Source organism: Centruroides vittatus, unplaced genomic scaffold (assembly GCF_030686945.1).
Source record: "Centruroides vittatus isolate TY-2023 unplaced genomic scaffold, ASM3068694v2 contig_364, whole genome shotgun sequence".
Lineage (NCBI taxonomy): Eukaryota > Metazoa > Arthropoda > Arachnida > Scorpiones > Buthidae > Centruroides > Centruroides vittatus.
In genome coordinates, this window is record NW_027122188.1 from 572,826 (window position 1) to 714,795 (window position 141,970).

At 28.9% G+C, this 141,970-nt stretch overlaps 1 protein-coding gene and 1 long non-coding RNA gene across 2 annotated transcripts; one reads left to right on the top strand and one right to left on the bottom strand.

Moving 5' to 3' along the window:
* Positions 1-357: 357 nt before the first annotated feature.
* On the top strand, positions 358-106,736 carry raptor (regulatory associated protein of MTOR complex 1). The gene is made up of 31 exons (XM_067270075.1): positions 358-631; positions 13,456-13,558; positions 13,648-13,808; positions 25,920-26,000; positions 31,393-31,539; positions 36,163-36,335; positions 38,870-38,929; positions 42,040-42,285; positions 45,154-45,331; positions 51,063-51,146; positions 51,227-51,337; positions 51,437-51,511; positions 57,775-57,840; positions 60,193-60,384; positions 60,451-60,594; positions 60,670-60,805; positions 60,885-60,959; positions 67,852-68,099; positions 71,393-71,496; positions 75,257-75,380; positions 76,133-76,234; positions 81,221-81,329; positions 82,594-82,708; positions 87,951-88,075; positions 89,683-89,787; positions 91,799-91,905; positions 94,087-94,217; positions 104,735-104,827; positions 104,908-105,024; positions 105,109-105,238; positions 105,828-106,736. The coding sequence occupies exons 1-31, from the start codon at positions 482-484 to the stop codon at positions 105,891-105,893; spliced, it is 3,858 nt and encodes a 1,285-aa protein (XP_067126176.1). The 5' UTR covers positions 358-481; the 3' UTR covers positions 105,894-106,736.
* A 22,728-nt stretch (positions 106,737-129,464) lies between these two features.
* LOC136975168 (uncharacterized) lies at positions 129,465-138,813 on the bottom strand. Its single transcript, XR_010880756.1, has 6 exons — positions 138,656-138,813; positions 138,375-138,477; positions 132,219-132,344; positions 132,059-132,113; positions 131,299-131,433; positions 129,465-129,668 (listed from the first exon to the last, which is right to left on the bottom strand). It is a non-coding gene; the product is annotated as an uncharacterized lncRNA (long non-coding RNA).
* Positions 138,814-141,970: the final 3,157 nt, after the last annotated feature.

A 141,970-nucleotide genomic window follows, 5' to 3' on the forward strand; every position in this document is an offset into this window, starting at 1 on the left:
TATATACATAATATAATACAGAAATATGTTACTTTAAAATCTTAAATGTATCTTAACAATAATTCGATATTGATCTTAAAAGATATCCCGATTTTTTCTCAAGTCTATGTTGAACGAAATTTAAATTATTAAATATTTAATAATCTTATTTCATTATGTAAACATTTCTTTCTAGATAATGACATTGTTCGTAGTCAGTATGATCTTTGGAATTTAAATTATGATTTCATTGATATGAATGTTAAAATTTCTAATCCGAAATTTATTATTATTTCATATCAGAAATATTTATTTAATAAAATATTTATTATGTAAGGAGATTTGAACGTTTAAAATAGTCATGTGATCATCAACCATGCTTCGTTCTCGAGATACATGTGTTGGAGAATAAATATATATGGCCGTCTTCGATGAGTGATATTAGAGAAGAAATCGGTGGAATTCGTACGATTTCTATGACTATTTTACGTAATAATAAATAATGTCGTATATGTTACAAGAATATGAAATTGAAGATGATATTTCTGACTTGCCTGATTGGCAATTGCCCGTTGCATTCTCTCACAAAAGACATACAGAAAAAATTATTGGTGGTCATCCAGTTACACAAACATGGAGGATGAAAGAAAGAGTAAGTTTTTAAACATCTCGAAGAAAATTTGTCAAATTAATCATTAAAATATTTCAATTGAAGTCCAAATCCTTTCACTCACGTAAATCTTATTTCAATATTCAATGTCTATTACATTGGGAAATGGAAATGTAAAAACGATCAATTTCGATAATTTATTTTTACTATATTAATTTTATGAATTTAATTCATTTATTGTTAAATTTCAACTGTAAACAATTACTTTATATAGGAAGAACCATCATCACCGTATTTGTTTATTTTCGTTGGCTAAATTTAAAAAAAATTGCATCTTAAAAATAAATTTTTTAAGATTTTCAATTTGGAACACAGTTAAAACTTATTTATAAATTAGTTAGATGACAACTGAATAATAACACTTTTAAAAATATATATAATTTAAAGTATAGGTACAAATAAACTTTGGTAATGGTTATCTTCTCTATCTTCGGTTTGCAAACAGTATGTCTTCTACCAAGTTGATTGCAGAATCAAGTTTCTGTAAAAACTATTTTTACGTAGAAATTGTTCTTGCAAATATTTACAAAACTGTTTTGCAGAGATAAGATTTAGGTGTAATGTTTAGACACTTGAACTATGCTCAGATTTGTTTCTATTATTCACTTTGGCACTTTGCTCTCATTGCTTATGTCCAATCAAAAATAGTGTTTTAAAAATTTCATATTTGCTGAATAAGAAAATGTTAAAGTATATATATTATGCTTTGTATTCTTCTTTATTTTTATACAAGTATATAAAGCTTCTGAGAAGCTTTTAGTACTTTATAAAAGAAAGAAATTTGAATACAGTTCATAAAGAATTTGAATTACAGTAAGACCCCGCTTAACGCAGGGAATGCGTTCCTAGATGACAAAGCACTAAGCAAAATGGCGTTAAACAAGACCATTTTAATATAGAGTAAATAGGGATAGGGGAACATGCGACCAAAAAATAAGCAAATTTTACTATAATTTTAAGTTATTTTTATATAAACTTTTGCATAATAATATATGTTAAATAACACATAAACATATGTACATAGAAATGTGAAGTTGATTTTTTGTGATGAAGGTCCTGGTTCTTCTGAAATTCTTGTTTTTTGCAATGAAGTTGTGTAGTTTCATTGGTCGCTTTTTTTTTCTTTCCTTAAGCAAATGTCGGTAGCAGGAGATTGCATCCAAAATGCCTCGTTTTGCTTTGGCATCCTATGAAAACTGGATCATTCAGTACAGTTTGATCAACAATTTCAGTTATCATTACCAAACTTTTACTAAGGAAATCTGTAGAGAAATTTTTTGGGTTCTTTGTCTTCAGAATCTCTATTTTCCAGTTTTACACGAATTCCTTGTTCTGCCAGTTTTTGAAGGTTGTCATTGATAAGACTCTTACCAGAAACCTGCAGTAACTCCCCAATATCCTGTCTTGTCTACATCTCCTGTATTGATTAAGTTGACAAAATTGTCAACTTAACGATGCAGCGATAGGCTCTTCTCGATGAGAATTCTTGGATACCTTTAGCCATAACTTCTTCCACACTCTGTTCATGCATTTATCAATTAATTCTTGCCAAGCGAAGTCGATATTTCTTATGGCATCCATGATGTTATATTTTTTCCAAAATTGCACAAAACAAATGTAGATTTAAGGGAAGTACAGTGCTGCAACGAATTGCCACCTTTTGCTAATTGGTTCATGTTTGGGAATAATTGTATTATATACGAATCAATGAAATACTGTGTTAATTTGAATCAGCATAAATTTTGAACGTTGTGTAGGCATCAAGCAGATCGCGTTATATTGAATCAGCGTTAAGCGTGATCTTACTGTATTTATAAATATTACATATATAATCAAACCATTGGATAATTGAAAGGTATGTTATAGTATTCTATTATTGCAATATGTTATGAATGTTAATATAGTTAACAAACTCAACAAAATATTACACTTTAAGTGATCTTTTATTGATGAATTAAATATACTAAAGCCAGTTTCAATTAAATATACTAAAGCCAGTTTCAAGTTTAAGTTCGAGGCAGTGTGCCAAAACTTTAGTATATACCAATTATATTTATTAAATAAATAATTAATTATAATTATTAATATATATTAGCTTACTTCAAGAAGCAGCTTTTAATTAAAATATCAAAACTTCAAATATATGAAGAAAATATCCTGTGTTTAACATGAAAATTTAATTATTAAACTTAAAGTTATAACAGGTAACATTAGCTGAATTTGTGAGTTAACCTTTCCAATATACCATCACCTTAAGTATTTCTGTATATGCATCGAGCTTTGAGTTGTTTATTATTTATATACCATCACTTTTAAACATTCAGGTTGAAGCCATGGCATAGCTTAAAAAATATTTAAATGATAAACATGCTTATGAGCTTATGACACAATTTTATATTGGAACTCTTGCATCTGACTGAATCAGCTGTACCTAATTCTTGTTGGTGTTAGTTAATTATTATTGACTATTTTTCTGTTTCTGTTATTTTAACTTTTTCTATTTATTTTTTGTGTAATGTCTGAGCTTTGTCCTGTCACTTTTCTATGACACATTTTAGTTAGGCTCTGGATACAAAAGCATATACTTGACAAAATTTGACATGTTAAAAGGTTGAAAGAATTAATTTCTGAATTTGTGTTCTCTAGAAGGCTCATTATGGCAATAGAGACCAAAACCATTTCATAAACAAGCCACCACATAGGCACATTGATTAGTCTTCAACCTTTCATTGTTTGATCTGTGGTCTACCAGTGCATCATAGTGAGAAGAATGATTACACCCACAGCTAGATCAGTCTTTAATCAAGTTGCACTTCATAATTAATATAGTGACAAAATCAAGCTTGACAGTGTCTATCTTCCTGGAAGGCACTTCTGAATTTGGTTTATGAACAGGAACTAAATTATCAATTAGCTATTCTTTTAAAGTGTTTTTTGAGAAACCTTTGAACATGACTAAGAATCAGCCACAATGCCAAGCTATATCTATAGAGCTGAGCCCAAGAAAAACAGCAAGTTGTTTAGCACAGGCTTATAGGTAAGTCTGTGTTGAGAAGTTGACACACAGGTGCTAGGGAGTAAGATTAAAACATCTGATAAAGGGTGTTACTGAAATTTATTCAATTTCTTGTTGGTCACAGTAGTTCCGAGTTCTGCCACCTTCAACTTGATTTGTTATTGAATCAAAAACTGATACTGTCAAATAAGAAAAATTGTAAATTCTGTAGATTACCCAATGTAATTGCTGGTTTTCATGAAGAACAACCCAACTCAGTGATGCTGATTTGAGAAGTTACTTGACAAGAACTCTAGCACTATACCAGTACAGGTACTCCTTACTTTACGACCGAGTTCCGTTCCGACGACTATGTCGTTAAGCGAATTGGTCGATAAGTGAGGAGCTTGCACCGGGAATATAGGATCATTGTAAAATTATACAAATTATGCAACAAACTTCAAATTTATTCATAAAAAGACTATTATAGTACACTATTAGCCTATTATAGTATGCGCAAACCTATTATAGTACGCCTAGTGTGCATGTCACCATATGCCACTGACCGACACTCAAGCTGAGAAAGGGGATTTCCCGAATTGCAGATTGAAACTTGATTGGTCGTAAGTGTGAGTGGTCGTTAAGCAGATAGGTCATAAAGTGAGGAGTACTTGTAGTGTTTTACAACGTCCTGAACCAATGGAGAAACCAGTATGTCATCACAGTTTCTCAGTGACTGAAACTGATAGTATCTGCTTCATTTCTGTCTGAAGTGTTTTACTGACTGGCAGCAGTGCTACAAAGAAGATTCTTGATGACATTTAAATGAATTGTTGAGATGAACAACAATGATTCATCTGCTTCAAACAAAGTCAAGCCAGTCATGTACAACAGTATTGTGAAAATCATCCACCAAGAGATCCTTAATTGTTTGCGACATCATTATGACTAATCCACAATTCCTTTGTTATTCAGAAATGCTGGAGACTAGCAACTTGTCAATGCCAGAAGAATCTTTCAATGAATACAGAGCTCTTCAGTGGTAACCACAAAGCATCAGCTCAGTGAGATGCCCGGTATTGAGGACCCATTGATCATCATTGACTTTGCTGCTCAGATCCACTGAATTCATACATCAGCTGTCAGAAAACTAATATGAGTACCGTTTAAAGGTAGGGAGCTGAAATCTTGCAATTGTCATTATTGCATCTGTTTGTTGTTGTTCATCTTCATTAGGGTTTCTCAAACGGGATTCCGGTTGTTTTTTTAACCCGGGAAATATCCCGGGAAATTTTTCTTATCCTGGGAAATCCTGCAAATTTCTTAAAATTTCACTTTTTTCTTATTTTGTGTTAAGGTTGAAGAAATTTTGCAAATAGAAAATGTAGTTAACTCATAAACTGTCATAATACATTTGTATTTATTAATTTTAAACTTACTTATTAGTTTTTTTTAATTTTTACTTGTTATGGCATGTCACAAATGGTCAATAATCAATACGTAGCTTATTTGTAGCAGGACTCTCAAAATTCTTTACCTGTAATATCTGTAATAATTGTGCTTATGTTGTCTTAATTTTTAACCATGCCCAGTAGCTTCAAAAACTGCATAATGCCAAGTTGTGCAAATTGGGCCAGGATACAAACAAGTATGAAGTTTTTCTTCATAACCTGATTATTAAAGACAAACGAACTGCCGAATTATTGGGCAATGATGTTTCTATTAAAGCAGTCGAGATAGACAAATCAAGAATACTAGAGAGCAAAAGAAGTACTACAATCTCGAAAACGAACTAGAAATCTTTCAGGATACAGGTGAAAAACACATAATATTTGTCTTCTCTTAAATGCATTAAGCACGATTCCAATCACATCAATTAAATCGGTAAAGGCATTCTCGGTAGCAAGACTTTTCATTACTAAAATAAGAATCAGATTGAGTGATCGGAGTATTGTGTTGAATATCTTTGCTTTTTAAACTCTTATAAAAATTTACAATATTTTGTATTATATTTTATTTAAAAAAAACAAAAATTACCTTCTAAGTTAGAAGTTTGATCTAAGTTTTTTTTTTTTTTTTAAACTCAATTCAAAGCATTTTGTTGTTGTTGTATGCAGTTTCCAGTAAACTGTAATAAATTTTTTCTATTTGTGAACATTTCTACGTAATTCAAAGGAAATTTTTAATATATATCTTAGCGTTATTAATATAATTTTGGAGGTTGTGGAACATATTAAATTACTTGAAAAGACGAAAAATAATTTATATCATTTGATTTCATGATAATTTGTATATCTTAAAAATAATTAATTTTGTCCCAGGATTTCCCGGGATCTTGGGAAACAGTTCACTTTATCCCGGAATCCCGGGACAAGCAAAAGACCGAGAAATGAGAAACCCTAATCTCCATTATAGTTAGTGAACTCTTGAAGTGCCAGCACTTATTGATATGGACTGCAGTCTCTGTTATATCCAGCAAATTTTGAAATATGTAATATTTTTACGAAAGGTTTACTGACCATCTCCAGTGTAAATGCAATGCCTTGAAGTGTTCTCAGTCAATTTATCACCTGAGTAAGAGCCATCTCTCTCTCTCACAATTCCCATTGAGTTTCTCATTTTACCTCACTGCAGTCACAACTTAATCCTCAGCTAAAATTTCTGGAGAAGACCAACACCAATTTGTTTCCAAAGATATCAGTCTCCTAGCACTTCAGATTGTCAGTTTCTTCAGATGTTCGTATTATTCACAACTCTTAATATGCAATGGTCAACAGAAATTACAAATTGGTGTTAGTGAAGGACCTGATTTTGATAAATAGTTTACTTCAACTTAAAATTTGTTAAGCTCCTCAATTTCTACTGACCAGAACCCCATCTCAAAGTAGGAACTTGAAGGCAAGGCTGTTATTGTAACATCTGTCACCATTGCTTCAATGATAAATGCATTGTTGACTTCTTAGCTTTAAGTATAAGAGTTTTTTCACTTTGGATGTCTTCCAAGGAATGGCCAATGTTGGTGTAAAACACCATCTATACTGAGGACTATCTTCCAGTAAAGCAAACTGTATCAAGTCTGAGAAGTGGATAAGATGAGGTCCAGTTTTCCCTGGAGCTCTCTTGTCATTCTTGTCAGAAAATTATTTGGAGAGAGATGATTTTGCATTTATTATCAAAAGCCAAATGCCATTATGATAGATGTATATCTACACCCAGAAATTGAGAAAGCTCTGGACTGCCCACAAAAGGCCAAGTTATATTTATCAATGAATCTGTGTTTCAATTACTGACAGGTAGAAATGGATAAACAAGACAACAATATCCCTGGATGGATTGTATGAATTTTGTGTAGAGTTTTGGATTATGCAACAGACCCTTGGTGATGTGCAAACTTACTTTCTCTTTTGATATGTGATCTGCCTTATAACTTCATTATTTTATTCCTGGAAGCTCCTCCTGTATCCCTCTCCACTGAGGAGTGACTTTACAATCACATTGTAGAAAAATCCAATTAACAACTGTTAACAAACAACATAAATTTCACTTAACCCTCTGCTAAGTCTATAAGTTTCAGCCTTTTCTTCAATCCAACAAAATATTCCCATGTTTTAATTTCAAATGTTCCGATCTATAGTCATTGACTATCTTCTTTTTGATTTGATGTTCAAACTTTTCTAAAATGACTAAGTGCTTAGAGATTGTATTGGAGTGTTCAGAAAGGTCCCACTCTAACCTTGAAGTTTGAAGATCTCAGCCATCTTGTCAATAGAAGTGGAGTCTAGGGCTGGGGGCCATCATGATCAACCTCACTTTTTTATTAGTGGGCTAATATCAGATTGTATGACTATGCATTACATCCTTTCAAGCTCAGTTTAGGATTACAACACCTGTTAAGATGACAGTTTTAAATGTTTGCTTATACATTATATAATCACATTTTTACAATTTAAATTATAAAATTTTTAGATATTAGTTTAATATACTATAATAAATATCTGAGCATATATTTGATAATTTTAAATGAAATAAAAATAGCATTCTGTTTTTAATAAAACAACAATGCTTATTTAGAAGAAAACATTGTACATGTTTAAATTAAATGCAAATTTACAACATATCAACACAATTTATATTTAATTTAATAAGCATTTTACATGTGATAGGAAAACAGAAGTTTAGAAATTATATATTTCATTTTACTCTTTACTATTATTGTTTGATATTTATTATAATAGAGATAATAGATACGATAGGGACCTGATATATATAGGCTCCACTAAACGGTCCATGTGTGTCAGAATATAAGAACATCAGGCAGATATTCGTCATGGGAGAACCTCCACTGCCCTCACTACTTATGTAACGTATCTAGACATAGTAGCCGACTTTACCCAGGCCAATCTCCTACTCACACCTCCCAATGAACACCTCAAATGGTTAGAGGCTATGCACATCTTTAAATCCTCCATCACAGCCACATGCATAAATTTTAAAGAGGAGATGGTTTTGTTAATAGCCTGGCAAGAGTTGATTCACAGCACACTCTAGCTGCTCATTGTATCCAGGCAGGCCAACTCGTGCATGTGTGACATAGTTTTCTGTAAATCGTTTCAAACTTATGATCGAACTGTTATTTAAACGACATTTATTATAATGTTGCTGAATAAAATAATAATTTTGTATATAGAAAGTGCTTATTAAAAAGTTCATTAGTCAGGTTTTAATTAATCCGGAAATACATTGTAAATTTAGAAAACTAAAAAATGTATTTTTTAAATCCTGATTTGAACAGCCAGAAGAAATCTGGCTGACAAGGACTGAACAGATGAGAATATCATCCAATATATTTTAATACCACTCTTACTTGTTAATGTAAATGTATTTCAGGCTTTAGCTCCAAATATTGTTTTGTTTATTAATCAAGTTTATTATATCATTGTGGCTTGTACTGAAGAGGGGCTAAAGTTTGAAATGTGTTTACATTAAGAGTGGTATTAAATTATTGGATGATATTCTTGTCTGCTTAGTCCTTGTCAGTCAGAAGAAACATGATGTTCACATCAGAATTTGAAAAAAAATGTTTTTTAATTTTCTAAATTTAAGATGTATTTCTGGATTAATTAATGTTATAACCCAATCCATAATAGTGAGATTTAAATCAGATTTTTGTTTACATTGAAAATATCTTAGAAAAAATTCTTACAGAAAAGTAATTTTACACAATTATTTTAATTAAAAATGAATCTATTTTAAATATTGATTTTAAAACTGTTTAATATATTTATTATTATTTGGCTATGATATTACAATATATCATGGTTGCAATAAAACTATTTTTTCTTTTGTAATTATTTTACATTTATTTCCATTATTTTTATATTTATTTAATTGCTAAAGAAAAATTTCAAAGAATTTCCATTAAATCTACTTGGCAAATGAATGTATCGCAGAATATTTATAGATTGACAACTACAGTATCGATTGTAAAGCTCACATTCTCACTCTCAAGTATTATTTATTATCATTTACAAAGAAACAACTCCCTGATACAATATAACACCAAAGCCAACCATTGCCTTTATGCTATTGGGCTAAATAATGGCTATAATATTAATAAATTATCAAACAGTTTGATACCAGAAGGAGGTGTTAAGTGCCATCTCTTAATAAATTGAATAATTATAATCAACTAATAGAGGTGGAATAAAGCCAAGTGTTTGATAAATAACACGGTCTTGTGTTTAGTGCTCAACATATAATAAAACACGGTTTCAAGAATATTTAAATTATAATTTTAATTAAATAATTTAGATATATGGGAAGAAAAGAATCATGTCGGAGTGGGATTTGAACCCGCAACTCCTGCTTGCCATGTGAATGCATTGCCAATTGCTTTTAATTAAAATTATAATTATTAAATTTATTAAGAGATGGCACCTAATGCCTCTCTCTAGTATCAAATTGTTGGGCAATTTATTAATATTATAGCTGTCATTTACAAAGAGATGATTTTATAGTTTTTAACAAAATTTAAAAATATATGAACATTATAAGAAAAGACAGCAACTGTAATTCAAATAAAATAAGTTAAATGTGTAATTAATACTACTTTATGTCCAGTATCAAATGTAAATTTAAAAACAAAACAAAGGAAGTAAAGCATTTGATGTCAGCTGCTATATGAAGAACTGACTTGTGAAACCAGTCCTTGGCACTTTGACTTTGATGCACTGAGCAAACTGCATATGGATGCTTCTGCCTAAGCGCTAACTTTCTTTCAGTCACATTTCTGAATTTTAGTTTTGGTTTGAATACTAAAACTATTCCAATGTTAATCCGTCTCTGTAATCCAAACAAACACTTTTGGTAGATGTATCTCACAGCAATTTCTGGTTAGCAAAACTATTTTTTATTTACAGTTGAATTACATATGCATTTCGGGTTGGTATAATGTACTCCAACCCCTCCTCAGTGCTAGTTCAAATAAAATTGATAGATGGTGCTAATATAGGTTAAAATTTGTGATTATGTTTCAACATGTTAAAAATTTTTTGAAAAAATTTAGTTTTGTAATCTTAGTGTGGTTATTTTAATATATTGTAAGTGTATCAAGCTTCTACATATGTATGTCAATTATTTATTTTTATTAATACTTTAGCAGCATTTGTTATATACCTATGGAAAATGTTTTCACTGTTTATGTAAGTAATGGTTTGCTGATTATTTTATTTAATTTGGCTGTAACTTAATATGGTGGTTACAATTTGTATTTTGGATACAGGTTGGGGATGAGGAAGATTTGCCCTCCCACCTCCTATTTTATGCATAAATTTGTAATTTATAAAATGATGAAAAGTAAGTGTTTGTATTTTTAATTTTGCTGTATTTTCTATGGTATACCATTGTCCTGTTTCTAATTTAGATTTCTTTGTTTTTATTTGAACTAGCACTGAGGAGGGGTTGGAGTACATTATACCAACCTGAAATGCATATGTAGTTCAATTGTAAATAAAAAATAGTTTTGCTAACCAGAAATTGCTGTGAGATACGTCTACCAAAAGTGTTTGTTTGGATTACAGAGACGGATTAACATTGGAATCTACTATACAGCAAGCCGATTATATATTTACTAAAACTATATTTGAGTGAATAAAACTAAGTTTTAGTTGGCTAGACTCCAACCAAATGCCGAATTCTATTGGGCTAGAAACGGCTAAATTTAGCCTTGTCTAGCCCGATAGAATTCAGCATTTGGTTGGAGTCTAGCTTATAGTATATTGGGTCTAGCAATGTTATTTATATATAAGTTTTAGTTGTAGTAAACTTACACTATGCTACTATGGATTCAGCACTATTCTCATTCAGATCCAAGCTGAATGACCTGTTGTCATCATCTACATAAGCTGAACATTGACTAAAGCAGAAACAATTATTCTATAATGGAAGAGTGCCTCACCATTATCTAGACTATTAAAAAAAGTTCTGGCTTTATCTATATGGACAGCATTATTCATTCTGACAAGTTGCTTGCCAATTCATGGGATCCATCTAACAGGCTTGCATGTGGGCCCTTCTTTCCCAGGAGTATGACATATGCATCATACACAAGTCTGACTGAGAACCTTCGGGCACTGACATTCTCTTCCAAACCTGACAACTAATAACAATATTATCATGATTCCTATGAATTTGAGAAATTGCTATATACATTAATTACAAATTTGAATGATTTGTTATTGGTGTAGATAGCAAAGTTTAAATCGTTGGTGCACAAGAATAGTGACACAACTCAAAAAAATAGTTCCTCCAGAACAGCCAATTAAAAGTTTCTTGTTTCCTGTAAGGCTTTGTCATGAACTTGGATTTTTAAAATTTTCTAATCTATTTTGGAAATAAATATTAGTGTTCGTTCTTCCACATAAAAATATGGGGAGTTTGCTATACATTTTTACAATAAACTCGAAATTGGAAATTTTTGAGTTGTGTCACTATTCTTGTGCATCAATGAAATGTTCAAAGAGTGTTTGATTGTTTTATTAGTTTTAATTCAGTGAAAATTTCTGAAGATGGAAGCTAAAAACACTTCCAAAAAGCTTTAACATGTTCACTGATTGGTGTGATTAGTTGATGTGATTTTGTATCATGTGAAAGTCACATGACACAGAATTATGTCAACTGGCAGCAAATATGTTAAAAGAAAAACATTTTGATTTCCTAAAAGGAACAATAATTGTTAGGAAGGAATCAACGAAAAAGTACATTTTAATTATAATATATTTTATTGATCCATATATTCTAAGTTTGCTTAAAAAACGAATTGAAATGTAGAACTATTTAGTGATGAGTCAAAATAACAAGTATCTTTTATTTGATAAGTTTAGTAAATACCAGCTTATTTCAAGTTTATAGAAAATTGCAGATTTGATATTTTTGATTTATTGAAATTCATTTATATACAAAGAATTTGTAATAATAATTTGAAATTTCTTGCAAAAGGTAATTTTCTTTTTAATAATTTCTTTAGTTAATCTATACCAATAATCTAAAAATTATTTTTATCACTTTTCATTTTCATTGTTTTCATGTTTAGCCAGAGGATGGGCAAAGTTGAAATGTAAGAACAATAGTAAAATTTACATGAATCTATACAAAATTTATTGTTTTGTGAACATACAGTATTTAGAAGAAGTCTGGTGTATGTTCCCATTTATCTGTGACACAAGTTGTTCTAAATTAGATTTCAAAAATTTTAATTTAGCATATATTACATTTCTTTGATAAGTGGTTGCATTCTGATTTATAATTGTTTGATTTTTGAATTATTCTGAAATCTTTCATTCACTTTTCAAATTTATTCATTCATTGATTTGAAGAACTTTTTATACTGAACCACAGGCTAGTGGTGCCCCAATTGTTCAGAGAGAGACATCCAGGTTCCTAGATCTCTAATGTTTTTTTTTTTTTTTTTTTTTTTTTTTTTTTTTTTTTAAGTTTTCTTCCTTTGTGTATGATGATTGTCCTAAGCCTGGGTTTGAAATGGTTCAATTTATTTAATGCAATCAGCAAGATCTGAGTCAAGTAGTCATGTCACTATTAATGATTGTAAGACTCTGTTAAACTTTTTATTTTGTTTTTTCATATGGTCACAACATTGGATTCTCACTTGTTTGAATATCCTTTGTCATTAATTTGATCTAATCGCTAATCTAGAAAATAACAATACTGAGAAAAATACTTGAGAAAGGCAAAGTTCACCACCAACATTGAATCTAGCAATTGGTCTCCAGTCTGTTGCTGAAGCATCAGCTTCAATAAGACAAGAGGTACACCAGAATCATGTTGAGTTAAGAAGTGAAATATTTGCTGAATTTGATTGTCTTATGCCTATGACTCTGGATACATCCAGCAGTACCATGACTCATGCAACCAAATTTTGATGGTGAAAGGTTAAGAGAGTGGGGAGATAAAGATGGTAACATGTTTCTGGACAGGGGTAGGACTTAATGAAGATTTTATTCATTATTAACATTTACACTTTTTATAAAATTCAACACTACCCTTAAAATAAAGCTTTTTGCCATTGTAATTATAAATATACAAATTTTTTATAACAAAATCTCATAATAGATGGTGCCACAAACAATTTTATTAAGTTATATTGTAATTAAAATTATAAAAGTTATTTTCTAAGATCTCATAATTCATAACCAAGAAAGTTATGCAACTCATTGCTGGATTTTTTTAATAGTGTGACATCCACTATTTGTTTTCATATATTAACACTATATCATATTTAATTAAACTTTTGCAGATGAGAACAGTCAGTGTAGCCTTAGTACTTTGTTTAAATGTTGGTGTTGACCCTCCAGATATCATTAAAACACAACCTTGTGCAAGACTTGAATGCTGGATTGGTGAGAATTTTAACATGTTTAGCATATTTCTGTGTAAAATAAAGTCAGATACTGTTAGTTAATATTTTACAATTTTTATATTTTTATAGACCCTCTTGGTATTGCACCCCAAAAAGCACTAGAAGCAATTGGTAATAATTTACAGAAACAGTACGAACGTTGGCAACCTAGGGCACGATATAAACAAAGTTTGGATCCAACTGTTGATGAAGTGAAGAAATTATGCACTTCTTTGCGTAAGAATGCCAAAGTATGTATAATATATATATATATTTATATATGAATGAATACTTTTAACTTATTAATTATAATAAAATTGGTACAAATTAAAACTAAATCTTTTTAAATTCTAGCAATTTTTGAATCATAACATTTGTTATATAATTAAATTTTAAATATTCTGGTATCACATTGCATCAGTGAATATTTAATCTTAAGTTACATAATATAAATCATGTGATCTAGAGTTTTATGGCTTTCTATATTTGTATTGTAATGCAAATAAAGCAAAACTGGAAAGAAAACTAGTGAATAAAACAAACAACTAGAAGATTTCATCAGAATTCAATTTAGTAAAACTAACATTTTCAACTTTATTTTAAAGGTCATCTTCAGGTACAGCTTTAGAGTGAATGAATAGAACATTATTCAAAAAATGGAACATTTAGGACATTAGAATGTTTGAATGAATTCATGGCACCACCAACTGACAATGGACAATGGAATGTTATGATGTACAGTACATTAGGTTAAACATACATTTTGATCAGGGTTAAATATTTTTGAGATTAATTTTCCAAACTCAGAATCTTATTCATTTTAAATGTAAAGAAAAGATAGGTTTATGTATTTATGTATATATATATATATATATACATAAATACATAAACCTATCTCATTGATCATATAGAAAAAAAAAAACAGTATGTGGCCCAAGAATTTTCTGGAGGATTGGACTTGATTAATGGGATAAGGCAACATATGGGCAATCAATAGGGAATGCCACCTTGAAAAGGCTTTCTATGAGAAACTGGCTCCTATTTAGGTATTACATGAAGAAAACCTGTGAGCTGACTGCATGCAGTTTTCTATGCAGCCCACAATCACAGTAAGTGCTCAGTGGTTTTATACACTCAGCCACCAGTAAGCACATTTTTTTCCAAGTGTATGTAGTCTGTCTTGGATATGTTGGGCCCCATCCTTCATCAACCAGCAGCCCTCATTGTGGAACTTACTGAACTTATGATGGACTTGAAAACAAAGGCTCTTAGTGCCCACTGGGTAAAAATAATAATAAAAAAAAAGATCATGGTGGCCTACAGCCAAAGTGTGATCAGTTACTTTAAAATTAGAAGTTACAAAATGCAAATTGTATCAAGTGAAATGTCAGTTTGCATAAGCTGTTTCTTGGCAGTCTGTATCCAAATTAGGGCCAATGATTTTAAAATTTCAGGTAATAGATGCATTTGCTACGAATTGGATTCTGTGTGTATGAGACAACCTGAATTAAATAAGATTTGTTTAAAATTTAATACGACAGACAGTGCTTGTATTTTGTCTGTTAGTTTAGTTTTTTTAAGTAATATATAATGTATATAAATAAAGGCCTCCAATCATATTGCACTCTGGAGAACTTCTGATTTTTCCAATGACCACTCCACTACTGTCAGCTAACATTATTAATAATAGAATTAAAATCTTCACTTTTTTGTGGTTTTCCTCAGTTTTGCAAAATTCCCATTTCTGTTAGTTTTAAATAATTAAGGTATAAAAACAATAAAACAAGAGTTCATTGCACAGTTTATGTACAATCTAGTTGTTAACAGCTGCGAGTAATAATTCAAACAGAACGAAGGAAGTAATAATTCCTGGATGGGAAGTTAGGAAGCACAATAATTTTACATTCAGTATGCTGTTTCCTTGATTTGTCTTTTATTAGAAACTCTGATTATTTATTTGACATACCAAGTCATATTTCAATTAAGATAGCTGAAATATGACTTTCTTTGTCTTTTAGCCTCAAAACAGCCTAAATAGAGCTTTTTAACTTCTCCAAAATTGATGAGCTGCTTTGAACTCTAAATCTAGCTTTTTGTTGATAGAGTATACCCTATAAATGTTCCTAATTTTCGGGATTGAATTATTCTACACAACTTGGATTTGAATACTAATATAAATCCACTACTATCCAGGATATGTTATTCAGGCTTGTTTTGTGACTCATTACAAAATAAGCGTAAATAACAAATTTTTTGTAATTTCTGCACCATCTTAGGGCTTCTCTAACATTCTAAATGGACTCTGATTCAAATGTTCTCTTCATTGAACTTGTTTGTGAGACCAAAATCTGAAATTCAAATTATTGATATGGGTAATTCATTTGTTATAGAAAAATCGGCATTTTTAAATTTCAAAATATCATTCAATTCTGTAAGTTTATTGATTCAGAATCCTGAACAATTTATTGTTGAATGTTAAAAATAAATAAATAAATTTTGTTAATGTTAAAAAAATGTTAAAAATAAATTTGTAAATATAATGTTTTTAGTAAAAAACTTTATAATAGTATTTCTTATTATTTTGAAAGGAACTTAATAATTTTAAATAAATGAATGAAATATGCTATATAAATGGCATAGATTAAAACAAATTTATTTGAAGATGACACAGATTATTAATTTTATATATATAATTGTTTTGAATAAATCTTATTGATTAATTCATTTACAAAACACTGCAAAATTCAGGTAACCCAAAATATTTAATATTAAACATTTTTAGCTTAATTTAGGCCATCATGAGCTTCAAACACATAACATATAATAGAACACTTTTTATAGCTCAGACTTGAAATTTGAAAATATTGTAAATCATAACATTTACATAAGTTTAAAATTACTTTTAAATAGATGAGAACATTAATTTTAAAATTTATTTAGGTGTTGTAAATATTGAAAAACAGATTACTATTCATTTATTTGCAGTTTATTCCAAAATAAATACATAATTTTTTGTAAATTGTAATAATTTCCATTAATATTACAATTTACAAAATATTTTATCTTTTTACTCATTGTTAAGACATTTTTCTAGCTTGAGGTTAAAAACATAATATTTATTCTTCTAAATAGCTACTTTTACCATGCTGTTTGCTTTAGAATTAAAGTAATGATTAAAGTCGTAATTTCATATAACAATTCTTTATTATCGGTTTATGGATTATAAATGAATTGTATTTCATAAATTTAAAAATATTAAAAATGACATTCATAATTCAAATTTTTTAATATATTAATTGGAGTGAAAGATTTTTGAAAAAATGTATATCCTATCACATTTGGTAAGCATATAGATGATGTCCTCAGGACTCTTGCTCAGTCAAGGATTTAAGAACATTTTATATGACAACTTACTGAATATCAATGATAATCTACTATTGTATTGTTTTATACAAGGCTTTGCAGATAAAACCTTGTTTTATTACTGCTCAAAACACTGAAGACCTTCTATAATGTTATGTTATGTATGAGATTTTATACATAAGATCTTTTGTACACTTCTGATTGAGCTAAGGAATATAAAAATTGTTAAATTACAATAAATGTTCTGCATTATTTCTTGTAAAAATCAATCCATCTACAGAAAATTTCTATCTATGACTGGAAACAAGATGATAAAAAAATCATGAAAATTAACTAGTTGGCATTTTATAGACAATAAATAAATTGTTGTGGAATGACTAAACATATTATCTGAAACAGAAAGTACATAAAACCATCATTGCACTGGTCTCAGTTGCCATAATAATTGAGGACTTTCACCAAGTGTTACCAAAATTATTTGTACTGCAATAGTGATTGTATATGGTGCTGCCATCTGGGGTAACTCAATTAGGAAAATTCATTATAAGTCTAGTGGCTCTTCATATTTATAAATCTTACCATATTGTGCCAACTAATGCATTTCTGACCATACTGTCTTAATAGACAGTATGTCCAGAAATTCCATTCATAATGTCATTCTTGGTCATTCTAAAAGAATAGCATAGTCAATGGCATAATATAAACCATTGACTGAAAAAATGTTTATTTCAGTGATCACATTTCCAAAAAAATACTTTTTGGAAAGCAACTGTTGGACTTTACTGTTACTACAGTCTCATTAGACACCTTCAAGTGCATTAAACACTTTTTTTGGTCTTGACACAAAAGGAATCTTAAAACTAATAGACCACCCAGCCCTTGAACCCAATATCCAGATCTAGCATTTACAAGGTTTACAAGAACTGTTTCCAAATTTTTACTGATGGTTTGAAAACAGGCATAAAATAGTTACAGCTTGTGTTCTTTACAAAAATAATATATAGCTAGAAAAAAGATTTAGCTTTGTCCATATTGCAAAATCTATCAGGCTGAACTGCTTGCTATAAATATAAATAAATATTAAACATACTGTATTTTTAATTTGAAATATGTCAGAAAAAATATTACAAAAAAACTGAAATAAATTTAAAATTAAAACAACAATTTCAAACTTTTAATAGGAAAGGATACTTTTTTATAATATTGGTTCTACTCCTTGTTAACTCTAATTCTTTGAGGTGTTGTTTATTCATGTATTTATCTATTTACATTGTATGTTATGTGTAAGTTATTCCTTAGAAAAAGTTAACTTTTGTGCATGTATATGTGTATATATGAGGAGTGTTCAAATGAAAAGGTACAAAATGACGCTGTGGGTATAATTGAAGTCTTTATTCAAAGTAATCACCAGAGGCCTGAGCACAACTATCCCACTGTTTAACAAGCTGAAGGATTCCCTGTTCCCAGAATTCCTGTGGCTGTGACAAGAGCCAGTCCTCCACTGTGTCCTTCAGTTCGTCGTCCGAGTTGAAGTGCTTCCCTTTGAGATGTTTTTTGAGCGGACCAAACAGATGGAAGTTGCAGGGTGACATGTCCAGGCTGTAGGGCGGATGCTCAAGCTGCTCCCAATTGAACTTGGCCATTACACTTTGTGTGACCCTGGAGACGTGTGAATGCATGTTATCGTGGTGCAGAATCACTCTTTCCATGAGCAGCCCAGGCCGTTTGCTCTTGATGGACTTGCATAGGCTATGGAGTGTCTCACAGTACACATCACTGTTAATGGTTTTTCCATGCTGGAGGAATTCGATGAATATGGATCTTGGACGGAACACATAACTGCCTGCTTCTCTCCTGTGTCATGTACGGGCACACACGCTTACCTGTTTTCACTGGATGAAAGAATTAGGTCCCTCTCTTCTGAGGCTAATTAGAGAATTTTTAGATGGGTCTAAAAATATGTTTGATTTCCTGCAAAAATGCAAAAAACACAGCTGAAATAGTACAGTAGAAGCTGAGTTCTTTAGGGTAATCCTTAATGCTTTCTTTTTCTCCTCAGGAGAGAAATTTCCAAAAATCCCTCTTAATGTATGTTCTCATAATGTATCCTAACTGTGTACCAAATTTCAACTTTCAACTCTTAATTGTTTTGGCTCTGCACTTATTATTATTATTATGTTGGGTTAAGTGAGATATACTCGGTTAACACCGGTGGCTGTGTACTATGCCGGACCAAAGTCAAGGCATAGTAACCAAAACAGAAATTAAAGAAGTGTATCAGTGTGTGTGTCTGTATTCAGGAATTTTCTCACAATATGACATGTATTCAATATAGTGGCCTTCTGTAGTGTGATGTATGTGTTTCTATTCAATTGTAATGTGCCCAGGCTTTTGTGTAGTGTGTGTGGTATGACGCCTGTAGAAGAGAGAACAACAGGTACAATAAGCACCCTATCCACCCTCCACAGATGCCTTATTTCCTGGGCGAGTTCTGTGTACTTGCTAATTTTTTCAGTGCATGCGTTTTGTATATTGTGAGTGTTTGGAATGGATATGTCTATAATGTATGTGATTTTATTGTGTTTGTCAATGAGTGTGATGTCTGGTCTGTTGTGGTAAATTGTTTTATCTGTGATTATGGCTCTGTCGTAGTACATTTTGTGCGTGTTGTTTTCCAATACTGTCTGTGGGATGTATTTGTAGTATGGTTCGTGGATGTCTAATAATTTGTGTTTCTTTGCAAGCTCTTGGTGTATTATATTTGCTACTTGATTATGTCTGTGTAAATAATCTGTCTGTGCCAAGAGCTTGCAACCAGAGGTGATATGTTGTATAGTTTCTGGCATGACGTGACATTTTCTGCATGTGTCATTTGTGAGTGTTGCATCTTTGAGTATGTGTTTTCTGTAGTTTTTAGTATTTATGACCTGATCCTGTATGGCAATCATGAATCCTTTCGTCTCCCCAAAGAGGCATCCCCGAGCTAACCAGCTGTTTGACGCAGTTTTGTCAACAAAATCCTGGGCCAGATCATAAGGATGCCTGCCATGGAGTGCCTTTCGAGCCCACGATTGCTTAATGGTGTCTATGCTTTTTATATGTTGTGTTGTGTCTATATGATGTAAGTGTAAGTTTAATGGTGTGTTATTCGAGTCTGCTAGAGTTACTGCTTTATGTAATTGTGATGTTTTTTGTAGAAAAACTCTCTCAGTGACTGTATTTGTTTGTAGTGAAGGTTAACTATGTCAATCAGGCCACGTCCGCCATCTTTATGTGGAAGGGTTAATCTTTCTGTGGCGGATTTAGGATGATGTTGTTTATGCTTAGTAAGTGTAGTTCTTGTTTTCCTTTGGAGTTGCTCGAGATCTGTGTGAGTCCAATGTATAACTCCGAAAGAATATGTGAGTACTGGGATGACATATGTGTTTATTGCTTTAACTGTGTGTTTTGCATTTAACTCTGTTCTGAGAATAGCATTTAACCTACTTTGGTATTCTTTAATTAATCTTTGCTTTATTTGTGTATGTTCTGTTAGTTTGGCCCGTTGGAATCCTAAATACTTGTAGAACTCGCCCCCTTCCATGGATTCAATAATGTCTCCATTTCCAAGTGCAAAATCTTCTTTCTTCAGGATTCCTTTTTCTATGTGAACTGTTTTGCATTTATCTAGGCCAAATTCCATTTGTATGTCCTTGGTGTATGAATGTGTGATTTGTAGGAGTTGATGAAGTTGTTTTTGTGTGGATGCATAAAGTTTTATGTCATCCATGTACATGAGATGTGACAGTGTAAACTGTGTTGTTTTTTTGTGTCTAATATTGTAACCATATTGCGTGTTGTTTAACATGTTGGATAATGGGTTCAGGGCTAAGCAGAACCAGAGAGGACTCAAGGAATCTCCTTGAAAAATTCCTCGCCTAATAAAAATTTGTCTTGTTTGTATGGAAGTGTTACTAACCCTGAGATGTAGTGTTGTTCTCCAGTGCTGCATAGTGTTTTGAAAGAATGCAATGAGTGATGGATGTATTTTGTACATGTGTAGAATATGTAGCAGCCAACTGTGTGGAACACTGTCGAATGCTTTTCTGTAGTCTATATATGCCATGTGTATGTTTCTGTGTTGTCTGTGTGCTTGCCGTAGAATGACTGAATCTATGAGTAACTGTTCTTTGCATCCCCTGTGGTTTCTACGACAACCTTTTTGCTGTTCTGTTAGAATGTTGTGTTCTTCAACGTGTTTGTATATTTTGTTTGCGATACAGGATGTCAATAATTTGTAGAGTGTTGGAAGACATGTAATTGGTCTGTATTGTGTGGGGTCTGTGGTATTGTTGTTTTTAGGTTTCATGTAGGTGATGCCCTGAGTAAGAAAATTTGGCATGTCTTGTGGATTGATGATGATGTGTGTTAGATGTTTAGCTAGTTCCTGGTGCAGTGATGTAAACTTTTTGTACCAGAAATTATGAATGTTGTCTACACCAGGTGTCTTCCAGTTGTGTGTTCTGTTAACAGTGTATTGGAAATCATGTATGTTTATTTCAACACAGGGCATAGTTGGTATGTTGTGTAAGTTTTTGTTCTCCTCCTCGATCCATCCTGCTTCAGCATTGTGCGTGACAGCACTGGACCAAAGAGAAGACCAATATGTTGTGAGTTCTTCTTCTGTTGGTGTGCCACTGTGCTGTGTATCAGTGTTTGCTTTGTTATTAATTTGTCTGTAAAAGAGTTTTTCATTGTTTGTAAATAATTTATTTTGTTGTTTTCGTAGTGTACATGTTTTGTATCGTTTGAGTCTACGTGCTTTGGCAGCAAGTTTTTGTTTTAGTGTATCAATGTATTCTGTAATGCGTGTGTTGTGATGTTCATGTTTTGTGTGTGTTTTTATTTTCTTGAAAATGTTTTTGAGCTGTTTCCTTAATTTGGGTGTTATGTTGTTTTTAGTGTATTGTGTTAGCCTGCCTAATTGCTGTCTAATGTCATTTATTTGTGTTTCTATTCTTCTCTGCCAGGCAGGCTTGTGATAGAATTGTGTTTTCTGTGTATTTGTCTGTGATTGTACTTTCAGTCCATGGTGTGTCACTACTGTGACTGCCCCAGCATAAACTAATGTATGAATGTCTGCGAGTGTAGAAATTGAATGAATGTAGTGTGGTAGTAAGTGAGTGTTTACATAATTTAGTGTTTTTCCTACTTTCTTTGACGTGTTGATTTTTGGTATTCGTGGTCGTTGTGTGGGATCTGTACCTGTATATTTAGTGAGTGTTTCCTGAAATATAAGTGAGAGCGTATTAACTAAATCCAAGTCTATGTTATCAGTGATGGATGAGGAAGTGTCTGTAGTATCATTAGTGGTAATTGTTGTATGTGTGTTATTATCAATGCTTGTTGCTGGATTATCCTGACAGGTTACCTGATCTTCATTAATGTTAGATGTTTCTGTCTGTTGATGTATTTGATCAGCAACCTGTTGTTTGATAAGTTCAAGTGTTGTTTGTGGAATAAGGTTGTTGTGTATAATTGTTCTTTTTTGATCAACAACCCTTTGTTTGGTGACAGTGAGATGAGGATACTGTTGCGTGAATCTATGGTGTAGTTGTTGTCTGTATGCTGTCATGTTTGTTTCAAGTTTTGTGATCGTGTAATAAGTACGGATGATAAACTTGTTCATTTCTACTGTCCATTTCATCCGTTGGCGTGGTTTTCCGGCCTTTGTGGTCTGTGGATGCATTGCCACAGAAACACCAAGGCTGGGTTGGTTCCTCACATCTGTTGAGGGCATTGCAGTAGCCATGCTTGGGCCGGTGCTGCTTTCGCCACCGGTAACCAAGGGAGACTGTGACCTATTTTTCGAACGTGAGCCTCTGCCTAACCCACGAACGCGGACCTTGTTAACCCGGGCGACGTCCGAGCCGGTATCACACTTTGATCTAGTTATTACCATGATGAATATCTCCACAGAATGTGGGCGTGGTCACTCTTAGCTTCATTTCTCCCCATAGACCTTACTGGCATGGGTGTCCCTACCAGGAGCTTATGCTCCAGTCTGCATTGCCCTATGGATCAGTAAAATTACTGGGCTCTCCCACCATGACCAGGTGGTGACCACGGGAGAGTTATTATTATTATTATTATTATGATCATCATTATCATCATCATCAACCCATCTTGATTATATTATAACATTGAAAAAGTGCAAAAATTGTCAAAAAAAGCTGTATTTTCTTCTTGGTCTTCTTTTCTTCATCTGGCACTGCAGATACTCATAGAGAAAATACTGCTGGGTCTAGAAAGCTCAGATTTTAAACTTAAGTCTTCCTTGTCATCAGTGAGGTGCTGGAAAAACTTCTAGGTTAATAGGTTAAAGTTCATAGGGTTTCTCAATGGAGCTATTTCAGTTTTATGGCCTAATTTTATACTTATACGGTAAAATTGCATCAAAATGAATGATTTCCTTTCAAAATGTTATTCAGATTAACAAAAGCTCAAATTTATGCAAATTAAAATTTTTTATAACAATTTTCTAAATGGCATATCAAAAGTGTACAGTCAGTGCCAACAAAACTTTTTCAATATTCATTTCAGCAGGCGCTGACTCAATTGTATGTCATCATCTTATGTCTTGATGTAATAATACAATTATTAACCAAAAAACAATTGATATCCAAACAAAAACATGAGATGTAAAAAATTTCACCAAGTAAAAAATCTTATGACGATTTAGACTATGGTAAAATTTTTATTAGTTTTTCTTTGGTAAAGACTAGCTTTACCAAAGTCCATTCAAGAGTTTTGTCTATATTATTGTTGTCTACAAATTTCCTCTAAGCACTATGCTCATCTTTACCAAAGAAAAACTTCTAAGAAAAAATTTGACTGTTATGTTAATTTTCATAAGTTTTTATTTGGCACAATTTTTTTCTCAGATGTTTTTGCTTGGATATATATTATTCAAGGTTTTGGTTTTAAAAAAGTGTTTTTATAATTACACATCATATTAAAATATTTAAAAAATTTATTTATTTTTTTCTTAATTTCATTAATTGAAAATGAAACTATTGTAAAATTATTATTATTAAGTGTTAGAGAGAAAGAGCCCTCTCTTTCTCTCTAACACTTAATAATAATAATTTTACTTTAGTTTCGTTTTCAATTAATGAAATGCTAAAGCCAAACAATTACCAGATTAAATTGGGCTACATTACTGCTGCTACTAATAATTATTAAAGTGCCATAGTGAGTGATTACAGGCTATGAGTGTTGAGTTGTTTCCTGAGTAACTAGTATGGTTATATCTAAATTAAATATGTCTGGAAGCAAGGGATTGGATGGAGGTTAGTTGCATGCAATTGGCCAGTCATATAGTGCAAATCAACTTTAATGTTAATTGGAATTTAAACTTGGCATATAATTCCACTGCATAACCTATAGCCCCTTTCAAATTATCCCTTTCAAATTATCCATCATTTCAGATAGATAATCTTGTGGGTTATCTGATAACCCACAAGATTATCCATCTGAAATGATGGTAATCTACTCCTCTTTTGTCAGTTTCATAAAGGTTTATCTTTTTCATCATTTCTTGTGTTCTGCAATGTGAAGACTGTTTTTATCAAGTTGAGCAGGCGTCATTTCATACTCTTCATCATCTTCTGGAGAATTTATACCTGAAGTAGCAGCTGCTTCCTTTGCAGCTCTTTCTAAATGTGAATGTTGTTTAGCAAGTTGTTCTACCATGGCCTCTAACCTTAAACGTTGTTCATTCACATTTAGAAAGAGCTGCAAAGGAAGCAGCTGCTACTTCATATGTAAATTCTCCAGAAGATGAAGTGAAGACTGTTTTTCATCTGTATATTTCCTTGTGGGTTTCTTTCATCCCATTAATTAATTTATCAATATTTGTAAGCATGATACCAAGTTTTATAAATTGTCTTATTCTCTGTTAACTTTAAAACTTACTTTCAAATTTATCACATTTTTATTAAAAAAATATGTTTTGTTAAAGCTATAAAAGCTAATTGTATTTACATTTTTAAATAAATTTGAATGTTAGAAAACATTACAAAATATATAAAGAACAACTCATAACTCAGTTTTTTTAATAGATCAGAGCAAAATGACCTTTGCTGAAATTATTGGGCCCAATAATAGCCCAGAAATTTTGGCAAAGATTGTATGGCTTTGATCATTACTCTGTTTAAAGATGTAAGTACTCCAGGAGATATTACTGGAATACTTACATTTTCTGAGAATTTGTTTACTTTCATTTCCATCTTATTGTTATATTTATTAATCACTGCTGGAAATACTCAAAGCTAGCTTTTAAAAACATTAATAAATAGAAACAGTTTTAATGAAGTAGTTTTTACTTATTATTAACTAGAGCTAAGACATGTTGGATAACATGTCTAGATGGACTGCTGCAAATAAAGTTTAGCACTTTAATGGTTAAACTAAAAGAATTTCAAAAATTTTTTGTTTGTTTAATTAATTTATTATGATGAATTTTTCTAAAGAAGACATAAAATTCAGCGTTATTATTATTAGTTATGTAAATATTTATACAGAAATTAAATTCTTTTACAGTTTTTAACAATTTTCATTGAATAATCACACAGGAAAAATAATAACATTAGTAATAAGACAAATTTATATGCAATAAATAAACCAATATATTAAATTGTTTAGTAATGGTAAGTGTATGTTTATATATCATAAAAAATGCAATATGTGTAAAAATGTCATTTGTCAAAAGATATTAAGTTTTGCTATATAAAATATTTAAAAATATTAAAGATTTTATATATAAGAATCTAAAAAACTCTATTAATTTTGTATTCATTATTTTTAATATTTAATAAAAACTGCTATAAATCTGATTTCATTAGTTTAAACTTGACTGTTTTAAAATAGAATATTGTGAATAATTAAAATATTGTACAGTATTTTATTTTATAAATACAGTAACAAATTTATAATTTACTTATATATTTATTTTTTAGGATGAAAGAGTTTTGTTTCATTATAATGGACATGGGGTTCCCAAGCCAACTGCTAATGGTGAAATATGGGTATTCAATAGAGTAAGAAATTTATTTGTTTATATTTAAATAACATATTTTTACAAAATATGCAATAAATAATTTAATAAGTTAATAATATGAAATTTTAAAGTGTTCATTATTAAATTAACTTAGAAGGAGCAAAAATTATTGTGACGACATCACAATGCCAGGCTGTAATTTTTAACCATATTTTTAATTTATTTAATTTAAAATATATGAACTGGATCTCATATTATTAGTGTCTTGCCTCTGTACATTATACTTTTCCTGATAAACAGTCATGCTGGTCAGCTATGTCAGTGATTCTCAAAGTATATTCTCAATATGAATATATGTAAATAATTCCTCAAATTACAAACATCCATACTTATGATGGCCAAAACTATTGTATTAAAAAAATTATTTTTCAGTCTAAACAAGCAGTTTCATTTATTAATGGAGTTCTACTTAATTTAATGTAATACTATAATGGGAAAATAAATAGTCTATATAAGAAAAGACTTGACTGACAATTTTATTCATGTTTAATATGCTGTAACTTGAGGCCATGTCATTAGTACCAAATGGAAAAAGTGGAACTAACTTTTTGTGGAGTTATTCAGTATGAGTTTACTATTCTTATATAAATTTTATAAGATTAAATTGAATTAATAATAAATTAAATAAATTTAAAAAAAATAAAATCAAAATCAATTCCACACAAAGATTGCAATATTTCTCAGTATGACTTTTTATTTCTTTGAATGTGGCTGACTATCTGCATGTACAGTAGCTTTCACCTCCTCATTTTTTTGTTTTTTGTTTCAGTGGATTTGTTTCTTCTTCTATTTCTTGGTCAGGAGAGGTCTGAATCCTGCATGCACAAAGCATTTTTAAATGGTCTTAATAGGAATATCTTGCTAGGCAGCATATATCCAGCAGACTGCATCAAGGGCAGTTATGGCTTTCAGAAATGCAGCAGTCATCTTGAACTGCTTTGCTACATTAACCATATTCTGAATCAATTGTTTCATGTATCATAATTTGACCATTTGAATAATGCCCTTATCTAATGGTTGAACGTTACTTGTTAAATTAGGTGGTAAGAATCAGACAAACATGTGACAACTTAACATCAATATGACTGGTGGAATTATTGATAAACAAGATCTTTTGATTATCCCATTTCATGTTGCAATTATGTTGGATCCACTCTATTGACAGTGGTATTCTCATCCATGCATTCTGGTTATGACTCCATGTTAAGGGTAGAAGACCCACTTTTTTTGTTGTTATTTCTGAAGGCATGAGGATAGGCAGCATTTCTAATCGCACAAGATTTCAGTTTCACTCCCTTGGCACTGCAGCAAAACAACAAACTAACATGTTCCTTTTATCCTGTCTTGATGGGTTGCTTTTTTTCCACCAATGATTTTATTCAAAGCTGCCGATAGAAGAAATCTGTTTCATCAACATTGAAAATGCTCTTTGATTCATATTCTTTAGCTTTGATGGGGAGATTCTTCCACCAGTCCTCAGCAACAACTTCATCAGCATCTGCAGAGTTCACACACAGACTTTTAAATGTAATGTTGTGTCATTCTTTAAAACATTGCAACCAACCATGTTGCTTTGAATCCTTTCAATTTAAGATGTTCTGCAATATTTCTTGCACTCTCCTGTAGCAATGTGCCACTTATAGGGATGTTTCTAGCTTGGCAGGATCAAAAAATTTCTAGAACTTTCTCATCCAGACAGTCATACATGCAAAAAGTAATCTGTGTTTGGTTTCACTTAAAATTATCTTCTCATGCATGCATTATTGCTGCCTTATTCTTACCAATAAGTGATATACTCGATTTTGAAATGTGCTATGCCATTGCAAATCTCCTGCATGATTCTTCTTTGGCTAGTTTATGGACATCCTTCTTTTCAATAGTTAATTCGTGTCTTGGTTTAGTAGCCATTTGTAACACACTGTACACCATATCAGGAGTAATAAGCAGAGAGACTACAATCTTATTACAATCCTGAGGTTTGCTGAGAGAAAATTCTTTATTTAACAAATGTTTTCAACCTATTACCGCAGAACATCTACAGGTTTTGAAGTAAATTTAAAAAATCGTTCCAAAAATAGAACATTGTTTCAAATTTTTTAAATTTAAACTACCGTATATCTCAGCAGATAAGACTATAGTTGAATCATAAAAAATGGCCTCCAAAATCCAGGGTTGTCTTATACGACAGATACAAAAAGAAAATTAGATTGAAATTTATATAAATTAAAACCATTATAAAAAGACAGACAACCATAATTATTTACTAGAAGAGAGTAGGGTATGTGCACAAAATTGAATAGCCCATAGAATGTTTTTGTGAATAGTCAGTCATTACCCGAATACCCAAATCAGTGCAAATGTTTGCAACAATCGCAAGGCAGTGCTGCCAGATGCAAGAAAATAAAATTTGTTTATTCGAAAAATTACAAATAGGACATAATTCCTTATACACTATACAGTATTATTATTCAGATGATGATCGTTGATCTAAACTAAATTTATAGGCCATTGATAGTTTGGGGGTCATCTTATAGGACAGATATATGCTAAAACCATAAAACTTTGACGAAAATTTATACCTCGTCTTATCTGAAGGTTGTCTTATCTGCCGAGATATATGGTAAATACAAACAAAACATTTTTAACCAGTAACAGAACTTTAATGCAACTTCCAAATGTTTCCGGCCTGCCTCAGGTTTTTAACTAAACTGACTTCCAAACTGGAATGTTAGAGCAAAGATGTTCAAAAAATCGATTTAAAATTTTTGAATACGTCAAATTCATTATGCTTAACATTTGTTATACTTTCTTAATTTTATTTTTATTTTGTTAATCTTATACTTTTCATAATTTCTTTATTTAATTAGTGCAATTTTAAATTTGTATCTAGAATAGTTTAAATGTAAAAATTTGTAACAGAATATTTTATTTTTGGAATTATTTTTTCAATTTAGTTCAAAACCTGAATGTGGCATATGGTAATGAAATAACTAACAATTGCCTGAAAGATCAAGCTAGAATTTGGCTAATTAAATGATTATTATAAAGCATTTTGACACTAGAATAAGATTTATATCTAAAGTTAATATCCTCTGGAAGCAAAGACTTGCTCAGGGTTCGAGTGGTGCAACAGGCAAGCGGAGGTTGCGGGTTCATGCCCCACCCTGGGTCAGTTCTTTTATTCCAGAAGAATCTAAATTTATTCAATAAATTATCAAAATTATAATTATTAATTTAATCAAGAGATGGTTCTTAACGCCTTCTTCTAGTGTCAAATTCCTTTATAATAATCATCTAATTAGCCAAATTCTAGCCTGATCTTTCAGGCAATCATTGGTTATTTTGTTATATATTCATCAGACTATCAGATGTTTATTATTTATATATACATGCCTTGCTTATAAATAATAGGGCTTCATCCAGTGCAAAGGAAATGGGTACCATTTAAAGAGATGTCCCATATGAGAGGTTTCACTATATTTCTTAATACTTTTCTCTCCAGTGACCTAATGTTCACTACTGTGATTTCTACAATAAGATTGATAATGTGGAATAATACATTTTATAATGTACAATGATGCTTTGCTGCTTCGTGCACACAGTGATAGTATTGTGAACAGACTGTAGATACAAATACCTAGATACTTTCCAGCATTGTTTCAAGCATTATTTGACCTATTTCCTTACTATTCCATCAATCATGACATTTTATCTATAGACTTCACAAATATGATGACAAAAGTCCATAAGTTTCTCATTTCTTGCATACAAAAACAGAATAACAGACTATTTTAAAGTTATCAGCTAACTGATTTGTCTTGAATGTATTGTATTAAAAACACAAAAATACACGAACATGATTTAATAATTTTTTTATGGCATTTATGGCTTGCCAATAAATGAGGGCAGTTAGCATACATGTATAAAATCACACTGCATTGTATGTGTAAACTCTAATTTCTATTACTTATTGCCAAATATAAATACTACATTATATTGTAAAAAATACATCTTCAGAATTTTTCAAGATTTATATATTAACCCTTTCCCGGCCAGGGTACCGATCTATCGTTACCCTATTTGTTTAGCAAAATGGCCAGGGTACCGATTGATCGTTACCCTGTTAACAATCGATTTTTATAAAATTTATCGACAACAGATGTCAGCACTTGACGGCATCGTCTTGTTTATCGTTCATTCTACATATTTTTGTCCAGGTGGTGTTTTGTCGACTTAAAAAATTTTAATTATCGGTTATTTTTTCTTAATTTTTCATTTTCTGATAATTTTTTATTTTATTTTTAGCATATTCATGCAATAATATTACTATAATAAGTTGATTTATGCTATAATAAGTTTATTCAGCTATAATATGTTAATATATCGTAAATATTTAAGTTATGACCTTCAGTTCTGATATTTTATATATTTTTTTTTAATTTTTAATTTTTTTTTAAATCTAAAATATTAGCAAATGTTACATCTATTGCTATTGGTAATCATATGTTTATTACAAAAATATATAGTCTTGTTTGATATGAAATGAATAAAGTATATTAGTTAATTATATTAGATGAAAGCAGAATAAAGTTCAGATTTCAAACAAATGTTTGATATAATGTGCGATAATTTCACAACGAATAAACGTACGTGCATAAATGTAATATCAAATTGTACAGAACAATATTCTACGTCATTCTGGCTCAGTGACAATAAGAATAAAGTAACCAGACAATGTTAATTTTGACAAAAAGTAACAAATTTTCAAGTTTGAATGTCAATTATCATATATTATTTTTTTTTTCTCATAAATTTTTCAAACAAACTTTATTGAAAAATGTCGTATTTAAAACTAACTATATTGATAAATATATGTGATTTTTTTCATATGAATCAAATAATAATTTAATTTTTGGTGAATTTTTAAAATAATATTGCCTGATTTACCTATTTTGACCTTGGCCGTTTTACAAAATAAGGGGGCGTGGCAAACGGCAGGGAAAGGGTTAAAAAAAATATCAATATACATCTATTTTATATAAACAATTCAAACCAAAAATCCAAATTATAAACCAGATAAACAATCTAGGAATGTTTTGTCCAAAATAAAGTAATTTTTATTGTCAAGCATTTTGAGAAGATATATTCATTTTTTGTTAATCATAAAATTAATGAAGAATATATGATGTGAAATGATGCATTTATTATACTCATATTACTTGTACAGAAATGGAACAATTGTTATTAAATTCACATATTAGATAATTATTTTGTCAAAATTTATAAATGTTTATCTTATTTAATATTTAATAAAATTATATATTTTATGTAATGTATTAGCTTTTTTCATGATAGAAATTTTTATTTTTCAGACATATACACAATACATTCCTTTATCTATATATGATTTACAACAATGGATGGGAGAACCATCCATTTATGTATATGATTGTTCTTGTGCAGGCCTTATTGTAGAATCCTTTAATCAATTTGCAATTCAACATGAAAGAGAATATGAGGTAATATTACTTAATTTTTCCTATTATAGAGTCATAATTGAGAATCTGGTTAAAATTAATTATTATAATATTGATATAAATTTACAGTCAGAATAAATGTAATTATTTTATTTTAATATTTTTGTTATATAATTTAAATTATCAACTTAAAAAATTAAAAATTTATTAAATTAAAAAAAATAAAATAATTTTTGTTCAATAATTTTTATATTATTTCAGTCATTTTACTATGAAAGATAACTCCCAAATCTGAAATTTTATCCACACAGATCCAAGTTATTTATGACAAATTTAGAGCTTGGGGGTTTTGTAAGAGTGAAAAACATATTACAACAATTTTATATAGGTTAATTTTTAAGTTGCTTTAAATATAAGCTTGTAAAGGTACTCATGTCTGACTAAAGAATATTAGGATTGTGAATATAAACATTCACATCAAACCCAATACATAGCAATAATTGGATTGTGATTGAAAATTTTAACATACTCTGCATATGCAGTACAAAAATAATTTATTTATTAAATACTATAATAATAATGATATATGAAATAAAAAATGAGGTGCTCAAACATGAATCCTGTTGGATCTCACAAATTGGTACAAATTCAGAGAAAAATAAATAGTCTATTTTTATTTTACATGTATGCAAGAAGAAAATTAATTATACCAATTCACAAATACAGGATGCATATCAGATTAATTTGTAAGAATGTCTAACAGAATGTTTAGCAAAACCAGATCCAAAGCTTGTGAAATGTCTATATAAATGGCAGAAGTTGAATACTTATTTTCCATTTTTTAAAATTTCTGGATTACAGTAGAGCGTCGTTTATCCGAAAGCCAGTCAACCGAAAGCTTTCCAGTCAGACTGTGTCGTGCTGAATCGAACGTTTTTGATACTAGATTAACTTCTAAAGTATAATTTTTATGTTTTTATATTTTTCAATATATTTATTTTGTTCGTACAAAATAAAGAAATAATTTTTAACGATACAATAGCCTCGATTATTATTATTATTATTATTATAAAAATTTTCATGAGGCTTAAAATCAATTAAAATTCAACACGAAGCAACATGCAACAGAGAAAAATTTCAACATGGGATAGGTTAATATATTTTTTCATACATAATCAGTTATCCGAACAACCCCAGTCCCCAATTGATTCGGATAAATGACGCTCTACTGTGTTTAAATTTTTAAAAATATTTTTTTAAAATAATATAAAAAATTTTAAAAATTCTTTTTGTTTGTATAAGATTAGTTTTTGTAGAGTGGTGAGAAAAGCCACATTATTGAGCAAGGTTTAATCTACAAGCAAGAATAGGCTATATAAAATGCAGCAAACACTTTTCAAATACTTTAAACAATGCCAGAAAGATAGAGATGGGCCTATAAGATTTAGTCATCTTTTGGAATTGTGTGTATTGTAGATGAATATTACTGAACAATGATATAACTCCTATTCAGAATTAAAGCAAATATATAATATAGCAGCAGCAAAATTTTATCCCAGCAATTTTTTATAAACAAAGTTCCTATCCATTTGGAAAGTCAGGGATTTTCATTACTTGTTTGGAAAAAGTCATGGAAAGTTAGGAAATTTTTCAAAAGTTGTCAAAAAGTCTGGGAATTTATCACCTTGACTGCCTTTTTGATTTTGTTTGTTGACAATGCAGCTGACCAAGTGTAGCCATCTGCAGGTGGCAAGAAGTAATATGGTGCAATACAACCTACAAGCAGGGGTGCAGAATATTTTCAGGACCCAAAATTTCTTTCAAACATACACAAAACTTCCCCAGAAATTATTGCACACAAAATAAAACCAAAATATTATATATAAACTAATTAATTATTAATACATGGTTTAGAAAGTTCAAATTAAATCATACAAGTAATTAAATAGGCCTACCATACTATTTATCCAACAACACTAAACTGATAAGTTAACAAAAATATTTCAGATTAAAAGAACTTTGATGATGACACATGCTTAAATTATAGGATAGCATATACAATTATAACAGTTATAAGTTATAACTTGAAAGCTAATGATGCCATATTTCACATGGAGACTTTTGTTATAATGTAATTTTATTTGAAACAAACAAAGTTAGTTACAAAAATGTCCACTAAGATGATAAATGGCACTGCAACATTGTCTGATTACACACCAGCATATTTAATATACTGGCCTCCGTTGTTGATAACATTAAAATGTGATTGACTAATCTAAACCCTTGCAACTTCTAGCTGTGGGAACATCTTAAAGGTTCTGTTTATCAGGAGCACATAGCCAACTTAGTGGATCTCAGGACTAGCATTACACATCATATCCATAGCATATCAAATGAAACTCTGCATGTTGTGGTTAAACACATGATTTGATGATTTCAGCATGTTTCTGACAACAGAGGCCAGCATATGAGCTTGTATGTTTTGTAAACAAACAGTGTGCCATACCATTTGTATCACAACTTTTGAGACAGTTTGAGTTATACACTATGGTGTTTTAGTGCCATTTACCACCCTAGAGGATATTTTTGTAACTAACTATTTTTTTGTTTCAAATAAAATTCCATCATTTACAGAAGTCTCTGTGAGAAATATGATATAATTCTGCCAATTAGTTCAAAGTTATGTCTTTTTGAAATGTGAACTTTAGTTATGAATAACCAATATTTTTTGAAATTTTAAAATTCCAATTTTGGTAATTTTTTGCTTTAGTTGAATAAACAAAGTTTTATAAAAAAAAAAGATATGAACCATAAATTAATAATTATGAATAAAATTATTGGCTACAAATTATAAGATTTCTTTTTTGTCTTTATTATTACTCGGAATTAAATTATCTCTTAATTTTCTATCTACAACTAATTTGTTTAATTGTCAAATTATATAATATTGTATTTTCTAAAAATAAAACAAAGTACTTCAGAAAACAAAATCAATTTATTATTTAGAAATGCTTTCATTTTTTAAATTAAAGGACAGTTTTAGCTCAACACTGAACAAATGTATAGCTTGTTATCAAAATGCATCAAATCGATTGAACAGGTTTAAAATTTTACATAATTTCAAATTTCAATATTTTAAAATTTTATGTATAAAATTTACAAAATTAACAGTACTAAAGTAAATATATATTAATGCAAAAAAGAAAGAAAGAGTGTTTCAGTTATATTTCCTCATTCTTGTTTTAGAATGCTAGTGCTGAAAATCAAGAAAATTTTTGTATATAAGATTATGGATAGATAGCAAAAGTTTTTACTCTAATGCTAATGATTATTTATTAATTTGCAGGATATATCTTTCAAATTTTAAATTTAACTCTGTAGGATAATTGATCTTAATTTTTATAGGTTTTTGTTTAACCATATACTCTAGGAATGCAGTTCTTATATAAATTTGTCTCAGTAGTATCTAATTATGATTTTCTAAATTAGTGCTTAAACCTTTTTAGCTGTTTGACCTCTTTCCAATAGTAAATTTAATTTACCAACTCCTTTCTATATTAATATGATACAAAATAAATTAAACAGGATGAATAAAAAATCAAACAAGAATTTTTTTATTAAATATAAATAAAGCTCAAATTTTATGCTTTATCTTAATAAAATATTAAGATATATTATTGCTATATATTATTATTCTAATTATATTTCTAATTATAATAAACATAAATTTGTATACTAATCCCTTACCTCATCTAACTCCAGATAAATTGACTGACCCCTTTATAGTTTCTAAAAGTGTTAGCAATCACATTGGGAATCTTTGTTTTAAATAATAATTGCATATCTAATATATAAGTAAAAAAATGGATAGATGTTATTTAGCATTATTGATAGTGTAAATTTTATTTTTTTTTCATGAACAGCTAAAACTTATTGGATTAATTTCTATGATAATAAATTATTTTTAAACAAACATATTTTCAAAAATATATATATATTACATTATGTATCAAGAAAACAACTTTATATAAATATTAGAGGTTATTAGATTTAAACCAAAGTTTTTGAAAACCTTTTTATATAATAATAAAACCAGAAAACATAGGAAGTTATAATGGCAACTTGATATATTAATATTGTTTTTATTAAAGCTGATAATTTTGTAGCTAATAAATTTTTAAAATAAATATTAAATTTTTAATTGAAACTTAAACTATTGTAATTTTATCTAATGAAAATCTGATAAAATTTAATTTTTTTAGTGATAATATGATTAAAACAAATGCAGAAACCTAAAAAAGCTCATATTTTAAAAATATAATTTTTATTTTCAAAACATATTTACATAAATCAAAACAACATTGTCACCCTAATAGAGAATAATGTAAATAATTTGAGATCTTTTTTAAAAACTAACCTACACAATTATATTGTTAATAAACATTTTACAGCTTGTTGTTTATTTATTTTCGTCTAAAGTTTTTATGAAGCTTTTATGAAGTTTTTATGGTTTTTTTTTCTTTTAATATTTGTTGGAGTGAAATGCTGATGATTTGGCTTATACAGTTACGTAAACTAAATCAGATGCTTTAATTAAATTTAATGATTTTAGCAATAAATTCTTACAAGTTTTCTTAATACAAGTATGCATTTTTTTAATTTTAGTTAGCTGTAGCTAATAGCAAAGGACAGTATCAAGGTCCTCCTTTACCTTCTTACAAAAATTGTGTTCAGTTAGCTGCTTGTGGTCCACAGCAGATTTTACCAATGAATCCAGATTTACCTGCTGATTTATTTACATCTTGTTTAACTACTCCTATAAAAGTTGCTCTGCAATGGTAAGAAAATTAAAATTCTTTTAAATAAGATTTTATATTTAACATAATAATGATTTCATAAATAAAAAATATTAATTCTACAGAAATCTCAAATATATCCTTATAAATGCAAAACAGATTTATTTAGCATTAGAATTAGATCTTAAACTTTAAGCCATAGAACCTGATTAAAATTTAGTGGTATCATTTGTTTATTATTAGATTTTACATAATAAATCAGTAAGAATTTTGAATAATAGTATTATTTTTTAAAAATAACAACAATTTAAAATATTAGATAATAAAAATGAACTAATTCTCAGGGTTGGAAAATCAAGACAATATAGAAGACCAAAATAGTTATGGATTCTATCCAATCTTCACAAAAGGAAATAGATTAAGTTGTAATAATTAATGTTTGCATCCCTTCTATGTATACTACATATAAAATCTTGTCTGCCACACTTCTGCATAGAGTGAAGTTGTATGTGGATGAAATTTTTTGCAAAGTATTACCAAACTGGCTTTTAAAGTAATAGATTCTTAGCAGATCAGGTCTTTACGATAAGATAAATTATGGAAAATGCTGGGAATATGACAAAAATGACCATAGTCTCTTTATTGACTTTCATAAACATTAATAGAGAGATAAGTATATCAACAGAATCTTTATCTAGCCAAATATGAAAGAATTTGGTAATGCTAGAAAACTGAAAGCAGTATACAAATTCCAAAAATTGCATATGAGTAGAAGGGAAGGGAAAGCCTAAGTCTTCTGAAATGTGACTATAAGAAAATCTGTTATATTAATGATGGATTATTTGAAAACGATTCCTTAAATATTGTACGTTGTGCTGATGATCTAAACATTATAGAATATGACATGAAAATGGAATCAATAGATTATTATGTAACATTAATCATATCATCTGAATCAGAATTTATTTTTATATACAGAGTAATCCATTTTAATCATTCCACTGGAATAGCTTGAAAAATATGCATTTTACAAAAAAAATCATTAAACCAAGAATTATATACTTTGAAGGAGCCACAAGACATGGCTATTGGTTTCATGATAGGTGGTACTATAATTTGTGAAAAAATGGGGTCTGCTACATTTTCTTAAGTTGGAATTCCCATTTATTATTGCATATTATGATTCATCATTAAAAACAAACAAAGTTTATTTAAATATTTTTTTCAAAAAGATGTCTTTATCAGAAGTTGTGTGTGTTTGAACTTTATGCAACTGTGCACTGCAAACACAAACATCTGTGAATATCTGTGTTCATTGAGAAAAAACAAAGAAAGATGCTATAAAATCATTAGGAAATAATTATTATTTGGTGAAATCATTCTTTTTCTTTAAACTTTAAACCTGGCTCAGACCTCTGGAGGAGGTCAAAAATGTTCGTATTTTGTTATGTTACTGGAAGGACTTGGGGTTTTTTTTGTAGTGTATTATGTGTTACAGAGCAGTTTTAGATAAAATTTTGTTTAAATAATGATTTAAAACTTGGCCAATTGTATTTACATTTTAAAAATATATATATATAAAAAAAAAGATATCACAAATATACAAAAGAAAAACTGTTTTTCTTTTTCTTTTTCGTCTTTTCAACACACCGGTGAGAGTCCAAAACAATTTTTACATATGGAGATGACCTTTTATTAGAGGCTCTGCCTCCACAATAAAATAAAAAAAAGAAACAGCATCCTCCTGGTAATTTTGCCAAAATTACAGTATAATAAATATTTTCTTATTTTTTTAAAATGTAAATAGTAAATACTGTCAGCCAATTTTTTAATTTTTATTTAGATGTATTGTGTTATGATTTTGGCAAAATTACCATAGGATGTTGTTTCCAACTTACATTTTATTGTGGAGGCAGAGCCTCCAATAAAAGGTCATTTCCATATGTGCAAATTGTTTTGGACTGTCACTGGTGTGTTGAAATGACAGAAAAGAAAAATGAAAATGAAGTTTTTTGTATATTTGTGATATTTTTATATATTTTTTTTAAATTTAGTTTGTTTTTGATGCAGAATCATTAAAAAATGGCAGTTCCATTTTAAGAAAATGACCCCATTTAGACCAATTGTATTGCCATCTATGATGAAACTGATAGGGAACCCATAAAATGGAATCTTATGGGTTCCCTTGAGGTTTAACATTTTTGGTTTCATGATTTTGTGAGAATGTGTATTTTTTGATTTCAATGGATTAATTAAAATGGACCACCTTGTATATGTTTCTTTTTCCTTTTAAAATTTCTATCATGATAATCTATATACAGTTTGTGGGCTGTCTATTTGAGTTTCTGATTTATTTAGAAAAAGGAAAGGAAAGGAAAACAATCATGATGTGGATGTTGAGCTAAATATTATATAAAATTCTGAATGATATTTCTGTTATATTTTAATAAATATAATATATTGTAATTTTTAAATCTAAATTTTAAAAAAATATTTGAAATATTTAATATTTAGGAATAATTGTTGTTTACAAACATTTAAAATTTTAAGTAGTAAGTTATGGAATTTTATTTTAGGTTTGTATTACAAAATACATGCAAACTCGTTCCAGGCATAACATTGGAATTATTAGAAAAGTGAGTATAAATTTCATTTTAATAATGTGTTATATATATATATATATATATATATACACATTGTGTGTGTGTGTGTGTGTTGTTTTTATTCATTTCTAAAGTCACATGCTTTTCTTTGGTTAAGCATTTTGAATATACAGAATGAATAGTTTATTTTCCTAATGATATGAAATACAGTAGAGCATTGATTATCCGAAACAATTCAGGACTGGGGTTGTTCGGATAATCAATTTTTCAGATAACAGTTTATGTATGAAAAATATATTAACCTATCTCATGTTGAAATTTGTTCAAATCCTGGTGTGTCCTTAAGTACCCTCTCATGGTTGCACCAGTGCTGCCAGCTAGAACACTCACACCAACAAAAATAATATTGGAGTAGCCCAAGACAAAGCCAAATATTGCAGTGCCGCAGCACTAGTGGAAATTTAAATTTGCTGACTGGAACGCTTTCAGTTAACTGATGTTTTGGTTGATCAATATTCGGATAATTGATGCTCTACTGTACTTGGTTGTGTTAACACATTAAGTTTGAGGTTGTTTTTATTTCACACTTTACAGATATACATTTTATGTATTTCAAATTTATTATATTTATAAACAAACAATTCTATAAAATCTAGATTACATACAATACAGTATTTAGAAGTAAACAGTTTCGTAAAACTAATTTTCATTTATGGTATTGAAAGAAAATGAAAGACTGCTGTACAAATTACAAGTATTCTTGGTTAATGCAATTAATTAATCCTTTGGTGCTACTGCATATATAGAAATTGTGTTAATCAAATACTGTGGTACTTTGGTACTCGATCGAACAATCATAAACCACTAGAACAAATTTTTGGTTAATAAACAAATACTTTTATTTTCATTTTGTCATCCATAAAAAATACTTTCTACGATAAAAATGAATAACTAATTTAAAATTAAAATGAAGCCTTATGGCTGCTTACCTTTGTCATACAAAATTATACTCAATTTAGTTAGTTTTTTTCCCCACTTAATGGGGATTAAGTGGGGAAACTTATTACGTGTTTTCAAATTAATGTTTTAAATTTACTTATTCTTAAAGTTATGTAATGTTCTAAACAGTTAATGCCATTAGTGTTTAAATTTAAAAATCCACTCTAAATCTGTTTGTTTTTATTACTGCCTAAGGACGAGGTTCATAACTACATTGAAAGTGCTTGCTGGAAAATAAAATGTTCCTTAAAACACTCTTTAATGCCTTTTGTGTGATTTTTCGCTTGAATTAAAATTTCATTTGTTTAATCAAATTGATTATTGTAAAAAAATATTCAAGATAATATTTATAAAAGTATTTGTCATCAAAACCTGAATACACATATACAGTGAAAACTGCTTAGGCAACCATCTGCATTCGACAGGCACCAGTTAAAATGGGCAAAAATTTCTGGCACGGAATAGTTTATATATAGAGTCTTTGTATAAGTTACCCGTATTAAACGACCACCCATGTTACGCGACCACGAGCATTGATTTTTGTTCTGAAACAACATACAACAACTGTAATAAGCGACCATTTACACAAATATATCTGGTCTAAACTATTGTTCGAACCCACCTTGGGCACTTCTCCCACCCTTGAAATTAGGTGCAGGTGTTAATGAATTAGTCTAGCAACAAAGGAAATTCATTTCAGTTTGTTTGAAATTGTCTGAAAAAGGAAAGAAATGCAAAGTGCTGTTGTTAGAAGATCGTGTTAAAGTTATCAGAGAAAGTGAAAATGGTTTATTCCAACAACAATTTAGCTGTGAAGTTTAACTCTGGAAAAAGGAAATTTATTTTACTGTAGACCTATAGTATTTTCCTTGGGGATATAAAATATTGTACACAATACAATTAATTGGCTGATCTCATCATTTGATAAAATTTATTTTATTATTATTATTATTTTTTTGATGCTCATATACAGTACATGTGCGATAAATAGTTTCTGTATCAACCTACCTTATTTTCACAATATTTTTAGAAAAATAATATCCAAGTATTTCGCACGCAAAATATTCAAAAAACAATAAATGCATTAACGCAAAAATCAGTTTTACAGGCAACCTTCCTTTTTCAATTCTGCCATTGTCATTGGACAATCGTAAAATGTAATGAAATCGTTTTATGAGAAAAAATAATAAAATCGTTTTATTATTAATTAATAATTTTTTTATTGTACTTAAGAAAATATTAAAAAAATACAGTATTTTTAAAGTTAAAAAAGATTAACGAAAACCAAAACCAAAGTGATGGAAAGATATGATGTGCTTGTATATCGATGACTTAATACATGTAACTGAGGAGCAAATGAAAAGAATCTAGTTGAATTAATTAAGTTGAAAAAAATAAAGTGTGCATTATAATTGAGAAAATATGAATACTGTATTAATCTTTAAAATACTGGTATTAAATCTGTCTTATAAAATCACGACAACGCCTGTAAATTGAGTTATCCAAAAAGAATAAAATACAATACCAATATAGTTCTATCGTTGAAAAAATTCACTTATTTTTGCTCACCTTGAGTTTTGGTTAGTAGAAATGGCTAAAAAAAAGTGCACAAAATGTGTACAGAAATACAGTGTTACAGCACCACCTGTATTCGACGACCACCTGTCTAAAAGACCTCTTTTTGAAGGAACTGTGGGTGGTTGCCATAGACAGGTTTTACTGTATATTCAAATTCATGAAAAACATAAAAACAACAATGGATAACAATTAATCTTTTCCTTCTTTTTGCAACTTGCTAGCATTGAACACAAGAATCAGATATTGATATATGAAAGATCTCATTTAAAATGCTTAATAAAATAAATAATGCTGACTCCTTTAGATATCTAGTATTATGGAATTGATAGTTACAACAAAGAAGAACATTTAGTTTAAATAGTGATAATGCTATTGATTTCTTTTTAATAAAGAAATTCTAGAAATTTTTTAAACCCATTAATATAATGGCTTCAATAGATTACAGATGTTTATCAAAATTTGTTTATTTATTAAAAGAAATTACATTCATGCTGATTTAAATGAATTTAATATATTGATTATTAATGTAATATTTTTATAATATTAAATTTTTATTTTATTTGTAGGATTCCTGGCCAATTAAATGATCGGAGAACAATGCTTGGAGAACTGAATTGGTTGTTTACAGCAATAACTGACACAATTGCATGGAATGTATTACCTAAAGATATTTTTCAAAAGCTGTTTCGTCAAGATTTATTAGTTGCAAGTTTGTTCAGAAATTTTTTGCTTGCAGAACGTGTTATGAGATCTTACAATTGTAATCCAATTTCCTTTCCTCAACTACCTTCAACTTGTCATCATCCTATGTGGTATGTATTCTATGTGGCAATTCTTTTTAATTATAGTATATTTTTGAAAAATTTTATAAATTGTAATAAGTCTTTTTTATAGGAAATAAATAAGTTTAATAGTATTACAAAAACATTCATTATAAATACAGTGGACACCATTTCTTGTGATCATGTCAGTACCAATCCAAAGTGACCATAATAACTGAAATAACAAACAATGACTAAATTATCAAATATAATAACTGAAAAACAAAACAAAACGAAGGTTGAAAATGAAATATTCTGCATGGTATCAAGTGATAAATAAAATTTTTGTTTTTGATTTTCTACGGTCTTTATTAATAAATCTTCAATAAAACATTTGTATGAATATTGTATTGTAAAATTGTTTGATTGACAAAGTACAGTGTTGTAAGACTTCCAGCATTTGCTGCATTTTGGCAACTGTTGGAAAGTAAGTTATATTACCTCCTGGTCACTTTTTTTTAGCCGTGCTAGTATTGTATATTGTAGCCATTTCTTTCATTAGAGCAGAACAGATTTCTTATTTGTAAGAAGAGCTTCGGTGCAGATGTCTTTGTCACTTTTTATCCTTGTATTGAAATTAGATACTGACATATCATCAGGACTTAAATCATTGTTTTCTTGTACTTTCTTCCAGTAAAAGGTAGTTTTAAGCATGGGGAATTCCCAGTGCTGAAGACAATTAATAATCTTGGTTGATATAACTTTATTTCCAACCTTCCTACCTAAGAAAGTAAAGAGCATGATTTTTTGACAGCTCTCCTGCATTCATTTTTGTGATTTCAATGTCTTGCAGAAGTCAACTATGCATTTTGTGATGATATGCTTTCATACTTTGGATTATATCTTGATCACAAGTTTCAATGAATGATGTCATATTGGGTGGCAAGTAAGTAACTTTTATATGAATTAAAGTGCTTGTCATGTGTGCTACATGATTGTCAAAAAACAAAAGAATCTTGTTCTTAAGTTTATGGTCCCATTCTAGCAACCAATCATTAAAAATTGCTGCTGTCATCCAGGCATTGCTATTAGAATGATGCAGCTAGTAATGCTCTCATCTTATTAAAACAGTGAGGCCCTTTGTTTCTTTCTATCATCATCAAGTTGTTCTCTTCTCCTGCTATGCTTACACTACACATGACTGTCAGATGCTTTTTTGTAAATTTTAGTCACATACTCATTCATTTTACTTTTCCAGATGTTATATATAACAGAGGGAAAGTATGGTGATCAGTCAAAAAATGACAATGAATTAGGGCCAGTCCTGTAAGATGATGTTCAGTCATTGTAGTTTTCATGTAGCTGCTCAGTCTTCTCAACATGCTGGCTGAACATCTGTTTTTATTTACTAAAGAGCAAATGATTTATTGCATTTATGTTTTATTCCAAATGTATCAGAAGAAGCAGTTTCATTGACATTAGATAATTTTGACTTTATAAGAATTAAAAAATTTCATATTGTTAGCATTTTCAAATATTCTTTGTTTTATCAACAGCTTTTTTACTATTAAACATAAAATTTAAATTTTTTATTTATATTCTGAAGAAATTCATGTTATATTGAATAGAGTTTGTTCAAAAATGAGAATTAATATCAGGAATTTTATGTTTACTAATAAAGGAAACTAGAGTAGTCAAATAAAATTTGAAAATGTTATTAAATAATGAAATTCCGTTTTTTAATACAAAGTATTTCTAACAGAACAGGTTATTACATTAAAGGACTGTGAGTTTATAGATTATTCAATAACTTAAATAAATTTTTTTTTTTTTTACAGATTTTCAAATCATACAAGGGAATTTTAACATTTGGCAATAATCATTTACAATTCTCTCCATTTAGTATTCACTAAAACATCAATAAAATATCAACAATTTAAATACATTTTTTAAAAAAATATTTATATATTTAAATTGTTGTAAATGATTATTGCCAAATGTTAAAATTCCTTTGTATGATTTGGAGTTGTAAATATGTCAATTTTGCAGAAAATTAAGTTATATTAAGATCTAAACTAGCAGTGTTAATGGTGGTTTAACTTGCTTGTTTTTATCTTTAAATAGCTGTAAAAAAGTTGAGGACTAAGTCCAAAATGCATACTATTAAAAATAAGTTGATATATAAAGAACAAAAGATATACTGTAAAACCTGTCTATGGCAACCATCCATGGTTCCTTCAAAAAGTGGTCTTTCACACAGGTGATTGTCCAAAATGGTGGTGCTGTAGCACTGTATTTCCGCACACATTTTGTGCACTTTTTTAGCCATTTCTACTAAGTAAAACTCGAGATGAGCAAAAATAAGCAAATTTTTTTCAATGATAAAATACCAATATAGCTTTATTTTTATTGGATAACTCAATTAACAAGAGTCATCGTGCTTTTATAAGACAGATTTGATACCAATATTTTAAAGATTAATACGGTATTCACACTTTCTCGATTATAATGCACACTTTTTTTCCTGACTTAATTAATTCAACTTTGTTCTCTTCGTTCGTTCCTCAGTTATGTGTATTACGTCATCGATATAGAAGCACAACATATCTCTCCACCACTTCAGTTTTGATTTTTGTTAGTTTAATCTTATTTTAACTCTAAAAAATACTATATTTTTAAAAATATTTAATATTTTCTTAAGTACAATAAGAAAAATTATCAATTAATAATAAAACGATTTTATTATTTTTTCTCATAATACAATTTTATTACATAAATGACAATCGTGGAAGGTTGCCTGTAAAACTGATTTTTGTGTTAATGTGTTTATTCTTTTTTGAGTATAATTTTGTGGAATGAATTAATATGCTTGCTTTCAATTTACATAAGGCATTTTAAAAAATCTTCAAATATTTATAGGAATGCATGGGACCTTGCTGTTGATTTGTGTTTATCTCAATTACCAAAGATTTTGGAAGATGGAATTTCATTTCATCACAGTTCATTTTTTGCTGAACAGTTAACTGCTTTTCAAGTTTGGTTAACTTTTTGTACAGAAAATCATGGTACTCCTGAACAGCTTCCTATAGTATTACAGGTATTATTTCTATATATTTTAAAAAGTAAATATTAATTATGTTTTATTCAAAAAGAGTAGCACTATTCTTCCAATTAATAAATCAAAATTTTATTAATATAAAATTTATGGTTTTTGATTTCTGTATTGATATACAGAAATCAAAAACCATAAATTAGTTCATTGGTTGAGACTTTGTTATATGCACGTTACATACAATCAATAAAGATGGGCAAATACTGTTTGCAATTTAAGATCTCAAACACTATGATGATAAAAAATAAATTTGAATATGATATGAATATCTGCAATGTCATGCCATATGTACTGTACACAGTGGTTGATCCAGAAGTACTCAAATGAAAGCTAACTCAAAAATTAAAAATATTTGAATAATTAATAAGTACAGCTTATTTCTTGAATTTTGGCCATGCTGTAAAAATATGCAATAACAAGGATCATTCTGTTTAGTAAGTGAAGGAAACAAATTGATGAATCTGCAACATGGTCACTGTGTGTTACCAAAAATGGAGCTCTTGAGCTTTTTGAAACTTCCAGAACCCTAACAAGTACCACTCATTGCCCAGTCTAGATATATGAAACAATCTGTGCCTTTTATTAACAGATATACAGTACAAGAGTTGTATTGCAGATGGTCCAATAAACTATATTTACCATCATAAATGTTCTTAGAAACAACATTTTGAAGTTCAAACAAATAAATTTTAATTTTTTTGTGTCAATGATATTCCCATTGTATTACTTCAGACCTCTATTTTTATTTTTGACAAGAAAAGAAGCAGACTACATCATGAAAATTTTTGATTTCTTAAGTAAAAATCTGCAGTAGGTGAGAATAAGAACAATTGTTTGTTAATCTGTTGTAGATGAGATAAGAATATCTAATGAAAGCTACTTTAAAACTCAAAGTCAAAATTAAAAGTTTGAAGTTTCATTTCTTAAAATTTAGTAAAATTATTTCTTTTTACTTTTTGTTACACTTTATTAATATATTAAAATAAATAAACCAAATTAAATAATAAATACTATTAACTAAATAATTTAAATTATGTAATTAAGTTCACTAAGTATTTGGTGTATTTGAGATCTGTTAATATTCAAATTTGATAAAAGTGATATTTGCTCATCTTTAACAATTAATTTTATATTATGTACAGTACTTATTTATCTAGTATTAAATTAGAAAAGAAGCAATAAAACAAAATAAAAGTATTTTTGCTGTTCATGTCATTGTTTTTAGGAATACAGCTATTAACCTATCATGTGGTGAATATTTTCTCTGTCGCATGTCACTCCATGTTGATTTTTTTTTTATGTTAAGCCTAACGTGATCACACATTTTAGAAAAATAATAATTGTGGCTATTGTATCATTCCAAATTATTTTATAATTTACACACAGAAAATAGACATATTAATAAATGTAAAAACAAAAAATTTTATTTTAGAAATTAATTCTAATATGGTAAATTTCAAAGCAAAGAACAATGCATAGTGGAACAGAACATTGTTCACACTGGTAGCGTGACTCCACTTGCTTTTTGCAAACTCTAGTTGGATAGTTTTTTACTTATCTGTTGCTGGTATGTGACTGGGAAAATGCCATTCAGATAAATGTAATGGATTTTTATGTGACGCTCAACCACGGAGAGTTACGTCTGCTTGTGTGAAACTTTTCCATCACTTCTCTAATAACAGATATCCGAACATCAAGAAATGATATCTGTTTTTTTTGTATGTTGGCAATACAGAACACAAGCATTATATAGTGCAATATCATGTGAAAAAACTCTTTTTTTTTGTACCATTTTACTATTTTTCTCATCCACAGGTAATTGTATATCACTCCATCACACAGATCAATTCCACCCATATTTTGATTATATTCTAAAACACAATTTGGCTTCATTATTGTATTTTCTGATCTGTTACATTTACCAGAATCTGAGAATTTGTTGTTACTCATCATACTTAGATTTGCCACATCCTTCTTATCTTTCCAACAAAACAGACAAACCATCTATCTGACAGGTCATAAATTCACCTTCCTTCAATTTACAATCAGGAAAATTGCATGGTATTTCAATTTGATTTTTGTTTACAGTTCCACATGCATATGTTTGTTTATCCAGAAGTGTTGTGGCTAATGTTGGTGAGGTGAAAAATCTGTCTAAAAAACCTTGTAATTCTTACTGAGCAATGCTTCTAATAAGGTAAGCACAACTTTCTCACCTTGCCCACCTTCAAAATTTCCATATTCTGTTGTAGCTCCTGTGTAAACTAAACCCAAACATATCCTGTATGTGACTTGTAAATTTTGAACCTTTTTACTCCAAAATGAGCATGCTTACTTGATATCTACTGTTGAATTCCCAGTCTGCCTTTCTATAACATAAGACTTTTGTCTACACACACATTTTTATCTGGGATGTAAGCATATTTGAACCTGTGGGTGAAAATGATCGATGATAAACTGCATAAATTATGCAGTGTTATCACCACCTGAGACTTGATTATTGTCTGTAAAATGCAAACATGGCAATAAAAGCAGAAAGCGGTTGCTTGACATTGCAGTCAAAAATAAAATGGTGTGAATAAAACATTTTCATTTGTAATGTACAATACATACTTAGGTGTGGTTTTTTAATGATACTTGTGACCATAATAAGTCTTATGAATTCTCTAATTTCTGGATTTTTGTTGGTTTCCAGTTTTTTTATACGACTATTTTCCCATAAATCATCACATTTCATCAAACTGTCACCATACCTGTTCATTTTTTCAACGATCTTGTTCACAAGTTTGTTATCAAAAAATACACTGAAGCAGTTGAATGGTGTAGCATCACTCTGTAAAATTACACTGGATTCCTGCTGTCCTGTGGAACTGTTGACTTGAGGGCTTGTAAAGTTCATATGGATCCAACTATCATCGCTATCAAAATGCAGACGTTTGTACTATTATTTCCATGAGCATTACCTCATGATCAGCTTCTGAATCCACTTTAGTTGGTATTTTATGATTGATATCACTACTACCAGCAGACATTTTCATTTTGTATGTATTTATTGTTACTGTTGGATAATTCAGACTCATCTGAACCTAAATTAAATAAATATTTGATCATTTCTGACCTATTCAGAGCATTATTTCTCCCAGCGTTGCCATGTAAAAACAGAGTCTAACTAACGGTCTACTTTCCTTTGTTATTTCTTCTGAACAACAACTCCTATTGTTTTAATATTCTGCTGTGCAAAAACTAGATAACATAACGATTATTTTGGTATGAGTCATTAATTTTGGAATTCTGTACAAGTAGCGACATCTGATGTTAAAAAAATGTTCCTAAGCAGAAACAAGAAATCGTGGGTTCAACACACCAGGTCAGAGGTCATGACCTTGAGATATGTCAGGAATAACACAGGCAGGTTAAAGAGTTTATTTTATTGGTTCATGTAAATATTCTAATTATTCTTGATTTTGTTTTTACACTTTTTTCACAAGATTTTGATTTAACATGGTCCAGAGGAAAATTCAGTTCTCTTTTTACATAATTTGCTTTGATTTAATTTGACAAATAAATTTATCTTTTTTAAAATTCTGGAATTTGCATTTAAGGGTGACACATGCTCAACTAAATTTTAAGATTTGGTTGTTTTTTATGAGTTATTTGAACATGTTTAGCATTAATCAGTTATGTTCCAATTTAGCTATTTTGAATATAGATATAACTATTTTAATTTTATAATTATCTATAAAAAAAATTATCATTTTTTTGTCAAGATAAGGATTTAGCTATCTTTCCATTTTCTCTATCTACAAAAACAAACTTTAATGTTAATATAACATTTTAACACTTTTGCATTATGAATCTATTATTTTTGTTTGACCAACAATCAAATACAACACTCAGTCTGTCATTTCAATTTTATCTTGTATTTGAAACAATCAGAAATTTAATTCAAAGTTTGGTTATTTGTATGTGATTTGCATTTCCCCCCCTTTTTTTTAATATAGAATAATTTTGTATGACATTTGATGTTAAAAGCTATAAGTATTTTGATATTGAAAAAAATCAAATAAATAAAATTTGTGAAAATAATATACAGTGGTACCTCGTATAACGTACTTAATCCGTTCCAGGTGCACGTCCGTTATACGAAACGCATTTTCCCGTAGAAGTACATGTTAAAACATCTAATTTGTTCCGCAGCATAAAATAACCATATTGTATCATAAAAAAATGAACACGGGGTGCGTTCTTTTATTCCTCCGCGTAACTCTGCGTGAGCAACATCCGTTAAAAAATTCCTGCGGAACGCATACCTAAATTCTGGTGGTAGTGCACGCCGTCGAATGGCAAAAACGGCCTCTTGTAGCAGTAGTTTACAGTGGAAAGCAACATGGCGTCCTCCATGGCTAAGATAGTTTCGTTTTCGGGTCCACTATGTGGTTTTATGAATGAGAATTTAGAAATTGTGAAAGCGTGAGTTAGCGCACACAATGATGTAAGTGTCTTTACGAATTTTTTTTCGAGGTTATTTTGAATGCTTTTTCAACAAATAATCCATTTTATGGTTAAATTTTATAATTGGGACCCTTCTTTTGCCTTTTAAAGCTCATAGTTTAGAATTATAGATTCCTCCATCACGATACTATCGATAGTGCAGGCGCTGCCATCTTTCTTTCTTTCACTGTTGTTCCTAAATGCTTACAAACAGCAGCGCACTCCCATAGTAGAGGAGACGCAGAGCGACCGCTATTAAAGAATGCACCCATGAAGCAGTCACCAATTATGCTGGAAAGTCCGTTGTTCGCAGCCAGTCCATTGCTCGAGTCACGTAACAGCCAAACTGAAAGTCCATTATTTGCAGCGTACGTTATACGAGGTACCACTGTAAATTTATTAAATTTTGCTGATAAATAAATTACAATTGTCTCTCCTCTAATTTATTAACTAAAATTGAAATATTTTGTTTAAACACATCGTATTATATTAATTGGTTTACTATATTATTATTTTTTTAATGGTTTTAAAGATCTGTAATCAATTTCCATGTTTTTCACATGGTAAAGCCAAACTATTGCCAAAATATATTAGGCTATATTACTACTACTATTATTAATTAAATGCTAAATAATTTGGCAGTAATTATTAACATATAACTGTTGGGTTTGGATGTTTATATTTTTTCATATGGACAGTATCTTTTTATACAGATCTCCATGAAAACATCTACATGTAAAAACAAAATTGGATGTATTTTTATTTTAAATATTGTTCCTTACAGCTTTATTTCTGAAGATGTTAAAATAAAAAAAATCTGGGTTTGTTTTATTGTATCTTTTCTAATTTAATATCTGAAAATGCATTTATAATATGTTATTAGAAGTAATCACAAAATAAAAATCTGTTTATAAGTTACATATTGTTTTAAGATAAAGAAACATGTAGTTAAGTTTTTCAAAATCATTAGATAAATACGAAAAAAAGGGTGTATGTTAAAGTAATAATGAATTTTGAAATTTTCAAAATCTAATATCCCCATATTTTTGTTTTTTTTTTTTTTTTAATTGATTGTTTATCTCATGCTACATCTTTTTATTTATGCAATGATTTTGAAAAACCTATTCATTGTGTAACATGAAGAAAAATTATATTTGATTGGTTTAATTTCTGCTTGAATATATTATGTATATACATAATTTTAAACATTTAATTTTTACTTTAGGTTCTTCTCAGTCAAGTGCACAGGTTAAGAGCATTAGAGTTACTTGGAAGGTTTCTTGATTTAGGTCCATGGGCTGTTAATCTTGTTAGTTTGTTACAGTTTTTATTAATTAGAACTTGTAATTATAAACTTAATTAAAATTTTTTGTTAAATTACTTATTTAGGCTCTTTCTGTTGGAATATTTCCATATGTGTTGAAATTATTACAAAGCTCAGCAAGAGAACTTCGTCCACTTTTAGCCTTTGTTTGGGCTAAAGTTATTGCTGTAGATAATGTACGTTTAAATGTAAATTGTTTTTTAGATTATTCTTTAATATTTAAATATATTAATAAATTATTCTATAATATATTCATTAACTGATTAAATTTCTAGACTTGTCAAGCAGATCTTGTTCGAGATGGTGGCCATAAATATTTTCTTAATATTTTAGCAGATCCTTATATTCCTGTAAGTAATAGTATATGTTTATTATTCTATTAAATGTTATATTCAAAATTAAAGAATATAATTGAATTTTAAACATATATTTTTTGGTATTATGGTTTTATTTGACACATTTCTTTTAAGTTTATAATATCAGTTAAGATTTTAAATTTTTATAATATAAAAATCTAATATTTTAAATACATTTGCATTATATTAATAGCGTTAATAACAAAAGATAAACAATTATTCTTTTAACCTCTGTTAATAGATACATATCAAGTAAAAATAAAATTTTTTGATAAAGAAATCTATAAACAGATACACTACAATTTTGTTTGTTTCTGATCTTTCAGTTAGGTTTTCAAGTAACAATAGAATATTATGAACATTATGATAAATCATTCTTTCATGTTAGTAACGGAATAGAAGTTTTTGTCTACTTATATATATGGATCTAAAACTAATCTTTATTAAATTATTGTAAGAGCATTGCAATGATATTTTTCTATTATTATTAATGGAAAGATATTGTGGAAGTTCATTATTAATGGTATTTTGTTCTGTGTATGCATTACTTCTTCAGTGCAATTATGTAACTATTTTTATTAATGTCAAATTTACAACAAATTATAAGGGATTAAATAGATCATAAATACTTGATGTGGTCCCCTTGGTTATTCATCATAAAATTATATTATTAAATTATCTGCTACAAACTTCATATATAAAAACTTTGCTACATATTCTTTTTAATAAATGTTAGAGTAAAACTCTAAAAAAAAAATATGCAATTAAACAAGATAAATGATATAATGACAAGAGTCACTCTGGAAAATTTTTTAAAAAATCTTCAACCATTTTGCCAGTTTTACATTTTTCATCACATATAAAATTATTTATCATCATCAGTTTTATATACTAATTGATGCAGGTGCTGGTAGCCTTATCAGTTTGAAGTTTGGGAAAGAAAAATAACATGTCACTTAGAAGTAGGAATAATTTTTTAATGAAAAATTTTAATTAACACATTTGATCATAATTTTCATAAACAGTATTTTACAGGTTCTGTGATGTCAAAATTTTTATTCATCAGTCTACAGAAAAAAGTTTAAAATGAAAAAGCCATTCCAAAAAAATTCCCCAAAGTTTCTGTCAGTTGATAAAAAATCCCAAATCTGGAAATGCTGAACAACATTGAATGAAAACTGCTTTCCATTCTCAATGTCACTTCCTGTTTTCCATTCAAACTTGTCATGTTACATCATGACTAGGGTTTCTCATTTCCTGGTGTTTTTCTTGTCCCAGGATTCCAGGATAAAAGTGAATTGTTTCCCGGGAAATCCTGGGATAGAATTAATTATTTTTAAGATATACAAAATATCTTAGAATCAAATGATATAATTATTTTTCATTTTTTAAAGTAATTTAATATGTTCTGCAACCTTCAAAATCATCATAATATTAACAATGCTGTGTAAGATATATATCAAAAATTACATTTGAATTACATAGAAATTTTCAGCAATAGAAAAAATTTATTAAAGTTTGTTGGAAACTGCTTAACAAAAAATACCTTTGAATTGAGTTGAAAATTTTAAAAAATGAACTTAGATTAAACTCTTAACTTAGAAGGTAATTTTCGTTTTTTAAATAAAACACAATACAAAATATTGTAAATTTTCATAATATTTTGAAAACCAAAGATGGTCAATACTCTGATCACTCAATCTGTTTATTATTTTAATAATGAAAAGTCTCACTACTGAGAATTCCTTTTCCAATTCAATGAATGTGAGTGGAATCATCTTTAATGTATTTAAGAGAAGACAAATGTTATGTGTTTTTTCACCTGTAGTATTGAAGATTTTTAGTTCATTTTCAGATGCGTTGCAGTACTTCTTTTGCTCTCAAGTATTCTTGATTTGTCTACCTTGACTGCTTTAATAGTGGTATCAAGCTTATAGCCCAATAATTTGGCAGTTCGTTTGGCTTTAATAATCAAGTACAAAATCTGCAAGTATGAAGAAAAACTTCATACTTGCAGATTTCGTACTTGTTTCTATCCTTCCCGATTTGCACAATCTGGCATAATGCAGTTATTGAAGCTACTAGGCATGGTTAAAAATTAAGACAGCATAAGCACAATTATTTCAGCTATTACAAGTTCTGACAAGTAAAGAATTTTGAGAGTCCTGTCACAAATAGGCTACATATTGATTGTTGACAATCTGTGACATGCCATAACGAGTATAATTAAAAAAAGCTAATATGTACGTTTAAAATTAATAAATACAAATGTATTCTGACAGTTTATTCCTCAACCTTAACACAAAAAAAGAAAAGAAATGAACTTTTAAGAAATTTGTGGGATTTCTTGGGATGAGAAGAATTTCCTGGTTAAAAAAACAACTGGAATCCTGTTTGAGAAACCCTAGTCATGACATTGCTAGGTGTGTAGTGTATGGGACTCCCATTGTACAGGCGCTTGACATTCTGCTGTTTTCTTGAAGTGCGATTTGTGATTCAATTTCACACTAAATGTCAAAATAAGTGGATTAATTTTTATTGCCAGTATTATATTTTTACACCACTTTAATTAAAACATTGCCAAGTGGCAATTTTGGCACCATGCAGTGTGAGCCCTGAGTGATCTGTGTGGTTATATCTTGTAAATTAATTGGTCTGAAAGTAAAGATCAGATGGAAGTAGTGTAAATGGCAACACATCTGCAGTCAGCAAAAGTTGTGGGTTCAAATTTATCTGTAGATTGATCTTTTCTGCCAGAATAGTCTTAATTAATTTCTAATTATTAAATTTAATACAAGATGGTGGCATAACTGTACTGTAGTTCAAATTATATAATATTTATTTAATTAATAGACAAGTTATATATAATTAATAGTTAATTTGGCTTTATCATTTGATTATTAGTATAATTTGGGCATGGTTTTTTTTGTACATAATTAAGAATTGTAATTTAAAATTTGAATTTGAAGAAGAATAAATGTTTTTAAAATTTTTTCTTCTTCAAATTCAAATTTTGCAAAACAGCACCTTGGGATAGATATTTAAGGTTTATTATTATATATAAGACCTTAGAAGAAGAAAATGGAAATTTAAATTATTACTTTGATAAGTATCATATAACCATAAGTTGCTTTATCATTTAAAAATTTAGAATTTTTTTCCTATTATATATTTTTAGAGTTTAGTTATAGGTTTTGAAAATTTGTTCCCTGGAAATTTATTACAAAAAAATTTACAATAGAGGTATGCACAAAAAATTATTGAATTTATATCCATCAGCCCTCCATTGTTCTAATGCAGAGAGCATACATATATCCACCTGATTTGACAACACCTAACTTTTGGAGAAAAATTCAAGCATTGGAGCCAGACATGTTAACATTGGAAAATACTGTAGAAATAGTTTGTGTTTTTGAAGACAAAAATGGGGGTCATTTACATGACATCTTTTTCGTCTATAGTTAAAAAATTTTCATTTTCTATACTTTATTATTTGTATTTATTTTTTTTAATAAACAAAAATTTATTCAATTTTTAAATAGTAGAGCAACATACAGGCCACTCTTTATAACATTTTAAAATTATATTGAGGGCATATTCATTTCCAAATGTAAAATTTAAAGATTTAATAATAACATGTTTAATTTAAAAACTCTCTCAGAGGTTAAAATTGCATTAATTTTATTTGAAATTATTACAAAATATTGTTTGAAAGTCAAAATTGTATATAAGATTTTTTTTTCAATAAATAGAAACTTTTTGTTATTAATTTTTTATTTAAACAGTTTGTTTGATGATGTATTAACAATTCCTTATATGTTTATTAAAGTATATTATTAAACTCTTCATATGCATTTGTATTGATATTTTTAAAAGTTTTTACATGACTTGTTTTTTTTTTTTTTTTAATCTGAAAGATATTTAATCTTTGTCATAATTTTAATACCATATTTTCATGTGAATAACCAGCAGGCTATCTGAAAAAAAGAACCCATTTGTGAGTTGATTGTTCAGTTGTGTCAAGAGTGGATTATTTGACACTCTTGCAATTTATTATGGAATACTTATGCATGTCTTCTGTTTATCTAAAGTTATCAGGAAAATATTTAGAAAATGTGAGGATTACTTTAGATTTCACAGGCTACATCTACATCACAATTCTTTTTTTCTTTGAAACTGCCAAAAGCATATATTCATATGCCATTTGCTTTTGTGCCTCAGCCCATGTTCTAATCAATATAATTAAGCATATTTTTCAATTGTGGGAAACAGAAAACAGAGAAATTCTGTTTGTGTTGATTGTGTATGCTGGAAATGAGGAATGCCTATCTGAGAAAACAAAAATTCAAATAACTTCTATTAGTGCAATTGAAATTTCTACAGAATTCCAAGAAGAATACTATACAGTTGATAGCAAATTGCCTTGCCTAGCATTCTGGCAAGTTGATCAACATAAATAGTACTTGAACTTGGCATACATTCAAAAAGATGAAAAATTTTTTGCTAGTCATATAATATCTTATACACAATTGGAAAAGAATTAAGCATCTTTTCAAAAATTAAATATTATTATAAATTCAAAGGCTTTTGTAAAGTAATGATATGTTTATATTTTATTATATGCAATTAACGTTCTATTGTGTGTGCTATATTGTTCCATAATGTCACAACCATTCTAGCTTTCTATTAGCTATTTATGTTCTATCAATGTTCCAATTTGTGACAAAAGAAAAATTAAGCTTTTTTTAACTTAATTTTCTGGGATTTTTGTGATATGAAAACAAATTTTTTTGTTTTTACATTACTTTTTTGCAAATGGGAATGGTACTTAGTTTATTACAAGTTTACATTTAATGTAAACAAACCAACTAGCAAGCAATTTTAGTTTTATTCCACCAAAACAATCTGATCGATTCTCTTTAACCAGCAATTTTTATGTTAAACAAAGTCATATTTTTAACTTTGATTATAGATTTTAAATAATTTTTATATTTTAAATGATGCTAATTTATTAAATACTGAAATGTTATGTATATAAATCTCATAATAAATTTGAAAGAGGTCTAAAATGAAATATAACAAATACTGAATATATTCATAACAATCATTATTGGCTCCTTGATGATCAAAGATATTATGTTTTGAAAACTTTTGAATTTACAAATGATAACTTTTTCTTGTCTTCAACTACTTAAAACATAGATAAAAACTCTAGAAGACAAAGTTTCAAAAAATGATATTCATTTTTATATCTTTTAAAACACTTTGTATTTTTTTTTTTCTTAGTAAAATTTTTGTATTTTATCAAGAAGTTTTTTTATTATTATTGTAATATCCTTAGTCATTAGATAACCAGGTAGTCATCTGCTCTGAAAACTTTTAGTTCATTATGTTGTTATTTTATTTTATTTATACTGTATATATGAAATATATCTATTATTTCTATGATAATTGCATTTTATTATTTAATTATGATTAAGAACACAAATTTGTAAAAATAACATTGTAGGTGAAAACTATGATCTTCATTGATAAAAAAAAGATTTAGTTTAATCTGTATTAGACATGTCTGGAAAGTTATTCTAAACTTTATAAATAATGTGTAGTTTTTCAGATAAATAATAATTTTCTGTGTAATATTTATATTTACACAGTGAATTTTCCTGTATCATATTCTTTAGAATCAAATTATTTGGAAATATATTATGTGGAGAAATCAGTTAGTTAGGTTCATGTTCAACTGATGTTTAAATTAGACCAATTAGAACACAAAGTGGCATGTATTTTTGTTTGCATTAGATGCTAATTTATTTGAAACAGACTATAGTTCTTGACAGTAAATATGACCTAAATAATTACTTCTGAAACTTCTATTGAATAATAAAGTATTGATTTTAAATTTTTTTCTATTTAATGTTTCTTTTCCTGGATTTCTTATTTCATTTATTTTATAATTATATCTAAATGAACTACTAATAGAAGTGAAGTAGAAGATAGATGAAAAAATGAAATGTTTCAGATGATATTTTCTAAAATATATTCCAATAAGTGTTGTATTGTCAATGTTACTTTGGATATGGAGTATACACTATGAATTATGCAAAATATTTCAGTTCTAGTAATTTTCTAAACTTGTGAGTTATAAACTTCCGTGGATTAGCTACATGAAAATATGATATATAGCTTTTATTTAAAGTATTTACATTATATTTGATATTAATTTCAATTATAATGAGATCTAAATTATTTTTTATAAGGCTGAACATCGAACAATGGCTGCTTTTGTTATGTCTTGTATTGTGCATAATTATCCTTCAGGACAGGTAAGGATATAATTAAATTTTTTTCATTAATATCATAGTATAATAAAGTTAGTTGATATATTTTTAGATGCAAATATTAAATTTTAATATAATTTAATAATTTATATCATAACTTTTATTTCATTTAAAATTAAATAGAGATATTTTATTATTATTTTTTAACAAACAAATCACCATTTTCAAAACTGTATTTAATATTTATATTTAAAATACCATATTTACTCACATATAAGATGAGGTTTTTATTCATTTTTGATTGCTTCAAAAGCCTATATGCATAAATGAAGGATTCTTTGCATTTTTGCAATATTCTTTGTGAACCGTGTGTTCATATTTTTTACCAGATGCTTACCCTCTGGTATTTAAAAACAAAAGTATTTTATCTAGGTGATTTGAATCGTTCTTGTGTATTGTCAGGAGTAAAGATGAATAGCAATAGGAAAAGCAAAGCTTTTGAATCAAATTCCAATTTGAAATTCCAAAATCACATGGAAGCCCAATATAAGTTTTAATCCATTTCCACATGAAAACAGATGATTATTCAGAAATCAAAATTTGGAGAAACTCATAAGTGTAATCAGCGGAGAGTGGATTTGATTGTTAAGAATTGGCAAAAAAGGTTCCCGATTGTCCAACTTTACATGAATAAATTATGTTGTTGATTTTACAGGATTTTTCCTTAAAGTTTAAAATGCCAGTAATTTTTGCGGGACAATGTGTGCATTTACATGCATTTGACATTTTATTTGTGATTAAACGAAATAAAATTAAATTGTATTAATAAATCTAATTTTCTTTATTTTGATCTTTAAAGTCCCACCTCATTCTATATATGAGATCATCTTATAAGCGAGTAAATACGGTATAATGATAAAACGCTGTTAACTAATTTCAATTTTTGTATTTTTGTTTACATTAGATACTAATACAGTAGAGCATCGATTATCCAACCCCTGATTAACCGACTTATCAGTTAACCGACCGCGTTCTAGTCGGCAAATTCAAATGTCCGCTAGTGATGTGGTGCTACAATATTTGGTTATGTCTTGGCTACTTTAATATTATTTTTGTTAAATTTTTGCATGTTTTAGCTGGCAGCACTGGCTCAACCATGAAAGGGAGGCCAGTATTTAAACCAGGCCTAATACACTATACTAATAATATATTTTTTCATACTTTTCAGTTATCCGACCCACCCCAGTCCCCAATTAAGTCAGATAATCGATGCTCTACTGTATTTAAAAATCAATAAAATTAAATTCATTTCGAGCAGTTTTTAAAAATTTAAGAGTCAATTAGCAAATAAGTAAATATGAATTATTTCTTAATTAATTAATTAGCATATAATTAAATCTATTCTTATAAAGGGTATTTCCATTAATGATCTTATTTTTTATCTTTTTGTTGTATAGCATTACATGTTTTTAATTCCTTTAAAATTCAAAATTATATAGTAATTTTATGAGAATGTTACTTATATAGTAAAACCAATCTAAAACAGACTACAAAACAAATTTTGGAATGGAATGATTTCTTACATAAAATATTATTGTAAGGCAGAAAGTTGTTTAAAGCAGAAATAGAAGACTTTTCAGACACCAATTGCATAACATAATCTGATTAAAGCAGAATTTTTCAATGTAACTATGGTTAAATTCTAAATCATAATTAATACTGTAATTTATAGATGTAGACCATGGTTGACTTTTTGATTACTAATCTACAGTCTTAACAAAGAAAATAATGATAGTTTCATCATCTGGAAAGTATCTGTCCAATAAAGTAATATCATTTCTTCTAAAGATTATTAGATGAGTTAACTTCACTAATATTTTAAAAAATATGACCATAAGAATATTTTAAAAAATTACCATAAGAAATGTAGTGTGTGCTAAAAGTGTAAACAGTAGGTAAATAGGATAAAATTAATTTGATTTATATCTACTTTTGTAAATAAAATCAAATGATTATGGCTATACATTTTAGGATGAAATTTTCTCACTCTTCATATTAACTAGGCAAAAGAAGTAACCAGCATCATGTTGAAAAAGTCTGTATACCCATATGTATATATATGGGTATATAGACTTGTATATAGACATGTGATTAATAATTTATTATATCATAATATTGCAATGCATGTTGTATTTTCTATTAGATATATAATTAATTCAAATAGAGGTCTTGCAGTTGAATTTATATTTTAGATAATTTAGTGATTAGTTTAGTGAGAAATGTAATTATTCTTAATATATTTGATTTTATAAAGACTACTAATTTTTATTTTAGTTTTTGAAATAATTTTGTAATAATTATATTAAATTTGGTCCAAATTTTTTAATAAATGTATAGGAGGCTGCTATGCAAGGAAATCTAATAGCAATATGTTTAGAGCAAATTAATGATCCCAATCCCCTTTTAAGACAATGGTTAGCAATATGTTTGGGAAGAACATGGTCCAATTTCGATGCTGCCCGTTGGTGTGGTGTTAGAGATTCAGCACATGAAAAACTATATGCATTACTATCTGATCCTGTTCCTGAGGTAAATAAATTCTGTAATTAAAATTAATTTTATTTTAGAGTTATTTCATATTAAATTTTTTACTAGGTAAGGACTGCAGCTGTTTATGCACTGGGAACATTCATTAACAGTTCAACAGAACGATCAGATCATGCAAATTCTATTGATCATAGTGTTGGAATCACTCTTATTAATTCTGTACTTAATGATGGTTCACCTATTGTTAGAAAAGTAATGAAATATAAAATACTAAATTTATTTAAATATGAAAAATTCTATTTAATAATTTTTGAATTCTCATGAAAGGAATTAGTAGTGGCACTTCAGTGGCTTGTTTTGGTATTTGAAAATCAATTTGTTGCAGTAGCTTATCAGTTTTTAGAAGAGGAAAAAGTAAGAGATACTATCCAGACTAATAATCCTGTTTTACAGCCAAATACTGGTAATTTTTTTTTTAGGTAATTCTAATATATTATTTTTTCATTAATATCATTTCAACTTCAATAGCTTTTACATTTCAGAAATTTTACAATCAACTAATCTACGTAAAGTAGCATCTAGAGATCGTCTGAAAGTTCCACCTTCTCCATTACCTGGTAAGCATTACAAATATTATTCAAATATAAGTTTCACTCTCCTCTTGTTGAGTGAATATAATTATATTCTAAAAGATTTCTTTTTTAATCAAATATTTTTTTGATGTAAATTATTGAATGGATATAGATTTAAAGATAATGATTGCTTTTTATATTCATTGGAATATATTTTTCTGCATAAATTAAAAATTTTTTGTATTATGTTATGAAAATTTAAAGTTATTTTCATAAAATTCATAAAGTATGTTCCCTGTTAAATAAATTTAGCAACTCACCACATGTTACTAATTCTGACATTAAAAAGAATAAAATATTTTTTGATCATATATTTTGTTTTAAGTATTTTAAAATGGTCTAATACATAATTACTGGTTTAAACTAAGAATACCCAATAGGAGAACACATAATGCAACATGTATGTACACTCTTCGTTATCATCTAGCAATGTTCCACAGATCATACTTTTATTGTTACATTTCACATTTTATACCAGTAGAACATATTCTACATTATGATTTTATACAACGTAATAGATCATATCATATCATATTTTATATAATATGTAATTGACCAATAATATAGTGTGCTTTTTTTTATTTTTTTAATATCTTGGTTTTTAATATAAATTCTTAAATTTATTTATATTTTTATAATATTTGATATTATTTATTTATGTGTCTTTTGTATAACTTATTGGTTAAGTTTAACTACATATATAATTTATATCTTTTTATACATGTATACACCTGTATGTTAATTTTTATTTATCACTATTATTTCATTGTACAATTTGACTTAATCATTAGGTAGTGGAAATCATTGGTGTAAGACAGTTCTAATTATATGTAAAATAAATACATAAATAAAAGTAATAAACTTTTTTAATAGTGTTTGTAAATACAATTCAGGTATTTATGTACTTTCAAGTAATATATTAGAATAATGCTTACTTTAGATGAATGGTTGATATTTGCTAGTCTTATCTGTAAACCATTTTTTAAGTATTAAGGGATGAAAGTTATTTGTGTTGTTAGAAGTTTAGAATTTTTGCACATAATTGTTGTAATTAGGATTGCTATTTGAATGTACTAAATTAATTTAGTAAAGAATTGCCAAGACCATTTCATGATTCTGTAATAGTGTCAAGAATAAAGAATCACAAATCACAATCTGGAAGCATCCTTGCTTAATGCAGGATTTAATGTGCAAAATTAATTAAAGAAATCTCTTTATATATGCAGTAGCAGTTTTAATTGATGTGACATTACTTGCTGTCTTTACTTAACAGATACTATATTTGACTAATGCGATTTTGATATATATGGTAGCATCAAGGGATTAATTAACCATGTTAATAAAAGGATACCTGTATATTAGTTTATTTTGCATTCTTTTTATCATTATGTATTTTAGCACATTATCCTTCTCAGGTAGGTATTACATTACATTGTTTTCATAAGAGTTTACAGAATACAATATAAATTATCAGTATGTGTGTTGGTGCAATAAAAGTACATACTAATTCAATTAATATACTACTCGTTTGAGACTGCATATTATTCAATATTAAACAACTTACTATGAGGCCTTGTGAACGTGCAGCCCAATTTTTATTACTTCCAAACATTTTTGGTCATGTTAAATGACCTTTCTCAAGAAAAAGAAAAACAGAACAAAATAAAAAACAAACTGTTACAACGACTGTAAAAATCGAACACTTAGTACAAAAGCAAAAAAACGAACAAGCTTTTTGACTTTTTGAAATATATTTCATTGCAACTTATGTACGTCACCTTTAACCTTGCAACTGGAATTATACAAAGCATAAACTTACAGAAAATTAAAATACCAAAAAAAGTAATACGTGCAGAGTTATGACCCCTGATCATCTTTTTCACATAAATGCATTGTTTAATAATGCATAATAATGCATTGGGCTGCATGCTCACAAGGTGTTGTAGTAAGTTGTTTAATATTAATGTGAAATAAGCAGAGGGTCAGGGGTTAAACCTTGCTGACCACTTGCATGGCACGGGTTGGTGAAACCTGATCTTGTCAGTTGGATGGCTAGGAGGGCAAAAATGAGTGGGGAGGTGCATTGGTAAGTGAACAGGTGTCCTTAAATTGACAGAAGACAGGTCTTAACAATTAAACCTTTATTGGTTAACTAGATTAACAACAAAATTGGTTACAAGGCTAGACTACTAGATTAAATGCAGTTAACATAGGATTAAATGCAATGCTTTACAAGTTCAAAATGGGACGGCTATGAGCTAAACCTAATGCTGTTGCTAGGGAGAGAGAGTTCACAGAATTCTAACAAAATACCTCTATGTGAGACGGGACGGTATGGCTGAAGTATGGTGGTCACTGACGGTATGGAAGATCTGCCGTTGAATGTCTTCTCTGACGGGATTCAAGTCTGAAGCATGGAGGTTGACTGGCACAAGTACAATAATAACTTCCGTGTGCTGACGCGCTCTAAGTTTCCGGCTGTGCGAGCTTTTATAGCGTTAGCATGGGAAAGCAGTCCATTGTTGACAATGACTTGCAGTTCTTGACACCTGAGTGTCAACTTTCCCACCTCACTGTTGATAGTTGAAGGAGAATGTTTACAATAATTTCCAAATAAAAAAAGGAAAGTTTCTTTTCATTTAACAAAATTTTTCCGCTAAAATCAGCAGTCTCACATTAATGTACTACTGTGATCAAAAAGTATCGGTAATGGTTCATTTAAACTGTGTGCATGCAAGAGAGTGCTGCCATTGCTTTTTTGTCATTTGGCACAATTTTCATCTATATCTAGCAGCAATCCATATGTCATTGTCTGTTTTCGTTTGCAACTAAATGCTTGTTTTGTGTGTAAAGAATTTTTGTGCCTGTAATTTTTCAACATGTAAAGTGTGATTGAACAAGGAATGTGCATTAAATTTTGTTTTTGCAATGGAATTACTACTACATAAATGTTAGAAATGTTGCAAAAAAGCCTTTGGTGACAATAATTTATCAAAAACAAGAGTTTTTGAGTGGTACAAGATGTTCAAGGAAGCAGAGAACGTGCCAAAGATTAACCATGCTCTGATAGACCATCTACTTCAACTGATGAATGTGTCACTCAAGTCAGAGATTTGATCTCAATGGTTGTCATTTAACAATAGGGATATTATTGAACATGTTCCAGTATCATTTGGATCTTGTTAAGCAATTTTAAAATATCATTTGTACTTGTGGCATGTTGCTTCTCATGTCGTCCTTAAAATGTTGATTTTTCCGAAAATGTGTTCAAGTGGCTGAGGAAATGCTTTTTCAAGGCAAATCATTCGTAAAATGTATCATTATGAGTTATGAAACATGAATCTATACTTTTGACATTGAAGTAGCTAAACAATAAAGTGAATAATGCTCAAAAGATGAAGCGAGACTGAAAAGACAACATTAAAGTCAGTAAAAATCAGTCATATTGACTGTTTTCTTTGATTTTCATGGTGTTGCTCATTGCAAATTTTTTCCAAACTGTCAACAAAGAATATTATTTGAGTATTTTGCATCATTTGCATGAAGCAATTTGTAGGAAACAACCTGATTTGTGATTTAAAAATTTATGGATTTTGCACCCTCTCACAATGCTCTTGTTGGTAAATTTTTGGCCAAAAATTCAACAAATACAGTTCCACAAGCTCTGTAGTTACCTAATATGGCACTGTTGACTTTTCCTGTTTTTTCTATTAAAATTTTGAATGGTCACCATTTTGAATCAATTGAATTTTGAATGCCCATCTTTTTAACAAAATGTCAATTTAAAAAACATATTCTTTAAAAATTTAGTTTTTTGTACTTAAATTAATTTAAGAATAGTAATAAGTAAATGTCTACCATACAGTTAGTTTACTATGGCTGGTAATGCACAGTCTGTTATGGCCACAGTAAAGTGATTGGAGCAATTTCTGTGACTATAGTAGGGTGGCATTTACATTATCAGATTCTCACTATTTATTACAAATGACTCATCAGTTTGTGTTTTTACAAGTTTAAAGTCATAAGAATATTAGGATAAGTAACATTATGAAATTGTGTTATTGCTATGAAGTCATAGGTTTTTGTTTGTTTTTAAGATCTGTTGAGTTAAACAAAATAATTTTGTATATGCATAGAATATTACATTTGTCAGGATATGGAACTGAGACCAAGCAGGCTACTGTATTTACAAGTTAAATAGTTACTTATTGCATTAAACTTATTTAAAATGTTTATTAAATTTTCTGAAAAATTCAAAGTTTATTTTCAGAATATTACCAATGAAAAAGGAAATATAGAGAAGCAACACTCAGTAGCATTTTCTAGATCTGTAGGCTACAATGTCTGTCATGGACTGGAGGGAAACAACTTTTGAATTTGTTTGAAATGCTTTAGTTAGAAATGTAATGCAGAGATTGAGATTGATGACTTAAACATAACAGGACAAAGCATTCCCATGTATATACATAAATATGTGGAGAATTAACACAATGAAAATGTTGGAGACATGTATTTACAATATATGTTAATTAAAAAATATCTTACAAGCCCACAAGAATAAAATAATTAACTAGCGAGTGTAGCAAAAAATAAGTTTGATTAATGTAATGCTATTATAAAAAGATTACTGCATAGAAAGCATCTTATGGAATTCTTAACCTGAAGATGGTCTTTTAATAAGACTGAAAATGTTTGTTATGCCAGTAAATACTATTTCTCTGCTTAAAAGGTTGTTCAGTGTATCAGCAATGCTATTGTTATGCAGTATTTCACTTTGATAAAATTATAAATATTATATTAATATTTATTAATTGATGCAGTTTATTTACATCATAATAATTCAAAAGCTTTGTTTGGGGTGACAACCAATTTGACATCACTTTATGATTGAAGCTTTGTCAATGAATGTCATGGGAGGGAGGAGGTTAAAAATGTGCAATTTTTGCATGACATCAGTTATGGATGATCTCTTATACTATAATATATCACCAAACAATTGCCTAAATATCAGGCTACAATTTTATTTCTCTTATACTATATAATCATACTGGTTAAATGTTATTATATAACAAGTATTAACAAATATTTTATTCTAAAGGTTTAATTCCAATAATTTTAGATAATCTCTAGGTCATGATAGTGTAAACAAGATATTTTAAGAATATGTAGTAAAATATTTTAATCTTTAAAAAAAGAATGGATAAATTTGCTATTTTAAAATGAAGAAGAAATAATAATACATATATTGTACAGGATGTCCCACTTAAAATCAGCCCAACTGAGATAGTGAAACATTAGTGGTGTAAATTTTATAGGGAATATTTAAAAGGAAAAAGGTGAGTGACAATCCTAGAACTATAAGTGAACTGAAGAAAAGTATTTGCAGATGCATTGAAGCTTTAACATTAGTATTTTATAGAAGGTTGATCTAAACATGATAATGTACTGTATTTTACATAGATGTACTGTACAAGACACCACTTTCAGCATCTGTACATTTCTGTTACATTTAAATAATGTTAAAATAAAGTTTTGAATGAGTGTCCTTTTCCTAAGTTTATTTTTATTATTTCTAATGATTGGAGTCAATTTTATGTGAGACACTCTGTATTTTATTTTGTCAAATTTGATAGTAATAAAACTAATTTTATTACTATCAAATTTGACAAAATAAAATAAACCACTGTAAAATAAAATAAAATAAAACAAAATAAAATAAACCACTGTAAAATATTATCAATTTAGTTTTTTAGTTTTGCTACCATAATAAATCTATTGTTTTTATAATATATTATGTAAAATTATATTGAAAATGAAAATGCATTTCATAAAATAATAATTTATAGAAGAAATTTTGAATTCAGAATTTTCTGGTTTCTTCAGACAATGTATTATTTGAATGCTATATATGAGTTGGTTTAGTTATTTTATAAAGCAATTTTTAATTTAATTTCTGTGCATTTCTTATGATAATATTTAGTTTTGACATTACAGTTCAACTTTGATTTATGAGAATATCTCATTTCCATGAAAAAAACAACTGTTGTAAAGTTTTTCCCATATTTCTTAAGGTAAAAATTTGTATTTCATTCTAGTATAATCTTATCACTCTGCCGATATTTCCAAATAACATTAAAGTGATACAAAAATGCCTATTTATCTATCAACCAATGATTTTAAATGAAATAAAACAAACTAAATAAAATGAAATTGTTGATCAAGTTAATCACTAATATGAAAGGAATTAATACAAAATGAAGGAAGTGAATACAGCATAAGAGAAAGAAGCTCGTAAATTATCAAACATGTCTTCATTTAATGATAAGAAAGTAAAAGTCAGTTAAGATAATAAGTAAGCAGAAAAGAAGTAAACAAGTAAAATAAGTTATTTTTATACTATTAGGAAAATAAAATTATTTTTCAATCAATAAAATTGTAATTTCCAGCAAGAGAGTTTCTAATATAGAGATAAAGTCTGCTAAACTGCACAGCCTCATTAGAACAAACAGTGCTACTACTTACAAATACACATTATGAATGAAATAAAGAAAATGGAAACTGAAATGTACAAGCCATTAATCGTAGGAATTTCAATCTTGTTGTACTTATGATTAGCATATCTTGTTCTTGTAAATATTGGTCATTTCTTTCTATCAAATATTTTTTCTCATAAATTAAAAAAGAGGGATAAAACAAAGGAGCTCATTACATCAAATTTTTATATATCAAGTACTCATAAATCAGGGTGACACTGTACTAGTAATGCAAAGTATATAAATTTAAAAGTTATTGCTATTAAGTAAATTTTAGTTTATAATTTGAAATAATAAAAATGACTGAAATTAACATGTGTTTGATAAAATTTTATTTAATTTAGGAAATCCTGCTTTAAGCTTAGATTTATTAAGCCATGTTGATGGCCGATTAGCAACACCGACCAGTGATCGTATTAGGAGAGTAAACTCTAGTACATCTTTAAGTAGTTTAAGTGTAAATACCAATATAGGAAGTAGTTATACTAGTGTTTATACAAATATTTGGAGAGCACTTTTAATGCTAAATAATGATCCTCATCCAGAAGTTGCTAATATGGCTAACCGTGCAGTTAGTTCAATTAAAAGCAAAGTAAGTGTGTATTATGGTATATATTTTTTATAATATTTACTATGGTATTTTTATTTTATAATTTTATATAGGAAGTCCATAAAAAGAAATTATAGTTTATTATAAATATGTTAGTTATTTATATAACATAAAACATTGTCTATTAGATACTTTTTCCATACTCTTGCAAAATAACATTTTTGTATGATGATGATTTTGATTTTCATTGTATACTATCTGCTTTTTCACTATTCTATAGTGTCTAGATATAGATAATGAATTTGTTGTTATGATCAATTAACATGAAATAATTGTTACTTTATACATTGATGATCATTTTCATAAAGATATACTAATAATGATTTACTTTATTTATATATTTTATTTTCCAAAATATGATGATTGATGATGATAATAATATAATATAGGATTGTAAAATATAGGATTGTAAAATATAACCCAATTCTTGGGTTATATTTTACAATCCTACAACCTTCTCTATGTCATAAGCAACCTCTGGTCTACATATGAGACCTAGGTAAAAAGAAGGTGAGTTACATGAATGAGAGTACCCCTTCGTGTTTTCTCACCAAGAACATCAGCACATTTTTATAAAACAAACCAACCTTATCTAATCTAACATATATGTTTAAACCACAATTGAGTAAAAATAAGGTAGGTGATTAAAACAATAAAATACTGAAAATACACTTACTACATGACTTATGACCATTAGTCTGTCCTTTAAAAATGCAGCAGAAGTGTCTTTGATAGGATCATCATCTTCAGCCTTCCTCTTTTTGCTATTTGGTGCTGTAGTCACACTTTCTGGCTCCTAAACTGGTTCCCTTCCATAACCAAGGTTCACATTTACTATATGCTGTAATATAATATGAAACCTTTTACCTGGACTAATTTCAGACCCATTTCATCAACTTCTTGTACATAAAAGAATACAAATATGAGTCAAAAAGTTCTTCAACAAAATGCTTAGAAACACTTTTACAGTCCTTTAGATATGACCACAAATGCTCTATCCTTTGAGTATGAACTCCAGTTTCAGGATCAACAAAATGCTCAGCATATTTGGCTGTTTTATGGCCAATTTTGTGACTCTCCAAATCATCTGTGTGTAAATATCCTTTCCACTCATCCATGTAAATTATTGTCCCAGGATGAACAAACTTATTTACAATCCAATTTAACATCTCTTCAGACCAACATTAATATGAGTGACAAAACAGGCACAGTTCTCTCAGTAAACACTTTCCACTGCTAAATGGGTTCCTTTCATTTCCTACCCTTCTCATACTTTCTTTTACAAAGAACTGTCTCATCAATTTCAACAGTCTTGCACTGCCTATTTTCAGTTAAATTATGGAGGGCAACCATTACACGAAATTTACCCAATCCACACTAGTCCTATGGCTAATACCTACAGCATTAAAAGTATTAGTCAAACTACATTCCATGCAAAACAAATGCCAAATAAAAAGGAAAATCTTTTCCCAAATCATATTACCATGTTTACCTTTTGTTTTCACTTGTATCACTTGGTTAAAGTTGACTGTCTTAGTGAGAAAAAGCTCTGCTCTCCTTGAGTTTTGGGCTTCTTAAAGATTTTGCATTCCTGATTGGACATTTTGGTTGGTTGTGATCTCCATTCTCCCCGTTCTTAATTGGCCCCTAGTTTTTGCCAGTCTATTCAGGATCAAATTTAGAGATCAGACACTAGTTGGAGATGTTTATTGAATTGTCGTGATTTTCACCCGTAGCAGCAGTTGAACAATTTTACTCCTGTTGTAAATATTAATGTTACCAGCTGCACTCACACGACATTTGGTTTTATTAAACATTCTATTTTTTCTGTTTTTGCTATCATAGCAGAAAATAGTCAAATTCCCATTGTACTTTCTTACAAAACAACCTTTCTTACTATGTTCGATTGACTAAGAACATTTTTATATAAAACAAATTTCTGCTTTAAAACAGATTTTGGTTGAGGTTTTGGACTCCAATTGAGACCTCACAATACTATTGGTATTAGTATTATTAGTGTTTTTGAAAATTATAGATGAAGCTCCAATAATGAAGGCGTAAAAAACTCAAAATTTGTAAAAGATTATAACTTTTGATAGATTGAGTTTAGCTTGTAACACTTTGTAGACCATCTTTTATATAAAATACTGATAATATTCAGCGTTGGGTAATTTGAACAGTCTCAAAAAATTTGGAATAAATTAGTTTATTCAAACTCTAAAGAATATTATTTTGTTTTTAAGTTATAATAAGGGTATGTCCTATGTGACAGCAACTGTGAGTGGAAAGAATTTTTGTAAGAACTTATCATCTCATGAGCGACTTCTGTCCAGAGTGGATGCTTGTCATTTACAAAATGGCAATGTGATGATTGTCGAATGCTTGCTATGGAAAATATGAAAAGCATTAAAACAGTAAATTTGAAAGGTAAATGTTATCGCTATGTAGATACATAACAAATATGAAGAATCTTCATAGAATTAGTAAAAAAAAGTTTTATTTTTAAAATGTTGCATTTACAAAATCAGAAATTATTAAATTACGTAAAAATTATTAATTAAAGTATATACAACATATATATACAATTTGTCATTCTGGTTTCATTCATCTACAATGATGAATGAAAGCAGACTCAGCCATTTTCTTCTTTGGAAGTGCAAGCAGTGAAAGCAGCAATCAAACTTGCTTGGTAGCTGCTTTCTGCACATGCATGTAGAAGCGTCATCTGGTGGTTGCTGCATGTTAAATGTGATTACTCTGGACATGCAGATTTGCTTGAACCAGTTTGTCTGCTCCACTTGGAAGCACGTTCATGCCTGCAGTCGCTGGGTGCTGCTACATAAGATGTACCCTAATGCTTCAGATATGATTTCTTAATCAAAGTGATCAAATCAAGTTAATTAAATATATCATATGATGATGTCAAGTAAAATTAAATGAATTTATTTTAGATTCATAAAGTTAAATTTAAAGAAAGTTATTGACTGATATAAATTAGTTGAACATATTAAAATAAAATTTAATTTTTAAATTTATTAATTTTTATAAATACTTATCACAACTTTTTTAATGATTTTTTGTTTTCTTCACACCATTAATTGGTTCTGTGTTCATTACTACATACTTCTCAGTGTGGTGTGTTGTAATTTACTGTTTAGCGATGCCTGATAATATTTTAAATAAAAAGTTCTCTCTTATCATTAATTAGAATATTGAACATAATAGATAATTAATATCAATTATCTATACCTATTAAAAAATAAAAGTAATTTCAGGTACAGATGTTACATGGAAGTGATGTAATTAAAAATGGCAAATCCATAACTTCATTATCATATTCTGAACCATCATCTCCATCTGGCAAACCAGGTTTCATATCGTAAGTGTGCTAAATAGTTTATCAAAAATTATTTTTATTATCAAAAGAATACAGTATTTATGTAATATGAAGATTTGAGAACTATTTTTATTAATTTTGCTTGTATTGTATTTTTAAGCTGTAATTAGTTAGAACAAATAATCAAACACTGTCAAGTACACATTTTCTAAGTTTTAAACTCTTAAAATTCAGAAATTGTGCAAATATTTTTGAGAATACTATTGCATTCCTAAAACTGGTATGATTTTTTGAATAGGGTTTCTCATTTCCCAGTCTTTTGCTTGTTTCGGGATTCCGGAATAAAAGTGAACTGTTTTTCAGGATCCCGGGAAATTCTGGGATTTAATTAATTATTTTTAAGATATAAAATAAATCTTAAAATTGAATGATATAATTATTTTTCATTTTTTAAAGTAATTTAATACGTTCTGCAACCTCCAAAATCATAATATTAATAATACTGTGTAAAATACGTACAGTAATACCTCAACTTACGCTACCCCAACTTATGGGATATTCAAATCTCAGCGATTTGTCTTTTGTTTGAGTGCCACACAACTCTTGATTACTCACTCCCCTCCACACTATTGTTCAGCTTACATGTTCAGATATGTCACACGGAATCAATGCATAGCTACAATTTATTTTGTGTTATTTATTTCTGTGTTTGTTATATCTACGGAGACTTGAGAGACTCTACTGTGCCATCTAAGCGAAGTAGAACTGATTCTTCTGCATCAAACAAGAAAAGAAAAACTTTATTTTTGGAATTTAAAGTTAACATTATTAAAGACTTCAATACAAAAATGAAAATTTGTAAATTGGCAAAACTTGATCCTTTAGACCAGGGATGGGCAACCTTTTTCTATGTAAGGGCCGCATTTTAAGACTTTTGAACTGATGCGGGCCGCATACAAGAGAAAGAGGAAAAAAAATGTTGGTAAATCAGAATTATTTATTCATATATAATTATAAATTAGATTAGGTATACTTAATTTAGCTTCTGGAACTGATGTAAACGTAATATATTGGAAATATTTGGTTAAATATTCGTCACTGCTAGTTTTAAATTAGTTTCCATATGTCTGTTAGCCGGTTTCTTGTTTTAATTTTTACTAAATTCATTGCGGGAAAAAGTATTCACATACATAAGTTGTAAAAATAACGTTTGAATTTTTGCTACATACTTCCTTAAGCTGGGAAATTGATATATTTATTCACATTTTATGCGTCGCGGGCCGCAAAATATATGAATGCGGGCCGCATGCGGCCCGGGGGCCGCAGGTTGCCCATCCCTGCTTTAGACCCAGTTCAATCAGATGATCGAATGATGGTTGGAAACTTGACAGAAGGCCTCAGTTTAATTGAAAAGGGGTTACAAATTTTAGAAAATATAGACTCCAACGCAGAGCGCATTTCTTCTACAAAACAAGAAATAAAAAAGTATTAACATGCTATGAGGAAATTTTGCAGGAGAAAAAAAATCTTTGAGCTGTCAGACGAATTTGTTAGATTTTATGAAGCCTTCTACATCAAAATAACTTTGGTATATGAATTTAATAATATAATTTGTTATACATATATATTATCTAAGATTTTATTACACATTTTTTTCTAAATTATTGTTTTCTTTAGTCTCTGGCCCCAAGTAAAAATAATTTGTATGTATTTATATGTGAAGTTATACTCCAATTTATGCAGTTATCACTCAGTCCCACCTATTGTGTAAGTTCAGGTTATTACTGTATTAAAAATTACATTTGAATTACATAGAAATTTTCACAAATAGAAAAAATTTATTAAAGTTTGTTGGAAACTGCTTACCAAAAAATATCTTTGAATTGAGTTGAAAATTTAAAGAAAAAAATGAATTAGATCAAACTTCTAACTTAGAAGGTAATTTTCGTTTTTTAAATAAAACATAATTCAAAATATTATTGTAAATTTTTATAAGATTTTGAAAACCAAAGATGGCCAATACTCCAATCACTCAATCTAGTTATTATTTTAATAATGAAAAGTCCCACTATTGAAAATGCCTTTTCTAATTCAATGAATGTGGGTGTAATCATCTTTAATGCATTTAAGAGAAGACAAATGTTATGTGTTTTTTCACCCATAGTGTTGAAGATTTTTAGTTCGTTTTCAGATGCATTACAGTACTTCTTTTGCTCTCAAGTATTCTTGATTTTTCTACCTCAGCTGCTTTAATAACAGCATCAAGCTTATAGCCCAATAATTCATTTGGCTTTAATAATCAGGTTTATGAAGAAAAACTTTATACTTGCAGACTTCGTACTTGTTTCCATCCTTGTTCAATTTGCACAACCTGGCATAAAGCTATTGGGCATGGTTAAAAATTAAGACAGCATAAGCACAATTATTCCAGCTATTACAGGTTGTGACAAGTAAAGAATTTTGAGTCCTGTCACAAATAGGCTACATATTGATTGTTGACAATCTGTGACATGCCATAACAAGCAAACATTTAAAAAACTAATAAGCAGACTTAAAATTAATAAATACAAATGTATTCTGACAGTTTGAGTTAATTATACTTTCTATTTGCAAAATTTCCTCAACCTTAACACAAAAAAAGAGAAAAATGAACTTTTAAGAAATTTGCGGGATTTCCTGGGATGAGAAGGATTTTCTGGGATAGTTCACAGGTTAAAAAAAAACAGCCAAGATTCCGTTTGAAAAACCCTATTTTTGAGCATCCAGACAGTCGGTTCTAACTGTTCTCATTTTAAGGACGATGGGATGACTTTAGGGTTGCCATCCGGCCAGCTTGACTGATAATCTGTATTCTGTATATCTATATAAATATTAAAAGCAAAATGTTTCATTACTGCGATACACAAATAACAAAAATTTTAAAATTAATTTGATTTACAATTTGAAAATTTCAAAACAACTTTTAAACATTGTTTTAATTTTTGATTTTAATTAATTTGATTTAATTTAATTTAAAATTAATTTTATTTTTACTTTTGGTTTCAGTGTAAAGACCAGAGTTTTAATTATTTTTTATTTAACTTTTGCCTGCATTTTTTGAATTCTTAATTACAGTTTTTAAAATTAATTGCAACTCTTTTTTTTTCTTTTGTGATATAACTATAGAAATTGTATTAGTGTTGTTTTGCACAAAACATAATCAAATTTAAATAAATTTTAATTTTTTAGTAATTTTATTAATTTTTGTTTCAAAAATTTGTTTGCTTTTTAAAATTTTTAATTATACGCAAACTAACATTGATTGAACTATTGGGCTATCTAGTTTCAAATCAAAGTCAGCAGTTGGCAAAACAGTTTAAATTATAAACGAAATGATATTTTGATTGAAGAAATATTATATAAAATTATTTTTAATATTTACTTATAATGATAAAATGAGTTTCTCATTATAATTATGGAAAGTTTTTATTATTATTGATGCACAGATGATGCTGTAATGCATTAAATCTTCAAATGTGATTCACATGTTATCCACATATAAATGGAGAATTTTCATTTTTCTTTTGAAAGATTGATACAGGATTTTCTGATAATTTTCCGTTCTTAAGTTTGATGTTTATTAATTAATGAATGTACCACACTCGTAATGTAAATCATTAATTTTTCTAAACTAAAATAAACTTTATATGGTATTCAAAAGATATGGAATTGGGAGAAATTTTGGTATCATTCCATCACTAAATTACATATTCAGTTGTGTTTATTTAATAATTTTTTTCAATAATTTTATTTTTAATTTTAGAGATTCACCTCCGCACACGGATTCTCCATGTCCTACATCAGTTTCTCGTCAAGTATTTCAGCAATATCAGTATTCAGCACAATTTACAAGAACTCGTAAAATGTTTGATCGGGGACCAAGTGTTGTAAGTTATTATCTTTGTTGAAAGCCTTTTTTACAATTATGAAGCTTTTTAGCAAAACTGATCACTGGCAGTTCTTTAAGATACAGCATTCTTATACATTCTTGATTGTGTCTAGAACTTATTGAAAACCTTTGTAATATATTTACTTAACTTATCCTATGGAATAAATCACAACTATTAATTTTATTTATTTATATGTTTTAAAGTAACAAGATTAAACTTCATTTTTAATATTAAAAAATAAATGGATACAATATTTTTGTTATATATAATAGTTTGTGTATCATTAATGTTTTTGACTTGGTTTATGGATTATCTTCAGATGAACTAAAACTGCAGTTATATTCATTCTGATAACATAAAAACAAGTATTAAAAAATATTTCATTTATGAATATTATCATGGGAAAATGACAGGACAGAGTTAAAATATAAACATTTTATTTATGGGACATGGAATTTACACAGAAAAGAGATAAAATAGATAATAATAACTAAAATTAATGATAATAAATTGGTACTAAGAATGAGAAATAGGATCAATGGCTTGAACAATGAAATCTATTTCTGCATCAGTTTTGTCATATACATTGTTTGAATACTTTTTGACAGTAGCCATGACTTTAATATATATATATATATATTATAGTTTAAAAAAATATTCATTGTCATAACTAAAAAGTGAATGAGAATTATGTACATATACATAAAATTAATTTTAAGATAAGTAATACATTTAGTTTTTATGTTTAGGTTATTGAAGATATTGAAGAGCAAAATAGACCAAAAAGACCTCTAGTTTCCACAGACTTTGTTAATTGGTGTTGTCGATATTTTAGTCAACCTGTAATAAAAGCAAGTACATAAATAAATTATTACTACTAATTTTATTAACTGTTTTATATTGTTTAACTTTCTTAAAATTTAAAATAATTTAGTATGATAAAATTATGTATATTTGTGATGATTGAGCAATTTCTAATTAATATTTGTCAATTTTTTGAATTACAAAAATAATTTATTTAATGTTATAAAATCATTATTAAATGTTGAATTCATAAATACAGTATAAAGTACTTATTTAAATAAATAAATTTACTGACATCAAACTGAATGTACTATAATTTCATTCCTTTATTAAAAAATTAACACTTGCAGCTTTATATAGTCAAAACTATTGTAAATGATGCTAATATTGATGACTTTCTCAAAACTGTTATTGATTATTACAAAATTCTTCATCTTGCAATAAATTTGTTTTAATTAAGAAACAAAACCTTTGTTATTAGTTTCTGTATCTTAATGTCTTGAATAGAATTATGTAAAATTTGACTAAAACTGGAAACTGTTAGAAGAAAATATACATAATATAATATATTTGCTTATAAAAATACAGTGAAATGTTGAAACTTCAGAATTGAAAATTTGGCTGGCACCCATCCAAATTTTCAATTTGTCCAGATTTTCAAATATGCTTATAAATCAATATTAATTTTTCAATAGTCAAATTTAGATTTTTGATGCTTTACTGTAATAAATATGTAAATACATAGATTAATAGAGCAATTTATACTCATCTCTGAAACTATTTAATATCACAAAAGTTAATAGTACAGTAGCCCCTCGTTATATCGTGCTTTTTTTTGGTCCCCAAAGTTTAAAAGCACTTGAGTCGATGAATTTTAAAATATCAATTGCCATTGAATTTCTTTTTGAAATGAAACACTGTATTTTATTCCTACCATTGTCCTTGAAACTACCACTGCAGGTAAAACAATAAATTGTCAACAATCTAAATAAGCAAAACAGGTGGACAGATCAATTATCATTTGTTTGTTTTTGATATTAAAAATTTTTTTATTGATTTTTAAGTACTCGTTTACAAGTTTCTGTGAATTCAAAATTTTACACCTTTATGTGAATTGTAATTCACAGTGTAATGTGTAAGGAAAAGATTTCTTTATTTTTGAACAGAAAGTTCTAAAATTTTTTATACAGTAGTAACTTTATTTTGCTTTTTAGAGAATTTTTACTCTGTAATTTTATAAGTTTTGATATTCTCTTATATGTTCAATATTTACTTTTTAAATTTTCAATTACTGCATTTATAATTTCTATTCAAAAATATAAATTACACAAATTTTTAATAAGTGATTTATTATGAAATACAGTACTGTATAATAAAATCAAATCTGATATTTTGTTTTTTTGTCGACAGTATTTGTCTTTAAATGTCATTGTTAAAGAAATAATAATGCTAAATGGGCGTTCATTTATGTATGTAAACATCATTTAATATGATATAGCTACAAATAAAATTCAGTATTGCAGAACTAAGCTTATTTTATATCAGAAATACTTGCTGATGAAAGAATAGAGATTCCATAGCATGTATAATCTGTTTAGTATAAACCCAAAATTTTTAGTACTCAGTTTTACCACATTTTTTTATTTGTCTCCCGACAAGTGTGATATAATGAGGGACTACTGTATTATAATTTCATACTTTTTAATTAGGAAAAGTCAAATGAAACATATATTTATTAGTAACATGAAAATGCCATATTCTAAAAATATAAAAATATATTTCTGTTATAGTATAATAATATAAACAAATTAATAGAGCAAAAAGAATAGTTAATAATAATAATAATTAATACTTCATGAAAGAGAGTAATGTTAAAAAATTTTCATAACAAAATTAGATAAATATTTTTAATATTTAACAAAAATGCAGGAAAGCAATTATACAAAATTTAAATAATAATCAGAATAAAAATACTAATGTATTTCTGAATGGTTCATTATTTTAAATAAAAAAAATTTTTAAACAATTATTTTAAAAATAAAAATAAAATTATTGTAATATAATTAAAGAGAGATTAAATAAAAACAAGATAATTTATTAGAAGAATATTCAATAAAGTATATATTTAATAGTTTTTCTGATAAAGATAGATTAGAATTTATTTAAAGCATATTGTATCATCAAATAAAGCATAGAGACCTTACATCTTGGTAATCTTTACAATAAATATTTCATTAATATATATTTTCTATATAATCTAAAGTAAAAACTGTACAAATAGAAATTATTTTATAATATGTTTAAAATGTTTTGCTAAATGCTTTGTTTGCTTCTTAACATTAAAAGAGCATGAATTTCCTAAATAATAATTCCTTTCTATTACAACACATTATTCTTCTTACAAAAGACATGGTAATGACCAATGGGCAAAATAAGCCTCCCTATGATAAAAATGAAAATAAACCTAAATAAAAGTATAAAAATAACACATATTTAAAAAAGAAATAAAATAAAATACAGACTATGAGGATTTTTATGTTTAAATTTAAAATAGTCCAAAAACAAAAAAATTTTCAACCATTTTTAATGGAATTTATAAATTTTTAAAAGGTCCTTTGTGATATAATAAAACTAAATTGAGGAATATAAAAGCAAGAAGCATTATGTTTATCAATATTAGATATGTGTAAACTTAAGTAGTCAGGGAAAAGAAATTCATTAAAAAATTTGCTAAAATTTATCAAAGTAAACAACTCTGCTATATCTGTCTGGAATACTGAATCAAATTCATGCATTCTCAGAGACTCAGTAAAAGGTAAAGTAAGTTTGTTCAGAAGATATGTTTTAGAAACTTTTTAAAGAATTTTATGGCATGACTGTTTGAAGCAGTTGTTACTGAACACTGTCTACCCATATGAGTGAACAGTAGTCAATAACAGCTTAAAAATTTGCAAAGTAAATGGAGCCTAAGGTTAGTTTAGAATAAAATATGCTGACAATTTCTCCATAGTATTCCTCTATATATTGCTAGTTCCCTTGTTATTTTACCAATATGATGTTTAAAGGTTAGTTTATTATCAAATATAATTTGATATCTAAATCATTGATTACATTAACATAAGAAGGTTCTAATCATATATTTCAGGTTTGAATTTAATCATGGCAAAATACATTGTTACTATCTTATTAAGATTGAGATTTTGAAAGTTGGTTTAAAATCTATATAAATCATATAAAATGTATTTATAATTTTAATACCATTGGCAGAAGTTATTGTTAAAGAAGCAAGGTGATTTAAATAAGATATTGTTTAAAATTGAACATTATTGAGTTGAATTCCTATAATGGGAAAGAAATCTTGAAAGAAGTAGTTATTAACTTTTATAAGTATTGTACCTAATAAATAATAGTTATTTAACCATAAAGCTGCTATTATAGGGTTTAAGACAAATTTATTATTTAGAATGCTTAAAAGTATTTGAGGTTTAATGAATCATAAGCTTGTGACATATCAAACTAAACCATGTGTAAGTAGGTAATTTTTCCTCAAATTTACTGTAATGTATATTGAGTATTCAATAAATTCATAACAGTAAAATGATGAGGTAGATTATCACAGTGTTTATTAGAACTTATTTTACTGGTAATTAGAATATTTTGCAGAATTTTTTTTACAGAACATTGTGCTTATCTTTTTGTAGTATAATTGTTGCATTCATAACAAAATTCAAAGACATAAAGATTTATAAATGATGAAAGCAATATTGCACAGAAAAATAAACCTTAAAATATATCTGTTTTAAGAGGAGAATTCTCAAATGTTGTTATTGTTTTTTTAATGTAAAACAATTTGAAAGATATTTCAAGCTAAATCTCAATAACTTTTGCAGAAACTTTGGTGCTCACTTCAGCACTCAATTTAATAATCTCACACAAATGTTTTTAGCCCCATTTAGGTACAGCTGTTCCATTAAACTCAATGAATACAGAATAAATTAAAAACATTCTACAAGAACATTCCATCAGTGGAGTGATGCAAATTTAAAATGAACATTTCTGTACAGGTTTTTCAAAAAAGCTAAATCTCTTTATTAATTACTTATATAACAACAATTTTATGTTATGTTATTGACCTACATATAAAAAGGATCATTGTTTAAAAGTTCCTATGAATTTAATCTTTATTTTACAAAGACATTTTTACAAGTATCTGATGTCACAGGAACTTTTAAGTCATTTGTATAAGTATAGGTGGAGAGGGGCCTGTAAAGAAAGATCAACTCTGGTGATTGTGAGTGAAATGTTCAGAAGACTTCAGAAACTTTTTCCTTTTATTTAGTCTTCAATATTGTACATTTTCCAAAATATTAACTCTTTAAGTTCTTGCTATTGCTGTAATGTAATTCTAACTACATCCAATTTTGTTAATCTATGAATTTGGGTGTGCACCATTAAACAAAACCTAGTATATGTAACTTGTGGTGGGGAAAATCTTTCACTACATATAGCATTATTGAATGAATTTTGAATTATTCAACATTTAATTTTATAATAATTTTTGATTTTTTGGTTTTCTTAAATATAAGAAAAGAGATTACATTTGATGTTATGGCCTAGTTTAAAATTAACTAAAAGTACATTGCAAAATGCAATATATTGTGATTAAATGATAAGAAAAGTAGTTGTTTTTGCATACTGTTAAGTTTTAAGTTTTGTAAACAAAAGTTATCAATTTTACAAATGAAAATGACAAAAACTGAAATAATGCAATTAATGAATTGTTCTAAAAAAACTTTAATTCAAACATTGTTTTCATAGATATATTTTTATTCCGTCAATAAAATATAGTCCATGTAGAGCTGGTAATGTACTGATATAAAATATTGTATTATTAAATTTAGCAAAGAAAATTTGAAATTTTTTTTTACAGCTGTAAGTCAAAAATTTATTATATTCACATAGTAAATGTAAAAATTTATAGTTAAATGTGATAGTACATTCCTACAATAACATAACAATTTTAAAATATTTAGTTTCCTGATGATGGTGATTCAGATAGTGCAAGTCAACAAGAACGTGACTGGAAATTTCTTCGAAATGCAACAATCAGGAAAAATGTACAAGAAGAAAGGAAAAGACTAGGTAACATTTTATTCTTTAAAATATAAATCATTAATTTAGTTATAACTGTGTATGTGTGTGTGTGTGTGTGTGTACATACTGTGTATATTCAACAAAAAATAAATCAGATATATACAGTACATTGAATTAGAGAATGAGTTTGGAAGGTAGAAATAAAAATGAAAGTTTAGGATACAGTTAGATTTAAATCTTAGTTTGATTTAAAATATGCTTCATTTGAGGAAGAAAAAATTTAAATACACAATTGAAACTCTCTAATCTAGTAATCTGTGATTAGCAATTTTTATGGTCCAGCAAGTTTTAACATGCTGGACCATAAAAATTGCTAATCTGTCACCTCTAAAAGTCTGTCACTATTAGTTTGCAGATTGGTTATTGAGATGACACCTTTAACATTGCCAAAATGTTGTTTTAGTCTTCATTCATATTATGTGTTCATTCACTAGGGGTAGTGTCATTTCTTATAATGTGGTTGTGCAGCTTAATAAACTTTAGCTGTACATTAAAAACCCTCTGTTGGCAATTACAATTTATTTTTATATATGTTTATTTTATTCTTATTTATTGTCTTAACTACCTATCACTTCTTTACAATTAAATAATGAAATGTATAATAACTTACATATTTGCTTCTTGTTTTATATTAGTTTCTTTTATATCAGTGAATAACTCAATCACCAGTTTTATTTTCTTTTGTTTCATTTTATTTGGAATTATTAATTGATAGGTGTAGCACTTTAATGTTATTTGGAGAACATGTTTAGGGTGACTGGTCTATACAAGAACTTTGACATTGACGAAAAATAATTGAAACTTTGTCTCAGTTTATGAGGTTTTTATGAATAAAGTATGCTTGTAAATTGGAGTTATAATTTAAAATTTTAAAACCAATATCTAAAGTAGAAGTAGTAATACAAAAACAATCTAATGATTAAATGTTAAAAATATTAAAACCAAACTAATAATTAACTGAAAATAAAACCTATTTAATATAACATTAGAATTTATTATTAATCTTTTAGTTTATAAAAATTGAATACAGTTTTGTTAATTTTATATTATTTTGCACTTTTAATTAAATTTTTATTGGAGTTAGTTATTATAGTTAATTATTACAGTAATAACATTTATATTGCTACTCTAACAAAATTTGTAAAAAAAAAAAATTTCAATTATTTATAAACACTAATTTTAAATGTGTGTTTATATTTGATATATGCAATATGGTAATAAAACATTATAATATAATTATTTTATATTTTAGCAAAAGGAAAGTTAGATGAACAAGTTTTTATTAATAAAAATCCAAGTATACCTTCTGTGATACTTTTTCATCCTTATGAGTCTCATCTTGTTGTTACAGATAAAGATTCCTACAGGTAACATTTAATTATAAAAATAGAGTAAGAAATTTTATTACACTTAATATACATTCTGTCAAATAAATACCGGGAATTGTCCATTTTAAAAGCTGTGTAAAAGATATGAAAACAAACTTTTTGTTGTAAGTTGATACTAGTGTACTTGTCAAGTGTTTTGTTGTAAGTAATGTACTTGTCAACTTTTTGTTGTAAGTTGATACTAGTGTACTTGTAGTACTAGTCAAGTGAACTTGTAGTACCATCTGTCAACCAGTTTATTTACAACTGTTGCTTTCAAATGTTAAGAGTAATATTTGAATAAATGGTATAATATTTTTACATATATATAATTAACTAAATTAAGTAAGATATAAATTATCTTTTTACACTATATTAGTAATTTATTAATATACAGTACAATGGAATCTTGCTCAATGAGCATCTTTCATAATGAGTCATTTGCATAATGAGCACAACAAATTGTAAAAAATGACTCTCTTTACAAGCGATGTTTCATATAACAGGTGACAAGAAAGAGGGGAAGTCCCGGATTGTGCGCATGCTACAACAGTCTGTGTTTAGCATTCATTCCTTTAGCATCTTTGTGTTGCTTGTGATCACACATTTTTCCAAACTTGTATTCAGACACATTACATATATACAACAACCATAGCCCGGTTATATAATAAACACACCAAACGATATGCCAAATTCTTGGGCTATGTAAAGGCTATAATTAAATAGTAGAAATTAATTAATTAGACTAGAGGTAGGACGTTATGCTGCCATCTTGTATTAAATTTAATGACCAATCTCAAATTAAGTTCCATAAATGTTTAAATTAAAAATTAATTATTTATAATTATTAAATTTAATATGCATTTCAGGTTGGTTCATTTCATGCTAGAAGGAAAGATAAAAATGATTCACGCTCCTTAACAATGTATATTGTATAATTTTCTTCAAATAAATGTTATATATAAAATATTTGAGTATTTTTTCAGCATGGAATGCATTATTGTATTTTACATTAATTTATATGGGAAAAATTATTTTGCTTAATGAGTGTTTTGCATTACGAGTAAGATTCTGGAACGAATTATTCTTATTAAGCAAGGTTTCACTGTACTTATCAACATAAAAATGAACTAGATGTTATTCAAAGACTTACTTGGCATATTTAACAAGCTCTTGTGAGAAGCTGGGGGTCAGAGAGTAAAGCTCTAAACTCTTTTCCGATGTCAGTCTGGTGAAGACCGCTCAATTGTCACTGGAAGGCTGTTAAATATAGTTGTCTCAAGATTGTTAGATTTGGACTGTTTTTCCTGACACTAGTTTGTGTCCTAACTTATGATTATGCTAAATTATCGTTTCTATAGGAGGGCTATATGTTCAGGGGGGAGTGGGTCGATAGGGTGACCATTCTCCAAAGTAAGTCCACATGAGACCCACTTAACAACTAAAACAATTTACTGAACTAAAAGAAGCATATAATACTATAACCTGCTATATACTGCCTAAAGCTAATAACTCAATTGACCGAGATAGATAGTGTGTACACTTCTAATTACTGTTCTACACATCATACCTTGTGAAAAGAACTCAATAGTTCTGGATCCGGTTCATATGATGGTTGGCAAGACGATTGTGGATCTAGTTGAGGTCACTAGAGAGACTTTGATGGAGTTGAAGATTGGTGAGACAAGATCTTTGGTTTATGCTCTCTGACAATGTCCGTCCTTCGAGCTGTCTGCTCTTTGTATACTGTCCGCCCCATAGATTGGGTGCACTGCCGTTATATCTCCCTTTGGTGTGGGAATTTGGTCAGATGATCTTATGTTTTCTACTGGGTGACACTTTGAATGTGTCATCACTGGGCTGGCTAGGGCGGTGGAAATTTGACTTGTCAGATTCGTACTGTGAGATTCATTTACATTATCAACGTTCCCACATATCAACAATTAAACAATCAGTTCTTATAATTTTTTTTTTATTAACTCTCAGATCTCACACTCTAATATGACTTTAAATTGTACTAAAATTATTCTTTCCATGATTGTTTCTATTTTCATTTGTATAATTAGATTTATAATTAGGGTATGCAGAGTATAAAATGTCCTTATAACTTTCTTTCAACAGTGGTATTTTAATTATTTTTTATCTGTAAAAAGCATTTGAATATCTTGTGTGTGCTTCTATAACTTTTTTTAAAAACTATACTGTTGAAACTGTATTAGTATCTTTTGTAAAAAAGTTCATTACTTCAGGTTTCCATGAAAATCCAAATGTTTTTATCTGAGTATAAATTATTTTTAGAAGATAATTACTTAAGAGATTTTGATTAAAAATTAAAATTTACTAAAGTTAATTTTATGTGATAGTTTTTGTTTAATTAATTAATAAATTTGAAGAGTTAATTGACTATATTCCTTTTCTAAAAAACAAGAAAAAAGAAAAATAACGTAAATTTTTATTATTATGGATGAAAAATCTGTCTCCTACAATCTGATCTGTCAGTAGTTTGTCATGAAAGTCTTACTTCTAAGCAAATATTGGTAAAACCTGAAATACAGATGAAAGTAATATCTATTATATATGTATAAATGAAAAAGAATTTTTTGGTTTTGAGCATTTAGCATTTAAACATTTAAATACAAGAAGTAAATTAGACACTTCCTAAAAACAGAATCTACCAGAAAATTTTGTCCAGATAATGTGGATCATAGTGTGAGGGTCAAGCCGTGGGTAGAGTGTCTGGATTAAACTGTCTATCATTTAATTGGTGGCGCAGTCGGGTGGACTGGCCCACAGAGTTATAGGATGGTTTCCTAAGACTTAAAGTGAAGAGAAGTTTGTGAGAAACCCCTGCAAGTTTGTTTTTCCTGACACCAGCCTAATTATAGCGTTAGGCACGCTCATTTCCGTTTGTGAGGAATTTCGAGTGGGAGGGATGTGAGGAAGTGGATCGGACGTAGGCTAAGATTAGAGACAAGAATGAGACCATATTAAAAACAACAACAAGAATTCAATAAAGTTAAAACGATTAAATACAATAAACCAAGAGATCCCTAATATCTTATAACTACCCTAATCACGAGAAAGAGAGCTTACATATACATTAAGTTGTGCTACCTTAATTTAGGAGTCTTCTGATCGGTGACAATACTTTATATATCTTCTGATTCTTTAATTTTAGTGCACTAATTTATGATAGTATTGAGAGAACTTTTCTATGCAGTCAAATTTCTTACAACTGTGATGTGGAATACTACTGATTCATATGGAGTCAAACTTCTCCCTTTGGATGCTTATGTTGAACTCCTCTCTATAGAGTCGATTTTTTCTCTTTGAAGATCTCAATCAAACTCCCTCTCTATGGAGTCAATCTTCTCTCTTTGGTGATCAGTGTTGAACTCCTCAATTTCAGGAAATGGTTCTCTATATTAAAACACAACTAACCAATTAAAACATAGAATTTTCCATGTGTCAACGGGATGTTCGGGGAATATGCGAAGGGGTAAACTGACATATTTACGTCTAGCTTTGGAGATAAGGGTGTGGGAAAGGAAGTTGACTTCCCTTTTGCTCCAAAAACGATGGATGTTACATCTTTTTGTATGAAATCATTTTAAAAAATAAAATATTTACTTATAAAATTCTAAATTAATTATTCTATTAAATCACGGATCTCACAATAGTGACAGAACTATGTTTTGAAGATGGACAATATGTGTATTTTACAAAGTACTTGATATTGCAGCAATCAATTTCTTTATTCCAACTAATTTTAATAATTTCTTGATCATTTATAAATAAATTGCAAGACAGATAATCTCTCAACATACTGTCATCTCCCATTTATTAAAACAATTGAGTTGTTGACTACATAAATGCACTATTTTAAACCAAGAGACAAAAATCTTAACCTCATATCAGCCATAAGAGAAGACAATGTCAGTGTCACTAAAATAAAACAACTGACACACTCTTTATTAAGATCATCTGTGACATATGATCAGATAAGTTGATTATTTGCATGCTTGCTTGTTAAACAATTGAACATTGAGATGACTATAAAGCTTTTCTCTGAAAAGATCTATAGAGAAATTTCAGTCAGTCAAAAGTGAATTAGTATAGTTTATTTTATTTTTAATGCATAGTTTAATAATAATAAAATTATTTATGTGTTTCTATTAAATGTAAATAAATATATACAATAAAAGCTTGATATAACAGACCACTATGAGACTGAATAAATTAGTCTGATATAATGAAAGTCTGTGTTATCATGATTACTTGATATTGTGGACTGGTCTGCTATATCGAAAAGTCCATTACTATACAGTAGAATCAAGTTAAAATGGATTTTGATAGCAAGCTGGAGAAAACATTTGCAGACTGCAGATATTTTCTTCAGGTTCAGTGCTAAATTAACATTTTTACCTTGTTTCAGTGAATCTATTATCATCAATATAAGGTGATTTTACTGTATATAGTAATATCGACTTGTCCATTACTGTATATTAATATTCTAGGCCAAAGTCAAATACAGTGGACAGAATTTTAGTTGTAAAGAATATATATCAGATTTCTATTGAACTTGTAAAAGCAATGTATCTCTATATCAGTAAATGTAAATCTAACGCCTTTTGTTTTCTTTTATGATCCATGGCTTTTCTTTACAAAAGGAATCTAAGACTCATCACTTGTAGAAAAAACAAAACAAAACTTAAATGTAATGTGAAAATCTACATTTAAATAATAGTTAAAAAACAAAATTTTTATTATTTTTGTATTTATTTTTTGCAAATAAAGTAAATAAAATGATGACTATGATGAAATAAATAAAACAATGATTGGCCTACAAAATAAACTAGTAACTAAAAAGTCTGTAATAACAGAAGGACAGTGGTTTATAGGACTTGAAAAATAGTCCGTAGTAGCAGGAGTCCATTATAAAGGAGTCTGTTACAATGAATGGGTTTTCTTATAATTTTTCTATGCTTTTGGCCAGACTGACATGGCCATTCATAGGTCTATTATATCAGGGTCCATAATATTGAGCTTTTACTGTATAACTTAAAAATCCATGATAATTATATTTCAATTTTTTGTATTTTTACACATAGAAGATGAAAAATTTATAATTGAAAACAATTTAATTTAATTGCCTTTTTATTTTTAATAAATAGATTGTGATGGAAACTCTGAATTGAATTAATAATGGTTTAATTTGATATGATAAAAATTTACTTTTTAGTGTATGGGACTGGGAACAAGGTGCTATGTTAAGTTATAACAGTAATGGAAATTACCCAAATACAAGAATTACATCAGTTGATTTTATTAATGCTCATGATACTGCTCTCTTGATGTTAGGGTCTGGTAAGTTTGTTTGTTTATATTTTTAAAATAAAAATAAAATTGTTATTTTCAAAAACAAAAAAATTCTGATTGGGAGTCAATAGTATTTAATTAACAAATTATATATTCATTACAAATAGTTTTTTTATAAATATAAATATATTTGGAAAAGTTAGTTATAAATGGAATAAAATAGAATTAAAAACAATTTCAAACATTTATAGTTATCTTGATTAGAAACCACTTTTATATTCAGCAATGGATACTAAACAATACAAATTATGAGAAACAGGATAATTTCAGTAGACTAATTGTTATAATACAATAAAATAAAATGCAGAAATATTAGTCTTATTTTGATAAATTTAAAAATTATTGTAAAGCAGTTGAAGAGATCTCATTGTTTTAGCCAAGATAATGAGATCTCTTCAAACAGGATGGCCTTCCAAGTTAACAAGCAAGCAGAAATCAGCAATTGTCTAGGGAATGCAAATAATAGGAAGATCATTAGGTGAAATAGCACAAAGGCCTGATGTTAATGTTTACAAATCCACACTTTCCCAGATGATAAAATCAACAAAACATGTAGTGTATGAAAATAGAAAAGCAGCACCATATCTAAAACAACAACAAAAAAGACTAATTTGGACCAAAGATAAAATGTTGTGGACTTCAACATGGTGTGAAGTTATTTGTACTGATATGAAAAAGTACAATTTCAATGGTCTTGATGGTTGGCAATTTTATTGACACAATCTTGGGAGAGAGAAGTTTTTGTTTGCCAAGCATCAGGAAGGAGGGGAATCAGTCATGATCTGGACAGCTTTTGAATGGTTCAGAAAAATCAGTTTAGCATTCATAAATGGCTGAATGAAGGCAGTTGGATATCAAAGCCTCTTGTATGTGTATCTTCTGCTATTTGGAGAGAAAAATTGGTTGTCCATTTTGACAATTGAACAAGATAATGAACCAATCCACAATGCAAACTTTACTTATCAGTGACTACTGGATAATAGTGTTCAGGTCATGGATTGGCCTGTCTATTCCCATGATCTGAACACCATAGAAAAATCTATGGAATCTAATAGTTAGAAATGTGTGTGCAGGACTACAGTATTGAATAACTCAAAGCTACAGTTCTAATTGCATGGGAAGAAATCAATTTAAGTATGCTGCAAAATCTTGATAACTCTGTAAAAAAGATAGGGTTTACAGCATTATTTCGAAAAATGGGTGTTTCACTATTAAATGCCACTGGCCTTATAATTTTGCAACATCATTATTTTTGATTTTTTGAATAAAAAAATTAATATTTTCATTTTTATTTTTGACTGTAAACAGAATAAGTAATTCTTTCACATGTAAATTTATTCATGTCACTAATTGTTTGTTTAAGTATAATAAAAATTTATTCCAAAAAATTGAGTGGCCTCAGACTTTTGCAACACACCTTATCATAGCCAATTAAAATTTAGCAGTATCCTTACTATATGTCAAGCTTAACTTAATTTATGTGTAACCTTTTGTATAATTTCTGTATAGATATGAATGAAAATATTAATTTTTATACATTTTATAATTTTATAAATTATGATAAATATATTTATTTCAAATCATATTTTCAATAGATGATGGTGCAGTCAGGATATGGCGAAATTATATTAATGATAGTAAACAAACCGAATTAGTTAGTGCATTTCAAATTCTTTCAGATATGTTGCCTTCTACAAGAGGTAAGATCATTGCTATGATATTGATTCTATATAAAAATATATATACACTATATACAGTAGAGTCTTGATAGTTTGAGTTGATTGGGAATGAGTCTCAAACTATCAAAAAGTCAAAGTATATGGAACATATAATGATAATTGAATACAGAGTATATAATGATATAAATGATATAATAAAGAATATTTTAATATATCATTGTCTATGAGGTGAAAAAATAAAGATATTTGATTTTCTGAATAAGAACTCTATTTGCTAAAACAGAAACAACACCAGTGTAATAAGTCCTATTAATATACAAAGTTCAACATAGACAATGATATAATAAAGAATTTAATAAGGACATAAGGCAAAAGAATTAATATTAAAATATTGTTTTGGTTAAATGATATATTGCACTTAAATATATGATGTCTTGTACAATACAGGACAAGTGGCAATTATATCTGGAAGTATCTGCCATATATATCATTTCACAACATGATAAATTGAAAGCTGATGTTAGACCTTTTGTTGTGCTTACAATTTCAGTATGTGGTGTCTCATCATACACTTGATTTGAATTACCTAAATATGTAATTTTTATGCATTCTGGTTGTGTTTGAGTACTTTGGCTTAAGGATGGTATCTTGAACTATACAAAATTTCAAACTATTCAGACTGTACTGTTTAAATATTTAAACATGTTTCGAGATTTTTAATGTGTAAGAAAATATATTTGTTAAATATCTTAAACTGAAAGAAAAAATCTAGTTTTTCAATCTTATACTAATATTACAATTTCAAAATATTCTCAAAAATTAAACAAATAGATATAATAGTTTTCAACTTTGTTTTTTCATAACTGTTAAAGTATTTTTTCAATTTAACTATACAAATCTGCAATATCAAAGAACTTCATAATTTCATCCAACAAAGCCTAAAGACCAAATCTTATATAAGAAGCTGTTTAGTTTCACTGTCATTAATTTTTTTTTATTCTAAAGTTGTAGATTTATTTTTAATATTCTAAGTATGTAATTGACTTATACCCTTACAATATAACATAATTTATATGTAGTAAAGGTACATTGCATACATCTGAAATTAACTAAAAACATTATTCAGTTTTGTCATTAAAAATTTGAAAAAATGCGATTTAAAATTTAGTAAATAATAACTGTAATTATTTATATTTTTTAAAATTTCTTTTTTTATTCATCCATTATAATTAAAAGATTGCTTATGAATTTTCATAATGTTTTTTATAAAGAAAAAGGCATCATGAAAGTTAATGAACTCAAATTATTGAAATTTGGAGATAAAGTTTCTAAGAAAATAAATGATTTCAAAGCTCATGGTAGCTGTTCTATTATAATATTTTATTTGCTATATTTAATAATGAAAATATCTATTTAACATAATATCCTGTTTGAAAAACAGAAATAAATTTATGAAATTTTTCCCTAATTTCAAAATACCAAAGGTTTATTAATCGTTTTTATATTATTTTAAATTTATTCACATTAATATAATAACCTTTCTTTTTTTTTTAGTTAATTTGTTTTAAATTCTTCTATAAATGTAAATTTTTATTAAGAAAATTTTTGTTGTTTATTGCTTATATAATTTCTTAGTTTTAACAAAGTTTTATTAACCTGTCCTGCATTGTTTCCGAAAATTTTCGTGTTGACCTCATTGACCTGTGTGGGCGATCTCGAATATTTTCGTGTCAGCATAGGAACATTTTTGATACTAGATGTCGCTATGCGTCACAATTTTCATATTAAAACAAACTTTTAAAATATAACTTTTTTTTGTTTTTATATTTTTCAATATATTTATTTTGTTTGTGCAACATAAAAAAATTTGTTAGGCTTAACATCGACGAAAATTCAACATGGCATCACAGGCAACAGAGAAGAATTTCAACATCGAATAGGTTAATTGTCATATCAAAATATGCTTGAATTTTTGATTATGTCAAAACAAACATTAAAATTTTTTTTAACATATCTTATGGTATAATAATAGGTTCAGGTCTCATTCTACAATGGGAACAAGAATCATGTAAATTACTTTCTTCTGGAGATGTAAGAATAATTCGTTTATGGGATGCTGAAAAAGAAATGAAAATTCAGGTAGTCATTTTTTAATAATAGTATATTATTTTAATTCATAGATTAATTATAAACTGGAATTATAAAGCATTTTTGACACAAACTTGAATATGTTTTACTGTTTTGATTTTAATCATTGAAAAAGTGAATATAACGTATTAAATAGATTGTCTTTTAGTGTTAATAGCTTTTTTTTTTTTGAGAATAAAATATACATGAAAGTACTTTTGACAATTTATCATCATCTTTATCAGACAAGAAAACCTATAAATGCCAAAAGACAGACTATTTAATGTGTTATTTTAGAAATTTTGGCATAAAGAGTAAGTAACAACTTTTTTAACACATGAAAAAATGAAATTTATGTAAACATAGGATTATATTATTTTATATATTTATACAGTAGACCCCTATAACATGGAACTTATCAACCGTGTTATAGGGGGGTCTACTGTATATTGAAAGAATTATTTATTAATTAATTATAAATTATATGATTTTTAGTGCCTAGGTGTCCTAGCTTTAAATATAAGACAATAAGTCTTAAATAGATCCTTTCATTTATTTATTGTCTACACAAAAATAATGCTGTTAAGCATGAGATTACCACCTCCAAAATTAACTAAAAGTAAAACTCCTTAAGACACAAACAAAACAACAATAACAAGGTAGGAAAAATAATAAACTACATCATATAAAATTCCTGAACTTGTATAATAATCTCCTACATTGAGATTTATAATAGTTAAAATCATGAAATAAAAATGGTTGAACAGATAAAAATGCATTAACAACACAGTGATGAAAGGACCATTGTGATGAGTTAAGACAAAAACCAAGTAGACCTAAATATGAACTATTTTGAGTTATTCTTGAAAGAAAACAAAATAAAAATGTTGTATGATAAAAGTAATCCATTAAAATATTTGTAAAATAATAACTAATCAAAATAAGCTATATGTGATTTAACATGCAGAAAGCGGAATTTCACCCATCCACTTTAATAGAATCAGTCTTTCCAAATTTTGTCAAGGAAAAGTGGTGTCTCAATTGACCACACACACAGTAATTCACCAAAGATTGGAAAAAATTTGCAATTAAAAAAAAAAGAGAGAGAGAGATATGTCAGTATAAGGCATGAAAAGATCCAGTGATAATGATGCCATAAGATTTCCTATCTAATGGCTAGATTTTTGATTAGTTTGTCATTATGATGTTTACACATAGCTTTTTATTTCTCAAGATATAGCCCTAATTATTTTTAAAAGTAGTAAGTTGCTTAAATCTGATAGCGGAGAGCCCTACAAATATCTCCATTCCAATTCAATTTTATTAGATAAGAGAAAAGGTAGTCTGTGAGTAAGGTCCTTTGAAAATGAGTTAGTGTAAAAAAAACCAGTTTGACCAGATTGGAGTTGTTCATGGTCTATTATTATTTTATAGCACTTATTGCTTAACCTACTTTGGGAACATATAGTGCTAACCCTCAGAATCAAGTTTCTGAGAGTAATTGAGTTTGAATGTTTGAAAAAAATCCTAAAATCACATGAATAGGTGTGTGTTAATATTTTTGCTCTCTGAATTTTGCCTGTAGATATGGCTGTTATTTCATGCTCAAAATAGAAAAGTTTACAATTATATGATTAAAAAAAATCTTTCAAGAAATATTTCACAGATCAAGGTAATGTGGGAATAGCACCATGTCTGCAAGAATTTTTGCAATTCTCAAACATTGCTTATTGAAAACCAAAAAATATTACTTTAATAATTAATTAAAAAAAATATTTTTATTTCCATTTAATATTTTGTTCACATTATTTTATTTTTCTCAGTGTTATTCATCAATGCTTTCCACATCAACAACAGTGTTGTCAGCCTTGATCTGATAATAGAGAGCTTGGTATGCTTCTGAAACCTATCTCATCAGGAACATAATATCATACACTTTATTTTTTGCAATCTGCAATGTCCTGGTGTATTTTTTTTCTTCACTGATATGGATATGTGTTGTTGCTAGAAATTATTATTTCTAATTGAATACCTCAGAATGCCACAAACTTGGGATTAGCACCGTATGTCCCCAAGGGCTTCAAATCTTTAACTATATTTTAATCATATTTTTATTCTCAGTAATTTTCAAAAACTTACTAATGTTAAAATTATTTAATTAATTTAAATTATGAATGTTCATATTTATTCTAGGACATACCAACTGGTGCTGATAGTTGTGTAACAAAATTATCAACTGATAAATCATTACCTTCCATAATAGTTGCTGGATGTGGTGATGGTACTATTCGAATTTATGATTGTCGTCTACCTCCAAATGATTGGTAAAGATATATGTAATTCAGGTAACTTAATATAAAATAGGATACATCTATTTATATTAACCTCTTAAGCACCCAAATTTTCATTACTGAGATTATTTTTTTTCAATATTATTGAAAAATAAAATTTTGATATATTGAGAAAATAGATGATTGAGATGATTTACACAGAATATATAAATATAAATCTGAATCTGTACTTGAAGTTTTTTATTACATATTACTAATAATTGTAGTTATAGTAATTAAAATTTACTAAATATAAATTGATATTATTCAAAATGCATTTCTGTATCTGATAGAATGAGATAAAATTAAATTCAGCACTATCAGAAAGTTCTTCCAGTACAGTTCTTTCATAAATTCTCAAATTAGATTAAAATAAATTATAGTTTGTTTTATTATAAAATGATCAATTTTTTTTATTGACAAGACTACGTCTTGTTTATAAAATAGTATTTCCAGCCCTGTGTTACCAGCTTAGAAGTATGAAGGAGTACATGTCAGGAGTTGCAATTTGGCACAGAGTATTAGGTGCCCAAATCATGCATGCATATAAAAAACCAGACTTGTAGGTAGTCAGGGGACTGAGAACTGAGTCAAAATAAAATACAAAATGGCAACACTCTTTCTACAAACAAGCAAAACAGGCACCTCACCCCACCGAAGTCAGGTGGTGAGAGTACCACCCATAGTCGTTCTAGGAAGTGAACTCAGACCATAGGACTGAACATCTATTTTCTTTGTTAAATAAAATTTTTAATCTAATTTTGTAAATTTGGGAGTGCATCAAATATGACGTTAAAACAGGGTTTTATGTCATTACAAGTGGGTTTTTTAATATTATCTAGTATAGTAAAATCATGGGACCGATAAAAATTTGATGTGTAGGGCAGAGGGTGCAACCACGTGACCTTTATTCTCTGACCTCACTTTGCTCCTGAACTCCAACGAGGAGAGACAGCTTTTCACTTCACGTTAGTTAACCTCTTGAGTCGACAGCCATGCTGATCTGGATTTGTATTATATCTCAACACTGTTGTAAATATTGCGTAGCCAATCCAAATAAAGTAAATTATTTGCCTGGATCAGTTTCTTAGTTAATTTTTACTGGCAGAACATATGGTCAAGGACAATGTGGCCATTATGGACAAGGTACCAGACCAATTCCGCCTAGCAGTGAAACATGCCATGTACAGATTTTAGCCACGCTGCTAAAGACGTTATATTAGGGTTGTCATTACATCTGATGACATTATAATTCAGTTAAACTGTATATTGTTTGTGCAAAATAAAAAAGTAATTTTGGACAATACAATAGCCATGATTATTTTTTTCAAAAACAAGAAATTTTCATTATGCATCAACAAAAATTCAACCTGGGCTGACACACAACGGAGAGAAATTTGGATAGGTTAGTTTCACTGAAAATGCATTGTGGACAACCTCGTGCTTGTGGCTGGTGAAGTTTGAATGATCGCACTCAAAACCAGTGATACCAAAGAAGATTGGAGAATGAGAACGAGACCTGCCTTTAGTGTCAAAGTGATTCCACTTAGTTGTGAGTCTCCGAGACATAGTCTTGTCCCAAATATGGTTTTGCCATTTTACTTATTTTTTTAAAAATTTGATAAAAGAAATATCAAATAAATGCTTTATATGTTGTTTTAAAGCATTACGTGAAAATATATAATTTAATGTAATTCTGTATACTACTATCTTAGTAAATTTATTTGTGGTACCAAGAAAAAGAAATGTATCCATCACTAATTGTGAGACTGTATATTATCTTTTTTATTCTGATATGGGTGATATGCTATATTAAATCAGTAGAATAATCTTAAAGATAATTTTTGATATAAAATGATAAAATAATAACCCTTTTAATACACATTATATTTTTTATAACTGCTGTGAAAAACGAAAAAAGTTACTCTTACGATGAGGTTGAAGAATATATATTAAAAAATACTACAGAAAAATTATTTTTATTCTAAAGATTATTAAAGCAAATATTTTTTTTATTGAAACAAAATGCATTTTAAAATGAATGTAAATTTTAACTATTAGAATTAGTATTCATTTCATATATCTTATTAATAAAAATGATCTTATTCAACTATGTTCATTGCTACTTAACTCTTTATTACTATACCAATAAATAAAATTTGTTTTTCTAGTAATGAATAACCTATTCTTAATAGTAATGATAATCTCTGTTAGTATTTTTATTTTTGTAAAAGTTTTAGTCAAAATTAACTGCATTAAAATTACAGATTTTAAATTTCTTTAAAAACTCTCAAAAAAAATTTTCGTCTTAACTCCAAAGTATTTCTTTTTAATAAAGAAATGAACAATGAACTTTAAAAATCAGAAAATGTTTTTAATTCCAATTGTAGTATTTGACCAATTTATGATTTTCTTTTAAAACTTAAAAAAAAAATTTTTTTTGTTTTTTGAAATTTTAGTGGTACCATAATTTCTTGTAAATAACTCATATGATAATAACCTGTATTTTAAAGTGAGTTTGAAAGCAGGTTCAGGTAAGTGCTGCTGAGGGTTATCTTTTAGTTTTAAAGTACAGTTAAGAGCTAATTCAGTACTTCTTAATTTGTCTAAACTTATTAAGAGAGTCATTAAAAAATTGGTTAGGCACTGCTCATATTCATCTGCCATTGCAATTTTGTAGGAAACCACCAAACACATAAGTTATCTGTTTTATCTTCAATTCTCTCTGTGTATCAATTCATGTTTTAATTTATATTATTATTACTACTAAAACTTGTAAAACTACATTATGTAAAAAGGAGTAATTATCCCTTTTTACATAATGATTCTCAGGAAACTATGTAGAAGCTACTGTCAACTGTAGTGTAATGTTATGTTAATTCTTAATAATGATTAATAGCTAAGAGGTTGACTTTTAAATTCATGACATTGGATATTATTTTGTTGTGTGCAATCTTATTAGTAAAATTAATACTGGTACAAAACAACAACTATTTTATTTACCACTTATTTATTCTACATCTGGTATGGCAATCATTCTTGCCAAAAGCCGCACTGGCAATGTTGCCACTCCAAACTTGTCTGGTGGCTCTTTCCCCACCTCTAAGTAGCTCTTCAAATATAAAATATACTATGGATATTACTCATGATAAAATTTTTGTCTAATTTTTTTTGATTTATTAAAAAATTGCAGATCTATAAATTTCCACTGGCATTTGTCTGTTGTCTGTCCTTCCTTAATCTCAAGAATGGAGTTAGATTGATGAAAGTTGAGATCAGAAATGTAAAGCTTAGGAACCAGAGACCCCAATTAACTTTATATGAACCTCTGGTTTGGACTGGAAGTCACATTATTTTAATTTAAAAATTTTCTCCAGAACAGTTAGTAAGATGACCAGCATGACTCTCTTGTTAACAGGAAAAGTATGATATACAGGAGCAAAACACTACTAAAATCATTGTGTATTGAGATCTAAAAAATTGCAGTCTGGAATTGTGGTGATGTCACAATAAATAATTGCTCATTAAATTTAATAATTTGTAAACAAAGATTGGAAAATGGAAAATATTCTAACATTGTGTCAAAATTAACTAAAATGTTTATTTATTGTGTTATTTTGATAATTTTTTTTTGTTTATACATCACTGTCAATTATTTTAAGAATTTTACTCATGAAAAGTCCAAATATCTTTTAATTCAGAAATAATTTCTGATTTGTGAAATTCATCCTTATTTGATATACAGTAGACTCTGATTATTGCTATCAAAATTAGCAGGTCCTAAACATACATGCTAATACAGTGAAACCTCGCTTAACGAGCATAATTCGTTCGAGAATCTTAACAAGTTTTTCACGTTATGAGTTAAGCGAAACAATTTTCCCATATAAATTAATGTAAAATATGATAATGCGTTCCATGTCAAAAAAAAAAATATACTCAAATACAGTGGGTGATTGGTTAACAAACAAATTGGATAACGAACACTTTTGCGAAAGATTTTTATGTTCCAACAATGAACACATGTTCAGATAATGAACACCTCACAGAACAAATACAAGAAGAAGCGACATAAAGTATGAATACCGATTGGTCTTCCCTTGTCTTCAGGCAACAATTCAAAACTTTTCGGAGTGCGGGAGACGTTAACATTGACACTCAACCCGGTATATACTGATCGGATAGTATTCCTCCAAACTTTGAAACTCTTCCTTGTAATTCTAGCCTTTATTTTTCTGACAGAAACAATTCTTTTATAGTATTCGCAAGACTGTTGGGTGGACTTGTTAAGTTTTGCGTCGATTTTTATTTTCGAAAGGTGAGTGTAATAGCAAAGATAGAGAGTGGGCAGAAGATATCTGATGTTGCTGGGAAGTACGGCTTGAATAGGTCTACAGTAGGCTGCAGTTCAATCTTATCGAAGAAAGATACAGTATAATCAAGAAGACTCAAGCAGCTAAAGGAGTAACAAAAATCACATCTGAGAAATAAAGAACATTGAAGAGATCATAATGAAATTTGAAACTGATCTGATGACAGAAGAACGCTAAGAACTCTTGAATGAAAAACACCAAGAAACTCAGCAAAATGTTTTTTTTCTGAAAGAGTATTAATGCCGATATCTGCTATTAAAGATCTTTTGAAGAAGTGGGAGGATGTCAGAACAACAGTCTGAGAATGACATCCCAAACCAGGTTGAGATTAATAGGCTTAGAGATCTCTACAATTACAATGCTATTAATTACCTCTGAAAAATCCTGAAGAAGAGAGAAAAGCAATCGACATTAGACAGATTCTTTAACACCCACAAACAGGAAAAAACATGACTAATAAAAATGCAAGACTGTATGTATGTATGTATTTTTATTATTACATATAAATAAACGTAGTAAGAAAGTATACATTTTTTATTTTTTGGGGTTTCCAGAATGAATTAATCAAATTCCCATAAAAACCTATGGTAAATCGATAATCGGTTAATGGACAATTCAGATAGTGAACAGTCTTGGGATGGATTATGTTCGTTAATCGATCACCCACTATATTTTATGTAAAATGTTTATTCAAAGAAAATTATACAATATACATTGTTAAGGAGCATGAATCATATAGATTAGAAAACAGATGGATACAGATAAGCTGGGTAAAGATCATCTTTTCTTCTAGTGCGGAATGACCAATTTGAAATGTGAATTCGATTTGTAGAAAACAAAAATAATTGAAATACAGTTATTTCTAATATTTAATTATAGCCTTTACACATAGCCCAAGAATTTGGCATAACATTTGATGTGTTTATTATATAACGGGCTATGATTGTTAACGTTTATATGTAATATGTCTGAACACAAGTTTGGAAAAATGTGTGATCACAAGTGACACTAAGATGCTAGTGGAACAAGTGCTAAACGCAGACTGATGTAGCGTGTACCCAATCCAGGACTTCCCCTCTCCTCCCTCTCCTCGTCACTTGGTATGCAAAACATTGCTTGTTTAGCAAGTCATTTTTTTTACAATTTGTTTTGCTCATTATGCAAATTACTCATTATGAGAGGTGCTTATTAAGCAAGGTTCTATTGTAATACATTATAAAAACATTACTTATTGTAACCAGAATTTGATTATCATCATCATTATGATCTTCAGTTAAATAGGCCTTTTTCTCCTAGTACAGGGATGGCGAACCTTTTTGAGTCTACGTGCCATATTGTAAGCATACTTAGCTTTAAAGATGTTAATGCGTGCCAATGTATTAGACTTTGAATAATGATATTTAAAGAAATTAAATGAATACGCTTTAATTCGAATAAATGTAAAAGGTCTGATTGAAAAAAGATGATCAAGTGATAAACAGAAAGGATGATTGAAAAAGACAGAAATCATATGATACATTATGTGCCAGTTGATTTCTCTTACGTGCCACTTTGGACACGCGTGCCATAGGTTTGCCACCCCTGTCCTAGTAGCCTCAACATATGGCTGAAAATATGCAGCCATTATCAGTTTTAACTAGTGCTTTAAATTAATCAATTTTAATCATTATTTGTTCACAATACAATAGCTTAGATTGCTAGCATTACACTAGCTGTTGTTGAAGTGGTAGCAGACAGATTATACTAGGTGAATTGTTAATTAATTAATAAACCAGAATTTCTTCCAATTGTAGTCTTATTTACTTTGCATAATGAAATGTTATCAGTTTAGGCAAGACCTGCAGTGATTACAATAAGCAAACTCTATTGCATAACAATGTTTGATGTGCTTAAAAGGTTAATAAATTAATTCAACAATATAAATAGATGTATTTAGTAATAATTACGATTTACATAGCATATTATATTAACATAATAATGTTTAATAATAATAGAATGTTAATGTTATTTTATAGTTAGTTTTCATTAAATGTGTCTCTTGTTGTTAAAACTGTGTTTTTAATTGTTTGTATAACATGCAACAAATTTTTTATTCATTTAAATAAAATACTTAATGTATAAAAAGTTAATATAATAAGATAATAATTTATTTGCTAATCTGAAACAGTGTCATTATTATTATTATTTATTTTTTTTTTGTTGTTGTTGTTGCTTAAATACTATGTAGTGTAATGTAATTAATCAATCACTTGGCATTCCTTCGTCTCTTTATTTTCTATTCAGTTGATATGCATTTTGGATACATATTTCAGGCTTAATATTGCCTCTCTTCAGTCAACTTGTATCTTGCTCATGTCTTTGCTGTTTTCATGCTGAGCCATGTGCATCTCTACTGGATGAAGTCTGCCGTTTCTGTTTTTATATCTGAAACCGTGTCATTATTTTCTATTCTACTACATAGTGTTTAAGCAACAACAAAAAATAATAAAGAGATGAAGAAATGCCAACTGATCGATTAATTACACTACATAGTGTTTAAGCAACAATAATAATTTATATTAATTTTCTGAAGAATTTCACACTGTAATTTAGTAATACAAGCAAAAAATTATATTTTTTTATGCTGCTACAATTTTTTTTCAATAAGTTGGTTAATTCTGTTTCTAGAAATAAATTATTACTCAGGTCATTTTAAATATTTTTTGTTTTTGTTAGACATTTTAAGGAAATATACAATTATTTGATTTAATTAATTTATATATATATATATATAAAGTCTTGTAATTCAGAAAGTATTGTAGATGTAATTATTCACCTATATAAAATAATAAACAAAGCATAAAGCATCATGCAAGCAGTGGAACCTCTCTCACTTCCAGCTAGCTGTGTGCATGTATGGTTCTGTTATGTTTGTACCTTGCTCATTTAACATGTTGAAATCGTCTTAATATTTTAAACACCAAAACAATTATAAAATAAAAATAAATAATTATGAGTTATTATTTTACTTTGGATGATGAGGCTAAAGCTGAATATAAAAAAAAAAGCTTAAACAATTTGACTTAGAGTGACCTGATCTCTTAGAACTACACAATCTCTTTAGCAGCAATACCATAAAATATGTCAATTTTCACAATTACTTTGTGGACAGTTCCTGCTATTGTACAAAGCAATTTTTTAAAAATTACAAATTATTTGACTGTTATAAGTATTTAGTAGTTGAAAAACTATGTGAAATATGGTGATACACAGTAAAACACGTGGCATGGCATACTAAAAGGAAAAGTACAGTCTAGACAGAGTTTAAAAATATTTTGTTATCATGTAGGCACTAGCAAGTGAGTGAAATTTGCAGCAAGATATGTTAGCAAGAGAGCAAATATGATGACTTCAGATTATGACGTTTCCCTTTTTTTTGCTGTCATTGGCATTGTCATTTGATGACATGAAATGTTCTCTTTTGTTCTGAAGAGTAAAAGAAAATGGAGTGATGATAAAGTTTATAATTTTATTTCAGTGATTTTTTAATTGCTGATTGCATTAATTAATTTCTCTGTATGGAAACTTTAATCATTGTCTTCTCGTCCATATATGCTGATGACATCTTCACAATAGAATTGTGAAGATGTCAAACAATTTCCATTTTTCCAGCTTCCACAGAAAGGTTTGAGTAGCAAATTGCTTTGTCATATATCTTGGAACAGACTTTTGTTTCTTGAATCACTTGATGTTCCTTCAGAATCCAACAAACATGTCTGTGGGGAAATTTTGAACTTTTTTTCCAATTTTCTAAGTATTTTTTCCAAGGCTTCCTTTCAGCCATTTTCTTTCTATTTCAACTACTTCCCATTCTTCTTTCTCAGGTTCACCTTATTTATCCAGTTAATATTTTACCTCTAAGGTAATTAACTGTTAAAAATACATGTTTTCTTTCTGACTGTTCATTTGAGATAAAACTGTTTTTAAAAATTAAAAAGTATAATAATGGTAAACTTAAAGTCCACAGTCGATTGTTATATTGAATAAGATAATTATAGTTAATTATCTTATTTATTTAATAATTAAAATTAAAATCAATCAAATAAAACTTGATTTACTTTTTCCAATGTCTTTATTGTGTTAAATGAATTTCAATTTAACAATTCTCATTGGTATCACTTTTTTAACAAGTGAAGTTTTGGGTTCCTGATGGCAATGATACAAAATGACATATGATTGTTGGAAACTCAAAATTTCACTTGTTAAAAAAGTGATACCAATGAGAATTGTTAAATTGAAATTCATTTAACACAATAAAGACATTGGAAAAAGTAAATCAAGTTTTATTTGATTGATTTTAATTTTAATTATTAAATAAATAAGATAATTAACTATAATTATCTTATTCAATATAACAATCGACTGTGGACTTTAAGTTTACCATTATTATACTTTTTAATTTATCCAATAGTAACATAGTGAGGCTTGGTTGGTTCATACTTCTCTGTTTTATAGTATACCTTTTCAATTTTGAACGTCTTCATGACTGATAAGATTTTTCTTATGATTCTCAAAAGGATGCAGTTCATAGTTTGCAAGCCACTGTAATAAGTAATAGTGGATTAGAAACAAAATCTGACAAGCTAACTTCAAAATAAAAGAGAAAAAATGTATTTATTGAATATTTTTAATTGGTAGCTGCCTTAAAAAAGGAGAATACTTTTCTTTTTCAAAGATCTGATAAAGTAATAATACTCTTATAATGGATAAGTTAGCATATGCAAATGAAACTTGTTATGCACAAGTAGCAATTATCTGAAAAATTTTTTAATAAGTATTTATCAGTTTGTCAAAATGTTTCGAACTTATTTATTTACAGATACTTATTTTAATTCTGTAAATACAGTTTCAAATATTATAATCTCTAAATTATTAATATCTTTAAACAAATTTGTTAATTACAATTTATGTATTCATAATGCAATTTCAAGTTGCACTTTGAATCATATTATTTGGAATGCAGATTGCTTTTCATATTGAGTTTGTTTATGATATTATACATCAAATTCTGGTAAAAGAAATTCAACTGATAATATTGCAATAATGGTTATTAAGATTTATTGTAAAAGAAAAGAAACTGTTTTAATGAAATGATCAAAGTCATTTTTAGAAAAAATATTAACAGTGTTGTCAAAGGCTTTTTGTAAATGTCATAATGTAACGATATTGAAAAAGAGGAGGATGAATAAATTCTAAAAGTCGAGAAAAATAAAATTGATTCAAAAGATTTGTGACTGAGTCAAGGCTTTTAGTAGAAGCTTTTCAAGACTATTCAATACTGAAATATGATTTTATTGGACTGCAATTTGAAAAAATTGTAGACCTATAAATTTCCACTCTTGTCCATCCATTTGTCTTTCCTTAATCTCAAGAATGGAGTTAGATAGATGAAAGAAGAGACCAGATATGGAAACTTAGGGACAGGAGGCCCCGATTAACTACACACGAACTTCCAATGCAAATTGAAAGTCATGTTATCTCAATTCAAACATTTTCCCTTGAAAGGTGTTAGATGACTGGCATAACTCTGTTTTTAAAGGAAAAGTATGATGTACAGTACATGGGCAAGCCACTACTAATAATTTGAGGTGGAGAGCATATATTTTAAATGAAATAAATTTAAAAATATAAAAAATTCCAGCTGGCATTGTGACAATGTCACAATAAATAATTGGTCATAAAGTAGATTACATCTCTTATCTGTTTTTATTGGCTAATGCATTGGCAATCCATAACTGTAAACACACTTAGCCATTGTCAATTATAGTCATGGAATTTATTACAACTTGTTAGGACTGTCAAATTGAATCTATGTAAATGCATAACTTGATGGTTAACATATTTTATAATAAAATGATAGAAAGAGAAATATACTTTACAATAATAAAAGAAATACTGTATACAAAATTTATTTGTTTATATACTTATACAGAAGTATTTTATCAGATGTAAGTTATTTAATAATTAAGAGCATAGTATGATACTTTTAAACTGTTTGCATGTTATAAGTTTGTAGTTAGAGAGATATGAGTTTATTTAACTATAGTAATCATAGATACTGTAAAGAAAGTAATTTTATTTATTTATTATAATGTTCAGTCGTGTTACAACTTTAAGAGAACATTCTGGATGGGTGGTCAATGTTCACTTATATCAACATTCTGATTCTGTTGGAAAAATAGTGAGTGGAAGGCAAGTATTTATTTATAAGTAAATTTAATCTAATAGGTAGTAATGACAATCTGAATTTAAATATTTTTTTATAACAACAGTGTTGCAGGTGATATTAAATTTTGGGATTTACGACTTACCAGTTCTCTTAAGACTGTGCAGTCTTCTCAGGGCATGACTGCTATGTCAGTTCATTCTGCAATTGATTTAATTTCTTGGTAATTAAATTAAAAATTTTTATTCTGTTGAAATGATTTAATATATTATCAGCTAATAACTATTTAAATGATCTGTTATTTCAGTGGATCTGTAAATCAGTTCATCAGTGTATATAGTATGGTTGGTGAAACAGTTAATGTAATTAAATATCATGATGGATTCATGGGTCAACGAATTGGTCCAATTAGTTGCTTGGCTTTTCATCCATATAAAGTGAGTGAAACTTAATTTTTATTTAAATATTTGTAATTCTTAAAATTCTTCATTCTAAGTACATCAAAAATTTTTCATTTAAAATAAGATTCTATATGAAAACGTTTAGAAGTATACTTAGAATCAGAATAACATGTTTTTTATTTGATTTATCAATGCAAAAAGATAAAGTTTTCTAATAGTCATTTTCCTGATTTCAATTGGAAAGTATATTTCAGATTTTAATTCTTTATACTTAACAAAGACATATCCAGTTTTTTCAAATACAAATGATAAAATCAATTACTTCTTCATAATTATTTCCTAGATTTTTCTTCACGCTGGCTGATTTCTTATTCATATTAAATGAAAATTTATTTTTATTGATCAACATAGAATGGAAATATTTTAAAATCAGGGAAATTCTAAAAGTAATTTGAGAAGATAATCATATATAAAAGTCATATTAAAAATTTGAAAGTATTTAATAAGAAAAATTATTAAACTTTTCTCTAAAATATGTAGTTTAAAGATATTAACTATAGGATTAATTATTTTAAATATAAATGACATTTTTTATAGTTATTTATATTATCTGTTTGTTTTTAAGGTAAATCTTGCAGCTGGAAGTACAGATTCTTTCATCTCTGTTTATTCAATAGACAAAAAGCACTAATTTATATATATATAAAGGTATAAAAATATGCAAGCTTTTACGAAATGTTTTATAATTGTCATTTGTTACAAGACTCATCATATGTTTTCAATGATTGTAACTGTCATAGTTTAAAAAAAATTACTGTCTATATTAAGATTTTTATAGCACTAAATCAAAACATCAAGTACTAAGTAATAAACAGTTTCAGTTATTATTGTACTCATTATGCTTGTGTGATCAAGTAGTTTGAACATTTCATCATAAGCATAATAAATCTACATGTAAAATAGTGTACAGGATTATCATCATTCTGTAAAAAAAAGTTGTAAAAATTGTTATTTAGTAAGAAAATCTAATTAAACTGGACAAATATATATTTTAAAATCTGTTAATGTACAGTTGCACTATACAATAAATAGATTTATCTTTGTCCACATACGTATGTAACATAAGTTATGTATACATACAAACTGCCTGCACAAAAAGTGTCATATTAAAAGTTTACTAGTTTATATAAATTGCCACAATCAATTATTTGTTATTAAAATTTTTAATTTATTGTGAATATATTTATTTTAAAAATTTAACAGGAAGAATTAAGAGAATTATTGCTAAAGTCATTACTGTTAATATTATTTAAATAAGTAAAGCAAGATGTTAAAAGTAAATGTAAACTATTGATATATAGTTATAGAATTAAGATATGTTTTATTTTTCTAGGTTTATTGATTGACAAAACTGTCAACCTGAAATCAATGTAAACAAAAATTTTGAGCTTACTAAATAATTGAATTGTATTCTGCATCATGTGTTACAGAAAGTAGGAAATAGAAACAATAAAGCATTTATAGGGAAAAATAATTTTTTATGCTTAATAAATTTAAATAATTCATTATTATATAGGGTACTTTATCTGCCAGTAAAATTATTAAAACAGCAAAATTAAGCTAAATATTGTAAAATATGTAACAATATTTATTGTTACATTTGGTTGACTTGTTTGTATGTTATCTAACTTTTAATAAAGTAAAACAAGGCAGATTAAATATGAAAAAAGAATTATTAATTTATACTAGCTTCTCAAACAGTTTTGAAAGGTTAAACACTAATTACAGATCAAGTCTAAAAACACAGTTATCACATTTATTTGTATACCATGCATCTTTATATATAATATTGCAATCTAGTTTTGGGAAGACCACTAAAAAGTAAAATATTCTTTATTATTTTTATTATTGCAGAGAAAATATACATAAATTAATCTTTAGTATATACATATATGTTTATGTTAATACAGAATGTATTGTCGTCAATTTTATATTGTTAATTAACTGTGTTTTCAGAAACAAAACCTCTACTACTTAAAAATACTCAATATGAGAAAGCTGTTTTAAATATCAATATTTTCTGCAGTCCTTTTCATGTAAATATATAAAATATTATTTTAATAAAATTTGAAGAATTACTCATTTTTAATGAATAATGTGTTTTTCCTTATTTATCGCTTAACAGCAATATGAAAAAAAAAAAACACTATTCATATTCACTGAACAAAGTTAGCAATTAATAAGGACTCGGAAAGTATGAAATACAGTTCAATATTCTACTATTTATAATGGATTCATAAATTATATTTATAGCTTAAGAAAGAATTCAGAAACAGCCATTGACTTTTTCATTGTGCAACCTCAAACTGATACCAATTCTTGGAAATACATATATAATATCATAATATATATATATATAAGAAATGATCTACAAATTAGGATATGTATATATATATATGTACAGTACATATCCTAATTTGCAGATCATTTCTTTTTTAAAATATGTGCATGGTATGTGAACAAACATGTTAACTTAAAATATAAAATTCGACTTTTTCAGATTTAGTCTCTCTTGTTTTTCTTTGTGATACTAAATTATCGTTTGAAGTAATATTCACCAAAACTGTTATATTTACATTAATTAATTTTCTTTATGGAATATGAATATCACAAAACTAAAATTATATGTAAGCAAATAACATATAAACACAAATTATTTCTTAGTTAAACTTACAGTTAGCTTTATCTAACTAATGCTAGAATATTGTTTAAAATATGTATTTTTATATATTTGTCTTAAAAGATATTTTTATAATAGAATTTTTCTTATATTTGTTGTAAAAATATTTGATTATAAAAAATATCACATTTTTAAAATTTTAACAACAAATAGAAATGTTAGAAGTTTGAATTGTAATTTTTCTTTTGAAAACTGATACCAATTATGAATAATTTCTGTGTAAATATGGAGTGATTTTTGTCTTAATTTTTATTTAAACAAATATTTTTTATTTGAAATTGTTTACAAATGAATAATTTTTTGTTACAAGCAAAATAAAGAGAGGAAAGAAAGTGTCTTCTGTTCAATAATGATTCTTCTGAACCTAGAAATATATTACTGTATATAATGTATGAATATATCATGCCATATAAAAATTATTTATATGTTTATATTATAAATCAGTAATAAAGACAGTCATAATTTCTCTTTATTTTAAGTTATTTTTATTTAAGACATAGTGTTTGGGTAAAAGAAACAGTTCAGTTTTTCTTGACATTTTTTCCACCATTCCAAAGGCCCTATCTATGGGTAAATAGAACTGTGACTCCACACTGGATGTGTAATCTCAAAAATTACACTATATATATCTGAAAGTTTACTTAGCATTGCTAATAATGTGTAACTTTTGTTTTGTGCACTGCATCCATCACGAAACAAATTACTTTTCTTGATTTTTGAATATTTCTTACGAAAATTTCTGCAAAATAAGGAGGCGATCTCTTTGAGCATATTCACTAAATACTGTTTTTAACTTCTTCAGAAAATGTGGCCATTATTAAAGAAAAATTAAGAACACAATCAATCACAATAGCACTTGAACTTCAGAAAACAGTCATTACTGTGAAATAGTTACGTGACCAATATACACTTTGTAATTGGATTTTATTAAGGTGACCAACCGTCCTCCTTTTGTAAGTTCTGTCCTCCCTCAAAAAGTGTCCTCCTATATGTCCTCCTTTTCAATATTTGAAGACTAATCTGTAAATCTCCATATTTGATTGATGCCGAGCTGATTCGTTGCATGTGATGTGATGTGATGTGATGTGACGTGTTTGACATGACGGTTCATCAAGGCTCAGTACAGTGCAGCAAGACGTGATTATGAAATGCATGTGCTCTGCACAGGAGACCTTGAGAGAATGCACTGCATGCAAGTAGCTTTGTTTGCTTCTTACCAAAACACAACACTGCACATATGCATGCAGTAGAGATTATTATAGTGTATTATTGTTGCAAGGAATAAAATGTTTCTTTTATTTACAATATTTTTTTCCTTCAATTTATTTGTGTCCTCCTTTTCATTGTAAAAAAGTTGGTCACCTTAATTTTATGGAAATGCAACAATTTGGAAATAAATACAATACGAAAAGTGTCACATTTGAAAAGAAAACCAATTTGTAATTTCATTTCGTCCGATGGTTCTTTTCATGTTTAATAATTTGGAAGACAGTTCACTCAAACAGAGATCATCATTTTTAATTCTGTGTTTAAGACAATACAATTCCGGTGACCGACCTTTCTTCAAATTATTAAACATGAAAAGAACCATCGAACGAAACGAAATTACGAATTCAAATGCAAAATATCGTCACCAGAGGAAGGCTTTCCAGCATCTACATTTTCCAGCGCTTACTACTTAGTGGATATAAAGCTGAAAACATCCCAAGAAGGTTAATGGGTTAAAGAAGATGTTCATATGTCAGTAATTCCTATTTTAAAAAATTTTATATTTTTAATTGGAAAATTTGTGTTTTAAAAAAACTTTTTTTAGCGCTTTTGGCAGCTAGTAGCGTCAAAAGAAATGTCAGTTGCCGGAATTGTATTGTTTTAAACACAGAATTAAAAATGGTGATCTCGGTCTTCAAATTATTAAACATTAAAAGAAAACCGATTTTTTTAATACATTTTTCAACAGAAGAAACACCCTATTAACAAGGAAACAGATAATAAAATAAACAAGATATTTTATTATCTGTTTATTTTATTATGTTTTATATATAATAAAATATCATGCTCCCACCCCTTGACCCGTGATTGGACACAGCGATAATAAAATATCGCCGTGTCCAATCATGGGTCAAGGGGTGGGAGCGTGATATGTCATATTTCGAGTGGGTCGAATTTAATGAAGATTTTACTTGTTATTAGCATTTAGTTTTTAATAAAGTTTAGCTCTACTGTCAAAATTATTAAGAAAATGGCAAAAAATTTGTTTAAAAATAACATTTATATTATTAATTAAAGTTTCATAATAGATGGTGCCACAGACAATTCTTTTGTGTGGATATATTTAGTGTATTTTGCCAGGAAAGTTATGCAACTATTTATTGAGTATTTTCTGATTGAAGAAGTTCTAGAGTCTCATGGGATAGACATAGACATCAAGGGATGTTGAATCACAGATTATGGCAATCTTCTCATTCAATACGGACCCTTTCTATATGTATTTGCCCATATTCTTTTAAGCCGCATAATCTTGTCCTGCCACTATCCCCACTTCCAAATCTAAGAAAGCTCATTTGCAATGATCAGGACAAGTTTTCTACTCTTGAGAATTCGAGGGTCTATGCCAGGGATGGCGAACCTATGGCACATGTGCCCAAAGTGGCACGTAGCAGAAATCATCTGGCACGTAATGTGTCATATGATTTCTGTCTTTTTCAATCCTCCTTTCTGTTTATCACCTGATCATCCTTTTTTCAATCAGATTTTTTACATTTATTCTAATTAAAGCGTATTTGTTTAATTTCTTTAAATATCATTATTCGAAGTCTAATACAATGGCACGCATTAACAACTTTAAAGCTAAGTATGCTTACAATATGGCACGTGGCTCAAAAAGGTTTGCCATCCCTGGTCTAAGCTATACCACTGGAAAATCTTGCAATGGAATAAACACAAGATACATTGGGGCCACAACAAGAATGCTTGCTAGTCGCCTAGCAGAACAACAAGAAGATGTTGTGAAGGGAAAGCACACTACAGAACTTACAAAAAAGGTACTTGAGCAGGGTTACAACCCGCTATGGTCCCAAACACAGCTGCAAAATTCGGAAACTCGTTTTTATATGGGAGTCCCTTCTTACTACTACCTTGGATACATGCAACACTCCCACCCTCGACCTGCCCAGTGTATGGGTCACAATGTATAAGCGGTTAAACAACAATGATTATCCTCCATCACACTTATAATGTGAGCCTAGATCCATGCATATGCCGCTTTGCATATTACGTAACTTGGGAGCATCTGTCAGTGCTGTGTCTTCGATACTAACTTATTTCTTTTTTATAGGCTAGGTGTAATTCATTGAACTTTTTAAATAATTATTCGAGAGAATCATGTGGCTTTTGTGTTGAGAAAGAAATTGTGAATGCCTGGCATATTTTGGCTAAATGTGGGCATCTTAAAGTGTTTCGTGAAGAAATTTTTGGTTGCAAAGTTCTTACCAGGGGCGTGATTCCTCTACTATAAATTTAGCCTTGTTGCTGGTGTTGTTTGGGAGTCATATGAAACCGTAAACAAAGTAATAGTAGTGTTGTTTGGGAGCTCTGTTAGTGCCGTGTCTTCTATATTGACTTATTTCTTTTTATAGGTAAGTCTTTACTATTATGGCAGTTAATCCGAAAAGAAAGTCATATTCATCGAGCTTCAGGGAAGGAGAGACTAGTAGTAAAAAGAAATCTTTGAAGAGTCGCGAGGAAGAATAATTTGCATATCTTCTGGAAGGAGAAAATTTTAACCTCGAAGAGGGTATATCGTGTTATGTTGCAGTTTACATTTCTCCATGAATTCTAAGGTCAACGAATTTATTTCTAGATTAAATTATGTATCCAAATGGTTAAAAATTTTGATGAAGGTTTGGCTGACTTAGATAATAGATTAGAAATATTAGAAAAATTGGCTGATAAAAACTGTAGTTTAGGCGATCAAAGTAATGTTATGAAAAAGTTTAATGATATTACTTGTGAACTTGATTTGTTTGGATAACCGACGTCAAATAAATAATGTTGTCATTTCCGGTTTAGAATCATCTCTAGAAACGAAAGAAAAAATAGTTGAATTTGCTACGCGAGTCTTACAGATGCCCGACATTAAGATCTGTAGGGCAATGAGAGTGGGAAAGAAAAAGGCTAATTTCCCTACATTAATTATTTGTACTTTTGTTGATTATTATGAAAAAATGAATTTTAAGAAACGAATTTTGGAATTAAAACCGGATGGTGTCTATGTAAATGATGACTTTTCTCCTAGATTGAGAAATACAGTGAAACCTGCCTATGGCGACCACCCACGGTTCCTTCAAAAAGTGGTCTTTTAGACAGATGGTTGTTGAATGCAGGTAGTGCTGTAATACCGTATTTCCATACGTATTCAGCACTTCTTAGCTATTTCTACTAAACAAAACTTGAGGTGAGCATTTATAAGCAATTTTTTCAACGATAGAGCTATATTGGTATTGTAGTTTTTCTTATCGATAACTCGATTTACAGGAGCCATCGAGATTTTATACCAATATTTCAAAGATGAATACAGTACTTGCATTTTCCCAATTATAATGCACAATTTCTTTTTTCTGAGATAATTGATTTAAGTTGTTTCTCTTCATTTGTTCCTCAGTTATGTGTATTACGTCATCGATATAAAAGTGCGTGGTGTCTCCATCGTTTTGGTTTTGGTTGGTTTAATCTTATTTTAACTTCAAAAATACCATATTTTTTAATTTTTAATATTTTCTTAAGTACAACAAGAAAAATTTATTAATTAATAATAAAACTATTTTATTATTTTTTCTCATAATACAATTTCATTACATTCCGCGATTGTCCAATGTCCTTGAGACGCATGCGCCACCAATTCATATTTAACCGACGATCTCTCCATGCAGTGCTCGTTACCAGTTTAAATCGACTAATCATGTTCCTTACATGATATCACCTAACACTGGACAAATCCATTAACACCTGCAACTAATTTCAAGAGTGGGAGAAGTGCCTGAGATGGGTTCGAACAATAGTTTAGACCGAGATATTTGCGGAAGTGGTCGTTTATTACAGTTGTTGTATGTTGTTTCGGACCAAAAATCGCTGCCCGCGGTTGTGTTACACAGTGTGGTCATTTAATACAGGTAACTTATACATAGACTTTGTGGATAAACTATTCCGTCCCAGAAATTTTTGCCCGTTTTGACAGGTTTCCATCGAATGCAGGTGGTTGCCTAAGCAGTTTTCACTATTAGATTTAAGCTTCGGGATTTCGGTAGACAATCAAAACTTTCTGGAGCACAAATGGTAAAAATAGTTTATGGTAAAATTATTATTGATGGAACGAAATACTTCTACGATGTTGACAGTGATCAGGTTAAGCCTGTTTCATCCTAGCAATTGCCAGATAGGGGCACTTCTTTTTTAATTTGGAAATGTGCTGGTTTGTTTAATAAACCTGAGTTTTTCTGGAAGTATTTACCGCAAGTATGATGATATATTTCTTTCTGAAACTTGGTATGGTTCTACCAATAGAAATTTGGACGTAACTGATTGTTTGCAAGGTTATAATCTCCATCTTGGAAAGGCTTTTAAGTTACACATGAAAGGTCGTTATTGTGAAGGCTGGTTATTGGCAATAAGATCCTCTTTTCCCTGTGTTGTTGTTTATCAAGACGACTTTCTAATACTTGTCAAATTTGGTGCCGAACTTGTGTAATATTTTGGTATGTTTTGTTTATTTTAGGGAAAATGACTGGCAATCTATTTTTGATACTTTAACTGGTTTGATATTAGATGATAGGAATGTATTGATTGCTGGTGATTTTAATGCTAGGATTGGATTGGAGAATATAATTTCTGACGCATTTTGTAATTCTTTTGGTATTGTTTGTCCTTTGCATTAGGAGTAGTATAGAAAAGATGCATTTTGGGGTACAAAATTTAATTCATATAGATTTTTAATGTAAACTAATGATACAAACTGGATTATAAAAAATAAAGATGATTACACCTGCCTGAAATGAAGTTAAAAATAATTAGAAAATTGTCTCCTATCAGCATCAAAATAATTCCTAATAAAATTTCTAGATAATATACGATTGGTGTTAGTTTTTTAAAAAAACATATGATTGGTTGTTAGGTTTTTTAAAGAAAATATGATTGGTCAGTATTTTATATAAATTACTTTTTAAAAAAAGAGGGAACTAGTTTTATATTTAAGCTACAATCATGGGGATGTATGGTTTTGTAGTTATGGTGATTGTAAAAATTACTCAGCTTCTCAAAGATTATACAAGTCTTTGGATGCTTGTGTTCTCGTTTGATGTTCCTGATAATTTCCCATTTATCCTTCGCTATTTTAAAGTCAAAATTATTTGGAAAGGAGAAGGAAAATATATGGTTTTATTAATTGTTGATGAGGATGGAGAAATTAACGAAGTATGTAATGGATTTATATGGTTCGTCTCGAACGGTGTGCAGAAGACATGAGAGAAATATGTTTACTAAATTGTTTTTTTTATCATTTTCTAATGTTTAAAGCAGTGGTTCCCAACCTTTTCTAGGATGCGGAACGCTTTTGTGAGCAATTTTCTTTAGCAGAACACTTACTTAAGTTAATATGAAATACATAAGCTTGTCATCAGTTATTTTATTAGAATTGAGCAGTTTATAATTCAAAATCTCTACTATATTATTAACGCCAATTCTAAGACAGGAAAAAATATACCTAATAACTTTAAATGGGAAACTTGTGCCTGATGTTTTTACATATTTCATTCAGTTTTTATCATTGCCTTTATCTTATTCGAAACAGTAGTACACTCCATAAGTACGAGTCGTACATATATATTTACGTTTATGAAAATTTTATGATTTTAATTTTTTGATATTCGGCGGTTCGAATACGATTGTACACTTTCCGATTTGCGACTAAATCTGCGGAACACTTGGGAGATGCTTACAGAACACCAGTGTTCCGCAGAACACCGGTTGGGAACCACTGGTTTAAAGAGATAAGTCCAGGAATGAAATATTATAAATTTTCTAAATTTCCTAAGGTTGACAAGGTTGATTAATATGTATTTCAAACATCCTAGTACTTGTGTAATTGTGGGTCCTCTCACAATCAAGAAAAACCACATTAGTAAGAAAAATTATTCACAACAAAATTTATGAAAATCCTCTGAAGATTTTATGGTGTTACTCCGTATATCTATCATTTTTTCAAGAAGAAAAGGATATCACATTTATGTATGGGTTACCAGAATCCGTTGAAGGATGGGATTTGATAATAATTGATGATCTGATGCATGAACTGTCTCCAAAAACAGCATTTTTGTTTACAACAGAATCTCATCTATTGTAATGTAAGTGTGATTTTAATAATGCAGAATTTGTTTCCCGAAAAATAAGATTATGAGAGATATAAGTTTAAATACTCATTACTTGATTTTATTTAAAAATAATCATGATGAAAGTCAGGTGAATTGCTTGGGTCGTCAGGCTTTTGCGGGAAAATTTAATTTTTTTCATGGATGCATATAAAAAAGCAACAGAAAAAGAATTTGGTTATTTGTTATTGGATTTTCATCCTAAAACAGATAAGAAATTTTCTGTGAGAGATTCATGTTTTCCTGACGAACGAGGTCTTTTCTGGATATACTTACCTATAAAATGAAGAACGTAAAGAAAAATTATCATATGCTTGCACTTTTAGCAAAGACTACTCCTTCTCAACGAAGAGCAATATTGAAAGAAGCCACTCCAAAGCAGATTAAAGTTTTGTGTGAAATATGCGATAATTTGCGGAAAGGAAATATATCCACCGATATTCGTAAATTAGGAAAATATAAAAAAATTATCAGAAAATTAAGTGAAAAACACATTCCTTTAAATACCAAGAAAAAAATTTTAGTTAATCAATCAGGTGGAGTCCTTTCTCTTCTACTGGCTCCATTATTGTCTATGGCAGGAGGATTAGTCGGTAAAGCAATAGGAAAAAGAATCTAATGGCAAAGCAGATGGCCTTAGTTCCTCCCGAATTACTGATGAGTTATCAAAAGCCTGAAATAAGAATTGGTTCTAATATCGAAGAATTACTTCAGAGTACAAATTTACCTGACGATGGTAAAGTCAAGTTATTAAGTCAATTGATTTCGAGATATCAGAGAACTGTTCATGCTCCTAAAGAACCTGTTAGAATATCAGTTGTATCTAACCAAACCGAGGAAACAGAATCTCAGTCGAAAGAAAAAGCTGATGACAATGATGGATTTATTAAACAAATAACTTTATCAGTACCTCAATTATATCAAAAATACATACCACATTTAATCACTACGGTTAACCAAAGTCATTATGGATGGAATTCTAAAGATGAATTAACAATCGATGGGAAACCTATTCTAAATTTTTCGTCGGATGGTAAATTTTTTCAGTAAATTAGAAGACACAGTCGTTTCTAAAAAATCTTTTTAGACAATCACCAATTTCTTTCGTGTTCCAGAACAAACTGTTGACAGCCAGACCTTTCTTTTGAGGCTACTTAGCCGTCCAGTTAAAAAAAGTTCCTTAAAAAACAAAAAGAGTCCAATTAAAATTTCTTAAAATTGGATTAGTGGTAACCTTACGACGTCTTAGTTATTCCATCCTTTCTTCATGAAGAAAGGATGGAATAACTAAGTTATAAGTCTTAAGTTATAAAGTCTTAAAAGTTTAACAATTTATCCCTAGTAGTATAAATAAGAGAGACTCTGGATAAATTGTTAAACTTTTAAGACTTTATAACTTTATCGTAGTAACGCTCAACATTCCGAGGGAAAGACGTCGACCAGGGGCTAAAAATGGCAATAACCGTTGAATCGTTCGAGCGTTTCTACGATATTTGCATTCCAAAAGCTCTCGTAGACATTAAAACCACGCCCATTTTTGTTGCCCCTTCGGATATACTTCACCGCGAAATGTGAGCGAGCGTTTTTACAATACGACGAACGAGCGATTGTAGAATAATTCGCCGATATTTTTGTTATATATTTTTTTAAGAGATTTTTTTTATATATAATCTCTTTACGATCGCCACGAGTCTTAAGAGAAACGATATTTTTTTTGTTTATATATAGATCTCTCTTAAGAGAATCAATTTTTCTTTATTTAAGAGAATTAATATTATTTTATATATATATATAACTTTAATATTTAAGATATTTTTTTCGTTAAGCCAATGCCATCTGTTGGCAAAATATTAAATTTTTTTTGTTAAGCTGAGGTGCCATCTGTTGCAAAATATTAAACTTCATTTTCCTTCGAAATTTCGAAGGCGATTAAAAAAATAACAAACAGCGCGAACCGTCCGTCGCTATTCGGATCGCGCCATTTGCTATTTGGTTTTTATCGATTCTTTTACGATATATATATTTTTTTCCTCTTTCTTTTATTTATTTTTATATTTTTATATATATTTTTATTTTTTTATATTTATATATTTTTTATTTTTATATAAGAGAATCAATATTTTTATATATTTTTTATTTTATTTTTTTATATTTATATATTTTTATTTTTATAAGTTTTTTTTGTTAAGCCGGCGCCATCTGTCGATAAATATGTGTCGCGACTACGATTAAATAAACGACGACAACCACGATGACATCAATTTCTTTTCTTTTTATTAGAAATAGAAACTAAAGATATATAATAAAAAAAGAACTAAATAATTATAAAAAAGTTATAATAAACAAAAATGCTTATTAATCATAAAAATATAATATGATGAGATCTCCGTCGAATGTACCTAAAAAAACAATAAATATTATGTTGTATATTTATTTTAAAAAAATTTCTATTATAAATAGTTTAAATTAGAAATTAAAAGTAGATTGTAAGGAAAATCCGCAAGAAAAAAAAGCAGAGGGCGTTAGTTGTTCTTCTTTTTCGAAACAAAGAAGATGATGTCAAACAAAGAAAGATGCTTAGTCATGGTGTCTAAATGCAACTGTTGCTTTTTGACTTACAATTGTTTTTTAAATATAAGAGACGATCGATAGGATTAGTCGATGTATCGCTATCAACCGCGAAGGTAAGAAGTTTAAGATTGAAATTATAAAAAAAGCGAATTAAAAAGTTATAAAAAAAGTTAGTCGTAGGAAAGCCTAAATTTATTCCAAATATTAAAAAAACTAAAAGAATTTAAATTGAGCTAATGTCTAGACATTCATCTTTCTTCGCCTCGAAAAAATCTTGCAGAATATTCTTACATCTATTATTTAAAATTTATATAAAGTTTTTTGAAAAAACTTACTTTTTATTGATCTTCAAATAGTACTATCATCCGCTGTCCCATTTTTATTATTATACGTTTGTACGCTTCAAAAAGAATAATTACATTTTTTTTAAAACCAACGTTTAAATTTGTTGTTTGTGAATAAATTTTTCCATTATGGTAAATGGATTGGGTTTTAAATACTGTTATTGAAATTTCTGAAGATATATTTATCGGAATAGATACGACCGGGTTAACATGATAGATAGTGCCGCGAAATGTGTTTATTTATTTTTCACCGCGAGTTTTTTTAAAACTCTGCATTTAAATCAGTAATTCTAGAATATGTTTTGTTATTATTATAAATAGTTTGTTTTTAAAATATATTTATACTAATTTCGGATGGTGTATTAATTGAGGTTGCAATTATAGGTTTTATGTGATAAATATTGTGTATTGGAATAACGGAAGATTCTGAAAAATTATGAAATACTTTTTTTTAAAAAAAAAATCCAACTAAATAAAAAAAATTTTTACTAAAATATAAAAAAAATAATTACCATTCTGATCCAAAATTCTCCATGCTGATCTACTGTAAAAACGTACTTGGTTTTCCTCCTCAAAATTTTGTAGGATCTCTACCGACTCCCACTCCTCTCTGACCATGTGGTTTCCCCTGTAGATGCGTTCGTTGAAATTTAGCTGATATTTTGTAAAAATTTCGAAAATCTACACTTTAGAGGATTTCAATTCTATAAAAAAAATTTTTTCTAAAATATAAAAAAGATAATTACCATTATGGTCTAAAATTCTCCACGCTCCTTTGTGGAAGAAACACACTTGATTTTCTTCATTGAATTTTTAAGAATTTGCACGTCCTCCCATTTTTCAAAAACCATATGGTTTCCTTTATAAATTCTTCCTTCAAAATTTAAACTGTATTTAGTAAAAAACTGGGTTTCTAAAATCGTCACAATCGACGGAGATCTCATCTTTGAAGGGAGTTAAAAAGTGAAGTATATCCGAAGGGGCAACAAAAATGGGCGTGGTTTTAATGTCTACGAGAGCTTTTGGAATGCAAATATTGTAGAATCGCTCGAACGATTCAACGGTTATTGCCATTTTTAGCACCTGGTCGACGTCTTTCCCTCGGAATGTTGAGCGTTACTACGATAAAAGTTATAAAGTCTTAAAAGTTTAACAAATTATCCCAGAGTCTCTCTTATTTATACTACTCATTCATGTAAAATAGTAATGTTTTTTTAAAACTCTGCATTTAAATCAGTAATTCTAGAATATGTTTTGTTATTATTATAAATAGTTTGTTTTTAAAATACATTTATACTAATTTCGGATGGTATATTAATTGAGGTTGCAATTATAGGTTTTATGTGATAAATATTGTGTATTGGAATAACGGAAGATTCTGAAAAATTATGAAATACTTTTTTTTAAAAAAAAAATCCAACTAAATAAAAAAAATTTTTACTAAAATATAAAAAAAATAATTACCATTCTGATCCAAAATTCTCCATGCTGATCTACTGTAAAAACGTACTTGGTTTTCCTCCTCAAAATTTTGTAGGATCTCTACCGACTCCCACTCCTCTCTGACCATGTGGTTTCCCCTGTAGATGCGTTCGTTGAAATTTAGCTGATATTTTGTAAAATATTTCGTTTCCAAAATGGCTACACTTGTAGAGGATTTCATCTTGCTAGTAAAAAAAATTGTGTAAAAATGAAAGTATTTATACTCTAGGGTTTTTTAATTATTAATATATGTGTTCGCATTAAAATTCCCCATGTTAGCCCGCGGCATCAAAGTCGCATCTTATCAGCCCCTCTATCTTTGATGTTTTACATTCTAGGTCAAAATTAGGCCTCATCTGTATTTTTGCAATTCAAAGTCATGAACTCGGGTGACCCAATTCCCACACAAAAAATTACTTGATGCGACTAATTTTTTATAGTTTCAATAAAAAACACCCTTTTTTTAAGTTTTTAAAAATTAGACTTTTTTTATTTGAGTAAACTAACGCTACATTGATTACATTTAATTAAATATATTATGTTCATCATAGATTTCTATTAATAGATTTATTATAGATTTCTATTACATGTAACCGATAAATTTTATAACAATAAATTCGTTAAAAAGTTTGTTAAAAATAATTTTCATTTATCAAAACCGATTGTAATAACCAATGTTGTAATCCAATAAAAACATCTATTTAAAATATAAAATTGTGTTTTTATTTACCAAATTTACATGCATGTTTTTTCTTCAATGTAGAGGTTTTTTCAGAATATGCCTGATAATTCTATGTAATAAAGTAAAAATATATTTAATATTTTCAAAAATGAAATAATATTTAAAACAAAATAATATATTTTTACCCGTTTTCATATAATGCTTATATGAAAAGACATCGCACAAGCCACAGTGCTGTAGGAATTCCTTATGATAGGGACACGGTGTTTTAATTTCGGAGGATTTTGGGACCCCGAATTTTTCTACATCTAGCAATTTGATGACAATATTACAAGCATTGTCTGTTCTAAGAATTAAAAGTTTTTTCTATCTCTCCCCCTTAAAAAACAAACCCATATTTCTTAAATAAATTTTTAATAGTGAAAACGATATCATCATCATGAATCCATTCATCATTTTCATCCTTATAAGATAAATATAATTTATGCAATCTGTTGCAGAATTTAACGGTTTTTTTATCAGACAAAGTTAATTTATTCCACCATATTTCAGGGTGAAAAAAATTAACGACCCCAAAATTCTCTGAATTAAAACCTACATATCCTATCTGTCGAATTAAAAATCCCTTGTATAACTGTAGACATGGTTCATTTTTAAGTCTAAATCCCTCACAATCAAGTATAACCCCTGGCTTAACTAAAATAGTAAAATTAATTTTATACATAAAATACTACAGCTACTACTGCTACTAAACATATTTTTAAAAAAACTTACTATTCATTTTTGCCTGATTCCAGTGGTTGATACTCATGTTTTCATCTGATTTTTCTGTAAAAGCTGTGTGAGATTTCCAAGGCTTTAATTATTTAAATTTTGGTTAAAAATAATATATTTTATTCAAATTAAAAATTTGCTTTATTTAAAATATTATTAGAATATTTTCTACATGATAAAGCGCATTACAATCTAGGAGGAAGTGTTGACAGAAATTGATGTAATAACTGATAAAACATTTGCTCATTGTTTCACCCCCTTTTAACAGTAAACTGTTACATTTAGTATAAATATGTGATAAATTTAAACCATTATATATATTGGAGTGATATACTAACTTGAATGTATGTTAAAATCATTTAAAAAAGGTTGAAATATTTTAAATTACCTAGAATTAAGAAAAGGATTGTTCTCAACCCCCTTTAGTTAAAAAAGGAAGTGGATTTCCTTTCTGTAGACATTTTATCACAGTCTGAATCATCTAGATTCATGACGCACAAACAGTTTTACCCCTTTGTTTATTCTCCAAATGATGTAAAATTTATAGGTTTTGATTAGGTAAACATTAAGGATATTATCGGATTGTGCGCCCAAATCGAAGAGTTCACCTAAAGAGCTTTCATCTAAAGAGTTAGCAAATAGGCTTCTCCAATGAATAGTTAGGAGTTCATCGATAGACTCCATATAGAATTGATATGATACAAGTCCCTCTCTAAAAAGTGATATAATAATAGTGGAAGAATAAAGACTTAATATTGTGCCCACATATGAAGAGTACAGAGTCAAATAGAAGACGTCTAGAATCTACAATATTGAGGTAATCATGATCACAGAATATTATTGTAAACTCTCTCTCTCTCTCGTGTGGTTAGAACTGAGTTTAAGATAGTTTTAAGTTAGATCGTTGATGTATGTCTTATTTTTATGGAGATTCATTAAACCTTATTTTTGTTATTATTAAATTTGATTCATCTCTGACTCAAATCCATCTAGCACCTTCCAAACATACCCGCGTCCCTCTCACTCGAAATTCTGCGAGATAGTTTAATACGCGTGTTATTCCGCGTGTAATAAGATTGAATAACTGGTGTCAGGAGAAAACGTCATTCAGGGGTTTCCATGAACCTCTATAAAATAAAATTAATCTTAAGGAAGCCATCCTAACTCAGAGAGGCCAATCTAGGCCAGAGCCTGGTAAGCGGTGGACGGTTATTAGTTATATAACATGGTTACCACCCTGGTGGATCTCACACTAGTGAATGTTGGTTGAGTATTTATAGAAAGAGATTACTTCCGTTTATTACCCAGGGGTAGGGATTTCTCCCTCACCCATCAACTTGACAACACGTTATTAGGTGTAACAACATTAATAAAAAAAACTCCCACATTCGAACTGACCTGTGAGAATAGCTACAGAATTTTCCTCATTCTATTGTGTTTTAATTTTTTTTTTTTTTTAAATTACAAGTTAAAACGATAGAATGTTGTGTATTAATGTGTTAAAAAATAATTGTTTCAATTCATTACCATCACCATCTTTTTAAATTCCTACTATTAGTTCACACTCTCCCTATATATATTTATACATCTTGTTCAAATTTTCAATCGTTAATAAAATACTTTTTATTCATCCACTCAAGTTCAAATACATTTTTTTAAACTTGTAGTGGATGACACTTGATGTTAATACAGTTTTTTCAAATATTAATTCATTAATTAAATTTAATTATTGGTTAATATTACCTGTGGTATCAAAGATGGCGATGGGGAAATTTTTTCCCCTACGTTCGAGATGGCCGCGTTTCCGGTAATCTCGAATCAGATTATCGAGTGATAATCTGGAAGCTGATTAACAATGGATAATCTCGAAATAGAATACTGAGTGATCTAAATGTTAGGGGGCATACCCATACTATCTGTCGCATTATGCAAATTAATAAATTTCCCTGTCGCTGTCTAGTATCTAGGGAAAAAATTTCCCCATTGCCATCTTCGATACCACAGGTGACATTAACCTAATTATTAATACTTTAAATAGAGTTTTAGCAGTTCGTAATGAAAATTGAAATCAACAGGCAGTAGCTCATCAGTAAAATGCAAGGATTTCAGTATTTTTCACGTGAAGGTGAAAAATGCGAGTTGAATTCTTGCAAAAATCAATAATTTTTTGATAAATTTTTGAAAATTTTTGCTTTAAGTAGACGTTTTATCCAAATGATTTTCGAGAGTGAGTTAGCAGTTGTGGCTTAGTGGTTCTCACAACATTATTCGATCACTTTCGAAAATCATTTTCTCAAAACATAAAATTGAAGAAATTTTATGCTTTGGATTCAATTCTGATTTCTCTTTCTATTTTGCCACTTAATATTGTGATTCTGTCATATGTATATACATATTTATATTAATTGTAATTATTTAAACCCTTAACGCCCATTGACGTCTATAGACGTCAAGATCCGACATAACCCGAGATAACTCGGAAAAATTTTATAGCGTTACAAAAAAACGGTACTTTGGGACCGAAAAACATTTTTTTTGATCTTTGGAATGTTTTCTAAGTCTCCAAATTTTTTCAAAAATTTTTACCCGCGCGAAAAAATTTTATTGCGATTTTAATTAACCTTTAATGACCTGCAATTAACGCTTAATTGTTTTTTTATGGGATTTTTTTATGGAACTTCATTCATCATTCTAAACTTCTAGTGCGTCGATTTTACTTCGGTAAAGTTATTTAAAGCTATTTTCTGATGTCAAAAACAACATCCAATAGTTTTTTAATTTTTTTAATTAATAGATTTTTTTATAATTACGTTTAATTAAGTCGGGGGGGTCGGAAATATCAATTAAAATCGTAATTTTAAAAAAATATTTAGAAATATACCACCATCTAGTATTCACCCTACTTTTTACCCTTCTCCTCCCGAGAGTTTCACGAGAATGTCCCGCGAAAGACGACACCAGCTGTTCTCAAGGTCATCCAGCTGTGTAAACAATGACTCATCGGTGTCAAGTTTCGCGCTAAGGCGAGAAGAGGGGAATTGTACTTTGAAGCTTTTTCTTCAAAATTAACACATTTCTTTCGTTTTTTTTCGTTTTGATTATTTTTAATTATAATTTAATTATTAATTATGATTTTTTTTTACGCTGCGGGGGAATTAACGAGTTAATAAAAAGTAACTAAAATAAAACTTTTCTTTGTTGACCTAAGTAGGAATTGACTTTAAAAATTTTTTTTTATATTACTTGTTGGAGGAGAACAATCATCCTTTGATGAAGACTGGTCATCATTCTCATCCTTTGATGAAGACTGATCATCATTCTCATCCTTTGACGAAGACTGATCATCATTCTCATCCTCTGATGAAGAGCTATCATCAGGCTCTAGTGGAGACCCACGTTCTTCTCCTAGATTATAATAAAATGTGGAGTCTTCCTCTTCTAGAGGGGGTATTGCCGTCTTCTCTGGTCTTTCATCTGTCGAAGCAGCACTCACCCACTGTTGCTGGGCAAGAAATCCCATATATATATCCCATACAGAGTCAGGGATATATACATTGTCTGGAATGACTGCCATGATTAGGGGTGTTCCCCTATTTTTATCGTGATTCTTTACCCCCAATCACGGCTCTATACCCAGCAACAGCACTCTTTTCGTCCGCAATACAAAGTTCATTATTTTCCATGCTATATTCAAGAAAATATACATATGACCTATTATAAGTTAATATAAAAATATTATAGTATCCTCTCACTCCTTAGAAGGGTTTTGTTGTCATCATAGAAATAAGAAAGATTATTTATTTTTGGTGAATATCTAACACTGTGATGGTAAAATGGATAGTTTGTTTTAAGGTTGATGATCTAATCTAGTTAATAACCACAACTCTTGAAGGTTAATGACCTGGGAAAACACTCATTCCCTCATCATGACCTAGGGTTGATAACTTAACCAGGAAAACAACCTTATACTTTCTCATAACCTAGGGTTGATGACACTTCCTCATACCAATTAAATGGGGAATTATAAGCCAAAAAACTGATTTAAGTCGAGACTTCATTTCTGAATTTGCAGATAATTTAAACTGGGAATTAATATAGAAAAATTATATATTCACTCAGTGGCGTAGCGTAGTGGGGGCGGCCCGCCCCGGGCGGCACTTTTAGGGGGCGGCATTTTTTCACAGTAAATAATAATAATACCTTGTAAAAATTTGAACCATTTCATTTCATATTTTTGTCGCACCTACGATTCGGACCGATTGAAATGAGAACGGAATTTTTCATTACTTATTCTGTGACGAAACTGGGGAATCCCCTTTCTTTAAATGAATGTATAATAATGACATCTTGCTCATTGTAGCGACTGATAACACCATCTGTACTGACCTGTAGGGTTTCTCCGTATTTTATTTAAAGAGGCGAAATTTTCGTCCGCCCCGGGTGGCTGACATCCACGCTACACCACTGTATTCACTACTACATTCATCAAAAAACATATTAAACATGCAAACTGGAATTTAATTTCTGAACATCAAGTATTAGATGAAGAGTTCATGGATAATTTTTTGAAATATCTTAATTGGGATAAAATAGCAAAATTTCAGCTTTTCTCAGATAATTTTGTTAAGAAATATATTGATAAATTAAATATGAGAATAGTTTTAAAATATCAACGATTAAAAACAGATACACTGAGGGAATTAAAAGATTATCTCCACTGGGATTTAGTTTCTCGCTATCAAATACTGAATGAAGATTTTATTCACGATTTCAAATACCATCTTTTCTGGTGTTATATTATAAAATATCAGAAACTAGATCATAAATATATTGCTGAAATTTCCCACAGTTTGTTAGTCTATATACTTCAGGATATTAGTAACATTGTCAATGATATAATGGAAAAATTAAATAAATTTGATGAAGAAGAAGAAGAAAATTTTAAAAATCTGTAACATTATATTGGATTTTTAAAATAAAAAATAAAAAAATAAAAATAATCTTTTTAAAAAGAGTCAGTCTTTTTTTTATAAAAAATCTAACAATTAATCATATTATCTAGAGATCAGAAATATATTGCAATAAAAAACTTGCATTTTTAAAAAAGGAGCACAGATTTCACCACAAACCTTGTTAAAAAGCAGACACATATGAAGATACTAGTAGAGAGGCTACTTTAGGGATGTTAGGAGGGGAATTTATAAAGGTCACTTCAGGGAGGAGGCCACTTTAGGGATAGTAGAGGTCAATAGACAATTTTTAGCTAGAAATCTCTTGTTAAAAAACAGGCTACTTCAGGGATGGTAGGAGGGGAATTATTTTATAGCTACAAAGGTGGTTGAGGTCAATAGACTGTTAAGATACAATTTTTGATCTCACTTTGTGGTAGAAATGCATGTGTATAGTCTTTATTTTTTATAATTCAGTTTGTATCATTAGTTTACATTAAAAATCTATACGAATTAAATTTTGTACCCCAAAGTGCATCTTTTCTATACCTCATAGGAATTCGAAAGACTTGGTGATTGATTCTTGTGGTAGAAAGTTGCTTCATTTATGTGATGATTTAGATATGATTATTGTTAATGAGAGATGTTTAGGTGATGAAGTGGGTGAATATTCTTTTATCTCTAATCGTGGTTGTTCTGTTATTGATTTGGTCATAGTTTCCCCGTTAATTTGGAAAGATGTTCTCTCTCTTACGATGGATCAGTTTTTGGATTCCACCATGACCCTTTGATTTTACGACTGGCTTGTGGCAATGATAGATCGGTTTCTTTAGAGAAAAGGCAGAGGATTAATATTGTTTTGGGACGAATCTAGAAAGGATGAATTAAGGTTGGCTATGGAGGAAATATGTATCTCAAATAAGTTTGATTCAATGGAAGACCTGAGTAATTGTCTTTTTAGCTTGGCTTGCAAGGGTGGATTTAATATAAGGAGAGATAAGAATTCTTTTTTGTGGTTTGATTCGGACTGTAGGATGTTAATTAGAGCTAGGAATAGAGCCTGGAGATCTTTTAGGAAGAGTAATGATGCTAATGATCGTTTGCATTTTGTTACGAAGTTTGGCAAAGCAGTTTTGCATTGCAAAAAAAAAAAATTACTTGCTGGTAAAATTCAGAATTGTTTTCGGAAAGATAATAAACTGTTTTGGAATTATTTCCGACATGTTAACCAGGCTATCTAATTTCAGCTTTATTCCTATTGTTGATTGGTTTCATCACTTTTTTAATTTATTTGGTTCCTTGGACCTTATTTTGCAGATATTTTGATTTTTAATTATTGTAGGAATTGGTACGATGAACTTTTGGACCATGAATTTTCTATAAGAGAGCTTAATGATGCTTTGAGGAGGTATAAGCAGTGGTGATATTCAGCGGGTTTGCACAGGTTCGGCTGAACCCATTGTTAAAATTTTCAGTTTTCCGAACTTTGTTAAACACACGTAACATTTCTCAGTGGTTTCGTTTCTTTTAAAAAATATATTAAAATACTGTATACGTATTATACTCTGTAACACTACTAAACTAGAGCCTTAGACCGTTCATAGTTTCCGAGAAAACTGCTCGCAGCATGAGCCGGTTCCGGGGGATAGCCAGTTAGTTGTTAGACGTGTGCGAGTCATGATGCAACATTGCCAAGCCAAAGACAAATAACCAACCTGTTAAAAGTTTTCATTTAATTTTTTCCAAGCATCAGTGTCATATTTACAATTGTCAATCCATCCAAATTTATGTAGTTAAATTTAAATCATATATAGTTCCTTTTGCGCCCAGGGAATTCATTTATAAAGTTAATGGTTTATGTAAACTGACATTTTAAATGACTTAATTTTGCAAACGCATCTTTTTCATTTATATGAGTATCTTAAGGTCAGTTTTTGCGCTAATGTTGCTAATGCACCATTTGAGTGGAAAAAAATCGTTAAAGAAAAATTTTCTGTTAGCGAACCCTTTGTTAAATATTTCGAATATCACCCCTGGGTATAAGCCAAATAAAGCCCAAGTTTTGAAGGGATCCCAATGGAATTTTGAGATGTTGAGACCACATCTTTTGAGTTTTCTCAAAGAGTTTTGATACTGGGATAATACCAGAGTCTTGAAAGACAAGTATTTTAATTCCAATTTTTAAGAATGGTAGGATGTTGCTGGTAATTATAGAGGCATTTGGTTATCATCTTGTGTTTCGAAATTATTTTGTATTATTTTGTGTACAAGACTGACTTGATGGTTAGAAGTTAAAAATATATAACATGAAAATCAGGCAGGATTCCAGGCTAGTTATTCCACATTGGATAATATTTTTTTTGTACACAGTTACTCAGAAAACTTTTTTATGGAAACGTAGGAAGATGTATGCATTTTTTGTTGATTTATCTTCTGCATTCAACAGAATCTGTAGGAATTAGTTATGGTCAAAGATGTTGCATTATGATTTCAGTTATAAATTTATATCTTTACTTGTTGCTTTGTATGAAAATTCCTCGCTTATGGTAAGAGTTGAAGGTAATTGTTCACCATCAATGTTCTCTATGACTGGTGTTAAGCAGGGCTGTATTTTGAGCCCTGTGGATATGAGCCTTTGTGGATATGCTGCATTTCTATTCAGAGCCTGAAAGAAAGCTCTAAAAGTAAAGCATTTGATGATACACAAAATCTACTCTCTAAATTTTGTCTAAAAATTGGTTCCAGAAAACATATGACATGTGGATCTAGCAATGACAGATGTATAGAGGCAGTGTTCTCCCCAAAAATGTTTTTTGTTATGTGATAAATAAAAACTGTCAGGAAGATTCCTCATGTAAACAACTTTATTTTATCTTGAACAAGATTATTGACAATAGCTTTGGTGTCCCAGTTTGAAATTGGTGGTCCAGCTGTTTTGGAATTATCATCATTATTTGGCCATTATTTTACTTTCTTGTTTTTTTTAAAAAAAAGAAACCTACATAAATTAATCTAATTTGACTTTTTCTCCCTTGTTGTTTACTTACAGATTTGTATTAATTTTTGATAAAAAAAAAAACATTGAACATGTCTACGTAAATACATTTTTTTTTAAACTTTGTGGATTAACAGAACAACAATATAATCTTTTAATGTTAAAAAAGCATTTTTGCCTACTTTATTTAAGGTTTCATTAGTTAAATAATATTTGAAACAGAATGATCAGTACAAATTTCAGAAATATTCCAGAAATTACAGAAATTTAAAAATGCATTTCAAAAGAAAAATTATATGTCACAACATTAAAATTCCATATATTTATTATTTTTTTAAAATATATTCACTTTCTATAATTGGGTTAAAATATTTTTAAGATATTCACAGAGATATGTTACAATAATTTTAGATATATTCACATAGAGGTATTAGGGGGAGTGTGCTGGTCGTCGGTGGTGTTAGAGAACTTTTGAGTAGAGCCTGATGTTGTGTACTGGTGAGTTGGAAAGCTGTAAATAGTTGGAATATGATTAATTCACAAAAGTGGATATTTGTTAGTAGACTATCCTTAAACTTAATTATATTGTTATTAACAATTTCCAGGATATAATCAAATCCTGGTCCCTTATCCCATTCTCCTCAACAAGTGAGTCAAGCTACTATGCAAAGAAGGGAGCGTGGTAGACCATGTAAAGACAATTTCCAAGAAAAGGATAGTGAAAAACAATTGAAAGATCTATGTAGTGAAGATTATTATCAAATAGAAAAAAATATCTGTCAAAACAGCCCCGTGACTACAAGAATTATGAAAATAGACAATTATTTTGCAATAGTTAGTGATAAAGAACCGCAAGCGCAGGAAGAACCCCAATACACATTGAAATCGATTTATCAACTAATACAGGACAAATTTTTTACAACTCCATATTGAACTACAAGAAATTAAAACAGAGGTTAACTTATTGAAAGAAGAAAATAACTATTTTCATGGCAAGTTGACAAAGCTATCTCAACAAGTAGAAGAATTGGAAATAATATCCAAGAACAATCGCCAAATTAAAGGTATGATAGAATTTGAAATAGATAAATTGATTAATGAGAGAAATAATAGGAATATTATAATTATTAATTTCTCATTCAATTCACATAATTACACAAATGAAATTAATCAGTACATTAAAAAAGGTTCGGGAATATCTAATAGCTGTCAGAAAGTGTTGTTAGGCTAACTAATGGCGAGAGTAAGCATATAGTGAAAATCTCAGTGGATTCCTTAATTCATAGAAACTTGATTCTTAGAGAGTTTTGGAAAAAAGAAGATAAATTCAGTAAAAAAGGAGAAAAATAAAATAATATTTACCACAGATCTATGTAAAAGATCAAGAATGAGGAAGAAAAAATTATTACCAATAATCAAAAAGGAAAAACTCAATGGAAATAGAATAATCATAAGAGATGATTACTACATTAAGGATACCCAAAAATATTCATATGATATCAACCTGGATAAAGTGTTTCAATTGAGTGATGGTTAATAGGATCTGATTGTTTTCAAAATAGCAAATAACCTGAATGATAGAACCAGTAGACATATAATTGTTATAATTATGAAAATAGGAATATTAAGAATAGATTTAAAATTATGCTCATATTTTATGTTATCTTCTGTTATATATATTGTTTGACTGGAAATTTCCAATAAGCATAATTATATTATAAAGTAACCTTGTGCAAAATAATATAATAATAGTCTTATATTAATGATGTTGTGTTTGTGTCATTGTTATATAAACCTAAGGCATAAGACTATTTAAGGAGAAGACAATTACTCATAATGTTGTTTAAAAATTTTCCAATTTCCTGTCATATACGAATTTATGAGTTGTAAGATTAATACAACCTCTGTATGACGGTCAAGAGCAACGATGACAATTTTATGTAATTTTTTTCCATATGGTTATAAATTGTAATTATTAATAATTTCTATAATCTGTGTAAAAGATGATAAGTCCTCAAAAGACAAAAAACAATAAAGAAAAATCTAGCATTATTCTACAGATTAAATGATTAGACTTTGTATACTAGAAAAATCTTATTTTTAAAGTGTTAATTTATTAAAATCTTAAAAAAATAACTTACTTGAACCAAATGGCAGAAATTGTTGTCTTAAATTGTCAAACTTGGCTATATCTTTATTAACGTTTTTAATATTCAATTCACCTGGCAAATCCAAAGTCTCAACTACTTCCAAATAACCCCTAAAAGATACTGGCACTATAATGAGAAAAATGCATTATATAGTAAAATTAACTAAATACAGGGTGTTTCAAAAACAACTTTATGACTAGAGGGTTAGATATTGATGAAAAGATTGAAGAAACATAATTTTAAAACATCAAAATATAGTCAAACACTTCAAGTTTTACATTCATTGACTTTTTATGATTCAATGTGACTTCCATTTGTTATGTGGTGGATGTCCAATCCATTCTTCCCACATAGTCTCTCTCTCAGATGTCATTGAGCAATTGCAATGGTATTTTGATTTCAAAATTCAACCACATTTATAGGCAGGCCTAGGAGTGCTATTTCTACTTAATTTTTAACAAATTCTCAGAAGAAAAAATCTAATAGTGTTACATCTGGGGAATGAGGTGGCCATGTTAATTGGTGCACTCCGACCAATCCACAGTCCTGGGAAATCGGTTAATCATACTGTAGTGGGAGTTTCAGTGCAAAAGTTTATGCAAATGAAACTTGATGAGTATTACTAAAATTTGTGCATTTGAAAATATTGTATAATCCTTTGAATAAATTCCCCTACAAAGTTGTAAAGACAATTTTGAAACACCCAGTATTTTGTAAATATAATAATCTTTCAGGTATATTTATACATTACCTGGTTTTAATTTGTTATGTTCCTTAGATGGAAGAATTAATTGATAATTTAAAAGCTGAAAGAACAAATAAAAAACATTAACCAAATTATTAATAAATAATTCTTTAAATAATTCAAAACAATCTTATAAAATTCACAAATACTATTAAATACAATTTACATTTTCAGGTATAAAATCTGTGGCTGATATCTCATAATTTCTTCTATCTTATAAACTGTTTTTACCTTTAAAAACTGTTCTCTTATTCAAAGAGATACTTTTATTCTCTAATGATGAAATATCCATCTGAAATAAAATACATAAATATAATAGATAAAATTAATGATTAATTATTAATCAATTTTTCTAATAAAACCCAAATTCATTTTCCTTGGCATGATTTCATTTAAATTTAAATTAGCTGTTTCTCTATCACTTTCAAGTAACTAAGTCTATTATTAGGAGAGCCATTGCAATAGAACTACTCTATGATATCACTAGTAGTTGAACACTTATATCAGTGGTGCCCAAACTATGGCCCTCAGACCAAATCTAATCCACAAACCTACTCAACAGATCACTTATAAATGATAGAAATAAACCTACATTTTGTATAAATGGAAAATAAAACATAACTGCGACCTGCCTAACTACAGCTTACGCACAATTTGGTCTGCCAATCAAAAAGTTTGGGCATCACTAACTTATATCATCATGTCATACCAAAAACATAAAACTACTGACACTTGACCAATCAATCAACTAAACTTTTCTAGTAGGAAATAGGTTAGTTAGCTGGTCAACTTTTTTTATATTTCCCTTAAGTTTACATAGAAATATAAAATATACACTACTGTATTAAAAGCTATGGTTATTCATAAATTTGTTTATAGATATAAACATTTTAAATTGTAATCAGAGCTATTTTGTTTTTCATTTTTAAATATTTTACTTTGTGGAGAAACTGTGGTTATTAGTATGAACTGAAATTTTAAGAAAGTCATTGCACATATCAAATAATCAAATGTTACAAACTTCTGGACTGAAATTATTTGCTTATGTTCTTTTGCACACTTTTATGTTTTCATTAATTCATCATCTAAAATGAGCAATTTGAAATCTCATAGTTATCAGACATATTTATGATTAGTGAAATTTAGCTTTAAAATATATTGATTACATTCTTCGTAACATGCCATATTTAAAATTCAGACAAACAGATCATATTTACTAACAAAGGCTTTAGATCATCTCCTTGAGAATTTCTTTTATATAGTTACAGGTAAGTGGCACTTAATAACATTCCATTTATTGTCCTTGTCCATTTGCTTAATTTTTATGTTAATTGAAATATTTTTTATGAAATACTGTATTTTACTGTGCCTTTTCTATGTTTAAATACATGAATACTTATGATTTTTAGAACTTGTGTATTAGTTCTCTTGTTTAAGAAGCAATATTCAACTCTAAAAACTTTTAGTTAAGAAGGTTAAGGATATTCCTGTTGGACTTTTCTGTCCCCTTCTTCAGTCCCTTTAATTTATTAACTTAAAATGAATTACATTATAAAATGTAAAATATGTCAATCTTTAACATTACATTTGATGTAATACATGGCAAGAATAATGGGCAAGATTTCATATTTGGTTTCATAGTACCACTACAGTATTATTTCTATTTTGCCTTCTATTGAAACATTGCTTTATATCAATAATAAAATTACAAAATATAAAATATATTTGGTTTTTCTTATTCACTTTGGAAAATTCATATTTAAAATAGGAAGAAAACAAATTGTTCTAGATATATTATAGTTTTAAATTTCTTCAATCTTGCTTTAATGTTATAACAAGGATCTATTTCATATGATTAAGTTTTCTCTGATCCTGGGAAAATTCCCCCTTCTCAACATCCCTGTATATATTCCATATAAAGAATTACTGATAAAACCTAAAATGAAACAAGCAATTATTTATTATGACATCATCACACTGCCAGGCTGAAATTTTTTATCACATTTTTAATTTATTTAATTTAAAATATATGCTCTCAATCTCAAATTAGTAGTGTCTTGTCCCTGTACATCATACTTTTCCTGACAACAACAGAGTCATGCTGGTGATCTATTTAACTCCTTTCTGGAGAAAATTTTTGAATTGAAATCACGTGATTTCTGGTCTACACTGGAAGTTCATATATAGTTAATCAGGGCCTTCTGCCCCCTAAGATGTCCATATCTGGTCTCGGCATTCATCCCTCTTACTCTGTTCATGAGATTATGGAAGGACAGGCAGATGACAGTGGAAATTTATAGGTCTACAATTTTTTCAAATTGCAGCCCAATTAGCATTTAATACTAAATGGCAAAGACTTTATTTTCCAAATTTTTCTTAACAAAACATACACTGTTACATTTAAAGTGCATATATAATTTTAATATACAGTATACATGTCATTACATTATATTTCAAACTGAATAATCAACTATTTTATTATGCTTTGAATTAATTTTTTGAAAAAAATATAATACAACAAGCCCTTAATTAAGTTAATTAACTTTTGTTTTCATATTCTATTAACTTATATTTCAATACATAAAACAATGGTATCGTTGACCATATTTTGTGCACATGTGCATAACATCAGAAAACACAAAATGGTTTTAAAACATTTTTAGCTTTAAAAATTCCTTTGTTTTAAACTATAGATCTAGTGTTTGTAAGTTTTCAGAAAAATGAATAAATTTCCTACTTAACACCAAATATGACTTTCACTGATTATTACAAAATTCTCAATCTTCCTTACACACCGGTGATTCAATCAAAAAATACACTTACGTAAAACCAGATAACCGGAGTGATTAGTATTCGGGTCGCAAACGTTTTCGTAGCCTCTTCTAGGCTCTTCTTCAGGCTTAGTAGTAATAAATTCGAATATATTCCTTTTTGAAAGAAACGAGTTTCGAATTCCGTCACGTGAAAACGTTCCAACATATTTTTTAAACGAAACGATCGCCGTTCTGTGTAGCGCGCATGTGCTTCGAAGCGGCGAAGATGTTAATGTTTACAAATTATCTTCCAGCAGGAACTGCCACGCTGCTGAAAGGGCCAACTCGTCTTTAAAATTGATGCATGTGGTGTTACATCCTGCTCTGTATATTTCCATAGCTTCCAATAATTTGAGATGTTCCGGGTGGTTAGTGGTGAGGATAATGCGAGCTGCGGTAAAGTCCGCCGTGACTTCTTGATCGGTGGCATATGTTGAGAGAGCTGTTGTGAGCCTTTTGTGTGCTATGTCCGCCTTATGTTCTTTAATCCTTATCCCCATTGTACGTTTGGTGGAGCCAATGTAGACCATATCTCTGTCAAATCTGTGGTCTCTGAGGGGGATGGTGTATATTCCCGGTAGTCTGATTGGGTTCGGAGGATCTTTTCCGTTACGGAGTATTTGGAAAATGGTCTGGCATCTTCTGTAGGCTATACGGACTTGACATTTTTTGGATATCGTAGCATATATCGATTTTAATCGCGGGTTAAAAGTGATAGGGATCCTTTCAGTATTGTTTTCTTGAATATTTAAGCGCCTTTCTGTCTGATTGTTACTCTGTTTCTGGCTCTTTCTGTACTTTCTACATAGTCCCCTTATCAGGTTGGTGTATCCGTGTTCTACCGCTATTTCGTTTATACTTTTGATCTTCTGATTTAGTGCCTGGTGAGAGGAGGAGTGCGTAAAGGCCCTCCTAACCAATTGGTTAGGAGGGCCAGAAACATAAGCCAGAAACAGAGTAACAGTCAGACAGAAAGGCGCTTAAATATTCAAGAAAACAATACTGAAAGGATCCCTATCACTTTTAACCCGCGATTAAAATCGATATATGCTACGATATCCAAAAAATGTCAAGTCCGTATAGCCTACAGAAGATGCCAGACCATTTTCCAAATACTCCGTAACGGAAAAGATCCTCCGAACCCAATCAGACTACCGGGAATATACACCATCCCCCTCAGAGACCACAGATTTGACAGAGATATGGTCTACATTGGCTCCACCAAACGTACAATGGGGATAAGGATTAAAGAACATAAGGCGGACATAGCACACAAAAGGCTCACAACAGCTCTCTCAACATATGCCACCGATCAAGAAGTCACGGCGGACTTTACCGCAGCTCGCATTATCCTCACCACTAACCACCCGGAACATCTCAAATTATTGGAAGCTATGGAAATATACAGAGCAGGATGTAACACCACATGCATCAATTTTAAAGACGAGTTGGCCCTTTCAGCAGCGTGGCAGTTCCTGCTGGAAGATAATTTGTAAACATTAACATCTTCGCCGCTTCGAAGCACATGCGCGCTACACAGAACGGCGATCGTTTCGTTTAAAAAATATGTTGGAACGTTTTCACGTGACGGAATTCGAAACTCGTTTCTTTCAAAAAGGAATATATTCGAATTTATTACTACTAAGCCTGAAGAAGAGCCTAGAAGAGGCTACGAAAACGTTTGCGACCCGAATACTAATCACTCCGGTTATCTGGTTTTACGTAAGTGTATTTTTTGATTACAAAATTCCCTGACATTTTTCCAGTTTTCCTTGAGAGAATCCTGATTTTGTAATTTCTCTTATAAATGGGTAGCTGTAAACTCTGAATGTATCTCCCAAAAAATATTAAGAAAAAACATTTTGCAAACATAAACACTATGTCAGAGATTCCTACTAGCATGCCACAGTACTTGGAATGGCATGAGATTAATGAAAATAAAGGAATTGAAAGAAAGATTTATCTTTTGATGTCTGACAAATGGGAACTAAATTCAAGATCACTACCCAGAAGATCTGCATTCTAGAAGAGTATAGAACTTCCATATAACGATCTTGAATTTACTTACTGTCTGTAGACGATTCCCAATGTTTTAGCTGGAGGTACAAAAGAAGATAATCACTTGTCACTTTAAAGTTTCACAGTGATTTCATTAGCGAGATTGCGGCCAAAGTTTTCATCTCTAAAGCATGAACATAAAACATCACTTACAAGATAGCGACGTTTGACATTCACGTTTTAGAGATGAAAACCTCTGCCGCCACCTTGCTATTAGCTATTTACTGTACTTATGGACAAGTTTTTCCATGGAATATTGATGTGTCATCTGAATAATCAGTGCTGTAGATATTTGTAGTGTTCTAGTTGTCATTAAGTAAAAACTTTGTTAGTAGATCATTTCTTGTGCTTGACCAGGCAGATTGATAGACTCATTCCTGCAGATTGTGACAATCCATAACACTACAGATAAGTCTGTTGTGAGGAAATATAAACTCCAAGACAGTGAAAGTGAACTGTTGGCTTTCACAGCTGGTTTTGAGTGTTGGAGTTTCTCCCAATCCATCAGATTCAAAAGATAATAAAAGAAGCCAGATTTCATTCTTAAAGAAAAGAATAAATTTGAACACATATTTATCATATAAATTTTCATGGAACAATCACAATGATAACCTTCATCCTGTATGTATAGTTTATGGAGAAATATTCAGCAATCAGGTGATGGTATCCAGCAAACTGAAGCAGCATTTTATCATCAAGTATCCTGGTAAACTTGAAAAAGTTTATCTTATTTTTCACATCTGAGGGACAGAAGAAAACAGCTGTTAGAATGGTTAAAAGACTTAACATACCTGACACTACTCTTAAAGCTTCTTTTAAAATTGAAAAACTGATAGTAACAAACAAATGAAACCTCATACAACTGGGGAGGAAATCACTACCCAACCTGCAAAATAATATTTGAAACAATACTTGGCCAAGAAGCTAGAGATTGGATTTTGAACCGAATTGTAAAAATGGTAAATTTCATCAAATCCTGACTTTCGAATTGTAAGCTTTGAAAAAATGTCAGGAAAGCATGCAGCTCAATCTTACTAATATTGCACACAAATGTAAGATGTTAATCTTGAGATCAGATGTTGAACCAAATTCTAAAACTCAAAGAACCAAAAGTTTTTTAAAGAACAACAGGACACATTTTATGAGCTGCTGAAAAATGATTCTTAGTGTTTGGAACTTTTGTATCTGTCAGCAACATTTTAATTATTGGTTTAAAAAGAATTGCCGTAAACTGATGGGAAATTGCAGGAACATATTAGAGTGGCACGAATTATGGCAGAATGCCTGATATTTTTAGTTTCTTACTACACAATGCAAAAATATTTGCAAGGTGTGAGTGGCACATGCACCTCATGCCTTATACTTCAAGCACTTGCCCAGTTGCCAATGTATTGCTAAGGCTCTATTGGGAAATATTTTAAAAACTATTCAGTGTATTTCTAACTATTTACCTCAAAAGGTGCTTGAATTAGCCAGAGTTCGTCATCTTCATTTTTGACATCATCTTCAATTTCAAAATTGAACTCTTCGAAATCTTGAGGGCATTTAAATTTCCTAGGGGTAAAAAACATCAAATTTATAAACATGAAAATTTAAAATCAAAATAAAAAGTGATATCATTTAATCTTAATACAGCACATTTATAAATTAAAAGGCCGTGTAACTCAGCATAATAATTTTTTAAGTATTAATTGAAGCAAATTAATAAGCCACAAAATTCAAAGAAACTCACCCGGTATTTACATTGACTGAGACATTTACAACACAATTAACAATTTACTATATTTCACACACAATAACTATTTTCGTTATTGTATATTAAATATATAATTGTATATAATTTTAATATACACATGCTCGAAAGGTTCTAACGTGTAATTGGGTGTTTTGATCTATTGTTACCGATCCTTAGACCACGTGGGTATGTATTGAACGTTGCCAGTTTTACACACTAAACTTAAAATAGTTAAATTGTAAATTATTTTGTGCTTAAAAGAAATTTAGATTCAATAAAGATCAAAATTTAGGAAATATAATTTAATAAAATAAAATCCATTTATTTATTATGGATCACTTATATTTTTAAAATGTTTCTTGTCGTACGGACACCCTCTGGGTTTGATTTTCTTTGTAAACTGCAACGCAACACATGGATGATTTCCCGGGAGGAGTTTCTAAAAGAAACTGATCCCTATTTGGGTGTTACAAACGTGAATAAAACCCAGAGAACTCCATGTGGCCAGCCCGTTGGCGAGACGCAAACCGCGCAACCAGTGGCGTAGCATAGTGGGGGCGGCACTTTTAGGGGCGGCAAAATTTCACAATAAATAATATCTTGTAAAAATACCTAAATAAGGGGGCGGCGAAATTTTCCTCCTTTCCAGGCGGCTTACACCCACGCTACGCCACTGTGCGCAACCAACTACCAGTGTTCAGTGATTTTATCAACTCGGCCACTGATGGACCCCCCCCATCTCCTGCGCACTAAGAGGACCTTTTTATTACCATCACTATCTCTTTTTTCTTTCAAGAAGGGAAGCATGTGATTGCATTATTTAAAGTAGACATAAAAATGGCCCGGCAAACCAGTAGGGTTTTTCTCCTGGGACTAAATCATAATATGATGATTAGCTATCTTAAAGTAGGACACAGGTTTATTATGACGACGGTATGCATTTCGTACAGGTTGTCTGTCCCTCTTCAGCTGTATTTGTTACAATCTGGTGGGTTTTACAGGCATCTACACAAATACAAGCAGTTTTTTGTTACAAACATTTGGGTTTATGATTAAAATAGTTCAAAATTAGTTTTTTTTAGTACATATTTAAAAGGTACATTCTATTTTGTTGCTAATGCGTGCATGACTTCATTTTCAGGATTTTTCATAAACGTTATATTATGCTTTCAGTACAAATAGCAACCAGAGATTGTTATTTAATCACTTGATTTAGTAATAACAATTTCGTTTGGAACGCAGAATCATACATTTAGTACATTCTGTGCAAAATCGCACATATACCAAAAGGTTCTCTAATATTTATAGAGAAGATCTATACACCAGTATTTATCCACATACAAGTATCAAATCAATGTTTAATTATATTATGAAGCGTGTAGTGCCATAATGATGCAAATGCCAAAAAAACAAACTGTTCAGAAGAGATAAACACTTTTTCTAGTGAATGAATTTCTTCAAGTCCTCATTTCAATGTTTACAATAAAATGATAAAAAAATCTCACTATGTTACGAATTCTCTGGAATAACAAAATAATGTAAACATAAACCGTACCATTTTAAGCGCCAAAAGTCATGCGATTTGCACTTTGGCTCTTAAAACATTATGGTTTGCACATAAATTCAACTTCAAAATACAGCCACTTACTACGTCACAATATTTTTTTGCAGCAGTAAACATTGCGTTTAGAATTCATTTCTTCGATAAAACGTATTTAGAGAAATATGGCGTTACAGGCTTAACATTTTATCTAGAATGTAATTTTCATAGGTTTAGATTTCTTTCATGAAAAAAGAAGTTTCAATTATTTCTAATTAAGTGACCAACTGTGCTTACATTTAAACTAACTACTGTGTGCTATTCTTGAGGTCAGCATTCGCCTACTGCATAGCATTTCCTTCAATTGTTAGAGAAAATATCGGAGAGCTAGTGGAGTTATCAGGAAATGATCATGTTTATAAAGTTGAGTTTTCAGAGAAACTGCATTAACCGCTTTAAAAGACTTGAAAGTGCTTCTCTTGGAGCACATACACAGCAGTGGCGTGCCGTGACATTTGATGATAGGAAAGCTGTGTTTCTGTAAGAAGCCGACTTTCAAGGGCAATCAATTAATTGCGCCTCAGGACCCGTTCGTATTCGTTTGTTCGATAAACCAGTAAAAACTGTATACTTCTTTAAATGTTCTGTTTCATTATCCAAATAAATTTCTTTTTTGAAATAAAAGATATTTTTGTTACTCAAGAAACTCTTCTATGTTGAAGAAGGATTAGTGATAATAAATATATTAAATATAAATATGCATAAAGATGCTGCAATTTGAAGAAAATTTTATTTTTTAAATTTTATAAACAATTAATAATGAAAACAAGTTAACTTTTATGGAGAATTATTTGTTTCAAAAAGTAAGTAATAAAATATTCCTAAATAAGTTTTATTCTTATTACTGTGTTATTATTGTAAAAAGAAACTATATATGTCACAAATACTTCTATACTATGTACACAAATACATAGAAAATTTTATATTAAAAAATAAAAACAGTTTAACACTTTTTACACTATATATATATATATATATATATATTGCAGAAAAGTACATTATAAATTTGTTAATTGAAGACATAAGATTAGATGTATGTACACAATTTGAATATATGTACATACAGTATAACTTCATACAATTTATATATTAAATATTATAGTTTTACATTTAAATTACATGATATAGTTTAAATTATAGATGTAATTTATACATAAAATGTATGTATATTCTTATTATGTATTGTACAGTGAAGTAGACTTAATATAGGAAGTATTTTCATGTATACTATAAATATTTGCACAATTGTCATTTAAGTATTATAAAGTAATTTATTGATAACTAAATAAACATTGACTTACTTCAGATGCAGGTACGTCAGATATATCGTGAAAATTTCCTACAGACGTTGTAGCTATCTCTGCTATTAAAATATATTACTAATTAATTCAAATTTTAAAAAATTATAAATTATAATGCCTTAATACTTACTTGTATTAGGTTGGGCATCACTATCGAAGTCATTATGTAAAGGCTGAGTTAAAACGCCCATCGACAGGAGTTTTTCAGCCATAACGTCCGAATTATTTAAGACAGGAGGAGGTAATCCTCCTCCTGTCTTAAATAATTCGGCTTTTTTCTTGGACTGTTCTTTTACAGCTTTTTTTTAATTTTTTTTGTTTTTATAGCAGTCCCATAGCTGCTTACTTTTTCTTCGCGTGACGCCCGGGATTCCATTAAATTCATCGGTTAATACCTCCCAGGTACCCCTC

Excerpts from the sequence above, each read along its gene's own strand:
- raptor (XM_067270075.1), top strand. The coding sequence starts at position 482 with ATGTCGTATATGTTACAAGAATATGAAATTGAAGATGATATTTCTGAC. Across the intron at positions 91,906-94,086 it reads AAAAAGAAATGAAAATTCAG|GACATACCAACTGGTGCTGA; the intron begins GTAGTCATTTTT and ends TATTTATTCTAG. Across the intron at positions 94,218-104,734 it reads CGTCTACCTCCAAATGATTG|TCGTGTTACAACTTTAAGAG; the intron begins GTAAAGATATAT and ends TATAATGTTCAG.